We start from the raw sequence: 122,755 nt of genomic DNA on the forward strand, positions 1-122,755 counted from the left end.
CTTTCTATTTTTAGTAGAGATGGGGTCTCGCTCTTGCTCAGGCTGCATTTGAACTCCTGACCTCAAGCGATCTGCCCGCCTGGGCCTCTCAGAGTGCTAGGATTACAGGCGTGAGCCACCACGTCTGGTCTGAATGCACTTTTAATTTAACCTTTTTTTTCCTTTTCTAAAAGAATCCTGAAAGAAGCTAGAGAAAATGTTGTGCTGACTAACAGTTGAAACAGGCAAGGCGCTAAGTGGTCTTCTGAGTGTCTGAGGACATGCCCCTGAGTTTCTGAGAGAGCCCATTGTGCCCTGGATGAGTCTGGAGAGCCTTGAGAAGGCAGATCACCCCAAGAAGAGCAGGGACATCTGCTTGTTTACCCAGGGCCCTGCTAGCTGGGAGATGGGAAGAGAGGCCTCAGGACAAAGGCTCCTGATGTCTTAGTGAGAGGTAGAGACTTCTGGAGGTATGACCTTAGTCGCCAACCCCAGGGGTCATCCAGTTGCCCCTCAGGAAGGGTACAGGTACTAAAGGTCAGGAGCAGAAACAAGGAGGGCTTTGTCAGGCTTCCATGTTGTTGGTTCTTTTCTACTTTTTACAAAGCATTGTTTGGAAGGCAGCAAGGAAAGGGAGAGGTGGGGAGACTAGCATTCAGGCTAGGCGTTGAAAACCATGAAGGGTAGAGCGGTTGGCTCTAAGAGAAAAGAGCAAGCTGACACCAGGGCCTACCAGAGGCGTGTGGTTGGGGTTCCAGACCCTCAGACTCTGTCTTAGGCAGTTTGGGTTGTTAAACAAATTATCACAGATGGGGCAGCTTAAACAAGAAACATTTATTTTTCACAGTTCCAGAGGCTGGGAAGTCCAAGGTCAAGGTGCTGGCAGTTCTGGTGTCTGGGTGAGGATTCGTTTCCTGGTGTGCCAATATCTGCGTTCTTGTTGTGTCCTTACATAGTGGAGTATAAAAAGACAGAGAGGAAGTGAGCTCTCTGGCTTCTTTTTTTTTTACAAGGGCTCCACCCTCATGACCTAATCATCTCTTCATACTATCATATTGGGGGTAGGATTTCAACATACAGATTTGGGGTGGGGACACAAACATTCAGTTCTTTGCAGACTATGAAGCTGCAACCTCAGACCTGTGCCGCCCTCAGCTCTGACCTTCAGGTAACCCCTACTCCTCCTTCGGGGCTCAGCTAGCATGCCACCCTTTGGGGTCCCCCAGTCTCCATCAGTCCTTATCAGACTGGTTGCTCTCCCTTCAGCAGTAGCAGCAGCGGAGATAGAAGCCCCACTTGCCAGCTTCCTCACCGTGGGCTTGGGACAGGCCCTGACTCTACTTTCTATGTCTCTGTCTCTTCATCTGTCAAGTGGGGACAGTAATGCTTCTTTGTCCTGCTGTCGCTATGAGTAGCAGAGCAGACAGTGCATGTAAAGCAGTGAGAGCATTGCCTAGCAGAGTATGACTAAATGGATTTTATCATCCACCCATGGATCTTGAAAACCTGCCAGGCACCAGGCACGCTGTGGGTCCTAGAGGAAACAGCAAGGAACAGCCAGACGTGTGGGAGTCCCTGCTCTCTCTCCGGCTCTGTTTATGTTGCCAGATGCTGCCAGTGTAGCCAGGCTAGAAGCTGATGGGGATGGGGACCACCAGGCTCCCCTAGCGCCATCCCCTGCCCAGAGGGTGTTCACTAAGTCTGGGTGGAGAGACAGGAGGACACAGAGGAGCTGGCAGGCCTGAGTGAGGGTTCCCATTCTGCTAGTTATGGTCAGGTGACCAGGGTCTGTGTGACCCTCTCCATGCCTCAGTTTCCTTCTCTGGAGCATGGGGTGGTGATGCCATTTCATGGCCATTGTGAGGACTGTGCATTCAGTTCCTTGCTCCACAGCAGGCATCAAGCACCATCTCTCACCAGTGCAGCGAGCACAGCAAAGGCCCTGCTGCCCTGAGGCTGACATTCTGGAGGACAATGGGCAGTTGACATATAAAGGGATGATGATGTGGGGGTGTGCACCTTGTGAGGAGGGTGATCCAGGAGAGGGGAGGGCAAGAGGGTAGAGAGTGCTGCCTGGTGCAGAGTGGTTGGGAGGCCTCCCTGATAAGGGGCTGCTTGGGAAAAGACCTGAAAGAAAGTAGAGAATGAGAAAAGGCAAAGCCTTCCTGACAGAGGAGACAGCCAGTGCAAAGGCCCTGGGGTGCGTGAGCAGGCTTGATGTGTTTTTGGAGACCATCAGGGAGGACCATGAGATGGAGGGGAGCCATGTGGGGAGAGGGATGACTGAATCAGAGAAGCCCAGGATGGAGTCTGCAGCTGAGATAAGGGCTTTGGATTTCACACCCAGTGAGATGCAAAGGCTAGGAGGGTTTACAGTAGAGGAATGAACTTATTCAAAGATACAGTAGAGGAACGGTCTTATTCAAAGAACCATCCCTGTTTTAAAGGACCAGTTCACATGATTATATGATTGGTGAGCCCTGGGGGTGCAGGATAGTAGCTTCTGTCAGGTCCCTGAGGTCCACTGTCAGCACTTCCGAAGGTTCTTGGTAAGTCCTTGTGGAGCCAACATGTGCATCCTGCCTGGCCCTGCCCACTTCCCTTGCTCTTTGGTTTCACGGTGAAGGCCAGGCCTCTCTGCTGGCTCCCCCATCTCCTGTATCTCCACCCTACCTCCAACAGCTCGCCTCGGACTTTCTGCCTTTATGGATGTTGGTCCAGCTGTAGACGCTCCACTTATTCCTCTCCCCGTCTCTTTTGAGCTGGGCGCTATGCTCACCCCACGCACCACATAAGGCTGCCTTGTTCACAGTTTGTGCCTTGACCTTGCTCTGGGACACTGGGCCTGACCTGGTGCCTATGTCTCACTCTTGCTGGCCCCTGCAGCCAAGGGCAGACCTGGGAGGTGCTGTCTCTTAGATATAGCCTGTTCTTGAGGGGACAAGTGAATCGGCCCTCTCCCCAGCCCTTGGCTCAACTGAATCGGATCAGACTCCGCAAAAGTTTTCATCAGGAATCTCCATGAACACAGAGGGAAGTGGTAGGCGACAGAGGGGCCTGATTTTAGGCCTGCATCTGAGGAACGGCACTTAAATCCAGCCTTCCACTGGCTATGTGGGGTGGGAATGTAAGGTCACTGCAGACTGGGCTGCCTCCTGTGTGGAGTGGGGATAACACCTGCACTCAGTTTGTCTTAAGGGGCAGATGACGTCTGGTAAGTGCTGAGGCCAGTGAACACCTGCTCGTGATTCCAGACTTCTTCTTCTTCTTTTTATAATTTTTTTATTCTTTTTTTTTCTTTTATTTATTCTGGTCCCTTAGAGAAATTCAGGGGTCAATTCCAGACTCCTGAGACTCAGGTTCTTCACCTGCCTGAGCCCCAGGGCTGCAGGAGGAAGGACTACAGCAATAGTGTGCAAGAGTGGAATGACCTAATGACGACAGACCTTACTTGGTTATTCTGATGAGACCACCAAGCTGAATCTCATATGTCAGGATTGGCACAGGATTAGAGCCCACACTGCCAGGGTATCTGTCAGTCCTCTCTCAAGCCAGTCAGGACTCCCTGCCCTTGGCCCAGAGGCTGCCCAGGCTCTGACACCTGTACTAGTTAGCCCTTGGGTTGGGGTCTGAGTTCTGGACCTGGGGTTGGCTTTTCTAACTTTTTCATACTTTGCTGTGTTCCAGACAGAGCTCAGTGGCAGGCTTTTACCCTGGGAAAGCTTCATGTCTTCCCTTGACATTTTTGGCCAGCCTTTTCTGCCTGGTCCTAGGAATGTGTCTCTACTTTTCTCCCTTCTTTGGCCAGATCAAAAGTAAAGACTTTCTCAAATCCAAGGAGCTCAGGTTTCTGACACAGGATCTTCCTAGATCTAAGTATAGGACCTTTCTAGATCTTTTCTGGGTGGTGATGATGGACACCTGCTTAGGCCAATCAATGCTCAGACCCTGCCCTGAGCAGTTTTGCCTCCACTTCCTATGCATGGTCCCTCCCTCCCAGGCAGTTCCCCCTTCCTCCCAGGGTCTAGGAAAGTCTAACCTTCAGGCCATTGTTCTCAGCTTGAAGACTTCTGACCCCTCTTCAGCTTGTCTGCGTCCTTGGGCCTATTGTGCTGTAGTTTTATGATATAGATGAGTAGAAGTACCCTCATGTGGTATAGTTGGGACTCTTAGTTTGTTGTGTTATAAATGGGAAAAGTTTGAGCATAAGGCACATTTCATGTTTGCTTGTGTGTGATTTTATCCATGAGAAACATTATGTGAAAACAGAAAGCAAAACCAGCCCTTAGCTGAATGGATCACAGCCACATAGGAGTACACAAAATACACACACCTCAGAGGTCTACCAGTTGCCTCAGTTTGTCAAATGTCATTGTATGTCCTATGAGTCACACCTGCTGACACCTGGTATTACATCTTTCCACTGGATTTCAGATAACCCATTCTACAATAACCCACAAGTCATAATCCTTCCCACTCCCACTTCCACAAGCAAACTTCAGGTCTTTTTCATGGCAAATGCCACGTTTAAAACTGTGCTGTAATTTTTGTTAGGTTCCTATCAATTTAAAACATTTTATTATTTAAAAAATTGTAGTAAAATACATATAAAATTTTTTATCGTAACTATTTTTAAGTATAGAGTTCAGTATTAAATACATTCTTTTTTTTTTTTGAGACAGAGTCTCACTCTGTTGCCCAAGCTAGACTGCCGTGGCATTAGCCTAGCTCACAACAATCTCAAACTCCTGGGCTCAAGCGATCCTCCTGCCTCAGCCTCCCAAGTAGCTGGGACTACAGGCACGCTCCACCATGCCCAGCTAATTTTTTATATATTTTTAGTTGGCCAATTAATTTCTTTCTATTTTTAGTAGAGACGGGGTCTCGCTCTTGCTCAGGCCGGTTTTGAACTGCTGACCTTGAATGATCCTTCTCAGCCTCCCAGAGTGCTAGGATCACAGATGTGAGCTACTGCGCCCGGCCTCACTGTACCTTTTCTATGTTTAGATACACAAATACCATTGTATTACAGTTGCCTATAGTATTTAGTACAGTGACATGCTGTACAGGTTTGTAGCCTAGGAGTAATAGTGTAGGTGTGTAGTAAGCTATACTATCTAGGTTTGTGAAGTACATTCTGATGTTCGCATCACAAAATTGCCTAACAACACATTTCTTAGAACACATCCCTGTTGTTTAGCAATGCACAACTGTATTTTTTAATGTCCTGCCTGCTATTTCCTTATGGGACTCTACACATATGTCAGGTCACTTAATATTATCTCACTGGTACTCTGTTCATTTTCTTTTCAGCTTTTGTCTCTGGGTGCTCCATTTTAGATAATTTTTTTTTTTTTTACTGGCAGGATCAACCAGGTAGATTTTAGATAATTTTTATTGTTATGTTCATTGATATTTTCTTCTGCAATGTCTAATCTGCTGTTAATCTTATCCAGTGAATTTTTCATTTTAGATATTGTATTTTTCATTACAAGAAGCCCCATTTGGCTATTTTTAAAAATCTTTCTTTCATTTTGGCCATGCTTTCCTTTAAACGCTTGCACTTAGTTTAATGTCCTTGTCTGCCAATTCCATCATCTTTGTCATTTTGGGGTCAGTCTGTTTCTATTGACTGATACTTCTTCTTGTTATAGTGCATATTTTCTACTTCTTGGCTTATCTGGTAATTTTTTTATTGGATACTTGACATTATGAGTTTTTACATTATTGAGGGTCTATATTTTATTAAGAGTGTTGAGCTTTGTTCTGGCAGGCATTTAAAGTACTTGCAGGGCCGGGCACGGTGACTCATGCCTGCAATCCTAACACTCTGGGAGGCTGAGGCGGGCAGATGGTTTGAGCTCAGGAGTTCAAGACCAGCCTGAGCAAAAGAAAGACCCTGTCTCTACTAAAAAAAATAGAAAGAAATTAGCTGAACAACTAAAAATATATAGAAAAAATTAGCTGGGCATAGTGGCACATGCCTCTAGTCCCAGCTACTTGGGAGGCTGAGGCAGAAGGATTGCTTGAGCCCAGGAGTTTGAGGTTGCTGTGATCTAGGCTGACGCCATGACACTCTAGCCTGGGCAACAGAGTGAGACTCTGTCTCAATAAATAAATAAATAAATAAAGTACGTGCAGTTGAGTTTGACCCATTTGAGTCTTATCTTTAAGCTTTGTAGGGCACAACTAGAGTAATCTTTATTTTCAGGATAGTTCAGCTCCGCCTCTAAGGCATGACCTTCTGGTCATGACTGGTTGAAACATGAATACCTCCTAGGCCTGCATGAGTTCTGGGAATTATTCAGCTGAGGAGTTTTCCCCTTTGCATGCATGGCTTCGTATTCAGCAAAGACTTAAGGGGACCCTATGTAGATTTTTATAGCTCTTTTTAATGTATAGTTCCATTCTTTCCAGAACTCTGTATAGTTTTTTCAGACTCTCTGACCTTTAAGTTTTGTCTCCTTAACTCAAGGAGAGGTCAGTGCTTTGCTTGGCACCCCTTTTTGATCCTGTGGCCTGAAATGTGCCTCTAGGCAGAAAGCCAGGGTGATCACAATGCTCCCGTCTTTGGGGATCACAGTCCTGTGCTGTCTGTTTTATAATTTTTGAAGAAAAATAAATAAATAAAAATGCAAATTTTGAAAACTCTTGTTTCATAAAGATATTTTAGTTGTTTGCAGTAGTGGGAGTGGGTTTAAATCTTGGTTCACTGTTAGTCCATTGTGGCAAGAAATGACAGTTTCCATATTAATTAAAAAAAATTTTTTTTTAAATTTTAAAGAAATTGATTGTCATACATTGATTTATAGGAATTCTTCATATATTCTTTTTTAATTTCTATTTTATTTTTTATTTTTTTGAAACAGAGTCTCACTCTGTTGCCTGGGCTAGAGTGCCATGGCATCAGCCTACCTCACAGCAACCTCAAACTTGTGGGCTCAAGTGATCCTCCTGCCTCAGCCTCCCGAGTAGCTGGGACTACAGGCATGTGCCACCATGCCCAGCTAATTTTTTTTCTTTTTCTTTTTTTTAGTTATTTGGATAATTTATTTTTATTTATAGTAGAGAGGGGGTTTCGCTCTTGCTCAGGCTGGTCTCGAACTCCTGAGCTCAAATAATCCTCCCAGAGTGCTGGGATTACAAGCATGAGCCACCATGCCTGGCTGGAATTCTTCATATATTCTTGATCCAAATCTATTGTCAGTTACATGCATTTATGAATATTTCTCCCAGTTTATAACTTGTTTTTTGCAATTTAAGGTATAGTTAACTGTACTTTCCAGGTCTATTTCAGGAATACTTTAGTCTTCCCCCACTGATTGGCTGGACGTACCACCTTTGTCATATATCAAAATCCTATGTAGTTGTGGTTTTGTTATATTAGTTATTGTTTCATAATATGTCCTGATGTCTGATAGTGCTAGTCCCCATCCAGAATCTTATTCAGAAGAAGTGTTCTGAGATTTGAATATTCTTGTTCTTTTACTATTTTATGTAAATTTTAGAATCAGCTTGTTGAATTCTGTGAAAAACGCTATTTTGATTTTTTTTTTAATTTATTTAGAATCAGGGTCTTGCTATGCTGTCTAAGGTTTTCTTGAACTCCTAGGCTCAAGCAATCCTCCTCCCTTAGCCCCTTCAGCAGCTGGGGCTAAAAGGTGCATTACCACCATACCTGGCCTATTTTGATTTTTGTTGGAATTACTGTTTTTCTGGAGTATTTTAAAGCCAATCCCAGGCACTTTTATGTTATTTCATAAGTATTTTGGTATGTATCTCTAGTGGGGAAGGACTTTGCTGTTTAACATAACAACAATAGCATTATTACCTGTAATAAAAGTGATACTGAGAATTGACATATTTTTAAAATGTTAATTTTCCTATATATGAATATGGTTTATCTCTCTATTTATTAATGTCCTCTTTGATATAATTTTTCCATCTCTTTATTTTTCACCTTTTTGGATTAACAAGTTTTATATTTGTGTCTTTTAAATGCTTAAAACTAGGTTTTTAAAATTCAAGTCCAAGTTTATCTTTTTTTTTTTTTTTGAGACAGAGTCTCGCTTTGTTGCACAGGCTAGAGTGAGTGCCATGGCGTCAGCCTAGCTCACAGCAACCTCAAACTCCTGGGCTCAAGTGAATCCTACTACCTCAGCCTCCTGAGTAGCTGGGACTACAGGCATGGTGTGCCACTATGCCCGGCTTATTTTTTGTATATATATTAGTTGGCCAATTAATTTCTTCCTATTTATAGTAGAGACAGGGTCTCGCTCTTGCTCAGGTTAGTTTTGTTTTTTTTAGTTTTTTTTTTTTTTTTTTTTGAGACAGAGTCTCGCTTTCTTGCCTAGGCTAGAGTGAGTGCCGTGGTGTCAGCCTAGCTCACAGCAACCTCAAACTCCTGGGCTCAAGCGATCCTGCTGCCTCAGCCTCCCACGTAGCTGGGACTACAAGCACGAGCCACCATGCCCAGCTGATTTTTATATTATATATATTAGTTGGCCAATTAATTTCTTTCTATTTTTATGGTAGAGACGGGGTCTCGCTCAGGCTGGTTTTGAACTCCTGACCTTGAGCAATCCGCCCGCCTCGGCCTCCCAGAGTGCTAGGATTACAGGCGTGAGCCACCGCGCCCGGCCCTCAGGTTAGTTTTGAACTCCTGGACTCAAACGATCCGCCCGCCTCGGCCTCCCAGAGAGCTAGGATTATAGGTGTGAGCCACCACGCCCAGCCCAACCAGCCCAAGTTTATCTTTTTTTTTTTTTTTTTTTGAGACAGAGTCTCCCTTTGTTGCCCAGGCTACAGTGAATGCCATGGCATCAGCCTAGCTCACAGCAACCTCAAACTCCTGGGCTCAAGCAATCCTGCTGTCTCAGCCTCCTGAGTAGCTGGGACTACAGGCATGCACCACCATGCCCGGCTAATTTTTTCTATATATTAGTTGGCCAATTAATTTCTTTATATTTATAGTAGAGATGGGGTCTTGCTCTTGCTCAGGCTGGTTTTGAACTCCTGACCTCGAGCAATCCGCCCACCTCAGCCTCCTAGAGCGCTAGGATTACAGGCGTGAGCCATCGCACCCAGCCAAGCCCAAGTTTATCTTTTTTTTGTTATTATTTTTAAGACATGAGGTCTTTTTCTTTTTTGCCCAGGCTAGAGTGCAGTGGTGAGATCATTTCTTACTGCAGCCTTGAACTCCTGTGCTCAAGTGGTCCTACCCCTTCAGCCTCCCAAAGTGCTGGGATTATAAGCACGAGCCACCACCCCCAGTCCAAATTTGTCTTTTAATAGCTGAATTTAATATATTTATACTTATATACTTGGTCTTATACATGCCATATGACTTTTTATTTTCCATTTACTATGTTTTGTTGTTATTTGTTCATTTTTTTCTCCTTTCTTTTCCTATTGGTTTGCTTTTTTTCTTCTTCCTTTATCTTCTACCTGTTTGCAGGTTATATGTCATATTTCTGTTTCTTTTCATAGTTTCCCTAGCTTTTATTTCCCAATTTTTCTATTGTGGTAAAATGCACATAACATAAAATTTACTATCTTAATTATTTTAAAGTGATATACAATACATTCATAATGTTATACAAACATTACCACCACCCATCTCCAGAACTCTTTTCATCTTGTAAAACTGAAACTCAATACCCATTAAATGATAACTCCTCATTTCCCCTTCCCCCAGCCTGTAGCAACCACCATCCTACTTTGATTTTTGACTAATGTTAAGTACCTCATATAAGTGGAAACATAAATATTTATCTTTTTGTGGCTGGCTCATCTTACTTAGTATAATGTCTTCAAGATTCATCCATGTTGTAGCATATGTCAGAATTTCCTTTCTTTTAAGAGGCTAATATTCATTTATATGGATATATCACATTTTGCTTATCCATTCGTTTCTCGATGGATGCTTGGGTTGCTTCCATGTTTTGGCTATTATGAATAATGTTGCTATGAAGCGGGTGTACAAACATCTCAAGACCCTGCTTTTAATTCTTTTGGGTATATACTCAAAAGTGGAATTGCTGGATCATTGCATTTTTTTAATTTTGCAGGGACTGGGCATGGTGGCTTACGCCTGTAATTCCAGTGCTTTGGGAGGCCAAGATGGGAGGATCACTTGAGGCCAGAAGTTTGAGGCTACAGGGAGCTATGATTACATCACTGCACTACAGCCTGGACAACAGAGCCAGACCTCGCCTGTCTGGCTTAAAACAAAACAAAACATTTAAATAAAAAGCTGTCCTTTTCCCATTGAATGGTCTTGACATCCTTATCAGAATTATTTAACCATATATGGGAATGTTTTTTGGGGGGCTCTCTGTTCTATTCATTCGTCTATATGCCTATCTTTATACAGGCATCACACTGTTTTGATTACTGTGTAGCTTTGTAGTAAGTTTTGAAATCAGAAAGAGTCCTCCAGCTTTGTTCCAGTTTTCTTCTTTTTTAAGATTGTTTTGGTTATTCAGAGTCCTTTGAGATTCCATATGAATTTTAGGATGGGTTTTTCTAATTCTGCGAAAAACTTCACTGGGACTTTGGTAAGGATTGCACTGATTTCCTAGGTCCTCCCCCCGCCCCCAGGGGAAAGCTCAAACACAATCCCCTACTCCCAGAAATTATGCAGTCAAGTTTCCCACATTTGGGGAAATCTCAGGGATCAGCACATTGGGAGACCAATGGATAAGCCTCATCCTGGGAAAACCACATTCGTGATCATGGTATCTCCCCTGCCAGGTAAATATGATTCCCTAGTTTTTAAAACATACATAATTTACTTTATACTTTCCTAACTCAGTCTAAGGTTAATTATATCCCTAAAAGGATACGTGAAAAACTGATGACATTGGTTGATTCTTTTTTTTTTTTTTTTTTTTTTTTTGAGACAGGGTCTCACTCTGTTGCCCAGGCTAGAGTGAGTGCCATGGTGTCAGCCTAGCTCACAGCAACCTCAAACTCCTGGGCTCAAACAATCCTCCTGCCTCAGCCTCCCGAGTAGCTGGGACTACAGGCATGCACCACCATGCCCGGCTAATTTTTTCTATATATATTAGTTGGCCAATTAATTTGTTTCTATTTATAGTAGAGACGGGGTCTTGCTCTTGCTCAGGGTGGTTTCGAACTCCTGACCTCGAGCAATCTGCCCGCCTCGGCCTCCCAGAGTGCTAGGATTACAGGCGTGAGCCACCGCGCCCAGCCCTTGGTTGATTCTGGAGAGAAGAAATGGGTAGCAGGGAGACAAGCGTGGAATAGTCTTTTTACAGTAAATCCTTTTCCTTTTATACTTTTTGACCTTGAACCATGTGAATGTATTACTAATTACAAAAGGAAATATATATTATTAAAATAAATAATAGGCCGGGCGCGGTGGCTCACGCCTGTAATCCTAGCTCTCTGGGAGGCCGAGGCGGGTGGATTGCTCAAGGTCAGGAGTTCGAAACCAGCCTGAGCAAGAGCGAGACCCCGTCTCTACTATAAATAGAAACAAATTAATTAGCCAACTAATATATACAAAAAATTAGCCGGGCATGGTGGTGAATGCCTGTAGTCCCAGCTACTTGGGAGGCTGAGGCAGGAGGATTGTTTGAGCCCAGGAGTTTGAGGTTGCTGTGAGCTAGGCTGACACCATGGCACTCACTCTAGCCTGGGCAACAAAGCAAGACTCTGTCTCAAAATAAATAAATAAATAAATAAAATAAATAATAATGTTAATTAATATCTCAATTCCTTTCCCAAATAAGAACCTTAAAAAATGTTAACTTCCCTTCAAAGGTTTTCTTCTCCACTTACATGTTATTATTGTCTAGCATGTTATTTATATACTATGTACAAGTGATTTTCAGAATTAGTGGTTATCATTTTCCATAGTTAACACTGATCCAGATTTATCAACGCATTCTACAAATGTGTTTGCTCACCATTGCAGCTTACAACCATGCATCCCTCTGGGTTTGTTTTTCTTCTACTGAAATATATCCTTTATGTATTTTAAATTAAATTTTAATTTTAAAAATTAAGGTTCAATGAATGGTAAAATATTATACTTTAAAAAACTCTTAAATCTATGGGTAGTAGATTATTTTAGTCTTTGTTTATCTTAAAATGCTTTTATTTTGTTCTCCTCCATGGGAATTTGCTAAGTATAAAGTTCTGGATTGAAAATTATTCTCTACCCCCACCTTAATGCCCCTGCATTTTAAAGATATTATTCCATTGGCTCCCAGCATTTATTGTTGTTGATGAGTCTAATTGACCTTCTTCTGTTTGTAATTTTGCCATTTCTTTCTGGGATTTTTCCTCTTTTTTCTCCATATGTAATGAGGTTATTGTTTTGAAAAGTTTTTATTGACTCGACTTGTAACATTTACAAAGAAAAATTAACAAATCATAAATGTAGGTCTATGAATCTTCCATATTGTTGCTTTAGAGTACTCCATTGTATAACAATATAAGTCATTTCTCCATTCTACTGCTGAAAGATTTTTGATTTTTTTTTTCCAGCTTTTGCCTTGTTACAAATAGTACAGTTGTGAACATGTTTACACAGATCATTTGTTAAGACATTTGTAGTTTATTTTGTGGGGCATATACCTGTAAGTGAAATTGCTGGGTCATAAGGTATGTGTATATTCAGCTTTAGTAGATATTGCCAAGAGTTTTCCCTAATCGATTTTCACTTCATCAGCAGTTATACGAGTTTTGGTATCCTTGCCAACACTTGGCACTGTCAGCTAAAAGGCAGCCATTTTCATAGAAGAGGAGTGATATGTCACTGATGTTTCATTTGCATTGCCCTAATTAAGTTAAGCACATTTTCATATGTTATCTTAACATTTTTATGAAGTAATGTTCAAGGCTTTTGCCCATGTTTCTATTGGGTTAGCTGTTTTTTGCTTATTCTTTCTTCTGGATATGAATCCTTTGTCAGGTATATGTATCACAAATATCTTCTCCCACACTGTGGCTTGCCTTTCACTCTCTTAACAATGTCTTTATTTTTTATTTATTTTTTTAATAAAAAATTGTATTTACTTAGAAGCATTCAGAATGTCAACAAAACAGCTGCAACTTTTTTTTTTTTTTTTGCAATTACAGAGTGGTGGTATTCAGTTAACAGAACAACAATTATTTCATATAAGCTGTATCAGAGACAACTGAAGATGAAAAAACTACCATCTCCATATATAACTAATTTGTGCTGTACACCAACAAGAACCTGCTTTAAATTTCCATGCCAATTTACAACCGCCATACTATACCAGGCAAGGTTAGTGGCTATTGAAAATACTACCAGGACAGGGCTAGCTAAAGACACATTCGGTAGTGTGTTAACTATACAAAAAAAAAAAAAAACAAAAAAAAACCCCACTGTACCAGGCTGGGCGCGGTGGCTCACGCCTGTAATCCTAGCACTCTGGGAGGCCGAGGCGGGAGGACTGCTTGAAGTCAGGAGTTCGAAATCAGCCTGAACAAGAGCGAGACTCCGTCTCTATTATAAATACAAAGAAATTAATTGGCCAACTAATATATATAGAAAAAATTAGCCGGGCATGGTGGTGCATGCCTGTAGTCCCAGCTACTCAGGAGGCTGAGGCAGCAGGATTGCTTGAGCCCAGGAGTTTGAGGTTGCTGTGAGCTAGGCTGATGCCACGGCACTCACTCTAGAGTGAGTGAGCTAGACCCACGGCCTGGGCAACAAAGTGAGACTCTGTCTCAAAAAAAACAAAAAACAAAAAACAAAAAACAAAAAAAACACTGTACCATTTAAAAACAACTCTTACACAGCCTTAGATTTCAATTTTTTTCTTTAAAAGGAGTGAGTTGTGTACAGGGGGGTTAAATGCTTTATAGACAAGAAAAAAAAACTACGCTAGAACCAACTTATTCATCATCATCATCTTCTTCATCTTCCTCCTCTTCCTTCTTTTTCTTGCTTTTTTCAGCCTTGACGACTCCCTTGTTTGCTGCATCAGGCTTTCCTTTAGCTTGGTATGCAGCAGTATCCTTTTCGTACTTCTCCTTCAGCTTTGCAGCCTTCTTTTCATAAGGCTGCTCGTCATCCTCAGCAGTGTCATTCCACATCTCTCCCAGTTTCTTTGCAACATCACCAATGGATAGCCCAGGATGTTCTCCTTTGATTTTAGGGCGATACTCAGAACAAAACAAGACAAAGGTCGAAGGAGGTCTCTTGGGCTCATTGGGATCCTTGAACTTTTTTGTTTCCCCTTTAGGAGAGATATAGGTTTTCATTTCTGTTTCATAACGGGCCTTGTCCACCTTTGCCATATCTTCCAACTTCCCTTTCTCTTTAGCAGACATGGTCTTCCACCTCTCTGAGTACTTCTTAGAAAACTCTGAGAAGTTGACTGAAGCATCTGGGTGCTTCTTCTTGTGTTCCTCCCGGCAAGTTTGCACAAAGAATGCATATGATGACATTTTGCCTTTCCGCTTCTTAGGATCTCCTTTGCCCATGTTTAGTTATTTTTCCTCAGTTAGGCACAGAGTTGCCTGGTGCCCGCCCGGCTCTCGCTTGCCCCGGCGCTGTCTCTATGGAGCTCAATGTACTGCAATCTTAACAATGTCTTTAAATTAACAGATGTTCTCAATGTCAATGTCACCCAATTTATCAATTTTCTTTTTTATGGTTGGTACTTTTGTATCCTGTTTAAGAACTCTGCCTGGCCTGAGATCATGAAGATATTCTCCTATGTTTTCTCCTAAAAGTTTTAATGGTTTGCTTTTAGGTTTAGATCTACTGAGGGATTTATTTTTGTGTAAATAGAGGAATGGGACAAAGATTCATTTTTTCCATATATCAAAGAACCTATTACCATTTATTGAAAAGACTGTCCTTTTCTCCACTATACAGCAGTGTTACTTTGTTATGAATTGGGTGGTTGTGTTTGTGCAGGTTTTTGTTTTCTGCTCTTGTGTCTACTTGTCTTGCACAAATACAATGCTGGTTTAATTACTGTAGCTTTATAATATATTTTGACATCTACTGTAAGTCCCCAAACTTTTTCTTTTCTTTTCTTTTTTTTTTTTTTCCAAGACAAAGTCTTACTCTGTTGCCTGGGCTAGAGTGCTGTGGCGTTAGCCTAGTTGACAGCAACCTCAGACCCCTGGCCTCAAGCGATCCTTCTGCCTCAGCCTCTTGAGTAGCTGGGACTACAGGCATGCATCATCATGCCCAGCTAATTTTTTTCTATATATTTTTAGTTGGCTAATTAATTTCTTTCTATTTATAGTAGAGACGGGGTCTCGCTCTTGCTCAGGCTGGTTTTGAACTCCTGACCTTGAGCAATCCGCCCGCCTCGGCCTCCCAGAGAGCTAGGATTACAGGCGTGAGCCACCGCGCCCGGCCTAGACAGATTCTTTTTATAGAATCTAATTCTCTAGGAAAATCCTCCACATTTTCCTTCATATTTCTTCATTTATGTCTGTAGTTTACTTATAACATATCGATCATTTTTATTTTAAAGTCTTTTTTTGCTATCCTTGGTCTTTGAATCACCTCTAGGTCTGTTTCTGTCATCTTGTTTTTCCTCTCAATTTTCAGTCATGGAGTCCTGTCTTTTAAAATGCCTAGTACATTTTAATTGAATGACAGGTATTATGTATAAAAAATTACAGAAGTTCTAGATGATGTTATCTTCTTCCAGAAAGAATTCACCTTGTCCTCTTCCAGGCAGATAGAGTGGGCTCATTTCCTTTGACCGTTAGGGGCAGAGCTGAGCGGAATCTGGGTTGGAGTTTTAGTAAGGTCCTGTCTGGTTCATACCTGCCCCCAGGTGGAGCATCAGGTTTCTAGCCAGCAACCTCATTCTCATGAATGAGAATTCTTGTCTTCTCAGTGCAACCGCTGTAAATCAGTGCTTCCCTCACAACAGAAGAGTCTCCTCTCTTTACATTTATTTCTTGCATTCCTGCTCAGCTATGTATGCTTAAATGTTTTAAAATATTTTGTCTGACAATTTTACGTGTTAAGGTTGGGATTTGGGATCCCAGGTCAGTTCAGTCCACCATCTTGACTGGAAGTTCCATGAAGGAGTTTAAGCAGGAGAGTGACATTATCTAGTTGTTCTTCAGAAAGATCCCTTTGTCTGTGGTGCTGAGGATAGATCGGGGGTTGTAAGGATGACCATAGCCTTGACTTGAGAGAAAGACATAGATCTGAGAGGTGTTCAGAGGATAAAGCCTAAGATGCCGAGGGATGACTTCACAATTGCTGTGTTTCCATTCCTCTTAGAAAATCAACATGTGCACCATCAACCCATGTTTCTGCTTGGCCAGATCACCAGGCACTGGAGCTCATTTCCCTCCCTGGGTGGGGCACAGCAGACAGTAGGCCTCTCAGTTGGCAGACAAGTCCTGCTCCCCTTGGCTGCATACAACCCAGTGCTTCTGGAGGCCTCTGTACTATCTGCTCCTAGCTCCGCTCAGCGCATCTCAACGGCTTCCCTACTGCTCACTTTCCCTGTTCTCATCCCACAGCTTCCCCTGTACGTTCTACCACTGGACTCACCTTCATAAACACAATTCCCTGCCTGAGTGCCCTTCACCGGCAGGATAGGCTTGAGCCCTCCCTGGCCTTCTCTCTTGAACTACGGGCTTTTGCTGTAGATTCTCCAGGCCCTGGTCCACACCTTCAGACCCTAGCCATCCCCAGGGAGCCTCCCCCAAGCCTCTCCCTCTTAACCAAGACGTGTGTCCTTGAACTCCTCAAGAAAACACTGTCCTTGCACATTTTGCTTAGCAGTTATTCCTGAGCTCCTCCTTTCACTTCTAAAGATGTTCTAACCATGTAAAAATTCTGTGTTTTCCTCTATAGTGTAAAATCCTGATGTGTCTAGGAGCTAGCACTAGGCAAGTAGCTTCCCCTAATCAGAATGCTTAGAGCACTTGCAGTCACCCTGGAGAAGGAACTGTACCTGCTCAAGAAAACTGCCAGAAAGCAGGGGCGGGGGGGGGGGGTGTGGAACTGTTTTGCCTGCCCCATTCCCAGCATGTGACTAAGCTTAGCCCCGTGTGCCAGGCTAAGGAGTGTGGACTTCATCCTGAGGGCACCCATTAGAGGGTTGTAAGCAGGCAAGCAGTGTGATCACCATTTCTGCCTGATGGAGGGTTGATGAGCCTACAGGGTCAGTGGGAGGTGGCCTGAGGCAGAGGAAGGTGATAGGGACAGGGGAGGGAGGCTGGCCTTGCTCTGGCCTGGGAAGATAATGCAGAAGCAGCAGATCTCAGGGAGCAGGAGCTTGGCTTTGGACAGGCCTCAGCTGCCTGTGGACATGGCTTGTGGTGTATGGGTCCCTTTACAAACATTGAGGTGCCGGTGCCAGTTAAACAAGCGGATTGACAGGTTGGTGGGGAGGAGGTGGAGGAGCAAAAGAGGTTCTCATGCCAAGCTGGAGAGTCCTGGAGAGGAAGGCTACAGTGGGGAATGTCTAAGGCTAAGGCCATCCCTGGCTCCAGAGGCACTGGAGTTAGGAGCTCAGGAGGGCTCAGACGGAACCCTAGGCAGCAGAGGGATCTTGCTTAGCAGCAAGACCCACAGTGGAGGAAATGGACAGGCTGTGCCATGGACTTAGCATAGGACAGGGCCTGACTAGCTGAGCTCTCAGAGCCTTTGTCCAGCTCACTGACTGGGGCTCTGGTCTGCAGGTTTCCGGTGATAAGGACAGAGAGGTGTGAAGGGTCTTTGTCTGAGGCGGACCTGGGCAGCATTTCAGGGTGCCCACTCAGATGGATTCCACAGTGACTGGGAAGCCCTAGGGAGAGCCTAGCAGAGCCCAAGCAGCAGGACGGGCTGCCCTGGAGTGGGTCAATGACATGTGCCACTGGCCTTTGCCTGGGGCAACAGATGGTAAGGGGCTTATGGGGCCCACTGCCACACTGTGCCACTTTCAAAAGGATCGAGTAGTAGATATAGCCAGGTCACTTACCATGACCCGGGTACAGGTGTAACTAACTTTGATGGATCCTCAGATCTCTCCATCAGCTAGGAATCCCAGGACATACCTCATAACACAGTGGGGAAGATGGCAAGGAAGGATGTACAGGGTGAACGAAGAATCAGCTATTGTCATTAACCTTTCACATTAATGCCTGGTCCTGTGCCCCCATCAGCCAGGGGTGCCCAGAGCCCCCTCACTACCTCAGCGAGGCAGTGAGAAGAGTGATTGGGGAAGGCAGAGAGCAGATCCCATTTATTGGCATTTTAATGACAGCAGAGTGAGAGGAAGGCTTCCACCTCCCCTGAAACATGCCATCCTCTCTGCCCTCAGGGTTCAGCAGAGGGATGAGACCCCCCCACACGAATGTCCCCCAGAGGGCAGCACTCCAGGGTGCAGTGGGGAGGGGAAGGGGTATTCTATGCCAGGCTGGGGAGCTGGGACAGGAGGGAAGACGTGCACCCTCACCTCTTGGCTCAATCCCTCTCCCCTGGGACCTGGTGTTGTCCCCAGACCCTGGGGTGGGCTGGTAGACAGGGCTCATGCAACAATGAGTGAATAGGAAGTGGCCTGGAAATGTGGCCTTGTTGACCCTTGGTGGGGGTGGGAGGACTAAAAGGGCCATGCTGGGCCACAGCAGGTCCAAACAGAGAAGTATCTGCAGTGTACATACAGGAGGGTTGGAGAGGGGCTTTCTCTGCCCCAGGCTGTGCCCAGGACAAAAGAAAGGGGAAGTATGGATGGCACTGCCATGCCAGGGGCAGGGCCAGGCCAGCCATGCCACTTGATGGGGCACAGCAAGCTGGGGGCTTGGGCTACTCCTTGGCGCGGCCAATGATGGTGAGGATGTACAGGAAGATGTTGATGATGTCTGTGTATAGGTTCAGTGCAGCAAACACGTACTCCTCCGGGCTCAGGGACAGCTGCTTGTTCCCCAATAGTAGCTGGGTGTCCACTGCCAGGAACTAGGGGTGATGGCACAGTAGTGTCAAAGGGACAAGCCTGCCCACCTGGAGTCCCAGCCCCTCCTCATCAGGGCCTCCCTCCGCCCTCACTTACACAGGTGAAGAGCAGAGCACCCAGAGAGGCGTACACGATCTCCAGGATGCGGTTCCGGATGAAGATGCAGAGGATGGCAAAGATGAAGAGCACCACCATGCTCACCAGGAGCACACCCATGCACGAGGTGAAGTCGTAGCGAGTCTGAGAGGGTGGGAGAGGAACAGGGGCCATGGGTGCTGGGCCCCCTGGGAAGGCCTTTGGGTCCCAGGGCCACAGCCCTGCTATAGGGGGCCCCTCACCTGCATGGAGAAGATGACCACTGTGAAGCAAACAGCTGTGGTGATGCCCACAGCCATGATGACCGCCTCAGTGTTGTAGAAGCTGGCGATCATGCCCACCATGTAGGACAAGCTGACGGTCAGGATTGACTGTGGGGAGATGGGATGGGGATGGGGGCGCACCAGCCTTGGATGTGCAAGCTGCTCCCCAACTCCCCAAGGTCCCCTCCCCTCCCCTGCTTCGTGGGCAGAAGGGGAACCAGGGTGACCAGGCTCCCCAGAGTGGGCATGTGGGACTGAAACACTGGGCCCAGGGGACCAGAGGCCCAGGTTTGGGAGTTACCAGTGCAACAAGGTTCCAGGGGTGCTTCCGACGGAAGTCCCCGCAACAGCTGAGGACGATGAGGGAGATAAAGAAGATGGCATAGGAGACATAGTAGGTCCAGACGTTCTCCCGGACAAAAGTCTTCACCTCCCGGACAAAAGTGAACACAGAGACCGTAGACAGGGTCACTGACAGCTGCAGGGTCAGCACCAGGAACACCTGGAAAGGAAGGGACTCAGAGCCCGCCAGGCGCTGGCCTCCCACCCCACAGACACCCTGGCCCCACCTTTCGGATGAAGGCCTGTCGGATGCTCTTGTCATCCCAGTTGGTGGCAGGAAAATCCTGGTTGTCATAGTAGGATGGGGGCCCCTCCTCCTGGTAGTTCCCATGCTGTGGTGCTGGGGGACAGATGGGCTGTGTTAGTGCACTCCTGGTCACTGTGCCCATGCCCGTGACCCTGCCCTGCCCCTTCCCTTGCCCTGCCCCTGCCTCTGCCCCGCCCTTGCCCCACTCACAGCCAGGGTCCTGTGCCTGGAAGGCCTGTGGTTGTCCATAGGGGTTAGGGGGGAAGGGGCTCTGAGGGTATGGCCCCTGTGGGTAGCCGTCTTGGGGGTATGGCCCCTGAGGGTAGCCCCCTTGGGGGTAGGGGCCCTGAGGGTAGCCCCCTTGGGAGTAGGGGCCCTGAGGGTAGCCCCCTTGGGGGTAGGAGCTGGGGCCATGAGGATACCCTGGCTGACCATAGGGGGAGGGCTGGAAAGGGGGCTGTGGGTAGGGGACCCCCGGGTAAGGAGGCTGAGCATAGGGAGGCATGGGTGGCTGGGGCCCGCCAGGATATCCAGGGTTGGGGGGAGGATAGTTGTCCCCAGACACCAAGAAACTCTTTTCATGGGACATGGCCTCCGGTTCCGTGGTCTGCCCCTAGAGGAGACAGAGAGAACAATTAGCCCTGCATGACTGTGGGAACCAGCCTGTGGCAACCCCACCTGCTGCCAGGAACCCAGAGGGAAGGAAAGGGAAGCCATGACCTTTGCCCCTGGCTGTAGGGAGCCCTGGAGAGCAATGGGGCCAGGAGAAGAGGGTGGGGACCTAGACCGGCATGGGCCTTCAGAAGGGGCTTCTCTACGAGAACCCTAATGGTGGGGGGAGGGGACGGATGAGGAGATGAATATCGGCCTCAGGACCTGGGGCTTTAGTTGTTTCTTACTAGCAACTGGGGGGCCCTTCTCACTGCTGTCAGCGTCTCCCAAGCTAGTGCTCAGCCCGGTGGGGGCTGGGGGCGCGTCTGTGGATGTGTGAAGGCGTGCCCGGACCCTCCCCTTCACAACCCGCCCCTTAAGCAGCTTTAAGGGGCCAGAGCCCGCGGCTATTTCTATCCCTGGAAATCCCCAAGCCATCTGTGACCAACGAGAGCCCTGCCCCCCCCCCAATCCCAAGAGCAGGGCCCAACCGTCCCTCTTTCCTGGGATTGGGGGGATCAGGCCTGGATCGGCTACCGGGTGCTTGCCAGTACGGTACGCCGGGAACAGCGGCGTGCGGGGGTGTGTGGGGGATGGAAGCGACCAGAGGGCGTGCGGGAGGAACGAAGCAGGTGTGCGGGCGAGGCGGTGGGGGCGGAGGCCGCTGAACCCGCACCCAGGGTGGGTGGGCCCAACTGTCGGGTTGGGGGCTCTTGGGGCCGCGAGTCCTGACCTCGCCGCAGCGCGCCCCCCCACACCCTGGCTCCAGGCCGCCGAGGCTCCCCGCCCCCACTGCCGCTGTCACCCTGGCCCCGAGCGGGCCGCGCGCCTTGGCTGGACAGCCTGGCCGACCAAAGGCAGCCCCGCTCGGCTGCGAAGGGTCAGCGCGGGGGCGGCCGGTAGAGGGGCAGCAGCGGGTCATGCGCTCTCCTGGGCTCGAGCCGGGGACTCACCGCTCGCGGGGCGCCGCAGGCCGGTGCGCACGGTGTCCGCTGCGCGCCGCGCGGTGATGGCCGGTGCGCCAGCACCCGCTCGGCGGCCGGCTAGGCAGGGCCTGCGCCTGCGGCTTGGGAGACGCAGAGGGGCCTTGTGACGGGGCGGGGCCGGGGCCAGGCGGGGCGGGGCCGGGGCGGGGTCTGCCGGGACTGCGGGAATTCTTCCGCGCGGAACAGACTCGCTAGGCCCCGCCCGCGGCTGTCCTGCTGTCTCTTCTCCTGGTCCCAGGCCCAGGGCCAGCGCCGCGCGCTCGCAGTGTCTGCCGAAGGCGGGTTGGAGGGTCGGGCGATAGTACCTGAAGACCCCTGGAGGCAGAGGCCTGGTTTGGCCAATTTGGCGGTTCGTTCAGGGAGTTAAGAAATTTATTCCTAAATCCAGGATTTGCTGAACCTGCCAAGGATTCTAAGTCCTTTCTTGGCTTTAAAGCACAGCGTTCACTTTCCCTTTGCATCCAAGTCTATGGCAAATGAAGAGGTCTAATCGCCTAATTGTCCCATTCTCTCTACCATCCCAGCCTTTGCCAGGCTCCATCCTAGAGACCCTTTACCCTTGCTTGCCCTTCAGCACCTCCTCATAAGCTGTGAGCGGCTGAGGCTTAGAGATGCAGTAACACTGGACGCCAGGCGAACTGCCCCCTGGCCTTGGAAGTCCTCCTGAGGAAGTGCTGTTTAGGCAGAGCATCGCCTGCAGCAGGGCCTCTCCACCTGGGGCCGTGGGGCCTTACTTCTGCTCTCTTGGCCCTTGGACGGCTGGCCTCTCCCAGACCGGGCAGTGGTTGGGGAAAGGCTTTGCCCTGTGCCCCACAGTATGAGTTCAGTATTTACCAACTGGATCTAGTAAGGGGAAGCCCTGATCTTTTGCACATGCCCATCATGTAAATACTCCCATCACAACTGGTTGCAAGCTACCACCAGTTTAACAACCAGTTAATGGAAATTCCTGTAAATGTAACAATCTGGTTGTGGTGTGAGCTGCTCCAGTGCACCGCTGCCTGTAGCAGAACCTTCTCAGCCGTGATAGGCACAATAAGTGATAGACAGTGTTAGAAGGTGATGAGTTCTATGAGAAGGGAAGAAGTAGAGCAGGCAGGGATAGATTCAGGTTTTGTAGAACCAGAAGCTCAAACAATTTGAGGACTTCAAGAAAAATGATAAATACAAAATTGAGAACAAGGCTTTGGCAGAGGCTTATGCAAGTCAGAGGTCCTTAAGGGTCTTTAGGTTTGTGTTAAATTTGCTCCTGAGAGCAGGGTAAGGGAGGTCACAGGGGAGGATCGCCATAAGGCTCTGTGGGGAAAGCCAGGCCAAGCAGAGGGATAGGCCACTGCAAGGGCACTGAGGCAGGAGTGGCCTGTAGTTCTGGAGGATGAGCTGAGAGGCTGGAGCCTCCCCGAGCATCAGGGTGTGGAGGCAGGTGTGGAGCCAGAGAGAGGACTGGGACCTTGTCAGGCAGAGCTGGACAGGCCCTCAAAGGGATTTTGGCTTTTACTGTTACTGACACTGGGAGCTGTAGTGGCCATTGGTATCACCACTTTAAAGGCCCACCCTGTCATCTCTGTTGAAGACCCACTGTGGGGGCGGGCAGAAGTGGCAAAGGGAGATCAGCTAAGAGGGTAGCATAGCTGCTCAGTGAGAGATGCTGGAGGCGTGGACTAGGGTGGGGGCAGCAGAGGTGCTAGGTGTGAAGGGCTGGGGGTGTGGGCTGGCCAGGGTCCTTGGCCCCTTGGAGAAAGGAACAGCAGGGGTAGGAATAGGTTTCCATGGGCTGAGGGGTGAATGGGAAGTGGGGGGGGGCAGAGCTGGGTTCCACTCTGAGAGGCTGGAAGCAAACAGAGCTTGGGTGATGTTGGGGAGTTGGTGGGAGTGGGAGTGTGGATTCTAAAGGCACAGCCTGGGTGTGAGCCCTGGCACTACTGTGGCCCTGTCTGCACCTCCATTTCCCCTTCTGTGGTAAGGATTAGCAGCAGCAAGGCATGCCAGCACAGTGCCCATCACCTGTGGGATCATACATGATGACAGCAATGATGATGATAACATGAGATGGGAAGGTTAAGTGGGTGTGCAGGCTGGAGAGACAGCCACAGGGATGGGCCCCAGTAGGGGACCAAGGAGGCAGGAGGAAGTCTGTGCTGAGGTGCAAACTCTTGTAGGTCACAAAGTATTTTCATGACTGGGAAGCCTAGTCACCTGGGAGGTGTGGGGACCCAGAAGCATGGTTTGGGAAGGTTGCTGGGGGCAGCTGCAAGCCAGCCTCAGGCAGCAGCAGGGCTGGAGACCCAACGCTGTTCCTGTTGAATGAGGGTTTCACAGAGACTTAGAGACCCTGAGTTGGGGGCAGTGACTCAGGGCCCTTAGTGGATTTAATGGGGAGGGTGATTGACCATATCAGGGCCACAGGAAGAGGCCAGGGGAGTGGAGGACCACCAACGGACACTCCTGTCCACCCTACCAGCCAGGAGCTGGAGTGGGCCAGATAAAGCCAGTGGGGTGGGCTGGCAGGAGGGTCCTGAGGGATCCAGCCCAGCCAATACTTCCTGGTCAGAGCTGGCGGTTGAGGCTTCAGCAGAGAGGAAGCACCTGAGCCCCAGTAATCAGGCCCCAGCGCTGAGGGCCTGGTTCAGCCCCTCCCTCCCTCTCACTCTCCCTTCCTCTTTCAGTTTCACTTTTGTTTTCCTGTCAGGGCCTTCTGCCTGTGGATCCCTGCTTGAGAGGGGTAAGCGAAGGAGTCCTGGTTGAGGGTGTGGGCTGAGGCTGCTCAGCAGAGGGGGGCTGGGGTGTAAGTGCTGGCTGTGGGGCCACCCACAATCAGGGGCCACTGGGGAACACTGCAGAAAGGCCTAGGGAGGAGAAGAAGGGGTGAAGTAGGCACTTCTCTACCCAGCTGATGCCCTCTCCCAGGGTTGCCATGGCAGAGGTGGAGGCAGGGGCAGCAGTGGAGGTCTGTGGACTGTCCCCTGATGTGTCCGATGAGCTGCTCACTCTCTACTTCGAGAACCGCCGACGGTCTGGTGGGGGGCCTGTCTTGAGCTGGCGGAGATTTGGCTCTGGGGGCATCCTCACCTTTCGAGAGCCTGCAGGTGAGAGGGGGCCAGCTGAAGGGGCAGCCTGGGTGTCCTCATGCCCTGATGCCTGGTGTTCTACCCTACCTCTGCCTGCAGATGCTGAGAGGGTCTTGGCCCAGGCAGAGCACGAATTACATGGTGCCCAGCTAAGCCTGCGGCCAGCTCCTCCACGTGCCCCTGCACGACTGCTGCTCCAAGGACTGCCCCCTGGCACTGCACCCATCCTTCTGGAGCAGCATGTCCAGGCCCTGTTATGTGCTGCGGGGCTCCCAGTGCAGCCCTGCTGTGCCCTGGCCAGCCCCCGGCCAGATCGGGCCCTGGTCCAGCTGTCTGAGCCCCTTTCTGAGGCAGGTGAGAGGTGGGAATGGGGCTGAGGTGCTGGTTAGGGGAGATGCCCCAAACCAACCTGTACACTCCCCACAGAAGTCCGTATCTTGGAGGAGCAGGCCCAGAATCTTGGCCTGGAGGGGGCCACGGTGTCCCTGGCCCAGGTGCCCCAGGCCCAAGCAGTGCGTGTCGTGGGGGACGCCCCCGCTGTGGACCTCTTGCTGCTGGAGCTGTACCTAGAGAATGAGCGCCGCAGTGGTGGGGGGCCCCTGGAGGGCCTGCGCATCCTACCCAGGCATCTGGGCACTGTTGTCTCCTTCCAGCAGTGGCAAGGTGAGTGGGGCAGGATGGACCCAGCTGAGTCCCTCTTTCCCACAGAAACCTGATGGGCTTTCTGTCTTCTCCCTTCCTTCAAGTGGCTGAACGGGTGCTGCAGAGGGACCACTTGCTACAGGGTTCAGAGCTGAGCCTTGTCCCCCACTACGACATACTAGAGCCCGAGGAGCTTGCTGAGGACACCAGTGGAGAGGACCACCTGTCCAAGCTGGGGCCTGGGGTCACCAAGCATGCTCTCCTGAAGGCTGGAGGGCTGATGAGGGCACTGAAGGGTACAGAGACTGTGACAGTGGGCTCTAGAGAGACCCCAGGGCAATCAGAGGCCTCTCCAGGGACAGGTCCAGTGGGGTCTCTGGGACAGGCTGGGCCAGTCAGCTCAGGGACCAGGGAGTCTCTGGAGCAGGAGGGGCCCATGAGCCTGGGGACTGTGGAGTATCCAGAGAAGACTAAGCTGGTGAGCCCGGGGTCCATGGGGTCTCCTGCCCTGGGGGAGATCTCTCTGGGGGAGCTGGGGCAGGAGGGCCTGGTGGAAATTGCCATGGGCTCACCAGGGCAGGAGGGATTAGTGAGTCCAGTGGAGATCACCGTGGGGTCTCCAGAGAAGGCAGGGCTGGTGAGCCCAGGGCATGTGGGGCTGCTGGAGCAGGTGGAGATGGTGCTGTCAATGGAGCCTGGGGCGATGCGCTTCCTGCAGCTCTATCATGAGGACCTTCTTGCTGGCCTGGGAGATGTCGCCCTCTTCCCACTTGAAGGAACAGATGTGACTGGCTTTCGGGTAAATGGCCCCTCAGGATGCCTCACCTTTGACCCGCTCCTCCTACTGGGGATTCTGAGTACCTTTCCTGTGCCCTAAACCTGCAACCTGCCCCTCCCCATGGTCCTGCAGCTCTGTGGAGCTCCAGCTCCATGCCAGGCAGCTGAAGAGTTCCTGCAGAGTCTGCTGGGCAGCATTGGTTGTCATGTGCTGAGCCTGAAGCACCCGGGCAGTGCCAGGTTTCTCCTGGGCCCAGAGGGGCAGCGCCTTCTTCAGGGGCTGGAGGCTCAGTTCCAGTGTGTCTTTGGGACAGAGCGTCTGGCCAGGGCCACCCTGGACACAGACCCTGAAAAGGTAGAGATGGAGTCCTGCCCCTGCCCCTTCTTATATCCCAGATCCCAGGGCCTCTACCCTTGCCCAGAGGCTGGTTGTCCTGACATCCTCTCCCTACAGGTGGACTCTGCTGAGGCCCTCGAGAGCCTCCCTGGTGGTGCCCACACCATGTGGCCCCCAGACAGTGTAGACAATGACCAGGAGAACATGAGCCTGGGTAGGGCTTCCTGGGAACCCATAGCACATCCTGAGGCCCTTGCTTGACCTCCTGCTCGGCCCTGCTCTGTATTTCCACCTGTCTAGTGACCCTTCCCAGGCCCACCTGCTAATCCTGCTAGCTATCTTTCACCCATTCTGACTCCACCTATCTTCAGTGATACCCTGGCTGGGTCCAACCCCTGACCCAGTGGCCTCTCCCTGTTCCCAGAGGAGGTCCGAGAACTGCTGGCCACCCTGGAGGGCCTGGATGGGGAAGACTGGCTGCCTCTAGAGCTAGGGGAAGAGGAGCTTGAGGAACAGCCAAAGGAGGAGGCCACTCCAGGACATGAGGAGGGGGATCCTGTGGCTCCCAGCACTGGGGCACCTGGACGGCTGGAGGAGGAGGCTGCACTGCAGCTGGCCCTTCACCGGTCATTGGAGCCTCAAAGCCAGGTGGCTGAGCAGGAGGAGGCTTCTGCACTACAGCGAGCCCTGGCCCTCTCTCTGTTGGAGCAGCCCCTGTCAGAGGTAGAGGAGCACCCAGGTGGGGTGACTGATGGTAGGGCCCAGCTGGTGGTGCACACTGCCTTTGAGCAGGACATAGATGAGCTGGACCGGGCACTAGAGGCTGCCTTGGAGGAACAACTCTGGGAAGAAACAGTGGGTCCTCAGAGCCACATGCTGCCCGCAGAGCTATGTGCTCGCCTCGAGCGGTGCCATGGTGTGAACATTGCCCTGCGCGGGGACTGCACCATTCTCCGTGGCTTTGGGACCCAACCCACCCGTGCTGCCCGCCACTTAGCTGCACTTCTGGCAGGCCCCTGGGATCAGAGTTTGGCCTTTCCCTTGGCAGCTTCAGGCCCTACCTGTGAGTCTGCATCCTGGACTGGGGGAGGGTGGGATGGGCCAGCTATCAGGAGTTAGTGCCCCAGACATGGCCCTGACCCCTGTCTCCCCATGTGTCAGTGTCAGAGCAGGACCTGAAGGAACCCTCAAGCAGGCTGGAGCAACTGGCAGAGAGCACTAGGGAGTTCCAGGAGGTGGTGCAGGCCTTCTACAACACCTTGGACGCTGTCCGTAGCAAGATCCACATTGTCCGGGTGAGTCTGTGCCCTGTCTCACTGGCCTCATGGCCTTCTGGGCTCTTGGCACCATTAGCACCTTACAGAGTCTGTGGGCTGTCACTCTTGCCTACATCAAGGTCAGCTCAGTGCAGGCAGCCTGGAAAGCTGATGGTGGGGGAGGGAGGGTGGGTAGCACCAGGCTTCCCAAGGCATGTTCCCTGCCCAGGGGATGTTCACAAAATCAAGTGGGGGAGATAGGAGGGCAGAAGTTAGGGGGGTCCCTAGAATCTGACAGGCCAGAGTGAGGGTCCCTGCTCTACCAATTACAGCCAGGTGACCAGGGACTGTGTGATCTTCCTCATGCCTCAGTTTCCTTCTCTAGAGCATGGGGTGGTGATGCCATCTCATGGCCATTGTGAGATTACTTATTCCACAAATGTGTACCATGTGCTGTTCTGGGGACTCTTCTGCCTTCAAAGGGGGCCACTTCATCAAGGAAAGAGCCAGGACTTGCTGCAGCTCAGCAGCCTCATCCTGTATTCTTACTTGCCAAATTTGGCAACCCTGAGCATGAGTGTGTTTCAGAAAAGGCTGGTAATAATTGGTGGGGAGCCAGAGAGAAATTTCAGGATCCCCAGGGGCCACTAGCCTATCTGGGCAGCTGAAGGAAGAGGCTAAGAAGGAGGGACAGGGGAGGCCAGGGAAGCATGAACACATGGGGTTACGGGAGGCAACAGGGGGATGAAGGAGGGAAGTGGGCTCCACAGCATCGGCACTGCTTGAAGGAAGGTCTGCAGGGAGATGGTCTGTTGGCTAGTTGGTGTAGGGTGAGGAATGGAGAGTAAATAGGAGGTGTGGGCAGAGACAACAATGGAAATAAGCTGGTTACAGAAGGACAGAGTGATGGGAGAGTAATCAGAGGAGAGTGCAGGGTTGAAGACAGAGGTTTTCCACCTGGGAAGACTCAGTGTGTTCATTGCTGAAGTGAAGGAATCCACAGAGATGGCTGGGCACAGCCAAGTGAGAAGGAAGTGACGGTGGAGATCTGGGGTTACCGTGCTGGTGAGACTGGGTTGGGCACTCACAACTCTTGATGCTCAAAGTTGTGGGTGGGGCCAGCAGCATCAGCCTCTACCTGGAGCTGGTCAGAAATCAGAAAGAACCGCTGGTCTTCCCCAGACCTGGCCCAGTCACCTACCACCACCCACCACCATCACCATCAATACCACCACCATCACCATCACCACTACAACCATCACCATCACTACCACCACCACCATCACCACCATTATCACCTTTGCCACAACCACACACTGCTACCACTATTACCACCATCACCATCACCACCTTCACCACCACCAACATCACCTTCACCACTGCCAACCATCACTATCACTGCCACCCACCACCATCACCACCATCACCTTCACCATCACTGCCACCCACCACCATCACCATCATCACTCTCACCATCATCACCTTCACCATTCACCACCACCTTTAGCAATCACCATTACCACTCACCACCACCATCATATCATCACCTTCACCACTCACCACCACCTTTACCAATCACCATCATCACCATCACCATTACCTCCCATCACCATCATCACTCACCACCATCACCATCAAATTCACCATCACCACCCAGATGCACTGTGCTCATATCCTGCTGGTTTTGTTAATTACATGCACTTGGTTCTTCTAGTGACCACCTTTATGACTTTAGATGGTAACACTTGAATCTTTTTTTCCCCACTAATCAACTTTAGAGACTGCTTCTTGCCTTCATGCAGGAAGATGAGAATGGGCCTCCCTTCCTTCTGTCTTGCTTACTCCTTCCTCTTCCATCTCATGGTTTGGTCATTTATATTATTTTATTTATTTATTTAGAGACAAGGTCTCACTCTCTTGCTAGGTAGAGTGCAGTGGTGTGATCATAGCTTACTGCAACCCCAAGCTCCTGGGCTCAAGTGATCCTTCTGCCTCAACCTCCTGAGTAGCTGGGACTATAGGTGCACACCACCATGCCCAGCTAAGTTTTCTGGTTTTTGGTAGAGATGAGGTCTTGCTCTGACTCAGGGTGGTCTCAAACTTCTGGCTTCAAGCAATCCTCCCACCTTGGCCTCACAAAGTGATAGAATTATAGGCATGAGCCACTGTGCCCAGTTAATTGAAACTCTTTTTATTATGTAGTCAAAGTTTACAGACAAATTTCACATTGTATTCTGTAACTATCATGAAGCCTCCGTGCTTGGGCCATAGGTTGATGGACATACTGTGACAATGAAAAAATATCTACCATTTGCCTGGCGCAGTGGCTCACGCCTGTAATCCTAGCACTCTGGGAGGCCGAGGCGGGCGGATTGCTCGAGGTCAGGAGTTTGAAACCAGCCTGAGCAAGAGCGAGACCCCGTCTCTACTATAAATAGAAAGAAATTAATTGGCCAACTAATATATATATATATAAAAATTAGCCGGGCATGGTGGCACATGCCTGTAGTCCCAGCTACTTGGGAGGCTGAGGCAGAAGGATTACTTGAGCCCAGGAGTTTTTGAGGTTGCTGTGAGCTAGGCTGACGCCACGGCACTCACTATAGCCTGGGCAACAAGCGAGACTCTGTCTCAAAAAAAAAAAAAAATATCTACCGTTGAACTATAGAGAAGGAAATGAAGTCCTATTTATTTATTTATTTATTTATTTTTGAGACAGAGTCTCACTTTGTTGCCCAGGCTAGAGTGAGTGCTGTGGCATCAGCCTAGCTCACAGCAACCTCAAACTCCTGGGCTCAAGCGATCCTCCTGCTTCAGCAAGTAGCTGGGACTACAGGCATGTGCCACCATGCCCGGCTAATTTTTTGTATATATATTTTTAGTTCGTCAATTAATTTCTTTCTATTTTTAGTAGAGACAGGGTCTCGCACAGGCTGGTTTCAAACTCCTAACCTTGAGTAATCCACCTGCCTTGGCCTCCCAGAGTGCTAGGATTACAGGTGTGAGCCACCACACCCGGCCGTAGTCATAGTTATTAAAAGTGCGTTGCATGAAAGAGAATGTTCTAGGATTCAAGGTCTAATAGCTTCTCTTTTTTTGACTTATTTGATTTTTCTGTACCCTGCTAGACTGTTGGGTTACTCTTTGTGCCCTGTCACCTTCTTTCATGATTCTTCTGTTTAGTGGGAGTATCACCTTGAGCGGGTAGTAAACATCTTTGACTTTTAAGTTTATATTGCCTTTTACAATTAGAGGTATTTTGCAACTATAATTTGATATTGGTGTTAACTTTCCATTGTTGTTACATGTGCTAAAAAGTCCTTATTTGTCCTCACCCACTCTTCAGTAATGGTTTGACTGGATATAGTGTTCAGGTTCAAAATATGTTTTCCCTCAGATATTTGAAAGCTGCTCTTTTTTTCCTTCTTAAAATTTTTTTTCTTGGAAAGTTAAAAAAATTCCTCCCTGGTTTCTTAGCATCTGGTATTGGTAGTGAGAAACCTAGTGTAAGAATATGAGATTCCCCCCCCATTTGTATATTGATCATGTGTATATGTGTGTGTGTGTGTGTGTGTGTGCGCACACACATACACACACTCTTGTAGGGTTTTCTTCCACCTTGAAGGTTGAGGTTTCCTGGCAGGTAGGTAAGTGCCAGGGGTGTGTCTTTTCCCATTGTCCTTCTTGACATTTTATGGATCCTCTCCATCTGAAGATCTGCCTCCAGCTTAGGGAAACTGCCTTCCCTTGTGTGTTCCCATGCTCTGGCATCCTATGGAACTCTTGCTATGAGCAAAGACCTCATGCTCCCTCACCTGCTCTCCCAGGGTTCCCTTCTCTCTTTAGCTTTGCACTCAGCCTCAGTTCCTTAACTCCATCTAGAACCGATAGCTGGATCTTTAGCTTTAACCATTTTATTATTTGGCTCACTTAGCAGTCCCATTCTTCCTGTAAGAACTCTCTTATTTTCAGACTTTTTCTTTTTTCATAGCAGCTAGTCTTATTTAATCGATATCATATTCTTTTGCATCGCTCTGAAGAAACTAGAATTTCCTTAAAAGTTTTTCCCAGGGCTGATTGTCTGGTTGATCACCTGAGGTCTTCTCTCCTCTCTGAGCCTTCCAACACTGTAGAGTCCTGTGGGCACTGTAGGCACCTAGCCCAGTTTTTTTCTGCAGAGGCCTGGCTTGGGGTGGGTTGGGGGAGTCTTCCCATCTGTAGGCCTCCATGGAGGGCTCAGACATCTCTGAAGGGACTCAGGCCTCCCTGGAATCCTTCTATGTCACTTGCCCCATGGACGTGCTGGGCAGAGCATGATGGGAGCTGCCAGGTCTCCTCCAAACCCTCAACTTCATCAGAGGAGGGCTTCAGATTGCAGGGCTCATCTCTGCTCTGGGTCAGCCCCGGGGCACAGGGATGGCCTCTGAATTGCCTGTTCCTGACCGCATTCCCCTGGGCAGGTGGAGCGTGTTTCGCACCTACTGCTGCAGCAGCAGTATGAGCTGCACCGGGAGCGCCTGCTGCAGTACTGTGAACGGCGCCCTGTGGAGCAAGTCCTGTACCACGGCACAACAGCTCCCGCCGTGCCTGACATCTGCGCACATGGCTTCAACCGCAGCTTCTGCGGCCGCAACGGTGAGGCCTGGGCCGGGCAGGGGCGGGGGCTCTGCCCATCCCCATGACCCTGACCTCCGTCCGTCCTACCCCGCAGGCACGCTATATGGGCAGGGTGTGTACTTCGCCAAGCGCGCCTCCTTGTCGGTGCAGGACCAATACTCGCCCCCCAACGCCGATGGCCACAAGGCGGTGTTCGTAGCACGGGTGCTGACCGGAGACTATGGGCAGGGCCACCGCGGTCTGCGGGCGCCCCCGCTGCGGGCCTCCGGCCACGTCCTCCTGCGCTACGACAGCGCCGTGGACTGCCTCGGCCAGCCCAGCATCTTCGTCATCTTTCACGACACCCAGGCGCTGCCCACCCACCTCATCACTTGCCAGCACAAGCCCCGGGCTTCCCCAGAAGACCCCTCTGGTCTCTTGGGTCACTCCCCGGCCACCTGACTAAAGGGGCCACCCTCTGGCGTTCTGCTTCCCAGGTTCCTCACTCACTGCCCTCCTTCCTCTGGGGACGCCCCTGCGTCTTGCTGGCGGGGTGGGGGTGGGGGGTGGGGGTCAAGGCGACAGCAGCGGACGAGGAGGACGGGGGCCGTCCTGCCTTGCCAACCCAACCACCAGGGGTCAGCAGAGCCCAGAGCCCCGGCCACCACCACCGGTCTTGGCCACACCTTGCCCCAGCGCGGCTCTGTTGTTTGAATAAACGTTTAGGTGAAGCCTGGCGTTAGTGCCTTTGGAGCTCTGGGAAAGACCTGTTTAGAGGGGGGGCCTAGTCGTGACAAGGGCGGGGTCGGCTGCCCAGCAAGGCGGCCGAGGGTAGCCTACCAAGCCTGTCGGGACGCCAGAGTGCGGGGCGGGGCCGAGCGCGCACCCGTGCGACCCCACGCCGTCCTGGTGTCACGCACGCTCGCCCTAACAACGTCTCCTTGCCTACTCGCCTGCTCTGTACGCTCCAGGAGCAAGCTGCGCCGGCGAAGTGTGCGCACGCGGGGGTCGCGCTCGCGGGTGCCCAGATCTCGTGGGCATCGCTCACTTGCTCTCGGCGGGGCCGGGGCGGGGCTCGGGCTAAGACTCGCCCCGCCTGCGCCGCCTCCGCGGCTCCCGGGTCCTAGCAGTCTGGCTGTGCCGCCGAGCTGAGGAGAGTGGAGCCACCAGGCACGTAAGAGCGGGGCTGGGATGGAGAGGCGCACAGAGTGCGGGAGCCGCAGAATCTGAGTGGGGGCTCCGGCCACAGGCGACCCGGAACGTGGGACTACGCTGCGGCCGATCCTGCCCTCCGTCGCGAGGGCAGCACCTCCCAGAGCGCCCGTGACTGCGGAACTGGACGGGCGGTGTCCCTGGGTGTGGGCAGGGAGGCTGCTGGGGAGGCGCGGGCGGACTGGGGGCTGCGGACAGGGGGCTGGAGCGGACGGCCCGCGGAGGAGCCGGTGGGGGGCGGGGCGGGTGGCCCCCTTCTCGGTGCTCGCTGACTCCTCCCTAGCCCTTGGCCTGAGGGCGGAGGCACAGAGCCCACATTGTGCCCCCACACCAGACCGCCCCCGCCTAGACAGAACCCCATTCACCTCCCACACGCCAGTGCTCTGGAGGACGGGGGAGCTGGGGAGTGAGCACGCGTGGGTATTCGTGCGCTCTGGCTGCGCCCGTGGTGCCGGCGTACACGACACGCAGGGTGGACTGCAGGAGCGGCGGCCCGGGCTCCCTCCCGGCCTTGCCGCAGCTGAGCTCCCACAGCCCACGCCGCTGCGGCTCCAGCTATTTATAGGCTGCCACTGCGGAGACCGCGGTGGGGCCGCGCGGGGCTGAGGTGCGGTGGGGTGATGGAGAGTCCTAGAGACGGAGACAGCTTGGAGATAGAGGGTCAGTGTCGGGGGTGGGGGTCAGGTGTCCTTCCCTGATGCCCCAGTGAGAGGAGGGGCAGTGATCAGTGTTTGTTGATGGCCTCGTTTGCCTGCTGATTCCAGGATTCGAGGAGAGGGAGCCCAGGTTTGGGACAGAGGGAAGGGAGGCCAGTGTCTAGGTGAAGATAATCACCCTGCTCCTGCCTGACAGGGTGTAGAGTGGAGTCAGTGTCCTGTGGGTGGGGTGAGCCCCTGGGTATCAGGGTATAGGGGTCTGGATTTGGGTAACTAACAGTAGCAGTCAGTGCTTTTGGGTCAGGGTGTCAAGGGTGGTCACTGTCTTGCTGATAGACTAGAGGGGTGAGGTCAGTGTCTCCAAAGTTGTCACTGTGTGGGTATCTGAGAGATGGGCTGGAGGAAGGAGGTTTGTCAACGTGTGGGTTGAGAGTGTACGATCCGTCTGTGGATGAGGCGGAGCATAGGAGGACCATGGGTGTCAGTGTCCAGGTGAGAGAGTGAATGGAATGGTGTCAGTGTCTAGATGAGGAAGGTGGTGGGTCAGTGCGCAGCATCTGCTCCCTCCACTGGTAGAGGTGTGACTCTTCCTGCCCCTGCTCTAGGAGGCATGTCGAGTGAGGACTCCGAGGTGCGAGCAGTGGCTGAAGATGCCTCTAATGGAAGCAGTGGCTCACCCAGCCCCGGGGACACACTTCCCTGGAACCTTGGGAAAACACAGCGGAGCCGGCGAAGCGGGGGTGGCGCTGGGAGCAACGGAAGTGTCCTGGACCCTGCTGAGCGGGCAGTCATTCGCATTGCAGGTAACACCGAAGGGGCAACTCTTCAGCACACCTTGTTTGGGCACCTGCTGTTTGCTGTATGCAGGTGCTGGGACTGGGTGAGTAGCTTGCTGAGGTCAGGGAGGGCTCCTGCAGTCCCAGGTAAGTGCAGAGGGCACAGTGCCACCTGCTGGCCCCACCTGGGAAGCTGCAGTGGCCTGAGGTTGGGCTCCTTGCTGAAGTGCTCATCACTGGCCTCCTGACAAGGGTCCAGTGCCCAGATGTGACCATGATAACTTCTTGAGCTTCTGGGGCAGAGCTGCCTACCAAGCCCCTGGTCTTGGCTGCCACCAATGGGAGCAGGTAGGAGTGTATAGGAACAAGACAGGAGGGGGGGTGCCTGGTTGTCTTGAGCCCCCCCAGGGGCTGGGCTTGCCCTCCAGTAGCTGCCAGTGTGGGGAGGAGGATGGGAAAGACACAGTGAGAGGCCCCGGGGAAGGAGTGGGAAGCTGGAGGGTGGCCCCTCCCTGTAGGAAGTGGGTGACCTAGGGCTGGGGGTCACTTGTCTGGATTTACTGGGAAAGAGAGGAGCCAGTGGAGGGTCTCTAGCCTTCTTCAATGTACTGCCCTAGTCCACCACGAGGACCCTAGGGGATGAGGAGGCACCTGGGTGGGGGGAGGGGGGCTGCAGGAGGATAGGAGGGTGGACTGAGACTGATCAGAAGAGAGCTGAGAGGCCAGGTGCTGAGCCTGAGGAGCTCAGTTGGTGGGAGCACAAATGTGGCTTGTGGAAGTGGAGAGAAGGATAAAAGAGTGCAGGAAGCTCTGTTGCCACCCTGCACTTGGCCCTAGGGGCCATTGTGGGCAGTGCATGCCCTTCTGGGCTTTTCATATCACATACAGAGTTTAATGAATGAGGTCATATTTTTCCCACTTGAGAGGGAATCAGGAAAGTCCTTTCTCAGCCCTGACCTTCTTCAGCATCACCTTTAAAGATGTGGGAGTAGGCTGGAGTGCTGGGCATCCCAGCAACCCCTGCTGTTGCCACAGTGGTCTTGGGCCATGTCTCTGTGCCATGATCTTCTTAGGACTGATTCCTAGAAGTGCGACTCTTGGTCACAGGGCATGCAGCATTTAAGGTTAGAGAGGTATTGCCAGGGGCGTTCTCAAAAGGAGGGCATTTGTCATTGCTGGGAGAAAGGGCTTTGCCAGTCTGATGGGTGGAAAATAATTTTTATTGTTTTATATTTTAGAAATTTTTGCAGAATTGTTGAAAGTTAGGTACAGACATCATGAGGTTTTATTCTTCTGTGTTTTTTAAGAGATTCGGTCTCATTATATTTCCAAGGCTGGACTCCTGGACTGAAGTGATGCTCCTGCCTCAGCCTCTCTGGTGGCTGGGACAGGTGTGCCACTACACCAGGCTATCTTTTTCTTTTATCACCATTGTTTTTCCTTGTGTAAATTGACTATTCCAGTTTTATGTGTAGTTTTTTCTTGTTGTGTTTTAAGGGCTATTTATATACCAGATTCCAACTCTGCCTATCTGCAATGTTGCAGTGGGAGAATTCCAGCCCAGGTGAAGGAGCAAGGAGGGGGAGGGCAGGGGCGCGCCTGGGGCGGCCAGGTGAGGTCGTGGCCTCTGCTGGGAGCTGGGCTGGTCAGGGCCAACGGGGCAGGGGGCCACCTCGGGGCCAGGCGAGGGATTCGGCCCATCGGCGAGCCGTGACTAGGTCGGGAGCGGAGCTGGAAGGGGTGTGCGCCCGCCCGAACACGTGTGAGACCAAGTCTCGGAGCCCACGGGGCAGGCCCTGGCCAAGCAAACGCGGGGAGGCGCTCAGCTGCCCGACTGCCCGGCCTCAGCTCCCCTGGGCTCGGCCCCCTGCCCCGCCCCGCCCCGCCCGTGGGGCATCCTGGGTGCGGGGGCGGGGCGAGAGCGGCCTCTTTAAGCGGCGCGCGCGACCGCAGGGACAGAACGGCCGCCGAGGGTTAAGGCTCACTCTGCGCCGCCGAGTCCCGCGCCCGCCGGCATGGCCGCCCTACTGACGCCCGGCCAGCCGCCCGACGAGCAGGACTTCATCCAGGCCTACGAGGAGGTGCGGGAGAAATATAAAGGTACGGCGCCCCTCACCCGGTCCCGGCCGCGCTGCCCTCTGGCCCGGCTGCTCCAGGTTGGCCAACTTGACAACTCCGCCGCTGACCACCTTGCCCGCGGTGGCAGTCCAGATGGCGGCCCAACCAGACCCCGGCCATCCTTTTGGCCTGCCAGCTTTGCTCGTCCCCTACCCCCAGCGCCCAGGGAAGGGGCGGGCACGCTGGGCTGAGCCCCCGCGGCCATGCCCTTAATAGGGCATCCTGAAGCATGCATGAGTGGGTGGGATGGGCCACCGCGTGGGTGGATGCACGGAGGGCTTTGTCAGTCCCGCAGTCAGGTCAGTGACCAGTGTGTGTGCCTAGCAGACACGTGGGTCCAAGGCTGAGCCATCCCCCTGCCCCTCCTCTGGGGCGAGTCCCCATGGGGCAAGGGTAGCTGGGGCTGCCTGGCAATTGGTTGCATAGTTGTCGCCTCTCCTCACCTCCCTAAACTGGCTTGGGCCTGGGCTGCCACCTTTCTTTGGCAGGGACTCCTGTGGCACCCCTTCTCTGTTCCCTGGGGGGCAGCTGTGGGCTGGGGAAGTCAGACCAGCCCCTCTGTCTTCTCTAGAAGAACATTAGAGTGGCCTGTCCACCCACTCTGTGGCTTTGGCAGACCCCCATGTCCTGCTCCTCTTCTGCCCAGAGCCCCTGGCCCTGCCCAAGCCCTCACTGCTCTCGCCACTCTTGTAGCCCAGCTGCCTGGCTTGGGCTTGGGTCGCTGGGCTCTGAGCAGGCATGGACACAGCCCTGGCTCCCAGCCCACAGAGGCTTAGAGTCCTGGGAATGAGCTGCTGGGGAGGGTCAGGGTGGGGGCCTTGGGCAGTGCCGACCACAGCAGGTTCCAGCTTCATGCGGCTGGTTTTGCTGGCTCTGCCCCCAAGGACAACTCAGGGAGAGAGGTCCTGCTGGGGCTCTGCCCGGGGCCCTTTGATGCCACTCTCCACCGTGTCCTTGCCTAGGCAGGTTAGGTTTCACCGTGCCTTGGGTTCATCTCTTCCAGGTGTACCCCATGACCAGCTTTCCTGGGCAGGGTGGATGGGCCACTATGGTCCTCTTTGCCAGTGCTGTGGCCAGCCTGTTTGCCTGTGTGACCAGTACACCTGGGCCAGGGGAGACACTCCTGTGAAAGCGGCTCATAAGCCTGACCACTGCACCCCGGGAGGCTTTGGGAGGACCACCTGTTGCTCATGCTCTGCATAGCTGGTCCTGCCTTGGGAGGGTCCACCTGGACAGGTGCAGGGCAGGGGAGCAGCTGCCTTCCTGGGCCACAGTCTTTCTGACAAACCCCAGGAGATGACTGTTTATGAACTGGCCACTCTGTTTAAAGTGGGGATACCTATGCAGAGTAGTGTTTCCTTCTGGAACCCTCCTTAGTCTGGTCAGGTCTCTGGGCTGCTTATGGTGCCAGAGCCCATCCTGGCCCAAGGGGCTTTATTTCCTGTACTTCTGGGGTGGGGACCTACTTCCAACTTGTCCAGGAGTGGGGCCCGACAGATTCCATCTCGGTGCTCTCCCGCCCCAGTTCCTGTGTGTGGGTGCTGGGATGCCTACCTGAAGGGGGATTATGGTGTGGCAGCTGCCTGCATGTGTGTGGCACTGGCCTGAAAGTCACTAAGTGGGAAAGCAGGTGCTGAGTTTCCTTGAACAGGACCGAGGTGAAGAGAGCGTGGTGGGACATACTAGGTGCCTGAGCTCCTCAGCTCCTGGCTCAGACAAGGAGGTGGGGGAGGGGCTGAGCTGGTACCTGTGGCTGGGAGGCACAGGCTGAGGCTGAGCAGTGGCCTAGGGAAGGCCAGAGGTGGCCCCGTGTGCCCCGCATCTCTTCCAGCCCTGGCACCTCTGGGCCCCTTGGACCCCAGAGAGGGAAGAGGGAAGGACATGGTGCCTGCTGTCAGCCAGTGAGTGCCTGGAGGTAGTAACAGAGTCACCTCTGTTGTGAGCAATTGGAGAAGGGATAGGGGAGTACCGCTCTCCTGGGCCCACCTCAGCACTGGCCCACTGTAAGGAGGGCAGGGAGGCCCAGGCCTGTGCCCAGGGACCCCTGCCCAGACTGTCACTGAGCTGAGGATGGTTCTGGCTTCTGCCTCCTGGCCTTCTCCCTGCTCTCACACTTGCTCCCAGCCCTACCCTCCCTCACAGAGGTGTCACCTCTCCTGTTTGACCCTTGCCCCAGTGACCTTCACCCCTCCAGCATCTCAGACCCTACCCTAGACGTGTCATTCCTGGCTCTCCCTTGGAAATCCCCAGTCTTCCCTGTGCAGTTGGTCAGGCATGCTCCTCCCAGAATATTTTCAACTTCCTGTTTGCCCAAGCCCCTCACCCCTCCCCATCCTCCCTGCCTTCTCTCCAAGGCAAATTCCTCTGGGGCTGATGCTGGGGTGGGAGAACTCTGGGTGCCTCATGGGAGGGGTCTTCCCATGCCAGGGGCTGTGGGCTGGTGATTTGCAGCCAGTGAGCCTAGCAGCAAAGGGGTCCTGACCACCCCCTGCCACCCCCCTGACCCTGGCCTGTGACAGCTTACTGAGGCTGAGCCACTCTGCTGTAGGGTAGCTCATAGGAGCCTGGAGAGGCCTGTGGTCCAGTGCAGGAGGGCAGGAAGGGGTTTGGGGTAGAGTCAAAGTGATGCAAGTGACTGGAGGGGAGGATATTTGGCAGGACCTGTCCTTGGAGTCAGGGCATAAGGTGTAGGGCGGGGAATGGGGAATGGGGCCAGCCAGGGGGCCTGGGCAGCCAAGGGTAGAGACTTTAAGCTTGTCTTGTCAGGGATGGGACTGGGGTGGAAGCAGAGTCAGTGTGGATCCGAGGACGGGCTAGGCTTGGGGATGGCTGACCAGGCTGATGAGATGGTCCTGGAAGGGCTAGTAGTTGTGAGAGGGGAGGGCAGGGGTGAGTGCTGTTGGTGAGTGGGTGGAGTTGATCCCTGCAGAATGTCCCCACCTGGGAGACATCCATTGGTCTGTGGAAAAGGTGAGGCTGGAGAGGGGCCAGGAGGAGCATCAGTGTGTCCATGGGGCATGTGCCAAGTGTGTGGCCTGTGCTTTCTTCAAGACACTTGCAGGCCCTGGGCCTACCTGGTGCTGTTGTACCTGGCATCTCCTCATGTGTCCCCACTCTCTCCCATCCTGGCCTCTGAGCTTGGGTTTATCTCTGTCCCTGGCACTGGCCCCAGCCCCTTGGCCAGCATTTGCAGGGTGTTTGCATGGGTGAATGGGTTAGGGTGTGGGGCATCATCTGCAGTGGCTGGAGCTCAGCTGGCAGAAGCAGAGGCTAGCAGTTATTTGAGGCTCTTTGGAGAGAGTTTTTGGTCTGCATTTACTGTCAAAAGTAAAATATGCTAAAAAAAAATCAAGCACTGTAGAAAGTAAAATATGCTAAAAAAAAAAAAAATCAAGAACTGTAGAAGTATATGAAAAATGGTGAGAGTACATCTCTGGCCCCCAGTCTCACTGGCTGGGATGACTGCTGTGTGTCTGTGTGAAAGAGGGAGAGAGAGAATGTAGAGATGTGGCCTGCCTTTACAGTGAGCTCAGATGGTGATTTCCTCTAGAGCCACTGGCTTTCCATGTCAGCACAGATTAGGTCAGGCTCATGCTGAGTATCACTATTTTTTAATAGCAGCTTTATTGAGATGTAATTCACATGCCATACAGTTCACCCATTTAAGGTGTACAATTCAATGGTTTTTGGTATATTCAGAGTTGTGTAGCTGTCACGACCATCAATTCCAGAATATTTTTTGTCACGCAGCCCCTGGCAACACTGATCTACTTTCAGTCTTTATGGATTTGCCTGTGTTGGACATTTCATATGCATGGAATTGTACATGACTTCTTTTACTAAGCATACTGCTTTCAAGGTTCATCATGGTATAGTGTCCATCATTACTGCCTTCCTTATCATGGTAGAATAATATTCCATGGTGTGGATATGCCAACTTTTGTTTATGCATTTGTTTAGTCAGTGGATATTTGGATCATTTACACCATTTGGCTGTTATGAATGATGCTACTATGAACATTTGCATGTAAGTTTTTGTGTGGATGTATTTTTTTAATTTCTCTTGAGTTGATACCTAGGAGTGGAAATTCTGGGCCATGTGGTAATTCTATATTTAACCATTTGAAGAACTGCCAGATTGTTTTTCAAAGTAGCTGCACCATTCTACATTCCCAATAGTAATGTGTGAAGTTTCCAATTTCTTCACATCTTCACCCATACTTGTTATTATCTGACTTTTTGCTTATAGACATCCAATCCTATGGGTGTGAAGTGGTATCTCATTGTGATTTTGATTTGCATTTCCTGATGGCTAATGATGTTGAGCACTTTTTCATGTGATTATTGATCACTTATATATCTTCTTTTGAGAAATGTCTGTTCAAATCCTTTGCTCATTTTGTAATTGGGCTTTTGTATTATTATTAAGTTATAAGTTATCTTTATATACAAATCCCTTATCAGATATATGATTTGCAAAAGTTTTCTCTGATTCTATGGGGTGCCTCTAATGGTGACCTTTGAAGCACATACGTTTTAATTATGAGTCCGGTTTTTTTATTTTTATTTATTTATTTATTTTTGGTTGCTTTTGCTTTTGGTATCATATCTAAGAAACCATTGCTTCATCCAAAGTCATGAAGATGCATGCCAATGTTCTCTTCTAAGAGTATTATAGTTTTAGCTTTTACATTGAGGTTTTTTGTTCTTTATTTTTGGAGACAGAGTCTTGCTCTGTTGCCTGGGCTAGAGTGCTGGGCATTAGCCTAGCTCACAGCAACCTCAAACTCCTGGGCTCAGTAATCCTCCTGCCTCAGCCTCCCAAGTAGCTAGGACTACAGGCCCAAGCCACCGTGTCCAACTTTTTTTTTTTTTTTTTTTAGTTGCCAAGCTAATTTTTTTCTATTTCTAGTAGAGACGGAGTTCTTGCTCTTGCTCAGACTGGTCTCAAACTCCTGACCCCAAGCTGTCCTCCCGCCTCAGTCTCCTATAGTGCTAGGATTACAAGCATGAGCCACCTCTCCCGGCCTTTTGTTTTATTTTGAATGAATTTTGTGTATAGCATGAGGTAGGGGTCCAAATTCATTCTTGTGCATGTGGCTATCCAGTTGTCCTAGCACCATTTGTGGAAAAGATTATTCTTTTCCCATTGAATGGTCTTGGCAGCCTCATGCTTTTTAATGCCTACAAAATACTCCATTATGTGGGACTACCACAGTTCATTTACTCAATCCTTTAGATGTCCTTTAGATAGACATTTATCATTAGAAAAGATTGTGTTTCTAAATCGCTCTGCAGTACAGGTGAGCCCAGCAGATATAAGGCTGACATTCTCCTATTTCTTGCCCATCTGAAAAATTCTAATTTGTTTCAATTTGCATTCTTTGATTATTAATTAAGGTGAGCATTTCATTTTTTGAGTTATTGACCATTTGCATTTTTATGAGTTGCTTGTTCAAAAGCATTGTTCGTTTGTCTATAAGTTGTTTTATTTCTTTTTGACTTATAAGAGCTCTTTACATATTACGCATATTGACTGCCTTATATATTATATACTTTTCAAATTTTTTGCTCAGTTACTTCTTTTTTCAGTTATTTTTTAAGTAAATTGTAAAAAACTTTCTCTTTCTCTCTCTTTAAGAGATGGAGTCTCACTATGTTGCCTAGACTGGACTCCAACTCCTAGGTTCGATCGATCCTCCAACCTCAGCCTCCTGAGAAGCTGGACTATAGGAGTGTGCCACTGTGCCTGGCTTTAAATATACTTTTTATCAAAGTATAACATTTTTACAGAAAAGTGTACAAATTATACATATGAATCTTTTATATTTAAGGGTTCTGCATCTTAGGATTCCACCAACTGCAGATCAAAAATATTTAAGGGGAGGCTGGGCACGGTGGCTCACGCCTGTAATCCTAGCATTCTGGGAGGCTGAGGCTGGTGGATTCCTTGAGGTCAGGAGTTCGAAAGCAGCTCTGAGCAAGAGCGAGACGCCGTCTCTACTATAAATAGAAAGAAATTAATTGGTCAACTAATATGTAGAAAAAATTAGCCGGGCGTGGTGGCACATGCCTGCAGTCCCAGCTACTCGGGAGGCTGAGGCAGTAGGATTGCTTGAGCCCAGGGGTTTGAGGTTGCTGTGAGTTAGGCTGAAGCTACGACACTCACTTTAGCCTGGGCCACAAAGCGAGACTTTGTCTCAAAAAAATATATATATATATTTTTGGGGAATAAAAACCAATAAGAAATAATAATAATACAAATAAAAAACAATACATTGTAACAACTATTTATTTATACAGCATTTCCATCATATTAGGTGTAATGTAATCTAGAGATGATTTGAAGTATATGCGAAGATGTGCATAGGTTATATGCAAATACTAAGCCATATTATATCAGGGACTTGAACATCCGTGGATTTTGGTATCCTCAGGGGTCCTGGAACTGACCCCTCAATGATACTGAAGGATAACTGTATACCACTTAAATTTCAAAGTTGCCTTGTGATCAGCACTCAGGTCACAGGACAGAGCCTTTTTAGCTCCTTAAAAGCTCCTTGTGTCCCCAGTAGATCCTGTCCTGACATTTCACACCATGGATTAGTTTTGGTTTAATTCTGTGTTGTTTTGAGCCAAATCAACTTTTCAAATTCACTAGTCTCCTATTTTATGACCTCTCAATTTTATGCTGTGCTTAGGATGGCCTTTTATAAAAATATCTGCTTAGAGTTTCTTCCAATACTGGTACATTTAAAAAAATAACTTCATCTTTAATCAGCATGAAATTTGTTTGGGGCTAAGGTATGTAGGAGACTGTGGGTATCATACTCTCAGGGTCTGGATGTGGGTTTGTGGGCAACAAGGATTTTAAACGTCTCCCTTCCCACCAACTCAGCTTCCCAAGGGCAGGTCCATGTTCTGCACCTTTTTGGCCCTGAGACAGACCTTGCCCTGTCGTGTGGCAGGTATGGCTTGAAACAAGTGGATGGATGGTGGGGACAGTTGGACTCCGAGCTAGAACCTGCAGGAATCCTGGCCTGGTACCTCCAGAGGACCTACTGAGGAGAGACCCCAGTGGCAGCAACAGATATGGAGAGTAGCCTGGGGCCGAGGTGGTGTATGTGCAACAGGAAAGGCAGAAGAGCAGGAGTTTAGCTTTGGACATATAAAATTGGAGATGGTTGTGAGATAGGAATGCATGTGCAGATGCCAAGATTCCAAGACATGTCAGACTGAGCTGGAGGAGACTTGGCTGGAAGGCAGTGGTTCTGGCTCTCACTAGGGAAGGCCATGGGCCTGAGCTCTGAGACCCAGGTCCTCCAGAGTCTAGTGGCTGGTAGGACAAGGCCGTGAGGGAGCAGAGCAATGGGCTGGGGTGGTACAGGATCCTGGTAGTGCAGAGGAGACAGGGCATTTTGCTTCTTCCCTGAGGCAGAGGAGACTTGGGCCCAGGATGGGGGTCACTCTGCTGCCCTATCTGGTTCCAAAAGTGGGGGCAGACCCAGGGCCAGTGCTATAGGAAAGGATGGCCCCAGAGTGGCATCTGGCTTGGCTGGTCTGAGTCTGGGAGATCTCGGGCAGGCAAGTGTGTCAGGTGGACTGGGGCAGCACCCAGGACAGTGGGGTAGGGAAGGCCCTCTACAGGAGGCACACCAGGGTGGGAGTTGGAGGGCTGGATGTGCAGTTTTGCAGGGTGCAGGTATGAGGTAGCTGGTGGGAAGCAGAGAGAGGTGTCCACAGTGGGCTTCTCTAGGTGTGACTTTAATGATTTTTATTCTACTCTTCTTTTGTTTTCCAAATGAGTATGCATTTTGATTTTTGAAAATGCATCTTTATTTTTTCTTTCTTATTAACTAAATGGCTACATGGGAAGCTAGTAGAACAGGTACAGGATAAGTCTTAAGAGACACAACTGCAGCTGGTCGGAAGGTAGTGTGTTATCTCACTTGATTGTTCACAGTCAGTTGCAGATTGAACTTGTTCTACTACCTTCCCCCCTCCTCACTACTGCACTTGACTAATCTTTAAAAAAAAAAGAGAGAGACACAACTGGGCTTCACTTTCTTTTTTTTTTTTTTTTAAGAGCCAGGGTCTTACTCTGTCACCCAGGGTGGAGTGCAAACTCCTGGGCTCAGGTGATCCTCCTGCCTCAGGCTCTCAAGTAGCTAGGCCTATAAGTGCACACAGACCACACCTGCCTAATTAAAAAAAAATTTTTTTTTTGTAGAGATGGGGTCTTGCTACATTTCCCAGTCTGGTCTTGAACTCCGGAGCTCAAGTGATCCTCCCGCCTCGGCCTCCCAAAGCGTTGGGATCATAACGTGAGACACCATGCCCGGCCAGGCTTTGCTTTTATCATTATCACAAAAACTCATGGTTATTTACAGAATACAAATTGCTCCAAAGAACATCCCCTGTTTCAGGTTCCTGCGGCTACTGTAACAATTCTCACAAACTGGGTGGCCTAGAACAATAGGAGTGTGCTCTCTCACAGTCCTAGAGGCCACACATTCACAGTCAGGATGTGGGCAGGACCACAATCCCTCCAATGCTCTCTGGGGCAGATTCTCTCCCTTGGCCCTTGGTGTACCTTGGCTTGTGGCTACATCATTCCAATATCTGCTTCCATCTTCCCATGGCCTTCTGTCATGTGGCTTCTCTTCTACTTCTTTTTAAGACACTGGTCATAGGTTTTAGGGCCCCACCTGAGTAATCTAGGATGATCCTCATCTCAAGATATTTATCTTACTTACATCTGCAAAGACCCTTTTCTCCAAATAAGGTAACATTTGTGGATTCCAGGGATTTAGATGTAGACATATCTTTTTGGGGCCTATGTTCAATTCACTACAGTCTGCCCTCTGGTCCCCCAGAATTGATGTCTGTCCCACATCCAAAATACATTCACCTTCTCCTGACATCCCCCAAAGTCTCAACTTATAGCATCCCCTCTAAGTTGACAATTTTAGTGAGGGAGCTGCTCTGCTATGTACAGAACCCTGACTCAGAAGCAGATTGTTTACAAATGGTTTGGCCCCAGGTTCCCTAACAAACATGTGTTGCATGATGGGTGCCTTTCTGGCCATGCCCCCAAATTCCCAAGTCTCATTATATAAATTGTCTAAATTAGGTATGGGTGAGGCTTTGGGTAGGGTCCAGACTGGGGCAAAATTCTTCTCCATCTTTGTAAAACGAAAAAGCAAGCTGTATACTTCCAAATTATAATGTTGGGCATAGACTGGATATTCCCATTCCAAAAGAGAGAAATGAGAAAGAATAAAGGGGTCACTAGTCCCAAACACATCTGGAATCTAGCAGGACAAATTCCTTTAGGTTTCAGGGCCTGGGGATACTCTTCTGTGGCACAGTGCTCTACTCTCTGCACCTGTAGCTCTGCTGGCCTCTGCCTCTGGACCCATGCATGGCTCCACCCCCTGGGCCTGAGGCTCTGCTCCTGAAATCATTCTTCCTTTTTTCTTGAAGGGTAGCACATGTTTGCAGCTGACTAATTCTGTCACCCTGTTTCTTGCCTGTGGAGTCTCAGAAGTGCAACACCTTCCTTCATTTCATCCTGCTTCTATCCTCTTCAGCGCAAGCTGGTAGTGTTTCTGCTGATACAACATTCTCATAAAACTGGTGGGTCTCCCTTGTATGTCACAGGGAGCCAGGCCATTAGACAGGTAGACTCACCACTGATCTTTCCTGGATAATCTCATCTGTATTCCTGGCTTCTGCTGAGATGGTTGAATGGACCACAAGGAGTCATGCACCTGATCTGTTGATTGAAAAGCTGTGCAGGCCGGGCGCGGTGGCTCATGCCTGTAAACCTAGCACTCTGAGCGGCCGAGGTGGGTGGATCGCTTGAGGTCAGGAGTTCAAAACCAGCCTGAGCAAGAGCCAGACCCCATCTCTACTAAAAATAGAAAGAAATTAATTGGCCAACTAAAAATATATAGAAAAAATTACCTGGGCATGGTGGCGCATGCCTGTAGTCCCAACTACTCAGGAGGCTGAGGCAGCAGGATTGCTTGAGCCCAGGAGTTTGAGGTTGCTGTGAGCTAGGCTGATGCCAGGGCACTCTAGCCCAGGCAACAGAGTGAGACTCTGTCTCAAGAAAAGAAAAGAAAAGAAAAGCTGTGCAGTCACACCTGTATCTCTCTCTCCAAAGCACACTTTCCTACCAGTGAACCTCCTGACATTACCATCTTGCAATCTGAATAGGCCGCAAATTTCCCAAATCACAAGTCCTTTTTGCTTAATAGTTCCTTCCTCAGTTTATCTCTTTCTTCTTGCACTTCACCATAAGCAGCAAGAAGCAGCCAAGCCACATCTTCCACACTTTGCTTGGCAATCTCTTCAGCTAAAAATCCAGGTGCATTGCTTACAATTCTACTTTGAAACCAACAGTAGAACACAATTCAGCCAAGTCTTTGCTGCTATCTGACAAGGCTCACCTCTCCCCAAGTTTCCAATAGTATGTTCCTGATTTCCTTCTAAGGCCTCACCAGCAACGTGTAACCAACATCCATATTTCTACCAACTGTCTGGTCAGGCAATCTAGGCTTTTTCTTTTTTTTGAGATAGAGTCTCGCTTTGTTGCCCAGGCTAGACTGAGTGCTGTGGCGTCAGCCTAGCTCACAGCAACCTCAAACTCCTGGGCTCAAGCAATCCTGCTGCCTCAGCCTCCCAAGTAGCTGGGACTACAGGCATGCGCCACCATGCCCGGCTAATTTTTTCTATATATATTAGTTGGCCAATTAATTTCTTTCTATTTATAGTAGAGATGGTCTCACTGTTGCTCAGGCTGGTTTCAAACTCCTGACCTTGAGGAATCTGCCTGTCTCGGCCTCCCAGAGTGCTAGGATTACAGGCATGAGCCACTGCGCCTGGCCTAGGCTTTTTCTATCATGTGCCTCAAAGTTCTCCACCCTCTGTTCAATACCCAATTCTAAGGCCACTTCGACATTTGAGGTATTTGTCACAGTAGCACCCCACTCCTGGTAAGAACATCTGCATTAATTTCCTGTAGTAACAAATTATCACAAACAGGGTGGTCTAAAAAATCAAGATTTATTTTCTCACAGTTCTGGAGGCCAGAAGTCCAAAATCCAGGTGACAGCAGGCTCATACTTTCTCTGAAGGCTCTTGGGAAGAGCCTGCTTTGCCTCTCTGTTTCTCCCATTCCCTGGTTCTTGACTGTGTCGCTATAATCCCACCTCCACGTGTCTCTCCTCATCTTTCTCTTCCAAGGACACTTTGAGATCTAGAGCCCATCTAGATAGTCCAGGATAATCCATCTTGAGACCTTTAACTTAAATTACATCTACAAAGACCCTACTTCCAAGTAAGGCCACATTTATGAGTTCTAGGGATATGGGCATATTTTTTTTGTGTGGGCCACCATTTAACCCCCATTCCAAGTCATCCTGCAGTGATTGATTGATGTCTAATGTTGTGTGCTTGTTTTAAAAAGTGTGCACAGCGCTTTTTTGTATTTTTAAATTTATTTGTAATTTCATAATTCAATGTTATAAAGTATTTTAGACATATGTAACTTCTTTTTACTTAATGATATAACATGACTGGGCATGGTGGCTCACGCCTGTAATCCTAGCACTCTGGGAGGCCGAGGTGGGCGGATTGCTCAAGGTCAGGAGTTCGAAACCAGCCTGAGCAAGAGCGAGACCTCGTCTCTACTATAAATAGAAATTAATTGGCCAACTAATATATATAGAAAAAATTAGCCAGGCATTGTGGCGCATGCCTATAGTCCCAGCCACTTGGGAGCCTGAGGCAGTAGGATTGCTTGAGCCCAGAAGTTTGAGGTTGCTGTGAGCTAGGCTGACGCCATGGCACTCAGTCTAGCCTGGGCAACAAAGCGAGACTCTGTCTCAAAAAAAAAAAAAAAAAAATGATACAACATGGACATATTTCTGTGACATCAGTTTACAATATTATATTCCTTCGTATGGTAACCATATAGTATTTAAATCAATTCCTTCTCATGGAACATTATTTTTGTTTTTTTGGTATTAGAAACTGCTGCAATGAACAGCTTTGTAGCTAGATCATTGTGCATGTCTATGACAGTTGTTAAAATAGAATTTCTGGGTCAAATGGTTTTCAAAATTTAAGCTGTATTACCACCAAGATATCATTTTTCTCTTATCGTATTGGCAAAAATCCAAAAATCTGGATTTCTGGGTTCTGCTGGTAAAGTTGTGGGAACCAGGCCAGTGAAAGTGTCTGTCAGATCTCTAGACTCAGGATGTGAACAAGCAGAAGACAGGGGCACCATCCTGAGCACTTCCCGCTGGAGGAGCTGGGTGGGTGGGTCCCTGTGCAGAGTGGTGACTCCCAAGGGGTAGGGTTAACGAAGAAGCCAGGGCAGAGGGTGCACATGAGATGCCACCGTGGGAGAAGCCAAGAATCATATTTGTATTTGCTTGATTTTTCCATAAAGAAATTCTAGAGGAGAAACAATAAGCCACTAATAGTGATTTTCACTGTGCGGGTGAGTGGGAAGGGTTCAGGCTGGAAGGGAGACTTTGCACTCTATACCTTCAATGTTTGATTCACATGAATATTTTCTATTCAAACAAAATTTTTAGAATAATTCAGAGAAGCTTGTTAGGTATCGCAGTTGACTACCCCCAGGTAATGCCTGTGAGGCCAACTCCTTGAACCTGCAATAGCTTCAGACAATGGAACCTCGCCAGTCTGATGTGGAATTGTGTGAGTAAATGGGGGCAATTATTAATGGAGTTTTCTCCCAGACCCAGCGGGAGGGCTGGTCAGAACTGCAGTGGTGTTAGCGCATAGGCTAACTTGCGGAGCCTTGGTGTCTGTGAGGTTGGACTCTGCATTCAGGAACCTCATTCTCCTTGTGGAGCTGGGGCTTTTTACACTCAGGGCTTTCCGTGCTTAAGTTCTGACCAATTGTTGTTTATCTTATTCTAGAGTATTTTGTTTCTTGCACTGCTGATGAAGAGTTTTTCCTGTTGTATTTTCCTAACAAGTTATTGCTGGTCTATAAGAAAATTCTTGGTTCTTTTAAAAATGTATTTGAAGCCAGCCCCTTCAGTGACCTCCTTTATTAGTTCTAATGAGTGGCAAGTTGAGTTTGTATAGGTGCCCGTAGGAGCAGCGCTGACATGTATAAATGCTTTACTGTGTCTTGGTGCTGGGATGAGAGCCAAGCCAGTGCTGTCTCCTTTCATGTTCACACACTCTCATTGGCCTTGAGAGGCCTCTTGCCCCTGGGAGGATGCCATGGTGGCCTTCAAAAGACGTTCTCATGTTAACAAGTACACTGTCTTTCCTCAGTTACTGGTCCATTTTTAAAACTCAGAAATGCTGGTTGCTTTTTATCAAATGAGTTGTCAGCATTTTTGAGATCAGCATTTTATATAGGTATTGTTTTTTTGAGGTCAGCATTTTATATAGGTATTCTTTTTTTTTTCTTTTTGAGACAGAGTCTTACTTTGTTGCACAGGCTAGAGTGAGTGCCGTGGCGTCAGCGTAGCTCACAGCAACCTCAAACTCCTGGGCTCAGGTGATCCTCCTGCCTCAGCCTTCTGAGTAGCTGCGACTACAGGCATGTACCACCATGCCCAGCTAATTTTTTCTATGTATATTAGTTGGCCAATTAATTTATTTTTTATTTATAGTAGAGATGAGGTCTCGCTCTTGCTCAGGCTGGTTTCGAACTCCTGACCTTGAGCAATCCGCCCACCTCGGCCTCCCAGAGTGCTAGGATTACAGGCGTGAGCCACCGCGCCCGGCCTATAGGTATTCTTTAATCTACTAGCGAAGTAACTATATTAAGAGTTCCTTGGATGTACATCACCCTTGAACTCTAAGAATTCATTTATCCAGGTGTTGGGAGTTGCAAAAATAAGAAAAACAAAACAAAAAAAGAATTCATTTAGTCTTTCACCCCATGTTTCCTGTGTGACACACTTTTGTGTCCATTGCTAGCGTGAGACAGCCACTCCAGAGGCCCACACAAGTGTCTCAGCATTGGTGCCATTCCTGCTGGGTGCCTTTCTGTGGAGGCCTAGAGATGTAGTCCACTGTGCCACAGCAGAGCAGATGCCTGTGAGGAGAGACGGCCCCAAGGAGGGGTGGCGGCAGGGCTGTGTCGGGACCTAGCTTGTGTTTTAAAAGCCCCTGGCTGCTGTGTGCCAAGTGCTCAGAGGAGGAGGGAGTAGGGGCAGCCAGGAGGCCACCACTGTCCTTGAGGTGAGCAAGGTGGTGGCCAGGCCTGGGGTGGTGGCAGACACAGTGGGTAGAGGATGGATTTGAGAGAGATTTGGGAATGATAGAGCCTCCCAATGGATGGGACATGTGGGTGGGACCCAAGACCTTCCCCTCAAATAGGTCTCTGCTGGGCTTCTGGTGTCATGATACTCTTGTACTAGGCCGCAAGGGCAGAGAGGATGGAGTAATCTCTGCATCCTGGGCCCTCACTGAGCCTCCAGGAGCCCCGGCAGGCACCCCACCCAGCAGTGTGGCGGACCTGGATCCACAGGCTCCCAGGAGCCCCCAGGGTGGCTGGCCAGCACAGGGGTGGCCTCCTCATTGGAGAAAGGCTTCCCTCCCACTCCTGTCCCACAAGTCCGCAGAGGTGGAGGCTGGTGCTGGGCCAGGGCTGTGGGGAAGAGGCCCAGTGGTACAGGAGGCTGGCTCCTGTGGTCCTAAGCAGGTATAGGCAGGGAACACAGCAGGGAGCCATATGTCAGGAGAGAATGTAACCTGCAGAAACAGTCTGTGGTGGAGTCTCACTGGGCTTGGTCTCCCCTGGGCTATCGTAAGTGTCCCTGAGTACAAAGTGTCTGCTGGCAGGGTCTCCAGCTATCAGAGGTCACCCCTGCACAGAACCACCCAGATCACCTGACCACTGGCCTGCTTCACCACCACCAGTGAGCCCCAGCAGGGCTGGCCACCATGTGGATGAGGGCAGGTGTGAAGATGAGAGGCCCTGCAGGGAGCACAAAGCTGAGGACAGGCAGGGTGGTGGTTGGCAGGGCCTCAGGAGTGGGACCATCCCACATACATGTGGTGTATGTAGGGCAGAGTCAGGGCCCTCTCTCCTTGGCCTGGACCTGGCCAAGGCTACCAGGGTCTAGGGGACTTATGAAGAGGGGGTTGCTTTGTTCCCAGATAGAGGGGCTGGGAAGGAGGGAGAGCTTGTCTGTGGTAACTGGGCTTGGCTCAGGTTCTAGGATCCCAAGGGTGTGAGCTGCCTCTTGGAATTTGCAGAAAGCTCTGAGAGAGTTTGGCCTTGCCCAAGGTGTAGTGCCTGGCCCAGGAGACCTGGTGGGACCCTAGTTGGGCAAGGGGGAGCTGTGCTGGGTCAGACTGCCCACCCTCTGGAGGGGGCCCCCAGGTGGCCAGAACAGAAGCTGGAGGTTGAGGGTTCTCCTGCTGCATTTGGTGGTCAGCCCGGCTCCTGCTGGGGGTTCCCCCAACTCATAGACCCACGTACTTTTTCAGTCAATGTGATGCATGGATCATTTACCAGGGACCAGAGCAATGAAATTTCCCGGGCAGTAAGGCTGGGAAAAGCTGAGTGCTGTAGAGAAGGGTCAGGGACTTTGCTTCTCACTCACCAGAGCTGGGTAACCAGGGGCATCCAGCTTCTCTACATCTGCTCCCTGTACCCTCACCTCCCTGTATCTCTCACCTCCAGGCCCTTCTCCACTGCCAGCCTGGGACCTGTCTGTCCTGCTGAAATCTCTGACTGTAGCTCTGTCTCCAACTATCCCTTCCTGGCTGTAGCCACCCCGACATTCTTTGGTGTTGACTGGACTTGCTTTCTCTTGCCTTGGGGCCTTTGCAGGTGCAGCCTCTTTTCGTTTGCTGGCTAGCTGCAGCCTGTCTTTCCATCCCCACTTAGCTGCCCCTTCCTCTGGGAAGCCTGTGCTAAGGAAGAGCCAAGGAGCCAGCTCCCATGTGCCTTTCCCAAGGTCCTGTAGCTGCTGCCACTTCAAAGGCTATGTAGCCACAGTTCCAGGCAGGCTGCGCAGGGCCATCGCAGGGGCACCTTCACTAGACCTTCTAGCTGCCAGAGCTTGTCCAAGAGACCCTTGGTTGCATGCAGGTGGCTGTTCACAGGTGGACAGCTCAATCAAGGGGCACATTATAGGCAGGGTAAGTGCACGGAAACCTGGCGTATCCCTTCTCTGAACAGTTTCTGCTTTCACTTTTTCATTAGCTTCAAACCAGGATCTTATGAAGTTCAATTTTATGCACTTAAGAAATTGAACCAATGTTGATTTTTTTTAAACATATGAGCTTTTCCATAGTTTTTAGATCTGCTTATAAATACCTATTAGTTTCATTTGAATTTAATAAGGGAGTACTATTCACTTGCAGACCAAGTTTAGGTTTATCCAGAGTAGCTTAGTAAAAAGTAACCAGGAATTTGGGTGTAAGGAATCATAAAATTCTATTGTAATTTCTCACTTTACTATTTACCTTCCCCAAGTTTGGCAACTGGTGTTTCCTTAGACCCACCCTGCCCTGGGCTGCTTAAGTCCCAGGGAGGGTAGGGATGGGAACAAGAAGCCCAGGGCTGCTGGTCTCCAGTCTGGGGCTGGCACTGGCCTCTGCTTTGCCCATTACCCCGTACCTGCGGGTGCTGTCTGTGCACCCCTGTGCCACTACCGCGTCCTCCACCCCAGTCCAACCTGGCACACAGCCGCCTGCCTGCAGAAAGGGTGGGTACCTGTAGGAGGTGGCCTGGCTGGGCAGGGGCCTTTGGGTGAGGTCAGAGGAAGGGCCTGGCTGGAGGCTGAGGCAGGCTGGCCACTTCCCATGGAGGCTGTCTTGCCCTCCACTGCCTATTACAGAGGGCCAGGGTAGAGCACAGTCTAGAGGCTGACGCTGAAGGAGTGCTGTGGTGTGGTCATGGCCTACATGTTCCTTTATGTCTTCCTGCAGCCTAGTGGGTGAGGCAGAGCTGGTCTCACATTGTCCCTAGGAGGCAGGCAGTGAAACATTCCACTCCCCCACCAGCTGTCCTGTCAGCCATTGGGATGGTTAGATCAAGAGCAGCTGCCTAGGGTTCCCAGTGGTGGTGGGAAGGTATGGAGGTGGGACCCTGCAAGGAGCCGCTGTGTCATCCTGGTGGCAGTGGAGATGGTGACAAGTGGACAGACTGGGAGGTGAAGCCAACAGGACCTGTGGGGCTGGCTGGTGGAGTGATTGACCCAGGGTTTTGGTCTGAGCCACTGGGTGGTGGATGGTGGGATGCCCACGGAGCTGGGAAGACAAGGTCATTCTAAGGCCAACTTAGTTGGGATTTGCTGAGTGGCAGCGGCTAGGGTGCAGGTGGGAGCCTGGAGGGACATGTCATTTTGGGAGTGTAGAGAGCATCTGGAACCATAGAACGTGGTGAAGTGACCTAGGGAGCACACTGGTGAAGGGCTCATGGAAACCAGGGGAGAGGGCACAGGGAAGGGGCACTGGCATTGAGGTGTGGGAGTGGGGAAGTGGCTGCTCCTCTTGGTCAATCGTGGCTTGTCCTTGGTCCTTGTGGCATGACTGCAGACAGCCCCTCAGCCCCAGCCCTGGAGAGGGGCTGGTTGAGGAGATCCAGATCCGTGGGTGTCTCCTGCAGGGAATGGGTGGCGAGGTCTTCGAGGCCATGGACAGGCCCTTGCACGTGCGTCCCGCAGGCATGGCAGTAGAAACAGGGGACTGTGAGGTGGGCCATCTGAGCGCGCCTGGATCCAGCCTGGTAGCCTGGTAGCCTGGTGGTCCCGCTGGAGTTAGCGGGGTTGCATGCCCCAGAAAAACAGACTGGGAAGGAGGGATGGGGCGGTGCCTGTCCCGGAGCATGCGCCCGGGACAGCCCTGTGCGGCGCATTGATTAGCCGAAGCCCCGCCCCTGGCCAGCAAGCCCTGCCCCGCACCTCCGGGCTCCTCCTCAGGCTGCGGCGCTGGCCCCGGGCAGTGCAGTGCGGGGCTGGACTCCGCGTGGCGGCGGCAACGCCACTCTCTGTCCACCAGCGCCGACATGGACCCCTCGCGAGCCATCCAGCATGAGATCAGCTCCCTCAAAGGTGGGGTCCGGGACTGGGCCCGAGCTGGGAGGCGCAGACCACACAGTGACCTCTGTCTGAGTGCAGCCTCTGCAGGGTGGCGGTCAGGGTCTGCCACCCCTGGAGCAACTTTGGGGCGCTGAGCTGGAGCCGCAGGAGATCCCAAGCTCATCTGCTCCAGGCTCCCTTGGTGCGGGGTCCTCCCTGGGTGGGCTCCAGAGGCAGGTCTGCTGCTTTGCGGGGAGTGGCGGGGGCGGGGCCGGGGCCGGTGGGAGCTCAGTCTTTCCAGCAAGGCAGCCTTTTCTCCTGCCCAGCTTGAGGCACAGGGTAGGGCCTGGGGGTCACTGTGCAGAGGCGCTGGCGGGCTGGCCCCCAGCAAGTCCACACTGCGGCTCTTTGTCCATGGGTGGGGGGAGCTGGGGGCTGCCCAAGAGCCCTGACTGGTTGCCCTGGAAACCTGAAGGGGGCCTGGAGTGGGGGAGAGGATGGGAGGGGTGGCCCAGCCCACACCCTGGCCCTCCCAATGCTGAATCAGCTACTGCAGGGTGGGGGCGGGGCAGGGAGGGGGTTGTCCTCCCTCCCTGTTGACTTAGGGGGATGCCTGAACCCTGGAAGGTGGTGGAGGGAGTGAGGGGGTGTGCCGCAGGGGGCGTGTGCCGCAGGGGGCGTGTGTCAGAGCTGGCCTGGTGGAACATTCTGCTCCACTCCTCCCTGCTCTCTCTTTGCCTGCTGGCTCCCCGGCTCGTGGGAGGGGACCCCACCGAGCCCCACCCACTTTCTCTGGAGCTTGTAGCTGCTGCCCTCTCCTGCCTGAAGTTGGCAGGGGGAGAGACAGGTGGTGGGTTAGGGTCCTATGCAGGGAGGTATAGGAGGAGAGACCTTAGGCCCAAGTGCTTAGGGACCTTGGGTATGGCTTGGGACCATTTTGGGACTGTGTAGGGGCCATGGGTTGGTTTCCTGGGGCATTGGAAATTTGGGGGTTAGGTTAGGGAATCATGCTGGGAAGATGGCATGGATGTATGGGGTGGGCATGGTGGGAGTGCAGGGGGTCAGTGTGTGGGGGGCTGAGGTCCAGGCTGAGAGAAAAGGAACTTCTGTGGGCACAGGGCTGGACTGGGCCATTGGACTGAGGGAGCCCTGGATCCCAGCTGTTGTAGGTTTCCAAGCCATCGCCCTGGTGGTGTGGAGGGTCTACAGGCACTGCGGGGCTGAGGGTGCATGGCTGCTGCCTGTGGTAGCAACTGCACCCTCCTAAAGCAGATCTCCTCAAGGGGCTGGCCCCCCATTCCTGCATGGGCCTGGCTGGAGGGAGGGAGAATGGGGCCAGTGCTGCGGTGAGTGGCCTGGCAGGCAGGCTTTGGAAGCAGTTGGCAGTGCCTTCAGGGTTTCCAGACTGTGTGTGTGTGTGTGTGTGTGTGTGTGTGTGTGTTTGGAGCCTGCACTGTGGCACCATGGCAACTGCCCCATAAACCCGCCCCCGCGGGCTGCTCCTTGGCCGCCTGCCTGCCGGCTGGCCAGTGCCTCCCACCTCGAGATCCCCCACCCCCGCCCTATTTATAATCAGTTCCTGGGCTAGCCCTGCTTGGTGGAAATGGGTGTGTCAGCTTGTGGAGAGCACGGATCCGGGTGGGGGTTGATGGGGCACAGCATGGGAGAGTTGGGGTGTTGGGTGGGGCCCAGGCTATCCATGGTTGGGGGCTGGGGGTGGTGACGGGTGTGGCTGAGCCAGACTCCTAGGGCCTTACAGGGCTGCTTCCTCTTCCTTTCCGATGGGCCCCCGACTCTCTCCTGCTGTGGTGTGCCTCTCGCTTTAGTCTGTCTAGCTAGACCACAGGCAGGCACTCTCGGTGCCCAAGGTGGGAGTCTGTGTGGGCGGCAGGGACTGGGTAACTTTGATTTCCTGCAGCAGCGGGAGTCTCTGGCCTCTGACAACTGGCCTGGGCTGGGGATGGGTAGAGGCCTCAGTTAGAGCCCTATCTTGTGCTCTTCTCAGCATGCCCTGGGCTCAGAGTGGCTTTGGTGTTTCTGGGCCATCCCTAATCTGGTCTGGAAGGGGAAGTGTTAAATCTGGTGGCCACTGCCTCCAGGCCCAGCCTTTGGAGGTGGGGGTTCTGTCCCTTTGCCTGCCTGCCTGCCTGACAGACAGCAGCAGGGGTGCCTGCAGCCCGCCTGTCCACGTGCTCCAGTAGTGCCCTCTGCTGCCCCCTCGGATTTCTGCCCCCCAACGCCCAGCTTCTTCCCGTCTTCCCTGAGACCTCAAGTGCCCCTTCTTCAGAGCTGTGTGAAGCCACAGATGCCCTGGAGTCATATCTGTGGTGGGCTCCCTGGCTAGAGGACCCCACCTCAATCTGCCACCTTTTTCTTTAGATTCTCATCTACTCCTGTCCATATCTACTCCCTGTTCCCCACCATCTCCATAGTCTTAGGAACCTTGAAGGAAGTGTTTAGAAACTGATGTAATTTCTGATGTTGGAGCCATGGGGCCTGGGAGGGGAAAGGAGTAGCAGCTGTGGGGGTGGCTGCTGCCTTGAGGTGCCCCCAAGTCTGTGAGGGGCCCTGTTGGCTGTGGGGTGGGAGGGGCCACCCATGCTGCTGAGTCAGAGGGGGCTGGCCCAGCGTCTGGGAGGGCGGGAGGGCGGGAGGCTCACACAGGCGGTCAGGCAGACAGCAGTGCCGGTTGGAAAGAGCCAGGGAGCCAGGCGCCGCAAGCCACGCCGTCCCAGAGCCCGTGCTGCCCTGCAGTGGGCCTCTGTTGCACCCTGTGCCGAGGGAGTCTCCTCAGGCCTCCTTGCAGTGCCCTGTTGGCTGCCCTCGCCCGTGGGCACACCCGGCTCCCCAGCAGCCATGGTGGCTGGCATGCTCCTGCCGCTGGACCAGTTGCGGGCCATCTACGAGGTACTCTTCCGTGAAGGTGTGATGGTGGCCAAGAAGGACCCTCGGCCTCGCAGCCTGCATCCCCATGTGCCTGGCGTCACCAACCTGCAGGTCATGCGTGCCATGGCTTCCCTGCGGGCTCGGGGCATGGTGAGGGAGACCTTTGCCTGGCGCCACTTTTACTGGTACCTCACCAACGAAGGCATCACCCACCTGCGCCAGTACCTGCACCTGCCACCGGAGATCGTGCCTGCCTCTCTGCAGCGAGTGCGCCGCCCTGTCGCCATGGTGATGCCTGCACGCCGCCGAAGCCCCCATGTGCAGGCTGTGCAGGGTCCCCTGTGCCCCCTGCCCAAGCGGGGGCCACTGCCGGCTGAGAGCCCTGCCCATGAGGAGCAGCGGGTGTACCGCCGGAAGGAGCCTGAGGAAGGGACACCTGAAACCCCTGTGGTGCCTGCCACCACCCTGGGGACCCTGGCCACACCAGGCCCAGAGCCTGCCCCAACCACAGGTCAGCTGCATCCTGGCCCCAGCTCATGAGGGGCAGGAAGTGGGGGGGTTCTGGCTGTCAGATGTCCAAACTGAGGCCTGGTGGGCTGGGGCAGGCAGCATGTGTGTAGGAGCTTTGCTCATGCCGGCAGGTGGCACCCTCTCAATCTGAGGGTGTTGGGTGGGCTGGTCAGTGGACCCATGTGGCTCCTCCTTCTGGGTTGAGGACTTTGGGGTGGGTCTGCCAAGGAGGAGCTTGTGAGCTGATGCCAGCCCATCCCCAGGCGTACCTCAGGGCTGGGTGCAGGACCTGAGGGGCCCAGCTGCTGGCTCAGCCCTGCCCCTCTCCCCAACACTGCCTTGGCCCTTGCCCCTTGTCATTCTTCTCCCTGTCCCGGTGGCCTTCTGCCTGGAGGCCCCTCTGCACAGAGGTAGGGGTGTGCAGAACAGGTGCTGGTTTGGAACACAGTGGCCCGGGCGAACTGCTCCACTTCTGTGAGCCTGCACAGTGGGGTGACACCTGCCCCAGGTGTTGGCTCAGGTTCAGTATTGTACAGAGAATGTTGGACATCACCAGCAACCAGGTGTTTGACCAGCATGGCGGGTGGCTCTGGGGAGGAGAGCAGACCCCAGGTAGAAGAATCTTCTGGTTGACAGAGGCAAAGGCTTGGTGGGTTCTGGCACAGTCAGGTAGACCCCTCTCAGGTAGGAGGGTGGGACAGGTCCCATCTCCCTCCCAGGGGGTCCCAGGGACCCCTCATTCTCTTCCTTCTCTGTGGCCTCCTTTTGTCCCCTGTACCTGTGCAAGCAGGACCCAGGTGGGCAGATGTATCCTATGCAGACCGAAGCCCTCTCAGGTACTCTCAGAGCACAGTGCCCTCAGTGCCAGCTCAGGGCAGCCCAGGTCCCCCAGCACAAGGTAGGCTTGGCCTCCACCCCTCTCTTTGTGGCTTGCCACTGGGGAAGAAACTTGTTTTCTAAGGGATGGGAAGGGGTCTGGGCTGAGGCTAGCAGGGTGGGCAGGAGCCTGCCAGGAGAATGGGGTGAGGGGACCCAGGTGCAGCCCCAAGCTGCTTGGAGCACAGCTGCTTGTGCCGGGTGCTGAGCGGGAGCCCCAGTTCTGGCTGACTTGTTCTGTGGGAACCCATCTGGGAGGGTCAGTGAGGGTGGTGGGGAGGGCAGCCTTCTGGCTCTCCCCATGCCTCAGGCAAGAAGTATGGCCTTTCTAGCTCCTCTGTAAGCAGGGTGACATTGTCTTCCAAGAGGAGCCATGTGCCCCTGCCCATTCTCAGCCACTTGGTAGATCAGCCCTTGCCCCATCCTCTGGCCCTGGGTGTGGTGAGTGCAAGCCCCTCCCCTTTTCTCTCCTTCTTTCCTTGTCCATGGCCAGGCTGGGCCAGTTGGGCAGCAGTTGGCAGCAAGGCCAGGAAGGAAGGGGGGACTGGGTGTGGCCACAGCAGGCAGAGCAGAGGGCACCCCCCCAACCCCCGTCCCCAAGGAGGTGACTCAGTCTTCCCTTCCCAGCCACAGCCGCCAGTGGCAGCTCACAGTTTCCAACAGGAAATGAGCTCCAGCTCCAGGCTGAGTCAGAGCCAGCAGGCATGAACCCCTGCCCCCCAACACCCCCCCCCCCCCCCGCAACCTCACAGGGTGGAGCTTGGGGTAGGGGGCTGAGGGAGGGCGAGGGCTTGGGTGCTGGGTGTGGCTCAGGGCCAGGGCTAGATCCTAGGCCCCTGTTGTTGGCAGGAATCATGATGGCTCCACATACAGGCTGGGGCAGTTCTGAAGGCACCAAAAACTGTCCACTTCTAAGAGTTTTAAAAGTGACCAAGTAATGAGCCACACAGACCCTGTCCTTCCCCACGGTGCAGCCCCTCTATGGCAGAAGGGCTGGCAGAAGGGCAAGGTCAGGAGCTTGTGGGGTGACTGCACTGGTCACCAAAATGGCCCTGGTTGGGAGGGCTGCCTCTTTCTGTCAGCTCCGTCTAGGAAGCTGAGGACAGAGCAAGACCAGTCCTGTCCTTGGCCCCTGCTTGTGTGCCCCCCAGCCCCCTGCCCTGGTGGTCTGCTGTCTCTGGGTTGGGGCCCTGTGGGCCTCCAAGCATCACATCCGTGTGGGAAGGCATGTTCAGCTACATGCGGGCCAGGCGGGCCAGACCCAGACTGAGCCCTGCCGCAGGGAGCCCCCAAATATGTGGGGATGAGCTGGGTAAGGAGAGAGCTCTGGGAGGTGAGATAGGAGCCGTCAGGGAGGCCCTCTGCAGAGGTGCCCTGAGCTGAGGCCTGGGTGAGGAGCGCCACCAAGCCCAGAGCAGCCCAACAGAAAGAGGGAGAGAAGGAGGCTGTGGGGCTGTGGCTGGAGGGCAGGGCGAGGACACGCGGCTGGCCTTGTGCCTCCGGCAAGGAGTTTGGTTGACTTTGTGTGGTAGCGAGCTGTTGGGGTGGGTTTTGTATGTGAATTCCATTTACGTTTCTAATAGTAATGTTTTCCCGGGCTCAAAATTCAGAGTGAACTGAGAATTGTGTAAAGAAAAGACACCTGATGAACTTTGCCAGAGACATTTTCCACTTAGCAGGGGACCCCATGTAGACATCAGGGGACATGCTTAGGCCTTAACTTCCCTGTGTCACCCTCCGTTATGAAAGAGACACGGAGGTGGAGGCAGAGCTGCCCTGCTCTTCTTCATGGCTATATGTAGCACCCTGTTTGGAGGTGGGACCAGCTTCTTGTGATGATTACTAGCTTTGCACGTGGGGTATGTCTGTGGACCTCTGGCAGGTTTTTAAGCAGAGTTATGGTGAGATTAGATTTGTGTTTTGTCGGGTCCTGCAGCAGCTAGGTGGAAAGGGATGTGGAAGAGGAAGGCAGAGGCAGAGACGGAGACAGGAGGTGCCATGCTTGCCCAGGCCCAGGCCAGACTGTAGTGCCTGGGACTGAGCTGGTTGTGGGGTCTCACACAGGAAGGGGCCAGCTTTGGGGGCTGGGTAGACATGGGTGCTTAGGAGCAAGGGCTTGAGGGGGGAGTTTGAGGCTCTGCTTCCATGTGGCTCTTGAATGCCACAGGGCATGTGGGTTACTGGAATGTGGGTGGGTGGGGTGGCAGGGCTGGGCTGGTGGGGCCTGTAGAGGGAAGGGAAGGCTGTGGGTGGGCTGGGCAGGGCAGGCACAGTAGGGAAGACCAGTGGGTTGGGGCCTGAGGGCTTAGGGATTGCAGGCAGGCGGGTCCCCTGCACCCCCAGGCTGGTCTAACTGGGCTGGTCTGACCCGTCCTGTCGGTCTACACTGGGCTCCTGCTTGCTCATTGAGGGTGGCCGTGAGGAGTGAGGAGGAGCCACTGTTCCCAGCACTGGGCGGGGAGGCCAGGGCATGAGTGAGCCCTCCCTCTATCTCCCACCCCTTCCCTCCTTCCTGCCTTGCCTTCCTCTCTGCCGGTGTGAGCAGCCTGGCCTGTGCTCGGCAGCCATGGACAGGTACAGCATGGAGGAGCTGATTCAGCTGGGCCAAGGTAGGGCAAGGCAGGGATGGAGCTGCAGGGGGAGAGGAGAGAGGGAGGGACCCAGGCCTTTGCTGGGACTGGGCCCTCCTTGGCAACCTTTGCAGGAGCCCTGGAGGGGCTTCACTATGCAGGTCTGTCTCTGCCTCAGACCCACAGTTCTAGTGCCCTCAGATGCTAGAACCCAGGAATACAGGGATGGGCACGGCCCTGTCATAGTTGCCTCTGTGTGTGGTGTGGGTGTGTGTGGTGTGGGTGGCCTAAAAGCCCAGGTTATATCTAGGCATCTGTGGAGCGGTAGAGGGGCTGCCCACTGCAGCCAGAGGCACTTGTACCTCTGGGAGCTGGTTCTCACCCAGACTCCTTTGAGGCCCCCTACAGCCAGGCGGGGGGAAAGGCCCAAAGCCCCTGCCCACTGCTGGTCAGCTGCTGCTGTGGGTCAGCCAGGACTGGGGATGTTGCAGGCCTGCCTTTGGGGCAGTGGGTGTCCCCCATCTTGTTGGTGGCCCGAGCTAGCCCAATACCTAGCTGCCCAGAGCCAGCCACCGCAGACCAGTTTCCTTCAGAAATGAGCTTCTGAAGCATGGGGCTGCAGGGCCCTGGGCTGTGGGCCCGGCCCCTTTGTGACCCCACCCCATGTGTGGTTTGCTGTGCTTTGCTGCAGGTACAGGGCAGGGACTGCCTGGGCTCACATCTGGGCTCCTCTTGTGGGCTCCTCTCCTTTCTGTTCCTTAGGTCCTCACCTGTGTGATGCTCCACAGGGGTTGCGTAGGATTCCAATACAATGACACCAAGGAAGTGCCACAAAATAAGATATTCCATTGTCAGTCTGCCAGGGCCAGACCTGGGTTCTGACCAGCAGGTCCTGGCTCCTGGGAGGAGAGGGGCAGGACTATGCCCCCCACATCCTGCTTCCCAGATCAGCACAGGCTATGCAGGGCCTGCCTGCTGACATAACCTCCAACCTCAGACCTTCCACAGACCAGGTCTCCTTGGGGTTGTGGGTGGGGCCAGGACAGTGTCCCTCTCTGGCCCAGGAAGAGCCTTTCCCGTCTCAGCCTGCCTGGGACAGCCAAAGAGGCTTGGGGTAGGGAGGCGCAGCCCTGTGCTGTGGGACAGGCACTTGCTCACACTGCCTGGGCCCTGGGTCCAGGCTGCCTGGGTCTCTGGCCAGCAGTGTGACCTTGGGGAGGCTGTCCTGTCACCCTGGGGCCAGGTGTTGTGTTGAGTGACCTGCGCTGGGCCCTCTGGGAGAAAGGACAGCGGCGTCCCTTGGCCTGAGTGGTGTTTCCAAGAGTACTTCCTGGTGTGGGCAGGTCAGAGAGGGTGGCTGCCATTCTCCTCCATGGGACATGAGTCTGAGGCCCTTGTGCCTTGCTCCGTGTGGTTGGAATCACTAATGGGCACCTAGGGGTGTTGGACAGCGCCACCCGGCCAGACCTGGCTCCAGGAGGCCACAGAACCTGGGCACCCTCGCTCTGCACGTCATGTTCTAAGTCTGGACCAGTGACGGGCCCTGCTTGCCCTCCTCAGATATTTATATCCCCCTGGGCCCCTGCCCGCTGCTCCCCTCCCCCACGCACTGCTGCTGACAGCCGCTGCCGCACCCTCCTCCCACCCGCCGCTGCTGCTGCCTGCTCACTGCCTCTACAGGGCCTGTGACCCCCCACACCCCTCGCCCGCTCCCTGTCTGCCCTGTGGGCTCCTGTTGCTGTCCCCAATGAAGATCGTGCCCGGTAGGTGGGGCAGCCCTTGAGAGTCTTGTGAGAGCTGGGCTAAAGAGAGGGGACAAAGGGCTGGGGCAGAGGCTGGAGGCCAGGGCTCTGTCCTTCCGTCCTGCACCTAGTCTGCTTCCCAGGCCCTCACCCACCACTCCTTGGACCCTGTCCGAGGTCCCACATGGGGGCATTTGGATTTGTGAGGCGGACGCATGTCTCTGAGTATGGTGGTGTCAGCTGCAGGCCTGGGGTGGGGGTACTGGGGCACTGGCATTGCCTGGCAGCTGTCCCCAGAGGGCACTCTTGGAGGTAGAATGGGGTGTTTGGGCCCTCCTTCTGGTGGGGACAGCTGGGTGGAGGGGGCTGGGCAGGCAGGCTGATCTGTGCTGAGGCAGCCAGTCTGGGTTGGGGGGGGGTGCTGTGGCTTGGCCATGCATTTTGTAGGCCCCTCCTCCTGGCGGGTGTGGCCATGGGTAGGCAGGGGTTAAGGCTTCAGCTAACCTTGAGCTCACAGCTCTGCGCAGGGACAACTGAGTTGGTCTGAGGTCGGAGCTAGGGTGGGGAGGTGCCTAGCCGGCAGGAGGGAGGAGGCAAGGAGGGCGGTGAGCCCAGTTGGTGCAGCGGCCGGGAGTTGTCCTGGTCCCCAGGCTGCTGCGGCTGAGGGCGGTCCTGCAGGCAGGGCAGGCGCTGGTCTTGTCCCTGGGCGCTCCCCCTTGCGCCTTCTGCACAGGGAGGGGGCTGTCCAGCCTTGGAGCAGCCGGCTCCTGGTGCGTGAAGGGTGGCGCTGGCAGCTGTGGGTGGCGGCTATGGAGCCGTCGGGCAGCCTGTTTCCCTCCCTGGTGGTTGTGGGCCATGTTGTCACCCTGGCTGCTGTGTGGCATTGGTGCAGGGGGCGTCAGCAGGCACAGGACGAGCAAGGTAAGCACTGCTTGCTGCTACCGCCTGAGCCACTGTCACTGGCCACCGCCCCTGCCAGGGAACTGGGGGCGGGACAGAGGGAGGGGCCGCCTCCCTCCCACCCCTCGAGTTTCCCTGCACCCTCCTCTTCCTGTCTCTGAGCTAAACACTCGGAGGCGAGTGTTTGAGAGAGCTGTGTTGGCCCCCTGCCCCTAACTTGCCTCAGAGACCCTGCCTGCTTCCCAGGGCAAGGTGGGGCTCTGCGGCTGTGCTCAGCCTGGAGCTGTACCCGGCAGGTGCATGGAAAAAGAAGCTGGGACTGGGCTCCACTGGGGAGACTGGGCAGTGCAGGAGCTTCCACTCCTGAATGGAGGCCCCTCCCAGCTGCCACAGCAGGGACAGGTGAGCCCAAGTGGCTGTCCTGGGCAGGACTGAGGTGGGCGTTATCTCCCCACCCACAGAGCGTGGTATGGAGCTGCACTGAGGGGAGGCAGGTGCCACGTGCCCTCAGGTAGGGCTAGGACCATACTCGGGGCAGTCAGCCAGGTTGTACTCTGCCCTCCCAGCTCAAAGTCACCAGCTTCTGGGCCATCGCCTGAGGCAGAGGCAGCAGCTGTGCCCTGCACAGGATGGGGTGGAGCTGAAGTGGATGGAGCTTAGGGCAGGGCTGGGGATCGGGCAGTTCTGCGCCTGGGCTTCTGGCCAGAGGGACTGCCCTAATGGGGACACTGGCCACACCTCCAATGGGGACTCGCCTGTTGGAGGGGGGGAAGCTGATCAGGGCTGCCCCCTAACGGGGCTGCTCAGTCTCTGCCTCCTGTGGTAGATCTCTGGACTTGAGATCTGAGTTAGGATGGGGCTAGGCGTGGCCTGGGGGCTCCTGGGCACAGCCAGTGACTCAGCTGCAAGGATGGAACATTCAGTAAAATGCTTGGACTGAGGCCTTCTTCTCCCTCAGATTGTTCTGTTTGGGGCCCAGACACTGTCCTTCCCTCCATCAGCCCACCTCTTTCCCGTCTGCATGTGGGAAGGGGGATCCCCTCTTGGTGCACTCACCGCCCCCACCTGGTGGTACCAGGCTTAGAGGCCTGGACCCTGTTCCTGACTGTTTTACCCACTGCCTGCGCACCATCCCCCACCTTCCTTCTGGTGGCCGCAGCCCCTACCACACTTCCTGCTGGGAGTGGTCCTCCTGCAGACGTCAGTCTAGGGGAGTTTCCCAGTGTGCGTGTCCCACGGGGCTCCCCTCCCAGGGAGCCTGGGGCCCTGACAACCCTGAGGCTGCTTTGTCCTAAGGGCAGCCTCCCACCTGACCCTGGGGCTGAGTGGCTTCTTTCCCAGGGTTGGGGCAGGGCTTCTTGGCCTGAGCTGGGCGGAGCCACCCCGCTAGGGGCAGGTTCTTCTGGTCTGGGCCTCCCTCTCACCGTGGTGAGCGGGGGATGTGGAGAGCAGCCTTGCAGCCTGGGCTAGAAGCAGAGCCACCTTGCTGTCCGTGGGTGACCCCAGGCCACCAGGGGCTCGTGGCTGTGGCAGGCATGTGGGATGTGAGGGGCACCTTTGCCTCACAGAGAGAGGTCCTACTGGAGCGGCCGTGCTGGCTGGATGGGGGCTGCGAGCGGACCCGCAGGGGCTACCTCTACCGGCAGCTGTGCTGCATAGGTGGGTGCGGCCACAAGGGTTGGTGGCACAGGACCGGCTGTAGCCTCACCTGGAAGGGCCTGGTCTCTACTGGGAACTGCTGCCTGGGCTGGGATGAGGGTGGTGCTTGGCCCAGGTGTAGCCCCGCCTCCATCTCCACCGGAAACACCTGGGGAGTGAGGCCCAGTGGTGTCCCCGGCCCACTCGAGAAGGGGTGGGGGAGGGGCAGGGCCAGCTCACCTCCAGCTGTTCCCTGCCAGCCTTGGCTTTGGCCTTGGTCTCCAGCCAGGCGTGGGCGGGAGGGAGGCAGGCGCTGGGCTCCCCGACTTTTGCTGACTTGCAGCTCTCCTTGGCCTGCGGAATTCCCTTCCCTGTCTTGGGCGTTTCCCTGCCATAACCAGATCTTCACTAGCCGTAGGGCTTCCAGCTTTAGTTTCTACATCTGTAAACAAAGCGGGGGAATGCTTCTCCTCAGAGGGCCGTGGGCAGCTTCTGTCATCTAAGGGACGCTGTGCTAGTAGCTGAGGTTCAGCTGCCTGGACTTTACAGGAGTCAGACAGATGTGCAGGAACAGCAGTGCTGGGGGCGGCCAGGGCAGCACAGACAGAGGTGTGGCAGCCTTGGAGGAGGGGGCGTGGCCTGGCTGGGCCAGATGGGGGCTGACCAGCCTGGGAGCTATTGGTTTGAGGGTCTGAATAGGATAGACTGGACTGGATAAGGAGCAGGCAGGTAGGGGTGGGGGTGGGGGTTATCATGAGGGAGGAGGAGCTCAGAGGAAGGAGGCATCAGGGGGAGCTAGGCTTGGGCAGGTGGGGCCCTAGCCCTGCCCAGGGCATCCTTGGATGCCCTAGTAGCAGACTAGGCTTGAAAAGGGGCTTGGTGGGGGCCCACATGCCTCTCCAACCCTAGGCCCAGGCTCCTCCAGATTCTGGCAGTTCTGGAGTTCCCTATGCCCACCACGTCGTTCTCAGGAGCCTGTGGTATGTGCTCCTTAGCAGAATGGCAGCCCCACTCTTGCAAGGTGCCCCCCACCCTACCCTTATCAGCACCCCCTGCACTGCTGGGCCCTCTGTTAGCCTGCATATAACACGGGCCTCTGAAGAGGTAGGCAGGCTTCTACCACTCCAAACCTGGGGAGGGCTGGGTGGGCGTGTGTGGGTGTGAGATGTTCTAGAGCACGCTGGGAACACTGACCAGTGTGGTGTCAGATTTAGGATTGTGGAAGGCCTCAGGAGGGGATAAACTGGAGTCTGGTGGGATTTAGGGGGCTGCTGGGCTGCACAGGGGCAGAGCAAAGGGGGTCTCCCTGAATCTCAGGCCAGGCTCAGGGTCCAGGCTTGGAGAAGGGGTATCTTCAGAGGTGGGGGTGGGTGTAAGACGTTTGGAACTCTGCCCCTAGGCATGGGGGGTAGGGTCTTAACCACCTCTGCTTGGCTTGAGTACCCCCTATTTCATGAGAGTTTGGGCTCCCTTGCCTGGTCACGGAGGGGCAGTAGGAATGGGTGGTGTGAGATTTTCCTGGAACTGAGGCCTGAGGGCACTGTGGGAAGGAGGGGTTTTTCAGCATCTCACAGCTGGATCACATCAAGCCAGATGCACAGACTGGAAAATTCTTGTGGTTTGGGGTGGTGCATTCTTTCCTATGGTGGTCTGGGCAGTCCTAGATGTTGGCTGTAGGCCACGGACCTGAGGGAGCCAGAGGCCCCACCAGGGCAGGCCCATCAGTCACTGGCGCCCTTGGTGCCCTTTGCCTGGGTCTTCCACCTTTACAGCCCTGAGCAGTTGCTATCTGTAAGCCCCACCCAACTGCGAGCAGCCCCCATGTCCTGCCCCAGGTGTGGCTTCCTTTCCAGTGAGTCAAAGTGCCTGGGCCCCCCTCCCTAGCCCTGACTCACTGGCTGGGTCCCCCTCCATCCCCAGCATCACCCCCCCCCATGTGTGGAAGTGTCCCTGCAGCTGGGCGGTCTTGCCTCTGTGAGTCAGTGCTTAGCTATGTGCCCCTGCCCTGAGGTGTGCTGCTTGGTCAGCCTGGGCTTGGGGTGGGCCCTGCAGGCAAGCATTGTTCCAGGGCGTGGCTGGTGGATAGCTGCGAGGGGCTGGCCTGGCATAGGACCCCTCTGGCTGGGAGTGGGCAGAGGAGCTTGGCAGGGATGGGGGCGACACGGTAGGGCGTGGTCCTTAGTGCAAGTCTTTGAGGAGGTGTGGTTTAGAGCAGCCACAGGAAACAGAGGTGTGGCCTTGGAGCCCAGTCCCAGCCAGGCTCTTGGCACCAGCACTGTGTGATGGGGGCTCCTCCACATGATGGGGGGTCCTTCTGGGTGGCTGTGGGGATGGTGTGCATTCCTTTGCAGTCCTGGCACCAGTCTGTGCAATGAAGTACCAGGCTTCCCTGCATCCCCAGGTGCCATCCCCCAGGGCTGTGGTGGGCATGGTGGTTGAGGAAACCCCCGTTTCCTGTTTCTGGCAGGCCGAGGGTGTGGCTGTGGGGGAGGAGCTGCCTTCCTCCTTCCCGCTGGGACACTCCTCTCTGGCAGTCAGGGTGGGGCTGGGGGCGGGACGGCTGCCTGCTGGGGGAGTACTGCTGGCAGGGAGTGTTCACACCGACTCTGAGCTGAGCCGGTTCCGAGGGATCATCCGGTGCAGCCGCAGCCGCCTGAGTGCCACTCAGGGCTGCCTGGCGTTGAGGGCGGAACAGGGCAGCAGAGGGGTGGGGCAGCACCATGTCCCAGTACCAGCTCCGTGTGCCTGAGCCTGAGGGCCTGGGTCGCAAGAGAACCAGCTCGGAGGACAACCTCTACCTGGCTGTGCTCAGGGCCTCCGAGGGCAAGAAAGGTAGCGGGCACTCCCTGCTGTATAGGGCGGGTCTCTCTGTAGCAGCAGCTGCTTCCTGTGGCAGGAAGCCTTGATAGTGGGTGGGGGTGGGGGTCCAGACTCTGAGGTGGGGGGACGCTGGGGGGTCGGCCACTGATGCCCAGTGCAGATCGGGCTGCCCAGCATCCACAAGGCTGTCTAGGGTGTTTGAGCCTTAGCTGTAGGGTCAGGGCAGGCTGAGGGGCTCTCCCCACCCTGGGGAAGACCCACTGGGGAGGACTCAGCTTTCCCTGAACTCCCTGGCTCTGCTGCACCTCCACCTAGGTCGCAGAGGTGGCATGTTGCAGAGCAGGCTGGGACTTGTGCAGTCTGGGCATGGCTCTGGACCCTCCCCTCTCCGAGGGGAGACAGTGGAGGATTGAGCAGCAGGCCTCCCTGTGTCTGAGCCCCCCCATGGACCAGAGCTGGCCAGGCCAGGAACCAGGGTCTCTGCTATCCTGGCAGGGCAGTGGGCTGAGGGGAGGATCTGGTTCTCTGTGGGATCTCAGGGAGGCTTTGGGGGCTTCCTCAGGTGCAATCAGCCAGCCAGGCCTCTGTGTCTGCACGGCCTCTGGGGCTTCTCTGGGCTTCTCCCAGGCCTGGGGTAAACTAGCCTTGTCCCCCACCCAGATGAGCGGGACCGTGTGCAGAAGAAAACCTTCACCAAGTGGGTCAACAAGCACCTCATCAAGGTCAGTGGCATGTGCTCATGAGCCTGTCCTGAGGCAGAGGAGGCTGGGGGTTGGGGAGGAGGGTACTCCCACCTGCCCCATGCTGTCTTCACCCTGTCCTTATGCTCACCTTTCATCTCTGAAACCTGTCATTTCTGTCCTCTCTCCTCCCCATGCTCGTTCCTGTCTCTTTACTCCTCCTCTTCCTTCTCCTGGTCTCTTCTGGCTTCTCCGTAGCACTGGAGGGTAGAGGTAGGTGCTTTCAAGGGGCAGAGGCCGTGCTCTGTGCCCTGAAGGACTCATAACCCCATGTCTGCCCCTCTGGGGTCAGTGCCCAGCTCTGGGCCCTGCTCTCCAGGGCCTGTTGGTGGATGTGGGGATCTGTGGTAAGCCCAGCTCCTGCTGTCCCCACAGGCCCAGAGGCACATCAGTGATCTATATGAAGACCTCCGAGATGGCCACAATCTCATTTCCCTGCTGGAGGTTCTCTCGGGGGACAGCCTGGTGCGTGTGCCCCTGCCTCCTCTACCTGGACTCCCCTGCCTGCCCTCCCTCCTTGGGACCTTCTCCTGCCCACTCTGTGTCCAGCTCAGCCCTTCCTGCCTTCTCCTGGGGAGCAGGCCGGCCTGCCCCATGGTGCCTGCCCATCCAGGGTGTTGGGGCATCGCAGCTGAGGGCTGGCCTGGGAGTGGCCACGACACCCGTGCCTTGGGCCGTTCGGACCCTTGCTGCCCTCTGCCTTGGAGCCCTGACACAGTAACCTCATGCTCTGCTCTGCTTTGGTTTCTCTGCTGCTTGGACTCTGATCCTTGACCTCTGCTCTTTACCCTTTGCCCTGCTCTGGCTGGGCAGCCGAGGGAGCGGGACGTAATCAGGAGCTTGCGCCTGGTGAGTGGTTGTGCCTGCTGGCCACAGCGGCACGTGGGCAACCCGAGACCATGGAGCCCAGCTCACCTGGGCTGGCAAGCTAGTTTAGCTGACCCATGCCTGGCCCTTGGGTGGGCAGATGGCTGTGCGTCAAGTTGCCTGCTGTGCTTCCTAGGGCTGGGCCTGGGACCTACCAGCAGCTGCTATGTCTGCCACCGCCAGGCAGGAGGACCCCCCCTTACTGCCACTGCCCTCCACTCACTGCTTCCTGACCATGTCTCCTCCCTACCACCCTTCCTTCCTTTCCGCAGCCTGGGTTGCTGGACTTCCCAAGCCCCCTGCTGGGCTTGGCTCAGACTCTGGGCTGGTGTCCTCCTTTTCCAAACTGGAGAGGGTGCACCTGGGGTATGGGAGAGGCTGCTGCCCAGGTCGCTGTAGTTGCTTTGGGGGGTACTGAGGGGTGGGGTCCAGGAGCTTCAGCTGCTTTGTGGACACTGACTATGCCAAGCCTCCTCTCACAGCCCCGGGAGAAAGGCAGGATGCGCTTCCACAAGCTACAGAACGTCCAGATTGCCCTGGATTACCTCCGGCACCGCCAGGTAAGGCTGCGCACCCAGGCCCAGGCCCCTCATGCAGCTGGGGGTGCCCCGTGGGCCATGACTTAGAGCTCCTTTGCTCACAGGTGAAGCTGGTAAACATCAGGAATGATGACATTGCTGATGGCAACCCCAAGCTGACCCTCGGCCTGATCTGGACAATTATTCTGCACTTCCAGGTAGAATGGTCACCCATAGGAGTCTCCAGGGTTGCCGTGGGCTCCTGGGCTGGTGGGCTGGCCTGGTGGCACCTGGGTACCTTCCTGCCAGCCCTAGCCCTTAGCTGGCTCTGTGGCCTGAGGGCCTAGGCCTCTCTCTAAGCCTATTCTGTGCCCTCTGGCCCCAGCTGGGTAGGGCCTGGAGCCTCCCTGTGTAGGAATGTGTTCTCTGCTGCCTGCCCTGGGGAAACTTCTGGAGCACTATAGGCTGCACTGGCTGACTCACCCGTTGCCTGTCCCTGCTGCACAGGAAGCCACAAATCTGAGAGCTGGGCAGGCAGAGCCTGGCTGGCACGGTAGCTGAGTCACATGGGCCATGAGGATAACACATAGCAGGGCAGGCAGGCTGCCAGGCCCACGCGCCATTCATAGCCCCCAGGGTCCTACCCTCAGCAAGCAGAGAGGGGCTTTCCTAGGCCTTGGGGTTCTGGGCCAGTATTGGGGGTCTGTCCCTGCTTTTCTTGTGCCCACCTCTGTGCCAGCCTCTGGAGGGTACAGAGTGCTCCCCAGGCCTCCTCAGTCAAGGTGGTGGCAGTGGGGGCTGGGCTCTGACTGACTTAGTGGCCAGTGGCTGGCTGGAGTGGCCTGGGCTTGTGGCCCTGGCGTGTAGCTGGTCCTAGTGGCTCCCCAAGGGGAGGGCCCTGGGAACATTGCGCAGCCCAGCTAGGTGCTGAGCCACCCGCCCTCATGTAAGTGGTCACGGGCATTGGGCAGGCCAGGCAGCTGGGCTGAACTACTCCCTTCTGCCCACTGCATGGGGCAGATCTCGGACATCCAGGTGAGCGGGCAGTCGGAGGACATGACAGCCAAAGAGAAGTTGCTGCTGTGGTCACAGCGCATGGTGGAGGGCTACCAAGGCCTGCGCTGCGACAACTTCACTTCTAGCTGGCGAGACGGCCGCCTCTTCAATGCCATCATCCACCGGCATAAGTATGTGGTGCTGGGGAGTGAAGGGCTGTGGGCCAGGAGCACCCCCAGGGCACCTCAGCTGGGCAACTTCAGACAAGTCAGGGCGGGGAGGGTGAGTGCCAGCCATCCCTGGGTGGTGCAGGCCAGCAGGGCCTAGCCCTACTCTGGCGCCCAACCCACCTCTTCCTGGGCCCTTCAAAAGCACCGCTGCTTCCTCAAGGCCTTGGGCCACTGGTTCTCACAGCCATGAGCATCTGCCCCATTTGGACAGCTCAGAAGGGGCCTGGCTGGCCAGTGCCCTGCACTCAGTGCACTCTGCCTGTGCCCATGCCTACCACAGGCCCATGCTTATCGATATGAACAAGGTGTACCGTCAGAGCAACCTCGAGAACCTGGATCAGGCCTTCTCTGTGGCAGAGCGGGACCTGGGAGTGACTCGGCTCCTGGACCCAGAAGGTGCGTGCCACTGGCTCCTCCCTATCCCTCTCCCCTCCACCAGACAAAGCCTCCTCTGACGCCCCATTCCCCCACAGATGTGGATGTGCCTCAGCCCGATGAGAAGTCCATCATCACCTATGTCTCATCCCTGTATGACGCCATGCCCCGCGTGCCAGATGCACAGGATGGGGTGAGGGCCAATGTGAGTGGTGGGCCTGGGGGGCAGGTGGGCCTCGTGTCTTGATGACCCCTAACAGGCCCTAATGGCCACATTCTCATGTGCTTACAGGAGCTGCAGCTTCGCTGGCAGGAGTACAGGGAACTGGTTCTGCTGCTGCTGCAGTGGATCCGGCATCACACAGCTGCCTTTGAGGAGCACAAGTTCCCTTCCAGCTTTGAGGAGATTGAGGTGGGTCTGCCACTCGGGCAGGGGTCCTGGGCCTGCTTTAGGGGCCAGGCATGGTGCTGACACTTCTGTGCTCACAGATCTTATGGTGCCAGTTCTTGAAGTTTAAGGAGACAGAGCTTCCAGCCAAGGAAGCAGACAAGAACCGGTCTAAGGGCATCTACCAGTCCCTGGAGGTAAGGGGGTATCCCTTAGGGAGGTGAGGGGGTATACTGGGAGGCTCCTCTGGAGCTCGACTTGGCCTCACCTTTTGAGCCTCTGGGACCAGGGCTGTCTCAGGTCTAGTGGGCTGGGGGCCTGAGGGCCCAGCACACCCACCACCACCCTCTGCTGTCTCAAGCCTGAGCTTGGCCCTGCCCACAGGTCGCTGTGCAAGCAGGCCAGCTGAAGGTGCCCCCTGGCTACCACCCACTGGACGTGGAGAAGGAGTGGGGCAAGCTGCATGTGGCCATCCTAGAGCGGGAGAAGCAGCTCCGGAGCGAGTTTGAGAGGTTGGCGGGGGTGGGGAAGGCCCCGTGGGTGGGGCCCTGTGGTAGCAGGGAAGCCACCCGAGGGTGAGTCACTGCCTGGGGAGGAAACCCCCCCCAGGCCATGGAACTGAGCTGCTGCTAACCAGAGGGCCAGTGGGTGGGGGAGGCTGGAGCCGAGGGGAGCTGTACTCTGTGGCCAGGGAGGCTGGAGCAGGAGTGGGTCTGCACTCTGGCCAAGGAGGGTGGCAGCTGACCCGCCTTACAAGTGGGTCCCTGGGTGCCTTGGGCTGCAGGCTGGAGTGTCTTCAGCGCATAGTGAGCAAGTTGCAGATGGAGGCTGGACTGTGTGAGGAACAGCTGAACCAGGCCGACGCCCTGCTACAGTCGGTGAGGAGGAGGGGAAGGGCAGGACTGGGCAAGAGGGAGGCTGGAGCCCTAGCCTGCCCCGCCCTGCAGCCAGTGAGCCAGGCTTGGGGCTGGCCAGGCAGGGGCGGGCTTTGGGGTAGAGAAGCCTGAACTCCTCCCTCCTGGTGTGCAGCCAGCTTTCACCGCAGGCTTTAGACAGAGTTAGCTTCTGGGCACCAAGCAGTCCCCTCCCATACAGTGGCTTGGTGTTAGGGAGGGGTTGGTGGGGAAGGACCCAGACCTTCTGCTGGCTGAGTGCCCATGGGGCCCAGCATGCACGGGGCTTTGTGGCCTGGACAGGAGCTTGTTTGGGGAGGAGGAGGGAAGTCACGGACAAGGCCACACGACATCTTAATCCTTGGACCTAGCAGAATTCCTGTGGACCTGCTCCCAATCCTACAGAGAGCTAGAGGGTAGATTTAGCCAGAAGTGCATGTCAGGAAGATGTGTGGGGTCAGTAAGGAGGGCAGGACAAGGATGGGGATTGTGGACAGCAATCCAGCTGAGGCTTAGGACTCAGGCTGGGAAGGTGGGTGAGGGCAGTTACGTTAGCCAAAGCCCCTGTGGGGTCAGGAGGTGGGTCGGCTGGGCTCTGCGTCACAGTTGACCACCTTGCAGGATGTCCGGCTACTGGCGGCTGGCAAAGTGCCACAGCGTGCGGGGGAGGTGGAACGGGACCTAGACAAGGCAGATGGCATGATCCGGCTGCTATTCAACGATGTGCAGACCCTCAAGGATGGACGGCACCCACAGGGCGAGCAGATGTACCGCAGGTGGGGCCCACCCTCACCCATCCCTGGGTGCCCTGGGTATGGGCAGCCTGAGGCCTGGCTGACCCCCTCCCTGATTCTGCTGCCCTAGGGTGTACCGCCTGCATGAACGCCTGGTGGCCATCCGCACTGAGTACAACCTCCGGCTGAAGGCAGGCGTGGCTACTCCTGTGACCCAGGTCACCCAGGTGACGCTGCAGAGTGTGCAGAGGCGCCCTGAACTCGAGGATTCCACCCTGCGCTACCTACAGGACTTGCTGGCCTGGGTGGAGGAGAACCAGCGACGGGTGGATGGTGCTGAGTGGGGTGTGGACCTGCCCAGTGTGGAGGCACAGCTGGGTGGCCACCGTGGCCTGCATCAGTCCATCGAGGAATTCCGGGCCAAGATCGAGCGGGCGAGGAGTGATGAGGTGAGTGGCGCCCAAGGAGTGGGCAATGGGTAGGGGGCCAGGCCCCCGCCACTGTAGGCCTCAGCCCTCTTGTTTCTTGCAGGGCCAGCTTTCCCCCGCCACCCGGGGTGCCTACCGTGACTGCCTGGGCCGGCTGGACCTGCAGTATGCTAAGCTGTTGGTGAGTTGGGGAGCAAGGCAAGGGCTGGGGGAGGCGGGCAGGCTGTAGCCTGCTGACGCGCACCTGCCTGCCCACAGAACTCCTCCAAGGCCCGCCTCAGGTGCCTGGAGAGCCTGCACAACTTTGTGGTGGCAGCCACCAAGGAGCTGATGTGGCTAAACGAGAAGGAGGAGGAGGAGGTGGGCTTCGATTGGAGTGAGCGCAATGCCAACATGGCTGCCAAGAAGGAGAGCTACTCGGTGAGGCAGGCAGTGGCCTTCTAGAACTCTCCTGTGACCACCCCGCCTGTGCCGTGGTTATCCCCCAAGGGTGGGAGCACCTTGGGTGGTGGGCAGTCAGGTCCAGCTCCAGGCTGCACAGACACCAATAGGGGACTCGAGTCAAGTTTGCTGGGAGACTAGCAGACCCCAGCATAGCCCGACAACGTCCCTAAGACCCTCTGCCCTTGTGCCAGGCCCTGATGCGTGAGCTGGAGCTGAAGGAAAAGAAAATCAAGGAGCTCCAGAATACCGGCGACCGGCTGCTGCGGGAGGACCACCCTGCTCGGCCCACAGTAGAGGTGGGGAAGGGTTGTGGGGACCAGCCTGGGCCCCAGGGGTGGGATGGGGCCTAACAAGGACCACGCTGCCTTGTAGTCCTTCCAGGCTGCCCTGCAGACCCAGTGGAGCTGGATGCTACAGCTGTGCTGCTGCATTGAGGCGCACCTGAAGGAGAACACTGCCTACTTCCAGGTGAGAGCAGAAACACCCCCCCCCCACGCAGCTCAGCTGTGGCCTTGCAGGAACCCCTGGACCACCATGCCAGATGCGTGGCCCCTGACCAATAGCTTCCTGTCTGTCCAGATGCTGCCAGCTTCTTCCTGAACTCTGTCCCATTGGGCTTGGAGCTCTCCCTAAGCCTCCCAGGGGCTTCATTGTCCCTTGCCTCAGGCCTCACCCCTTAGGCCTACACTGGGGCAGCTCTAGCTTGGGGCTTCTGGCTCAGGCAGCCTGGCATGACCCCCTTCCACCACCCTAGTTCTTCTCAGATGTGCGGGAGGCTGAGGAGCAGTTGCAGAAGCTTCAGGAGATGCTACGCAGGAAGTACAGCTGCGACCGCTCCATCACCGTTACCCGGCTCGAGGACCTGCTGCAGGATGCCCAGGTGAGGCAGACTTGGGGCAAGAGTGCAGGGAGAGATGCTGGCCTAGGGTTTGGGCTGCATGGTCCTCTGGGAGTGAGAGTAGCTAGAGGAGCCAGCAGGGGTTGGGGATGCATGATGGGGGGCATAGAGGCCACTGAGGGTAGGGGAGACAGGTATGGGTATACAGGGAGCTGGCTGGCCATAGCCAGTATGAGTCCCTCACCCCTGGAGCCCACAGAGCAAACAGAGGCCTGAAGTCAGCTGCCATCACCAGCACTTTTATCGTAGATGAGTGCATTGGCTTTCTGGCCTGCAGCAAGTACAGTCTGAGGGCTGTGAAGAGACGAGGGGTGGCTGGGCACCCGGGAGAGCAGAGCATGCTGGGTGGGGGATGATGGAGGGAAGAAGGGATGGGACACTGGATAAGTTCCTGTGGTTGGCAGGGGCTGGGAGAGGACAGGAGAGATATAGACACTCCAGGGTGGACTCTGACCCACAGTGGGCAGTCCTTGATGGGGTTTGCCCCACCCAGAGGGGTTAGATGGGGAAGCAGGTGACCTGCTGCCTGAGGGAAGGTGGGAGGGGAGAGGACACTGTAGGGGCTGGCATGTAGCCAGGCTGTACTCCCGGTCCTGGAGGACATAGTGAGTGGTCTGGGGGCACAGGAGGGCACCCAGTCCTGGTCAGGAGGGAAAAGAGTGGGTGAAGTCTGCTGGGGCCTCAGCCAGAAGTCTGGCTCAGAAGTCTCAGCTACACCTGCTGTCTCCAGTTGCCCCCCGACCCCAGAGTACCAGGAAGTCCCCATAGACTTGTCCTGGGGGTGCTGGGCATGTCTGTGCATCACTATGGCAAGCCTATGGGTCTTTGTGGCTGTCACCCAGATGTGCCTTGTGTCTGGCATGTGAGCTGTGTCTACCTGAGCTGCCCTTCCCCCACAGGATGAGAAGGAGCAGGTGAACGAGTACAAGGGCCACCTCGCTGGCCTGGCCAGGCGAGCCAAGGCCATTGTGCAGCTGAAGCCCCGCAATCCAGCATACCCTGTGCGGGGCCACGTGCCCCTGCTGGCCGTGTGTGACTACAAGCAAGTGGAGGTGAGGGCTAGGCCAGGGGTCACATGGGAGGGGCAGGGCCAGGCAGGGCACAGGTGTGGCTGCATTGTTACTGATTCTGATTTTCTCAGGTGACCATGCACAAAGGTGATGAATGCCAGCTGGTGGGCCCTGCACAGCCGTCCCACTGGAAGGTGCTCAGCAGCTCTGGCAGTGAGGCTGCTGTGCCCTCTGTGTGCTTCCTCGTGCCACCCCCCAACCAGGAGGCCCAGGAGGCTATCACCAGGTGGGTGGCCCAGGGTCCAGCAGTTGGAGGGGTGGGCAGCAGGTAGGCCCCAGACACCCTGACTGTGTCCTGACCTGCCAGGCTGGAGGCCCAGCACCAGGCCTTGGTTGCATTGTGGCACCAGCTGCACGTGGACATGCGGAGCCTTCTGGCATGGCAGAACCTCAGCCGAGATGTGCAGCTCATCCGCTCCTGGTCCCTGGTCACGGTACGATTGCCCACTAGCCATGGGCTCTCTGGATGGGAGGAGGGGACCAGCCTGCCTTGCCTTGTGCTCAGCCCTATGTCCTGTTCCCAGTTCCGCACGCTGAAGCCAGAAGAGCAGCGCCAAGCCCTGCGCAGCCTGGAGCTGCACTACCAGGCCTTCCTGCGGGACAGCCAGGACGCTGGTGGCTTTGGGCCTGAGGACCGGCTGATAGCTGAGCGCGAGTATGGCTCCTGCAGCCGCCACTACCAGCAGCTGCTGCAGAGCCTGGAGCAGGGTATGGGGCGAGCAGGGCCTAGGAGTGTGGTTGGCTAGCAACAGGCTGGGCACCTGAGTGACCGGGATGTGCCCCCAGGTGAGCAGGAGGAGTCTCGCTGTCAGCGCTGCATCTCAGAGCTCAAGGACATCCGGCTGCAGCTGGAGGCCTGGGAGACTCGCACTGTGCACCGCCTGCGGTTGCCACTAGATAAAGAGCCAGCGCGGGAGTGTGCCCAGCGCATCGCGGAGCAGCAGGCAGGCGCCTCCCCTCCCTGTCTTGGTCCCTCCCCAGCCTCACCTCCCTCCCAGGGCCTTCAAAGGGTGCTGGGGGTCAGCATGGCTCTGCTCGGTCTCTCTGCAGAAAGCACAGGCTGAGGTGGAGGGGCTGGGCAAGGGAGTTGCCCGGCTCTCCTCTGAGGCCGAGAAGGTCCTGGCCCTGCCTGAGCCATCGCCGGCTGCCCCCAGTCTGCGCTCAGAGCTGGAGCTGACACTCGGCAAGCTGGAGCAGGTGCGCAGCCTGTCTGCCATCTACCTGGAGAAGTGAGTGCACTTGTCTGTGAGGGGCTGGTCGTGCTGTGGTGATGGCTGGGACCACAAGAGCATTCTGAGCAGAGAAAGGAGGGGCATGAGGAGATAAGGGCCGCTGGGTTAAGGGATCTAGCCAGGAAATGGCTGTGGAGGTGGCAAGAAGAATTCAAGTCCTGAGGTGTTTCAGAGAAAATACCCTTGGGACTTGCTGATGATTGGATGGGCCTTGAGGGAGGAGGAGGAGGAGGGGCAGGAGCTGTTTACTGAAGTCAGGGGCTGAGGGAGCCAGGACCTGGAAGAACCCAACCTATGGGAAGTCGGGGCAGCCAGTCCAGGTGGGAGACAAGGGGTTCAAGTGGTGGACAGAAAAGGGTGCTAATGAGGAGAGAACCAAGGAGGTGCCACCCCAGCTCCAGCATTGGGAGGTCAGGAGGAGGAGGGTGGTTGAGGTAGCCCAGGCCAGAGAGGTTCTGAGGAGAGAGGGATTGGCCTGAAGGCAGGGGTGGCCTCAAGAGAGGGGTTTCCTTGGCCAGGTGTGGTGGCTCACACCTATAATCCTAGCACTCTGGGAGGCCGAGGTGGGCGGATTGCTCCAGATCAGGAGTTCGAAACCAGCCTGAGCAATAACGAGACCCCGTTTCTACTATAAATAGAAAGAAATTAATTGGCCAACTACTACATATAGAAAAAATTAACCGGGCATGGTGGCGCACGCCTGTAGTCCCAGCTACTCGGGAGGCTGAGGCAGCAGGATTGTTTGAGCCCAGGAGTTTGAGGTTGCTGTGAGCTAGGCTGACGCCACGGCACTCACTCTAGCCTGGGCAACAGAGTGAGACTTTGTCTCAAACAAACAAAAAAAAGGGAGGGGGGCTTCCTGTGGAAAGTGGGTGAGGAGACCTGCAAGGAGTAGGTGGGAAATAGTAGGTGAGATGCTGGAGGGTGGGGGTAAGAGGCCCGCAGTGCCAAGGTCTGTGTGGGCACCACCCCTAGCATCTTCCCCTGCCCCCAGAGCCCCCACCAGGCCTGTCCTCCTGCCCGCCAGTGCCCAGCCACAGGGCCTCTTCCCTTTCTTTGCTGCTTATTTTAGCAAATTTTAATTCAGAGGCATAAAAAATACCTTCACATGGATCCACTTTCAGTAAAGTAGTCAGAAATCTCCCTCTATTCTGTCTCTCATCTGTCCCATTCCTGACTTACCCCTCAGGGGCTTCTGGCATATATTTCATATATTATAAGAAATGTATTATTTCTTAAGCTCCTGTATTGCAAACAGTATGTCCACCCTTCACTCACAAATACTAATGTTTGAGAGAAATGTCGCTGTCTGGTATAGGCTGCCATTCTCTTGGGTGCCCCTCACCCAGTCTTGGGCTGGAAGGCTGATTGCTATACCCCCAGGCCCTGTGGGCGTCAGGATGCTTTGGGCATGCAGCCCGTGGGCTCCACCTGCCTCAGGGCCTTGGAGTCTGCTGTTCCCAGCCATGTGACTTCCCTCCAGGTCTTCCAACTGGAGCTTAAGTGCCCCTATGTCCTGGAGGCTCCCCACCACCTTCTTTCCAGGTGTCTGTTTTTCTCCCTGAAGCCTATAAACACAGGGGTCAGCTGACCTCCAGGGCTTTGGCTTGTCAGGTCTGGGCTGGGCAGGCAGCACTCACCAGGCACCTAGGCTTTGGTTCTATCACCTTGGGCCTGGCTCTGATATGCGCTCTCTTCCAGGCTCAAGACCATCAGCCTGGTGATCCGCAGCACACAGGGGGCAGAGGAGGTGCTCAGAGCCCATGAGGGACAGCTCAAGGAGGCCCAGGCTGTGCCTGCCACTGCTGCAGAGCTTGAGGCCACCAAGGCTGCGCTGAAGGTACTATTGCGGGACTGGCACCTTGCTAGGGATGGAGGGATAGCGGGACCCAGCTAAAACAGCACCCTCCTCTCCTGTGTCCAACAGAAGCTACGGGCCCAGGCGGAGGCGCAGCAGCCTGTGTTTGATGCTGTGCGGGACGAGCTGCGGGGGGCACAGGAGGTGGGTGAGCGGCTACAGCAGCAACACAGTGAGCGGGATGTGGAGGTAGAGCGCTGGCGGGAGCGGGTCACCCAGCTCCTGGAGCGCTGGCAGGCTGTGCTGGCTCAGATCGACGTGCGGCAGCGTGAACTTGAGCAGCTGGGCCGTCAGCTGCGTTACTACCGTGAGAGCGCGGACCCGCTGGGTGCCTGGCTACAGGATGCCCGTCAGCGGCAGGAGCAGATCCAGGCCATGCCACTGGCCGACAGCCGGGCTGTGCGGGAGCAGCTGCGGCAAGAGAAGGTAGGCCAGGGTCAGTGGGGTCTGGGGCAGTAGGGCACACCCTGTGGCCACTGTGCTGACCACCCTACCCCCCAGGCCCTGCTAGAGGAGATCGAGCGACACAGTGAGAAGGTCGAGGAGTGCCAGAGGTTTGCAAAACAATACATCAACGCCATCAAGGTGAGCCTCCAGCCTCCTGCTGTGCTGGCCAAGCCCCATTTCCAGGGACACTTGCCTGGTCAGTGGGTGTAGAACTCTGCAGTGCCCCCTGAGCCTGGGCCATGCTGGGGAAAGCCTGTGGGTAGGTGTGGGGGCTGGGCACAGGCAGCTAGAGGACAGAGCTGCTGGCTGACCACAGTGTGTACCCACAGGACTACGAGCTCCAGCTGGTCACATACAAGGTGCAGCTTGAGCCTGTGGCTTCCCCAGCCAAGAAGCCCAAGGTCCAGTCTGGGTCAGAAAGCGTCATCCAAGAGGTAGGGTGGGAGTAGGCTCAGCCTGGCCTGATGAGGGACTGGGTGGGCCCTGTGGGGGTATGGCTCTCAGCAGGGCTGACCCTGGCTGCACTCTCCACACCCCCAGTATGTAGACCTGCGCACACGCTACAGCGAGCTGACCACGCTCACTAGCCAATACATCAAGTTCATCAGTGAGACTCTGCGGCGCATGGAGGAGGAGGAGGTATGATCAGGTTGGGTGGGTCTGGGTAGGGGTGGGGAGGGTCTTGCCGCCTGCCCCCGTAAATGCAGCTAGGGGAGCTGTCTGAGACCATTTACTGCAGCCACCTCACTCCCCTCCTGCCTGGTGCTATCCAGCACCTTTTGCTCCCCAGCACGGCCCACCCCAGGCTGCCCCCCTTGGCCTGGCGCTGCACTGCTCTCCCTATGGTAGCTGGCGAGTCCTTTCTCCTCTGTTTTGGCGAGTGTCCTTTTCTAGCATCCCACTGGCTCTCGTGTGTGTTCTTCCTGGGGCTTCTGTGTTGGTCTCCATACTTGGCCCTGGCCCTTTGCGCTGGGAAGAGTCAGTGGTGGGGTGTTATGTCGTGGGTGCTGGGAAGCGGTGCCCACTTGTTCAGTTCCTTTCTGCCTCTCAGCTGTCCCTGCGGTTTGGGCTACCTGTGGCCCTGTCTCCTCTCTGCTCGGAGCTGCCGGCTGGAAAGTCCCTCTTGTGAGCTGGCTCAGGGCTGTACTGCTGTCTCCACTCTGGCCACCCTGCCCTGCCCCAGCCCACCCCACTGGGCTTCGGGAATGGCCCCTGACTGGAGAGAGGGGCCCTGCGGTGGGAACCAGGCCCACTGGCCTCTGGCAGAGCTCAGGCGGGGCTGTGTGGTGGGCGCAGCTCACAGACCCTACGAGGCTCCTGCTTTGCTCTCTCTTTCTCCCTCCATCCGTTTGTCTCCGTCGCCTCTCTGCGGGGAAGAGGGGAGGACACCTAGGCCTCCTTCCCCAGGCTGGTGAGCACGGTGGGGCCAGCTGCGCTCGCTTCCTGAGTGCCCTGGGCGGGTGCACGCTGTCTCCTTGGCCGGGCTGGGACCTCTGTCCTCTCTGATCCCCCTGCATCGCGCTGTCCAAGTGAACTGTGGTAGTGCTGTGTCCTGTGAGCACCTGGCACCTGCCCCATGCTCACGCTCTCTCTGGTTCTCTTCCTCTCTCTGCCGCGGCCTCAGAGGCTGGCTGAGCAGCAGCGGGCAGAGGAGCGGGAGCGGCTGGCCGAGGTGGAGGCTGCGCTGGAGAAGCAGCGGCAGCTGGCCGAGGCACACGCCCAGGCAAAGGCGCAGGCAGAGCAGGAGGCACAGGAGCTGCAGCAGCGCATGCAGGAGGAGGTGGTGCGGCGGGAGGAAGCAGCGGTGGACGCGCAGCAGCAGAAGCGCAGCATCCAGGAAGAGCTGCAGCATCTGCGGCAGAGCTCGGAGGCAGAGATCCAGGCCAAGGCCCAGCAGGTGGAGGCGGCTGAACGTAGCCAGCTGCGCATCGAGGAGGAAATCCGCATTGTGCGCCTGCAGCTGGAGGCAACTGAGCGCCAGCGCAGTGGGGCGGAGGGGGAGCTGCAAGCGCTGCGCGCGCGGGCAGAGGAAGCTGAGGCGCAGAAGCGGCAGGCACAGGAGGAGGCTGAGCGCTTGCGGAAGCAGGTGCAGGACGAGAGCCAACGCAAGCGACAGGCGGAGGCAGAGCTGGCCTTGCGCGTGAAGGCTGAGGCTGAGGCAGCTCGCGAGAAGCAGCGGGCCCTGCAGGCACTGGAGGAGCTGCGGCTGCAGGCTGAGGAGGCAGAGCGGCGGCTCCGGCAAGCCGAGGCAGAGCGGGCACGCCAGGTACAGGTGGCCCTAGAGACAGCCCAGCGCAGTGCAGAGGTGGAGCTACAGAGCAAGCGCGCCTCCTTCGCAGAGAAGACAGCGCAGCTGGAGCGCACTCTGCAGGAGGAACACGTGGCAGTGGCACAGCTGCGGGAGGAGGCTGAGCGGCGGGCACAGCAGCAGGCAGAGGCAGAGCGTGCCCGTGAGAAGGCAGAGCGTGAACTGGAGCGCTGGCAGCTGAAGGCCAATGAGGCGCTAAGGCTGCGGCTGCAGGCAGAAGAGGTGGCGCAGCAGAAGAGCCTGGCACAGGCTGAGGCTGAAAAGCAGAAGGAGGAAGCAGAGCGTGAGGCACGGCGACGCGGGAAGGCAGAGGAGCAGGCCGTACGCCAGCGGGAGCTGGCGGAGCAGGAGCTGGAGAAGCAGCGGCAGCTGGCAGAGGGCACCGCACAGCAGCGCCTGGCTGCGGAGCAGGAGCTGATCCGGCTGCGGGCTGAGACAGAGCAGGGGGAGCAGCAGCGACAGCTGTTGGAGGAAGAGCTTGCCCGGCTGCAGCGCGAGGTGGCCGCAGCCACACAGAAGCGCCAGGAGTTGGAAGCCGAGCTGGCCAAGGTGCGGGCTGAGATGGAGGTGCTGCTGGCCAGCAAGGCACGGGCCGAGGAGGAGTCGCGCTCCACCAGCGAGAAATCCAAGCAGAGACTGGAGGCCGAGGCCAGCCGGTTCCGTGAGCTGGCCGAAGAGGCCGCCCGCCTGCGTGCCCTGGCGGAGGAGGCCAAGCGGCAGCGGCAGCTGGCTGAGGAGGATGCAGCACGGCAGCGGGCCGAAGCAGAGCGTGTGCTTGCTGAGAAGCTGGCTGCCATCAGTGAGGCCACGCGGCTTAAGACAGAGGCGGAGATTGCGCTCAAGGAGAAGGAGGCTGAGAATGAGCGCCTGCGACGGCTGGCAGAAGATGAGGCCTTCCAGCGGCGGCGGCTAGAGGAGCAGGCAGCACAGCACAAGGCTGACATAGAGGAGCGCCTGGCCCAGCTGCGTAAGGCATCGGAGAGTGAGCTGGAGCGGCAGAAGGGGTTGGTGGAGGACACACTGCGGCAGCGGCGGCAGGTAGAGGAAGAGATCCTGGCACTGAAGGCAAGCTTTGAGAAGGCAGCCGCCGGCAAGGCAGAGTTAGAGCTAGAGCTGGGGCGCATTCGCAGCAACGCTGAAGACACGCTGCGCAGCAAGGAGCAGGCCGAGATGGAGGCTGCACGGCAGCGGCAGTTGGCAGCTGAGGAGGAACAACGGCGCCGTGAGGCAGAGGAACGCGTGCAGAAGAGCCTGGCAGCTGAAGAGGAAGCTGCACGGCAACGCAGGGCAGCACTGGAGGAAGTCGAGCGGCTCAAAGCCAAGGTAGAAGAGGCACGGCGCCTGCGGGAGCGAGCAGAACAAGAGTCAGCCCGGCAGCTGCAGCTAGCCCAGGAAGCTGCTCAGAAGCGGCTGCAGGCAGAGGAGAAGGCGCATGCTTTCGCAGTGCAGCAGAAGGAGGAGGAGCTGCAACAGACACTGCAGCAGGAACAGAGCATGCTGGAGCGGCTGCGTGGTGAGGCTGAGGCAGCACGGCGAGCAGCCGAGGAGGCAGAAGCGGCACGGGAGCAGGCCGAGCGCGAGGCGGCACAGTCCCGGCGGCAGGTGGAAGAGGCTGAGCGGCTAAAGCAGTCAGCAGAGGAGCAGGCACAGGCCCGGGCGCAAGCACAAGCTGCTGCAGAGAAACTGCGCAAGGAGGCTGAGCAAGAGGCGGCTCGGCGGGCACAGGCAGAACAGGCGGCCTTGAGGCAGAAGCAAGCAGCTGATGCAGAGATGGAGAAGCATAAGAAATTTTCTGAGCAGACGCTGCGACAGAAGGCACAGGTGGAGCAGGAGTTGACGACGTTGCGGCTGCAGCTGGAGGAGACCGACCACCAGAAGAGCCTCCTGGACGAGGAGCTACAGCGGCTGAAGGCGGAGGCAACAGAGGCTGCTCGCCAGCGCAGCCAGGTGGAGGAGGAGCTCTTCTCTGTGCGCATACAGATGGAGGAGCTGGGCAAGCTCAAGGCTCGCATTGAGGCGGAGAACCGCGCACTCATCTTGCGTGACAAGGACAACACACAGCGCTTCCTGCAGGAGGAGGCTGAGAAGATGAAGCAGGTGGCAGAGGAGGCTGCACGGCTGAGCATAGCAGCACAGGAGGCAGCACGGCTACGGCAGTTGGCAGAGGAAGACCTGGCACAACAGCGGACCTTGGCCGAGAAGATGCTCAAGGAGAAGATGCAGGCGGTACAGGAGGCCACACGGCTCAAAGCTGAGGCTGAGTTGCTGCAGCAACAAAAAGAACTGGCGCAGGAGCAGGCCCGGCGGCTGCAGGAGGACAAGGAGCAAATGGCACAGCAGCTGGCGCAGGAGACGCAGGGTTTCCAGCGGACACTAGAGGCAGAGCGGCAGCGGCAGCTGGAGATGAGCGCTGAGGCTGAGCGCCTCAAGCTGCGTGTGGCTGAGATGAGCCGGGCCCAGGCCCGTGCTGAGGAGGACGCCCAGCGCTTCCGGAAGCAGGCAGAAGAGATTGGTGAGAAGCTGCACCGCACAGAGCTCGCCACGCAGGAGAAGGTGACGCTGGTGCAGACCCTTGAGATTCAGCGGCAGCAGAGCGACCATGATGCTGAACGCCTGCGGGAGGCCATCGCTGAGCTGGAGCGTGAGAAGGAGAAGCTCAAGCAGGAGGCCAAATTGCTGCAGCTCAAGTCCGAAGAGGTACCAGCCCTCTATCCACGCAGTGGGTGGGCCCTGGGGATCTACTCTGGGGTGGGGTGGCAGGTGCTCCCGGGCCGGTGGTCCCTGACTTCTAACTCCCTTTCCTATAGATGCAGATGGTGCAGCAGGAGCAGCTGTTGCAGGAAACACAGGCCCTGCAGCAGAGTTTTGTCTCTGAGAAAGACAGCCTGCTGCAGCGTGAGCGCTTCATCGAGCAAGAGAAGGCCAAGCTGGAGCAGCTCTTCCAGGACGAGGTGGCCAAGGCACAGCAGCTGCGTGAGGAGCAGCAGCGGCAACAGCAGCAGATGGAGCAGGAGCGGCAGCAGCTGGTGGCCAGCATGGAGGAGGCACGGCGGCGGCAGCGTGAGGCGGAGGAAGGCGTGCGGCACCAGCAGGAAGAGCTACATCGGCTGGAGCAGCAGCGGCGGCAACAGGAGAAGCTGCTGGCTGAGGAGAACCAGAGGCTGCGTGAGCGCCTGCAGCGCCTGGAAGAGGAGCATCGGGCTGCACTGGCACACTCCGAGGAAGTCGCCGCTTCACAGGCAGCTACCTCAAAGGCACTGCCCAATGGCCGAGATGCTCCTGATGGTCCGGCTGCGGAGGTGGAGGCTGAGCACACCTTCGATGGCCTGCGGCGGAAGGTGCCAGCCCAGCGGCTGCAGGAGGCAGGCATCCTGAGCACGGACGAGTTGCAGCGCCTGGTGCAGGGCCACACCACAGTGGCCGAGCTTGCACGGCGGGAAGACGTGCACCAGTACCTGCAGGGCCGCAGCAGCATCGCAGGGCTGCTGCTAAAGCCCACCAACGAGAAGCTGAGTGTCTACACAGCCCTGCAGAGGCAGCTGCTGAGCCCCGGCACAGCCCTCATCCTGCTTGAGGCCCAGGCAGCCTCAGGTTTCCTGCTGGACCCTGTGCGAAACCGGCGGATGACCGTCAACGAGGCTGTGAAAGAGGGTGTCGTGGGCCCTGAGCTACACCACAAGCTGCTATCGGCCGAGCGTGCTGTCACTGGCTATAAAGACCCCTACACTGGGGAGCAGATCTCCCTCTTCCAGGCCATGAAGAAGGACCTCATCGTGCGCGACCACGGCATCCGCCTGCTGGAGGCCCAGATCGCCACGGGTGGCATCATTGACCCCGTGCACAGCCACCGTCTGCCCGTGGACGTGGCCTACCAGCTCGGCTACTTTGACGAGGAGATGAACCGCGTCCTGGCGGACCCAAGCGACGACACCAAGGGCTTCTTCGACCCCAACACACACGAGAATCTCACCTACCTGCAGCTGCTAGAGCGCTGCGTGGAAGACCCCGAGACGGGCCTGCGCCTCCTGCCACTCACAGATAAGGCTGCCAAGGGCAGGGAGCTGGTCTACACGGACTCGGAGGCCCGGGACGTCTTCGAGAAGGCCACTGTGTCTGCACCGTTCGGCAAGTTCCAGGGCAAGACTGTGACCATCTGGGAGCTCATCAACTCAGAGTACTTCACAGCAGAGCAGCGGCGGGACCTGCTGCGGCAGTTTCGCACGGGCCGAATCACAGTGGAGAAGGTCATCAAGATTGTCATCACAGTGCTGGAGGAGCAGGAGCAGAAGGGTCAGCTCTACTTCGAGGGCCTGCGCACCCTGGTGCCTGCTACCGAGCTACTGGAGAGCAGGGTCATTGACCATGACCTCTACCACCATCTACAGCGGGGCGAGCGCTCAGTGCGAGAGGTGGCTGAGATGGACGCCGTGCGGCAGGCTTTACGGGGTGCCAACGTCATTGCGGGCATATGGCTAGAGGAGGCAGGGCAGAAGCTGAGCATCTATGAGACCCTAAAGAAAGACCTGCTGCAGCCAGACGTGGCTGTGGCCCTGCTAGAGGCCCAGGCTGGCACTGGGCACATCATTGATCCTGCCACTAGTGCCCGGCTGACCGTGGATGAGGCAGTGCGTGCTGGCCTGGTAGGCCCTGAGCTGCATGAGAAGCTGCTGTCAGCTGAGAAGGCTGTGACGGGCTACAGGGACCCCTACACAGGACAGAGCGTCTCCCTATTCCAGGCCCTGAGGAAGGGCCTCATCCCCCGGGAGCAGGGCCTACGCCTACTGGATGCCCAGTTATCCACAGGGGGCATCGTGGACCCCAGCAGGAGCCACCGCGTTCCGCTGGATGTTGCCTATGCCCGGGGCTACCTGGATGAGGAGACCAGCAGGGCCCTGTCAGCACCCAAGGACGATGCCAAGGCCTACCGTGACCCCAGCACACAGGAGCCGGTCACGTATGGCCAGCTCCAACAGCGGTGCCGGCCCGACCAGCTGACTGGGCTGAAGCTGCTGTCACTCTCAGAGAAGGCTGCCCGGGACCAGAAGGAGGAGCTCTACTCCGAGCTCCAGGCCCGTGAGACCTTTGAGAAGACGACGGTCGAGGTCCCTGTGGGTGGCTTCAAGGGTAAAACTGTGACCATCTGGGAGCTTATCAGCTCTGAGTACTTCACAGCAGAGCAGCGGCAGGAGCTGCTGCGGCAGTTCCGCACGGGCAAGGTCACTGTGGAGAAGGTCATCAAGATCATCATCACCATCGTAGAGGAAGTGGAGACCCTGCGGCAGGAGAGGCTGTCCTTCAGCGGTCTCCGTGCTCCCGTACCAGCAAGTGAGCTCCTGGCTGCCAGGGTCCTCAGCAGAGCCCAGTTCGAGCAGCTCAAGGATGGCAAGACATCCGTCAAGGACCTCTCAGAGCTGGGCTCCGTGCGGACGCTGCTGCAGGGCAGTGGCTGCCTCGCTGGCATCTACCTGGAAGACTCCAAGGAGAAGGTGACCATCTATGAGGCCATGCGCCGGGGCCTGCTCAGACCCAGCACGGCCACACTGCTGCTTGAGGCACAGGCAGCCACCGGCTTTCTGCTGGACCCCGTACGGAACCAGCGCCTGTATGTCAATGAGGCTGTGAAGGCTGGTGTTGTGGGCCCTGAGCTGCACGAGAAGCTTTTGTCAGCTGAGAAGGCCGTCACCGGCTACAAGGACCCCTACTCAGGCTCCACCATCTCCCTCTTTCAGGCCATGAAGAAGGGCCTGGTCCTCAGGGACCACGGCATCCGCCTGCTGGAGGCCCAGATCGCCACGGGTGGCATCATCGACCCTGTGCACAGCCACCGCCTGCCCGTGGACGTGGCCTACCAGCGTGGCTACTTTGATGAGGAGATGAACCGCATCCTAGCAGACCCGAGCGATGACACCAAGGGCTTCTTCGACCCCAACACGCATGAGAACCTCACATACCTGCAGCTGCTGGAGCGCTGCGTGGAAGACCCTGAGACAGGTCTGCGCCTCTTGCCGCTAAAAGGGGCGGAGAAGGCCGAGGTGCTGGAGACCACACAGGTGTACACAGAGGAGGAGACACGGAAGGCGTTTGAGGAGACACAGATCGACATCCCTGGTGGTGGTGACCATGGAGGCTCTACCATGACTCTGTGGGAGGTGATGCAGTCAGACCTGATACCTGAGGAGCAGCGGGCCCGACTGATGGCTGACTTCCAGGCTGGCCGGGTAACCAAGGAGCGCATGATCATTATCATCATCGAGATCATAGAGAAGACAGAGATCGTGCGCCAGCAGAACCTGGCCTCCTACGATTATGTGCGCCGCCGCCTCACTGCCGAGGACCTGTATGAGGCCCGGGTCATCTCCCTTGAGACCTACAACCTGCTCCGGGAGGGCACCAAGAGTCTCCGTGAGGCCCTCGAGGCGGAGTCCGCCTGGCGTTACCTCTATGGCACGGGCTGTGTGGCTGGTGTCTACCTGCCTGGTTCCAGGCAGACGATGACCATCTACCAGGCCCTCAAGAAGGGGTTGCTGAGTGCTGAGGTGGCGCGCTTGCTGTTGGAGGCACAGGCAGCCACGGGCTTCCTGCTGGATCCCGTGAAGGGTGAGCGGCTAACCGTGGATGAGGCTGTTCGGAAGGGCCTGGTGGGCCCTGAGCTACACGACCGGTTGCTCTGGGCTGAGCGGGCAGTTACTGGCTACCGAGATCCGTACACCGAGCAGACCATCTCGCTCTTCCAGGCCATGAAGAAGGAGCTGATCCCTGCTGAGGAGGCCCTGCGGCTCCTGGATGCCCAACTGGCCACAGGTGGCATTGTGGACCCTCGCCTGGGCTTCCACCTCCCACTAGAGGTGGCTTACCAACGAGGCTACCTCAACAAGGACACGCACGACCAGCTGTCAGAGCCTAGCGATGTGCGCAGCTATGTGGACCCCTCTACTGACGAGCGCCTCAGCTATACGCAGCTGCTCAGGCGGTGCCGCCGCGATGAGAACAGTGGCCAGCTGCTCCTGCCACTCTCAGATGCCCGTAAGCTGACCTTCCGAGGTCTGCGCAAGCAGATCACTGTAGAGGAGTTGGTGCGCTCACAGGTCATGGACGAGGCCACAGCGCTGCAGCTGCAGGAGGGCCTGGCCTCCATCGAGGAGGTCACCAAGAACCTGCAGAAGTTCCTCGAGGGCACCAGCAGCATTGCTGGTGTCTTTGTCGACGCCACCAAAGAGCGGCTGTCAGTGTACCAAGCCATGAAGAAAAGCATTATTCGCCCTGGCACAGCCTTTGAGCTCCTAGAGGCACAGGCGGCCACCGGCTACGTCATCGACCCCATCAAGGGACTCAAGCTAACTGTGGAGGAAGCCGTGCGCATGGGCATTGTGGGCCCCGAGTTCAAGGACAAGTTGCTGTCGGCTGAGCGCGCTGTCACTGGCTACAAGGACCCCTATTCTGGGAAACTCATCTCCCTCTTCCAAGCCATGAAGAAGGGCCTGATCCTAAAGGACCACGGCATCCGCCTGCTGGAGGCCCAGATCGCCACGGGCGGCATCATCGACCCTGAGGAGAGCCACCGGCTGCCTGTGGAGGTGGCCTACAAGCGTGGCCTCTTTGACGAGGAGATGAATGAGATCCTGACTGACCCCTCAGATGACACCAAGGGCTTCTTTGACCCCAACACAGAGGAGAATCTCACCTACCTGCAACTGATGGAGCGCTGCATCACTGACCCCCAGACGGGCCTGCGCCTCCTGCCATTGAAGGAGAAGAAGCGGGAACGGAAGACGTCCTCCAAGTCCTCGGTGCGCAAACGCCGTGTGGTGATCGTGGACCCCGAGACGGGCAAAGAGATGTCAGTGTATGAGGCCTACCGTAAGGGCCTGATCGATCACCAGACGTACCTGGAGCTGTCTGAGCAGGAGTGCGAGTGGGAGGAGATCACCATCTCTTCCTCGGATGGTGTGGTCAAGTCCATGATTATCGATCGCCGCTCTGGCCGCCAGTATGACATCGATGAAGCCATTGCCAAGAACCTCATCGACCGCTCGGCGCTGGACCAGTACCGCGCTGGCACGCTCTCCATCACTGAGTTTGCAGACATGCTCTCAGGCAATGCCAGTGGCTTCCGCTCCCGCTCCTCCTCAGTGGGCTCTTCCTCCTCCTACCCCAGCAGCCCTGCCATTGCCAGGACCCCGCTGGCCTCCTGGTCCGACCCCACTGAGGAGACGGGCCCAGTAGCTGGCATTCTGGACACAGAGACCCTGGAGAAGGTGTCCATAACGGAGGCCATGCACCGTAACCTGGTTGACAACATCACAGGCCAGCGGCTGCTGGAGGCACAGGCCTGCACCGGGGGCATCATTGACCCCAGCACCGGCGAGCGCTACCCTGTCACTGAGGCTGTCAACAAGGGCCTGGTGGACCGCATCATGGTGGATCGCATCAACCTGGCCCAGAAGGCTTTTTGTGGCTTTGAGGACCCACGCACCAAGACCAAGATGTCAGCCGCCCAGGCCCTAAAGAAAGGTTGGCTGTACTACGAGGCAGGCCAGCGCTTCCTGGAGGTGCAGTACCTGACGGGTGGCCTGATCGAGCCTGACACACCAGGTCGCGTGCCTCTCGACGAGGCCCTGCAGCGTGGTACTGTGGATGCCCGCACAGTCCAGAAGCTTCGTGATGTTGGCGCCTACTCCAAGTACCTCACCTGCCCCAAGACCAAGCTCAAGATCTCCTACAAGGATGCACTGGACCGCAGCATGGTGGAGGAGGGCACGGGGCTGCGGCTGCTGGAGGCTGCTGCCCAGTCCAGCAAGGGCTACTATAGCCCCTACAGCGTCAGCGGCTCTGGCTCCACTGCCGGCTCCCGCACCGGCTCCCGCACCGGCTCCCGGGCTGGTTCCCGCCGTGGCAGCTTCGACGCTACTGGCTCTGGCTTCTCCATGACCTTCTCTTCCTCCTCCTACTCCTCCTCAGGCTATGGCCGCCGCTATGCCTCAGGGCCCTCGTCCTCCCTTGGGGGGCCCGAGTCTGCAGTGGCCTGAGCCCCTGCCTGCACCCTGCCCTCGCGCTCTGCATGTGGCCAGGCTCCCCGCCGAGGCCCTGGGGTCTTTTTTTAATGTTAAATGTGTCTTCCTCCCAAGCGGTGCCTAAAGTTTAACCAAAAAGACCAGACTAACATATTAATATATATATCTGCTGTCCAAACAGCCTGTATCTTGGGGTACAGGGTTGGCCCAGCCCCACTGACCACCTCACCCTCGTGGGTCTCCCCACTCCCTTCTACCTGCCACTCATCACAGCCAGGTGCCTTGGAGGGTCCAGAGCTGGGCCCTAGCCCACCCCTCCTGTCTCCCCAGGGAGGGTTCTGTCTGGGTGAGACCTCCAGCCCCATAAAGTGGTCCACTGGATGCCCACCTGCCAGTTCTAGCTGCTGAGGGCAACTGGTGCCAGTCCCATACACAGAGGGCCCTTGGCCAGCATTTTCTTCCCAGTGTTTCCAGGACTGGCCTGCTCACTCAGTAGGCCTTGCTGGGGAGGGAGGGGGTCCTGGGCCAGCCATCTTTTCCTGCCTGCTCAGAGAAGCCCCTTCCCCATAGGAAGATGAGGAGCCAGCTGGCCCAGGCTGGGCTCCAGCCTGGTCCCGTCCCCTCCCAGCTCCTGCAGCGCCATCTGAGCTCTGCCTTTTAGCTCATCCCCCACCCCCACAAACTCCCGAGACCCCTAGCCTCTGGCTTCAGCCTTCCAGCCTCAGCTCCCCTAGTAAGTGCCTTTTGTGTCTGCCCTCGAACCCCAGACCCCAAGGACCCAGATCCAAGGTGGGAGACCGATGTTCCGGCTGGGCATGGCCTAGGGTTCTATAGACCTGTCCTCTCTATGGACCCTGTGGAACCCTACCCTGGGGGCATGTCTACCTATCTCCCAGGGAGCCCTAGCCCCACATCATGTGGCCAAGGGATGCTGCTGGGCTGTCTGCACTGACCCCCCCAGTGCCATCCAGCCCTGGCCTTGGTGGCTTCTACCCCTGCCTCCACCCTCTGAGCTTTGCATGTTCCACTAACCCAGGCAGGCAGCAGGTGGAGGTGCCAGGCTGCCGGCTGCCTCTGTGAGGGCAGAACACTAACCTGACCATGGGTGGGGGCTCTGCAGCCCCCACCCCACAATAAAAGCAATTCCAACCTTCCTGTGGATCCTACCTCTTGTATCTTTGTCCCGGTGTTGTGCATGTGTCTGGGGTCCACAGATGCTGTTGTCCTGGGCTCCAGGGTCTGAGCCCAGCCACCACGTCGTGCCTCAGTGAAGTGGGGACAGAGGGGCCTCAGGACAGAGGGGCCTCAGTGAAGATGTTAGCCTGAGGCCAGATGTCTGCGGGTAGCTGCTGGAAGACAGACTGCGAGGAGGGCAGGGTAGAGGCCAGGCAGGATGGGGCTACCCCAGGATGTCCACCCCATCACCCTGCCCTGTCCCTGTGCTAGACACATGGTTGGCACTTTAGGTGCCCATCTTTGTTCATCTGAGCTGGAGGTCTGACATACTCTCATGTCAGTCATTGGCTGTGGCCTGTGGGGGCAGCCCCCCAGACAAGGGGGAGAGAATTAATGGCTAATAATTACTTTACAAATATATGAAAACCATGAATAATTATATACAAGAAGCACACTAAAATCCAAGTATGGCAAATAAAGCATCTGTAATCAAAACACAATGTAGCAAAATTGCCGAAAAACCAAAGACACAAAAATTTTAAAGCAGCCAGAGAGAAAAGACAGATTGCCTACTAAAGGATCCTGTTTAGACTGACAGCAGATGTTGCATTAGCAAAAATGGAAGCTGCTCAGAGTGTGTCCCGTAGATGAGGAGCTTGGGCATCACCCTGGAACTTTTGGAAATGCAGAATCTCGAAGCCCACCACAGACCCACTGAATCAGAACTTGCATTTTAACGAGATCCCATGTTAATGTTATTTTAAAACAAAATTTTAACTTTAATATTTGTAGAAAAATGAGGATAGTATACAGTTATCATATACTACTTACCTAGTGTCTCCTATTAACATAGTAATATAAATTTGTCACAATTAATGAACCAATACATTATTAAATAAAATTTACATTTTATTCATATTTATTATTTTTACCTCATGTTCTCCTGTCTTAGAATCTCATCCAGGCTCTCATATTACATTCAATCATCATATCACCTTAGGCTTCTCTTGACTGTAGCAGTTTCTCAGGCTTTAATTGTTCTTGATGAACTTGACAGTTTTGCATAATGGTCAGGAATTTTCCCACATTAATGTTTGAGAAACATGATGCTAAATTTATGCCAAGCTTTACTATTTGAGAAATAGACTGAATAAAGATGTCTGTTCTTTCTGTCTCTGCTCAACCTTATATTGGAGGTTCTAGCCTGGCCAAGAAGGCAAGAAAATGAAATAATGAAATAAAAAGCAACAAGATTGGAGAGGGAAGAGTTAACCACATTCGCAGAGAGCATGATCTTACATATAGAAAATCCTAATGAATCCACTAAAAAACTAATAATCTCAGCAAGGTTGTAGGATACAAGATCAATAATGATCAATTGTTTATCTATACACTTGAATAATCTGAAAATTAAAACAATTCCATTTATAATGGCATTGTATTTAGTCAGGGTTCTTCAGAGAAACAGAACCAGCATAAGCTGTAAAGAAATCTATTATAAGAAGTTGGATCACGGCCAGGCGTGGTGGCTCACGCCTGTAATCCTAGCACTCTGGGAGGCCGAGGTGGGCGGATTGCTCCAGGTCAGGAGTTCGAAACTAGCCTGAGCAAGAGCAAGACCCCATCTCTACTATAAATAGAAACAAATTAATTGGCCAACTAATATATATATATATATATAAAAATTAGCCGGGCATGGTGGCTCATGCCTGTAGTCCCAGCTACTCAGGAGGCTGAGGCAGGAGGATTGCTTGAGCCTAGGAGTTTGAGGTTGCTGTGAGCTAGGCTGACGCCAGGCACTCACTCTAGCCTGGGCAACAGAGTGAGACTCTGTCTCAAAAAAAAAGAAGTTGGATCACATGATTCATGGAGGCTGAGTCCCCAGGTCTGCAGTCGGCAAGCTGGAGACTCTGGAGAGCTGATGGTGTCCAGTCAGAGTCCGAAAACAGGAAAAGGCCAATGTTCTAGCTCAAGCAGTTAGGCTAGAGGAGTTCACTCTTAGCCTTTTTGTTCTATTCAGGTCCTCAACTGATTGGATATGGCCCACCCACATTAGAAAGGGCAATCTGCTTTACCGATCTAGATCTACCAATTCAAATGCTAATTTAGGCCAGATGGCTCCTTCCTGCCTATAATCCTAGTGCTTTGAGAGGCTGAGGTGGGAAGATCACTTGAGGCTAGGAGTTCGAGACCAGCCTTAGCAACCCGGCAAGACCCCATCGCTACCAAAAAAAAGTTTTTTTATTTAATTAGCCATGTGAGGGGATTCACGCCTATAGTCCTAGCTACTTGGGAGGCTGAGCCCAGGAGTTAAGGTTAAAGTGAGCTACAATTGTGCCACTGCAACCTAGCCTGGGTGACAGAGCAAGACCCTGTTTCTTAAAAAAAAAAATACAAATAAAAACACAAAAGTTAATTTCACTAGAAACAACCTTGCAGATATACTCAGGATAATGTTTAGCCAAATATCTGGGCACCCCATGGGCTAGTCAAATTGACACATAAAATTAACCATCACAAGCACTTAGGAACAAATTTAGCAAAATAAGTGCAAAATGTGTATTCTAAAAATTATAAAACAATGTCAAAAGAAATTAAGGAACTAAATGAATGGAAAGACATCCCATGTTCATATATTGAAATAATTAATCATTGTTGCTCAAGATGGCAGTACTTCCATAATTGATCCAAAGATTCAATCCCTATAAAAATTCCAGCTAGATGCCCTGTAGAAATTGACAAGTTGATCCTAACATTCACATGAAAATTAAGGGATTCAGAATATCCAAAACAATCTTGAAAAAGATCAAAGTTGCAGAAACTCACACTTCTCAATTTCAAAACTTACTACAAAGCTACAGTAATCTAAACAGTGAGGTACTGCCATGACGATAGACACATATTTGAATGGAATAGACTTGAGAATACATAAATAAGCACATGCATCTACAGTTAATGAATTTTTACAAAATTTATATAAACCTTTGTGCATTAAAGGACACCATCAAAGGCTGGGTGCAGTGGCTCACACCTGTAATCCTAACACTCTGGGAGGCCGAGGTGGGAGGATCACTCAAGGTCAGGAATTCGAAACCAGCCTGAGTAAAAGCAAGACCCGGTCTCTACTAAGAATAGAAAGAAATTAGCTGTACAACTAAAAATATATAGAAAAAATTAGCCAGGCCTGGTGGTGCATGCCTGTAGTCCCAGCTACTTGGGAGGCTGAGGCAGGAGGATCACTTGAGCCCAGGAGTTTGAGGTTGCTGTGAGCTAGGCTGATGCCACTGCACTCTAGCCCAGGCAACAGAATGAGACTCTGTCTCAAAAAAAAAAGGACACCATCAAGAAAATGAAAAGAATATAGTATGAGAGAAAATATTTGGAAATTATACATTTGATAATGGACTTATATCCAGGATGCATAAAGAATACCTATAACTCAAAAGACAAAGGCCCAGTCTAAAAATGGGCAAAGGATCTGAATAGACAAAAACAAAGAGCAAACTCTTTTAAAGCGGACAGAGAGAAAAGACAGATTGCCTACTAAAGAATGCCATTTAGACCAACAGCAGACATTGCATTAGCAAAAATGGAAGCTTCTTAAAGTGTGTTCCATGGATCAGGAGGTTGGGCATCACCCTGGAACTTTTGGATATGCAGAATCTTGAGGCCCACCACAGACCCACTGAATCAGAACCTGCATTTTAACAAGATCTCATGTTAATGTTATTGTAAAACTTTTGATTTTAGAATAGTTTAAGGGTCTGAATGGAAATTTCTCCAAAAAAGATATACAAATGGCCAATAAGCACAAGAGTACATGTAATTTTTTGTTATATGCCTGTCTTAGTCTGTTCCTGCTACTATAACAAAGTACCATAGTCTGGGTAATTTATAAACAACAGAAATTTATTTTTCACAGATGTGGAGGCTGGAAATTCCAAGATCTAGGCACTGGAAAGTTCATTGATGAAGGCCAGTTCCACCAAGGGCATCTTCTTGCAAGGCATCCTCACTTAGCAGAGGGGTGACCTGCTGTGTCTTCATGTGGCAGAAGGGAAAAGGTCAAAGGGACCTAACTAGTTCCTTCCAGCTCTTTTGTAAGGTTGCTAATCACATTTCTGAGGGCTCTGCCCTTATGACTTAATCGCCTCATAAAGGCCCCACCTCATAGTACTCTTGCATTGGGGATTAAGTCTCAACATGAATTTTGGAGGGGCCACAAACATTCAAGCCATAGCAATGCCAGACATTATCCGTTGGGGAAACAGAACCACAGTGAGATGATACCACTTCATACCCACTAGGGTGGCTATAATCGAAAAGACAGATAATAACAGATGTTAGAGAGGATGTAGAGAAATTGAAACTCTCATACATTGCTGGTGGAAATGTAAAATGCTGAGGCAGCTTTGGAAAACATTCTGGCAATTCCTCAAAGGTTAAACATAGAGTTACCATATGACCCAACAATAACATTACTAGGTCTATATGCCCAAGAGAAAGGAAAACATACATGCAAACAAAATTCCATACATGAATGTTTATAGCAGCATTATACACAGTAGCCGAAAAGTGGAAACATGTCAAATGTCCATCAGTTGATGGATAGATAAATAAAATGTAGTATATCCATACAATGGAATATTATTCAGCCTTATAAAGGGAGGAAGTTCTGACACATGCTACAACATGAATGAACCCTGACATTCTGCTAAGTGAAATAAGCCAGTCACAAAAGGACAAATACTGTATGACTTTACTTATATGAAGTATCTAGAATAGTCACTTTTTTTTTTTTTTTGAGACAGAGTCTCACTTTGTTGCCCAGGCTAGAGTGAGTGCCGTGGCGTCAGCCTGGCTCACAGCAACCTCAATCTCCGGGGCTCAGCGATCCTACTGCCTCAGCCTCCTGAGTAGCTGGGACTACAGGCATGCGCCACCATGCCTAGCTAATTTTTTTTTTTTGTATATATATTTTTAGTTGGTCAATTAATTTATTTCTATTTTTGGTAGAGACGGGGGTCTCGCTCAGGCTGGTTTCGAACTCCTGACCTTGAGCAATCCACCCGCCTCGGCCTCCCAAAGTGCTAGGATTACAGGCGTGAGCCACCACACCCGGCTAGAATAGTCACTTTTATAGAGATAGAAAGTAGAATGATGGTTGCCAGGACCTCAGGGGAAGGAGAAATGGGGAATTACTGTTTAATGGGTATGAAGTTTGAGTTTTACAAGATTGAAAGAGTTCCGGAGGCCGGGCACGGTGGCTCACTCCTGTAGCCCTAGCACTCTGGGAGGCCGAGGTGGGAGGATCGCTCAAGGTCAGGAGTTCGAAACCAGCCTAAGCAAGAGTGAGACCCTGTCTCTACAAAAAATAGAAAGAAATTAATTGGCCGACTAAAAATATATAGAAAAAATTAGCTGGGCATGGTAGCACATGCCTGTAGTCCCAGCTACTCGGGAGGCTGAGGCAGGAGGATCGCCTGAGCCCAGAAGTTTGAGATTGTTGTGAGCTAGGCTGATGCCATGGCACTCTAGCCCAGGTGACAGAGTGAGACTCTGTCTCAAAAAAAAAAGAGTTCTGGATATGGATAGTGGTGATGGTTGCACAACAATATGAATGTACTTAATGCCACAGAACTGTACACTTAAAGATGGTTAAAATGGTAAATTTTATATTATGTATATTTTACTACAATTAAGAAAAACAATAGTATTGTTCAATTTGGAGGTTAAAAAATGGAATTGGACTTTCACTTCTGTCCAAGATGGTATAACAAGGACAAAATTTATCCTCCCACTTGAAAAAATGAAAACTTCAAATAAAATATATGAAACAATGGTTCTCAAGTCATTGGACAGTAGTCAAGGAAGGATAGTGATCCTGAGAGACGGGAAACAAACAAGGTGAGCCTTACACTTGTTCCAGCTTACCGCCTTGAGAAAATGTCCCAGGCCTTGGCACATGGAGGGCAGCCCAGGTGGGTCCTGACAGACTCCCAGAGGTTAAGTGGAGCCGGGAGCCCAGGCAATTAAAGGCAGCTAGAACTTGCACGATGGGAAACCGGAGTAGGGAGAATGGCATAGAGAAAGCAACTGCACAGCAGGTCCTCCTCAGGGATTCAGCTGAGTGCTGGTCAGTGCCAATGTATAAAGGACCCACCCGAGGCTGGGGAAGGAACACTCAAATGGGTTAGAGGGAGAATCCAATAGGTCGCACAGGACCAAGAGTATTGGCTATTCCCACCAGCCAGAATGGAGAACCATATAATTCACAAAGTATCAGGCAGAGTACTCAGATGGTCTTGCTTTAGTAGTGGGGAAAAAGCCGTGCCTAACAAAGCTTAGAAGCAAGACTTGAAAAGATCACAGTTGCTACGCAACTTAACTGCCTCCCAAAACAAAGTTCAAAATATTTATAGGAAACAAAAATATCTGGCACCTAACAAGGTTAAATACACAATTTCTGGCATATAACAAAAAATTAGAAGGCATACAAAGAAGCAAAAATATACATTCTGTATTGTAGAGAAAAACAAAAAAAAATTACACAGATGGTAGATAAGGACATTGAAAAGAGCTGTTATAACTGTATTACGTATTTTCAAGAAGCTTGAGGAAAGATTGAACATAGTAAGTATAGACATGGAAGATATATATTTTAAAAAAAGAACCAAACTGAGCTTTTAGAGGTGAAATCTATAGTGCCTGATATGACAAATACACTGGATATATTAGTAACAGCAAAGTAGATATCACAGAAGAAAAAATTAGTAAAGCTAAAGAAATATCAAAGGAAACTATTTAAAATGAAACATAGAAAAATGAGTGGAAAACAAATGAAAAGAGCATCAGTGATTGGTGGGACAACTTCAAGCAGCCTCATTACAAGTAATTGGAGGCCCTGAAAAGGTGGGGGGCATTAAATCTATTTGAAGAAATATTGGCTAAAATTTTTCCAAATTGATGAAAACTATAAACTATCCGTGAACTAAAACAGATCCAAATATGAACTTGGTGAAAACTACACCAAGATCATCTTATTCAAGTTGCTTAAACCTAGTGATAAAGAGAAAATATTGGAATTTATCAAAATAGGAACATATGTTCTTCAAAATCCACTGTTAAGAGAATCAAAAGACAAGCCCAAAGGCTCGGGGGTGGTGGCTCATGCCTGTAATCCTAGCACTCTGGGAGGCCAAGGCGGGCAGATTGTTTGAGCTCGGGAGTTCGAGACCAGCCTGTGCAAGAGTGAGACCCCGTCTCTACTAAAAATAGAAAGAAATTAATTGGCCAACTAAAAATACATAGAAAAAATTAGCTGGGCATGGTGGCGCATGCCTGTAGTCCCAGCTACTCAATCAGCTGAGGCAGAAAGATTGTTTGAGCCCAGGAGCTTGAGGTTGCTGTGAGCTAGGCTGATGCCATAGTACTCTAGTCCAGGCAACAGAGTGAGACTCTGTTTCAAAAATAAATAAATAAGACAAGTCACAGATTGGTGAAAAAAATACTCGTTAAGTCATATAACTGATAAAGGACTTGTATTCAGAACATACAAAGAACTCTCAATGCTCAATTAAAGAAAACCCAATTTAAAAATGGGCAGAAGGTTTGAACAAATGCTTACCAATGAAGATATGCAGATGGTAAATGGCACATGAAAAGATGTTCAGCAGCAACTGTCATTAGGGAAATACAAATTAAAATTACAATGAGATACCATTACATACCCACTAGAATGCCTAAAATTTAAAAAGACTAACCATGTCAAATGTTGGTGAGGATGTGGAACAACTAGAACTCTCACACAAAGCTGATGGGAATATGAAATGGTTCAACCACTTTGGATAACCGTGTGGCACTTACCATGTGATCCAGCCATTCCAGTCCTGCTGAGTGTGGGGACGGCTTTACGGTGTATAGTGCATCAGAGCTCATTTGAAAACACCTATGACCTGGCATTTTCACAAATAAGTCTCTATTCTGAGAAAATCTTACAAACATACGTAGGAGACATGGCTGCATTTGCCACATTCTTGGATATAGGGTTAAGGAGGGAACTAAACCATGTAGCCCCAATTATTAATACTTCCAACAGGTGAAATATTTATTCATACATTGGAATAAGCAGAGGTTAAAATGAAAAGAAAATAGATGGAACTAAAAATATCGAGATCAGCAACACGTAACAGGTGTGGACGGAAAAAATCCAAGTCCTGAAATATTTGAAAGAAGTTTATTCTGAGCCAAATTTGAGGACCATGACCCGGAGCCACTCTCAAGAAGCCTTGAGCAAGTGGGCTCGCTGTAGCTGGGTTACAGTTCAGTTTTATACATTTTCAGAGAGACAAAGGTTACAGGCAAGGTCACAAATCAATACATGAGAGGTATACATTGGTTTGGCCCAAAAAAGGTGGGACATCTCGAAGCGGGGGGCTTACAGGTTATAGGTGGGTTTAAAGATTCTTTGGCTGGCAATTGGCTGAGAGGGTTAGGCTTTATCTAGAAGACCAGAAAGGATATGCTTATTTTAAGATAAGGTTGTGGGCACTCTGGGAGGTCCAGACAGGAGGACATTTTAAATTTACAATAGGCGCCTGCTAGGATGTTTTAAGATGCTTTAAATTTAAGAATAGGCGCCTGCTAGGATGCTCAGTTAAGACATTTTAGATTTATGATAGGCATCTGCCAGGATGCTTGAGTTAAGACAGGGGCTTCTTATCTTTTAGGTGATGTTAATGCCATACCAGAATCAAGTCAGGAAGTAAACCACTGCTTCGTTTGGTTAACAAAAGCTGCTTTGTGGGAATTTACCGTTTGTCAGCCTAACCCTGCTGGCCTCCTTACCATTTGCCAGCCTAACCCAGCTGGCCTCCTTAGGAAGGAGTTTTTAGCAAAAATTAGAGTTCAGTCCTCACAGGTATATGTAAAAAGTACAGATGGAAGGTACCATCTGAGTTAAAAACATTTCTTGTTTTTGAGACAAGGTCTCAGGCTAGACAAGGTTGCCCAGGCTAGAATGCAGTGGCATCATCATACTTCATAGCAACCTCAAACTCCTGGTCTCAAGCAATCCTCCTATCTCAGCCTCCTGAGTAGCTGGGACTATAGACACTCGCCACCATACACAGCTAGTTTTTCTATTTTTTTGTAGAGACTCACTTTAGTAGGGTCCTGCTCTTTCTCCAGCTGTTCTCAAGCAATCCTCCAGCCTCAGCCTCCCAGAGTGCTAGGATTACAGGTGTGAGCCACTGGCACTGGCTTGAGTTAAAACATTTTAATGCCTTTGTATTTTTTCATGAAAAAAGTAGAGATTTTGATTGACTCTGGACTTTGTTAAATATTCATGCTAAAAATGTAACAGCAACCATTAAAAGAATGGAAATACAGTTACGTCTGCCAGTCTGAGTCCCAGCAGGAAACAAGGAAGCTGAGGAGAGTTTAACAAAGGGCTCGTTCACAGCCAGTGCCTGAGGGCAGGGGAAGGGGAAAGTGGCTGGGCAGGTTCTCGAGACCTGCCAGCACTTGTACTTGCCCAGTCAGGCAGATCCTGGTTGGGAACTGCTGATCCCTGCTGTGGTAGAAGGATTTCTCTTTTCTGTTTCCAGAGGGTGTTTTATCTGCTGTTTATTTACCTCATTCTCTGAAGTTCCCAGGTGACAACTTAATATCACAAATTTTACTGTCAAAACAGCTGACCCTAAAATCAGGGAATATGTGGGTGCCTGGAAGCTCTGGAAACCCCCATGGTTTTTGCACCTGACCAGAGGGAGGTGCAAAACCTAGCTGGGGACAGTGCTGACCAGAGGGACAGCACTGTCCCCAGCTCCACATGGACAGGCCATCCTTGTACTCTGATTCCCAAGGACAATCCCACAGCCCCCTGGCAGCTCCCACCAGGAACCAGTGTTTCCCCATGTTAATTAAAACAGAAATGATGTTTATTTATTTATTTTTTTAAATGAGAGCTTTATTTCTCATGAAGGGTTTCTCAACCTGCAGTGGCTGGGAAACATTACCCCAGCCACAGCCAGGAACAAATAAAATGGAACTGGATTTTATAGGGAGGGGGTGGCTAATTGTACCTGTTTAACAAGCTATGGGAAGAATCATGAATATTTATGAAGAGAACACTCCCATGTATAATTGTGCTTTACACGCCCTGTCATGGCTGAGAACTCAGTTTTAAGGTTTTTTTCTGGGGTCCCCTTGGTCAAGAGGGATCTGTTCCGTAAGCAGGGGACTTAGGATTTTTGTTTCAGTTCACAACCATATCCAGCAGGGCTGTGGCCCGGACGTGGGTGGGGAGGAGAGTGAGCAGCTGCTAGCCGCTGGGCAGAGGCCATGGCTGGGGTAACGGCTGCTGCCTGGGAGCCCCCTAAGGAGCCTGTTTTCTGGGCCCCAGACCCCAAGGATGTCTCAATGTCTGTCTCAACAGGATGTCCTGGAGGCACACATTCCATGGCACAGAGGACTCAAGGGAGTAGTCAAGGTTAGGGCTACAGCAGAAGTCCCAGACAGACCTGTACCCAGAAGGGATGGGGCTTCTTGCTCTCTCTCCTCTCAGAACAGGAAGCTTTACCGTATTAGAAATGTGTTTGGAAGATAGGACAGTTTGAGTATCTCAACTATTTAAATCCCTGAGTTTAAAAAACCCTAATTGATCATCTTTAGAGGATCCTAGGAACCAACTTAAAAATTTTAAATTGATAGGCCGGGCGTGGTGGCTCATGCCTGTAATCCTAGCACTCTGGGAGGCCGAGGCGGGCAGATTGCTCGAGGTCAGGAGTTCGAAACCAGCAAGAGCGAGGCCCCTTCTCTATTATAAATAGAAATTAATTGGCCAACTAATATATATAGAAAAAATCAGCCAGGCATGGTAGTGCATGCCTGTAGTCACAGCTACTCGGGAGGCTGAGGCAGTAGGATTGCTTGAGCCCAGGAATTTGAGGTTGCTGTGAGCTAGGCTGATGCCAGGGCATTCACTCTAGCCTGGGCAACAAAGCAAGACTCTGTCTCAAAAAAACAAAAAATAAAAAATTGATAAATAAAGGAAAAGAATCAAGTTATACCCTACTTTTCTTATAACAGACTGGGCCTCCAGGTAACCAAATGTAGGAGAGGGAAGTTTCCCTTCATAGAATTATTCCAGCTAATGAACAGAGATCAGGTAGCGACTATTGACAGACTGTGAGGATGCCAGTCTCCCCATGGGAGCACACACCTTGCCCACCTGCTGATCTCACCAGAGTCCCATTCTGACACATGTCAGAGCCTTCTGGGGGCAGAGTCCAAACTCCCACCCTGGGAGCCAGGAGGGTTCCCAGAGGGCACGGCAGGGCAGCAGCTGGATCCATGAAGGGGAACAGCAGAGTGTGCTGATGACTGCTGGGCTCTGGGCACAAGCCCTGGGGTGGGGGTGGGGGTAGGCAGCCACACCCCTGGGGGACCACCAGCCAAGTGGGGTTAGAGCTGGGAAGTGCTGGGGGACTCTCCCTTCCCACGCTGAGGAGTTTGCACAGTTGCCTGGCCCTTCCCACTGTTGAGGATGCTGGACAGTGGGGTGGCCAGGACACAAGCCTGACCACCTCCCTGGGCTGGGGCCACTGGTTGGGTCCCACTTGACCCCACACACCCTCCAGGCCCCTGAGAAGATGAGGCTTGAGAGTTGGGGTTGGATGGAGTGAATTCACAAAGATGTGGCATCTGTGTTTGGGCTGAGATGGCACAAGGCTTGGTCAGGACCCAGTCCTGGTTCAGAGACTGCCAGGGAGAGAAGAGTGATTCTGGGCTCCTTGGCTACAGGAGTGCCACCTCCAGGGGGCACTGTCACACCATGCAGGACCTCCTTAATTTAGACTGTTGTTTCATATTTTCATTATTATGTGTTTGTTTTTGAGACAGGTTCTCATTCTGCATGGCCAGACAACTGTGGGAACTCCTCAGTGTGGGAAGGGAGGATCCCCCAACACTTTCCAGCTCTAACCCCACTTGGCTGGTGTCCCAGGGGTGTGGTTGCCCCCCCACACCCAGGGCTTGAGCCCAGAACCCAGCAGTCATCAGCACACTCTGCTGTTCCCCTTCATGGATCCAGCTTCTGCCCTGCCGTGCCCTCTGGGAACCCTCCTGGCTCCCAGGGTGGGAGTTTGGACTCTGCCCCCAGAAGGCTCTGACATGTGTCAGAATGGGACTCTGCTGAGATCAGCTGGTGGGTGAGGTGTGTGCTCCCATGGGGAGGCTGGCATCCTCACAGACTGTCAACAGTCGCTATCTGATCTTTGTTCATTAGCCAGAATAATTCTATAAAGAGAAACTTCCCTATCCTACACTTCTGGGTAGGGTGCAGCAGCATCATCCTAGCTCATGCAGCCTCAAACTCCTGGGCTCAAGTGATCCTCCTGCCCCAGCCTCCCAAATAGCTGGGACTACAGGCACACACCACACCCGGCTAATTTTTTAAATTTTTAGTAGAGATGGAGTCTTGCTTTTGCTCTGGCTGGTCTGGAACTCCTGGGCTCAAGCGATTCTCCCGCCTCGGCCTCCCAGAGTCCTGGGATTACAGGTATGAGCCACCCCACCCGGCCTATCATGTGTTTTAATTATGGCTTCCTGGTTCCTAATACCAACGACAAAGTACGTATCTGTTATGGGAGTTTCCCAGCAGATGGCAGCAAAGTGTCTTATTCTAACGCGATGGGCGTTTCACTCCAGTTCTCTGACAGAAGAAAGGGAGCATTGTGTCTGATCTGTGAGGCCCCACGTCACCTCCTGAAAGAGAAACCAGTCCAGTAACCAAAGGGCCTAGTAGGTCTAAAGTCCTCTCAAACAACCCGAGCTTCCAACACACGGGCCCTCTCACCAGTGGGTATCTTAAAGGAGAGCTCCCGCTGGGGACACTAAACATGGGACACTGGTCTTAAAACTTATCCTCCTCAAATATAGATTTCTAATCTCCAAAGCAGCAGTCACAGGGAGCAAGTTTTTAGAAACTTATTAAACACGAATTCTTCCAACTGGTGAATTTTTTAAAAATTAAATCCTGTTTATTTTATAACACTCAAGGGAATATGTATTTTGTTTTTATTTCAATCTCTTTGGACATGAAAAAAAAATCAGCTGATGAGTGAGGATGTTGGCATTTATCCACAACTTCAGCAAAGATGAAGGTGTGACATGCATATCAGCAGTAGTATTTAATATCGAAAGTTAACAAAAAGTTTGAAAAAGATAATCTATGCTGTGGAATAAATACAACTTGAAAAAAATTCAAGTTGTATACTGCTGTTGATTGCTCATACACAGGCATCCTCCACTTAACATCAAGAATCCATTTCCAAGAGTCAGACATTCCCCACAAAAACTTCAGTTGAGAATCTATTTTAAATGAGAAAAATTATAATGTAACCAAAATCAGGAAAATGCTTATATGTAAATAACACACTTACATGTAACTATAAAATGCTAAGCATATTGCTCCCTGAAAGCTGTGATGAGCAAGTGTGTCAGCAGATCTCTCTTCAGAAGCACCGCCCCTCAGCCCAGCAGTACAAACGTCCCTTTGTTGATCCTCAGTTTTTGCAAAACACCCTCATATTATTACAACCATCTATTCATTGTTTCTGGAATGTAACTCAAGACTTTTCCTACACATTCTTTTGTTAAAATTCTTTTATTCGTTTTTTGGGAATGTAATTATAAAATGTTTCTGTATAAATATTGCTAGAAAATATATTGAGAGATACATATGCTTTTCGAAGTTTAGGAATTAAAAATCCAGAGGTGTTCAATGGCAAAAATGCTGCACTTGTAGGTGTTCTGCGGGCTATCCCTGTACTGCGTTCAGTTCTCAGTGAGGCAATATCTAAGGTCCAAAAGACCATCCAAACAAAATTGCACACATGGAATAAGGCAAATGTTTTTCATTCGGCAGAAATCATAGCAAAATTCAATAACAGGTGCCAGATCATTTATGCAGAAAACAATGATCCTTACTAAATATTACTACTTATTATTTAGTGGATACATTATAAGACCCAATGATTAAAATTATAGCGGATGGGATAAAGGTGATGATTTTGAATTGGGTGAGTAGGTGGTCACTAGTACTGTTCACCAACTCTGCTCCATGTGCAGGCGAGTTGGAGAAGATGGCCTGGTACCCTTGTGGTCAGGTGGGACCATGTGACCACATTAGCCAATTAGGTATGAGAGGAAGTGTTTCCGTGGGACCTTCATACCAGAGCATTTAATTGCCATCATAAGACCTGGAGTTCTCTGTCTCTCATCCAGGAAGATCCACGATGTTCCAGGTAGTGGTTGTTCTGTCTTAAAATGAAGGTGTAACTTAAAATGAAGGTGAACTTAAAATGAAGGTGTAAGAGTCAACCCCTGCCAGGTAATGTGAGTGAGAATAAGCTGTGGGTTTGGGCCACCGAGATACAGGGGTTGTTTGTGAGCATGGCATAACCAAGCCCATTCCAATGATGGAGATTGATACCAGAAGAGGGGCACTGCTACAGCAAACCCGATATGAGATTGACTTAGATGTGACAGCAAAGCATTTATTATCAGAGGATAGAAGGATGGCAAAACATTTGTCAAAACTGTCCCCAAGGCCGGGCGCTGTGGCTCACGCCTGTAATCCTAGCTCTTGGGAGGCCGAGGCGGGCGGATTGTTCAAGGTCAGGAGTTCGAAACCAGCCTGAGCAAGAGCGAGACCCCGTCTCTACTATAAATAGAAAGAAATTAATTGGCCAACTGATATATATATATAAAATTAGCCGGGCATGGTGGCGCATGCTTGTAGTCCCAGCTACTCGGGAGGCTGAGGCAGAAGGATCACTCGAGCCCAGGAGTTTGAGGTTGCTGTGAGCTAGGCTGACGCCACGGCACTCACTCTAGCCTGGGCAACAAAGCGAGACTCTGTCTCAAAAAAAATAAAATAAAATAAAATAAAATAAAATAAAATAAAATAAAAAAAAATAAAAAAAAAACTGTCCCCAAGATAACTGAGAAGCAGATTGTGTATCTAATGAACTTGTGCCCAGGAGGAAAGGGTGGCAATACAGTTAGTGAAATATGTGGGTCACTGTGACTGCACTTGCAGGGCATTTAAAAGAAAGAGTTTTGTTCAACTACAGCAACCAGTAATAATGACAAAACTTGGGGGAGATGCAGAATCTAATTTGTGAAGTCACATTATATTTACTTTAAATGTCTAGTTTTCTTTCTTTCTTTCCCTCCCTCCCTCCCTCCCTCCCTCCCTCTCTCTCTCTCTCTCTCTCTCTCTCTCTCTCTCTTTCTCTCTTTCTCTCTTTCTCTCTTTCTCTCTTTCTCTCTTTCTTTCTTTCTTTCTTTCTTTCAACAGAGTCTCACTCTGTTGCCCAGGCTAGAGTGCTGTGGCATCAGCCTAGCTCACAGTAACCTCAAACTCCTGGGCTCAAGTGATCCTCCTGCCTCAGCCTCCCGAGTAGCTGTGACTACAGGCATGCGCCACCGTGCCTGGCTAATTTTTCTATTTTTAGTTGTTTCACTAATTTCTTTCTATTTATAATAGAGATGGGGTCTCACTCTTGTTCAGGCTGGTCTCGAACTCCTGAGCTCAAGCAATCCTCCCACCTCGGCCTCCCAGAGTGCTAGGATTACAGGCGTGAGCCACCATGCCTGGCCTAAATGTCTAGTTTTCAACAGAAAGTTACAAGACATGCAAAGAAACAAGAAAGTCTGCTCCTATACAGGAGAAAAAAGAATCAATAGAAATAATCAATGAGCATACCCAGATATTGAACTTACTAGACTTTAAATTAGCTATTTTAAATATATATTCAAAGACCTAAAGGAAACAACATCTAAGGATCTAAAGGAAAGCATGAGATTAACACCTCACTAAATAGAGAATATACATAAAGAGATAGAAATTATAATACATCTCAGACAGACCTGGAGCAGTAATGTTTGCTGCTGAGGTTTCCTCTATAGATGCAAGAAAAATGTCCTCAGGCTTTCTGTCTATCTGATCGTGGCAGCCAAGATTGAATAGAGGAATACATGGGGAAAAAAGAGAGAGAGAGATAGAAATTATAAAAGGGAAAAGGGAAACAATCCAAATGTCCATTGATAGATGAATGAATAAACAAAATGTGTTATATACATACAATGAAATATTATTCAGCATTAGAAAAAGAATCAAATTCTGATGCACGATATAACATGGATGAACGTTAAAGACATGCTAAGTGAAACAAGCCAGTCACAAAAATACAAATATTGTATGATTCCACTTCTATGAGATACCTAGAAAAGTAAATTTGTAGGGACAAAAAGTAGAACATTGGTCACCAAATGGTAGGGGGAGAGGTGCATTGGGAGTTAATGTTTAATGGGTACAGAGTTTTAGTATGGGATGCTTTTAAAAGTTCTGTAGATAGTGGTGATGGTTGCACAACAATGATAATGTATACCACTAAATTGTACATTTAAAAGTCATTAAAATGGTAAATTTTATGACAATAAAAAAATTCAAGGAACCAAATAGAAATTCTAGAGTTGAAATGTACAATCACTGAAGTGAAAAATTTACTCAAGGGGGCTTAACAGCAGATTTGGACAGGCAGAAGGAAAGAATCATTTAGCTTGAAGATAGGTTAACTGAGATTATCTACTCTGAGAAACAGAAAGAAAAATAAAATGAAGAACAGTCAACAGAACCTCAGAGACCTGTGAGGCTCCATTAAGCATACCAGCATATTCCTAATGAGAGTCCCAGGAGAAGAGTGAGAAAGTGGCAGGAAGAGTACTTGAAAAAATAATGGCCAAAAATGCTCAAATTTGATGAAATACATTAATCTACATATCCAAGAAGCCCAACCAACTCAAATAGAATAAACTCAAAGAGATCCACACCTAGATACATCTTAGTCAAAGTATTAAAGGTCAAACACAGAGAATCTTGAAAGCAGCAAGAGATAAGCAATTTATCACATACAAGGGAGCCTCAAAAAAAAAAATTAACAGCTAATTTCTTGTAAGACACTATTCAGGCTAGAAGGCAGCGGGAGGACATAGTCAAAGTGATGAAAGAAAGAAAAAAATCTGCCAACTAACAATTCTATATCCAGCAAAATTATTCTTCAAAAATGAAGAAACATGCAGACATTCTTATTTTATTTTATTTATTTATTTATTTATTTTGAAACAGAGTCTCGCTTTGTTGCCCAGGCTAGAGTGAGTGCTGTGGCATAAGCCTAGCTCACAATAACCTCAAGCTCCTGGGCTCAAGCGATCCTCCTGCCTCAGCCTCCTGAGTTGCTGGATAACAGGCATGTGCCACCATGCCCCGCTAATTTTTTCTATATATATTAGTTGGCCAATTAATTTCTTTCTATTTATAGTAGAGACCGGGTCTCGCTCAGGCTTAGGCTGGTTTTGAACTCCTGACCTTGAGCAATCCGCCCGCCTCGGCCTCCCAGAGTGCTAGGATTACAGGCGTAAGCCACTGCGCCTGGCCCAGACATTCTTAAATAAATAAAAACTGGGGCCGGGCACAGCAGCTCACACCTGTAATCCTAGCACTCTGGGAGGCCGAGGCAGGAGGATTGCTCAAGGTCAGGAGTTCGAGCCCAAGAGCAAGACCCCATCTCTACTAAATATAGAAAGACATTATCTGGACAACTAAAAATATATATAGAAAAAATTAGCTGGGCATGGTGGTGCATTCCTGTAGTCCCAGCTATCGGGGGTGCTGAGGCAGAAGAATTGCTTGAGCCGGGGTGTTTGAGGTTGCTGTGAACTAGGCTAACACCACAGCACTGTAGCTCAGGCAACAGAGCAAGACTCTGTCTCAAAAAATAAAAAAATAAATAAAATAAAATAAAAGACTGTATAAATGTATTTCTTGCTTGTAACTCCCTTTGTTCCTACCTGATTTAAAAGCAACTGCATAAAATAATAATTATAAGTCTATGTTAATAAAAATACAATGCACAAAGATGTAATCCGTGACAATAACAGCAAACAGGAGGTAGAAATGGAGCTATGTAGGAGCAAAGTTTTTGTATACTATTTAAGTTTAGTTGGTAATAATCCAAATTAGATTACCGTCAATAACTTGTTAGTGGTAATCCCCAGAGCAACCACTAAGAAAATAACTATTTTAAAAAAGAGAGAGAGCTGGAGTGGACAATAATGTCAGATGAAATAGACTTTAAGACAAAAGTTGCTTCCAGGGAAAAGGGACATCTTTTATTTTCTTTTGAGACACAGTCTCACTCTGTAGCCTGGGCTAGAGTGCCATGGAATCAGCCTAGCTCACAGTAACCTCAAACTCCTGGGCTCAAGCGATCCTCCTGCCTCAGCCTCCCTAGTAGCTGGGACTAAAGGCACACACCACCATGCCCAGCTAATTTTTTCTATGTTTAGTTGTTCAGCTAATTTTCTTTCTATTTATAGTAGAAACGAGGTCTTGCTCTTGCTCAGGCCGGTCTCAAATTCCTGAGCTCAAGCAATCCTCCCGCCTTGGCCTCCCAGAGTGCTAGGATTACAGGCGTGAACCACTGTGCCTGGCCGAAAAAGGACATCTTATAATAATAAAAGGGTCAATCTAGCAAAAAGATATGATATTTATAAACAAATATGTATCTAACAACAGAGCTTCAAAATATGTGGAGCAAAATGGACATAATAAAAAAGAGAAATAGACAATTCAACAATAATAGTTAGAAACTTCAATACCACACTTTCAATAATGGATAGAATAGCTAGACAGAAAATCAGTAAGGAAAGAGAAAACTTGAACAATGCTATAAGCCAAACAGACGGAACAGACTTTGATAGAACATTCCACCCAATAATAAAAGCATATATAATTCCTTAGGTGCACATGGGGCATTCTCAAGGATAAGCCATATGCAAGCCAAAAAACAAGTCTCAATAAATTTAAAAGGTTTAAAATCATAATAAGTGTGTTCTCTGACCATGATGGAAATGACATTAGAAATCAAACAGAAGGAAATTTGGAAAATTCACAAATATGTGGAAATTAAACAACACACTCCTAAATAACTCACGAACAAAGAGAAATTAGAAAAATTTTGAAATGAATAGAACAAAAACACAACATACCAAACTTATGGAATATAGGGAAAGCGGGGCTCAGAAGGAAATGTATAGCTGTAAATACCTACACTAAAAAGATGAAACATTCTTAAATCAATAGCCTAACTTCTTAAGAAACTAGAAAAGAAAAGCAATCTAAATCCAAAGAAAGCCTAAAGATGGAAATAACAGAGATTACAGCAAAGATAAATGAAATAGAAAATAAAAAATAGAAAAACTGTAGGGAAAAATCAATGATACCAAAAGTTGATTATATGAAAAATAAACAAAATTGAAAAACCTTTAGCTAAACTGATCAAGAGAAAAAGAGGAATGCAAAATTGGTTCAACATATGAAACTTAATATAATACATCATATTAAATTAATAAAGAGAGAGAAACCCATATTATCATCTCAATAGAACAAAAGCATCCATTCATAACAAAAGGAGTCAACAAACTAGGAATAGAAGAGAACTTCCTTAACCTGATAAAGAACATGTAGGAAAACTCACTGCTAAAACTGTACTTAGTGGAGAAAGACTGAACGTTTTCTTCCTAAGATAAGGAGCAAGGCAAGGATATCAGTTCTCACCATTGCTAGTCAACATAGTGGAGGTTCTAGCCAGGGAATTAGGCAAGAAAAGAAATAAAAGACATCCAGATTGGAAAGAAGAAGTAAAACTACCTCAATCTTGTATATAGAAAACTCCAGAGAGTGCGCCAAAAAACTATCAGAGCTAATCATGGAGTTCAGCAAGATTGCAGGATACAGATCATTATATAAAAAACATGGGTGCGGTGGCTCACGCCTGTAATCCTAGCACTCTGGGAGGTGGAGGCGGGCGGATTGTTTGAGCTCAGGAGTTCAAGACCAGCCTGAGCAAGAGCGAGACCCTGTCTCTATTAAAAATAGAAAAAATTAGCCGGGTATGGTGGCGCATGCCTGTAGTCCCAGCTACTCAGGAGGCTGAGGCAGGAGGATCACTTGAGCCAGGAGTATGAGGTTGTAGTAAGCTAGTGCACTCTAGCCTGGTGACATAGGAAGACCCTTTCTCTGAAAAAAAAAAAAAAGGCAAAGAGTGTCTTTCAATGCGTAATTTGTTTTTTTTTTTGTTTTTTTTTTTTGAGACAGAATCTTGCTTTGTTGCCTGGGCTACAGTGCCGTGGCGTCATCATAGCTCACAGCAACCTCAAACTCCTGGACTCAAGCGATCCTTCCGCCTCAGCCTCCAAAGTGCTGGGATTATAGGCATAAGCCACCAGGAACAATAATATTTTTAACAAATGGTGCTGGACAAATGGATATCTACAGGCAAAGAATGGAACTGGATACGTTCCTCATATACCATATACAAAAACTAGCTGAAAATGGATCAAACAGGCAAAGGCACAGTGGCTCACACCTGCAATCCCAGCATTTGGGGAGGCTGAAGTGGGGGGATCACTTGAGCCCAGGAGTTTGAGGTTGCAGTGAGCTGTGGTTGTGCCACTGCACTGCAGCCTGGGCAACAGGGCAAGACTCTGTCACAAAAAAAAAAAAAAAAAAAAAAAAAAAGCTAGAAATGATTAATCTTAGTGAGGAAAGCATGTTGAAAGCTAACATAGGTCAAAAACTAGGTCGCTTGCACCACACAATTAGCTGAGTTGTGAATGAAAAGGAGAAGTCCTTAATGGAAATTAAAAATGCTATACTGGGGCAGTGGCTCACGCCTGTAATCCTAGCACTCTGGCAGGCTAAGGTGGTAAGATTGCTTGAGGCCAGGAATTTGAGACCTGCCTGAACAAGAGCGAAATCTGTCTCTACAAAAAATAGACAAATTAGCTGGGTGTGGTGGTGTACACCTGTAGTGCCAGCTACTCAGGAGGCTGGGGCAGGAGAACCACTTAAGCCCAGGAGTTTAAGGTTGCAGTGAGCTATGATGACGTATCTGCACCCTAGCTGTGGTGACAGAATGAGATTCTGTCTAAAAAAAAAAAAAGCTACTCCAGTAATAAGAAAGTGAAAACAGCCTTATTGCTGATATGGAGAAAGTTTTAGTGGTCTGGGAAGAAGATCAAACCAGATACAACATTCCCTTAAGCCAAAAATTAATCCAGAGAAAGGCCCTAACTCTTTTCAATTCTATGAAGGCTGAGAGTGGTGAGGAAGCTGCAGAAGAAAAGTTGGAAGCTAGTAGAGGTTGGTGCATAAAATTTAAGGAAAGAAGCCATCTCCATGACAGAAAGGTGCAAAGTGAAAATGCACATGCAGATGTGGAAGCTGTAGCAAGTTATCCAGAAGCTCTAGCTAAGATCACTGATGAAGGTGGGCTACACTAAAGAACAGATTTTCAATGTTCTTCTTCCTTCTATTGGAAGAAAATGCTATCTAGGATTTTCATAGCTAGAGAGGGGAAATCAGTGCTTGGCTTCAAAGCTTCAAAGGACAGACTTTCTTGTTAGGAGCTAATGTAGCTGGTGACTTTAAGTTAAAGCCAAAGTTTATTTACCATTCCAAAGATCCTAGGGCCCTTAAAAAGATGCTGAATCTTCTCTGCTTATGCTCTATAAATGGAACAACAAAGTGTGGAGTACAGCACCCCTGTTTATAGCATGGTTTACTAAATATATATTTATTTATTATTATTATTTTTTTGAGACAGAGTCTCACTCTGTCACCTGGGCTAGAGTGCTGTGGCGTCAGACTAGCTTACAGCAACCTCAAACTCCTGGGCTCAAGTGATCCTTCTGCCTCAGCCTCCTGAGTAGCTGGGACTACAGGCATGTGCCATCATGCCCAGCTAATTTTTCTATTTTTGGTAGAGATGGGGTCTCCCTCTTGTTCGGGCTGGTCTGGAACTCCTGAGCTCAAAGGATCTGCCTGCCTGGGTCTCCCAGAGTGCTAGGATTATAGGCATGAGCCACTGCGCCCAGCTGCAAAAAAAGTATTTTTTTTTGTTTGTTTGTTTTTTTGAGACAGAGTCTCGCTTTGTTGCCCAGGCTAGAGTGAGTGCCGTGGCGTCAGCCTAGCTCACGGCAACCTCAAACTCCTGGCTCAAGCAATCCTCCTGCCTCAGCCTCCCAAGTAGCTGGGACTACAGGCATTCGCCACCATGCCCGGCTAATTTTTTGTATATATTAGTTGGCCAATTAATTTCTTTCTATTTATAGTAGAGACGGGGTCTCACTCTTGCTCAGGCTGGTTTCGAACTCCTGACCTTGAGCAATCCGCCCGCCTCGGCCTCCCAGAGAGCTAGGATTACAGGCGTGAGCCACCGCGCCCGGCCAAAAAGTATTTTTAAATTAAGGTATGTACATTGTTTTTTAGAGATAGTGCTGTTGCACACTTAATAGACTACTGTATAGTGTAAACGTAACTTTTACATACACAGGAAACCACAAACTTCATGTGACTGGCTGTCCTGTGACATTTGCTTTACCATGGTGGTCTAGAACTGAACCTGCTGTATCTCAGAGGTGTGCCTGTGCTGGTTTTATCTTTTGTGTCAATGGTTTCTTCTCTTATTTCATTATTTTCTTACTTCATGTTTCTTTTGTTTGCTCCATTCTTCTTTTGCCAATTTCTTGAGTTCTTAATTCTTTTGCTTTTAACTTTTTTATTTCCTAATAAAATGCATTTAAAACAGTGCATTAGTTCAAATGACTGCCTTAGCTATATCCCACAAAATTTGTTATGTGATGTTTTCATTATCATTTGGTCCTCAATATTTTAAAATTTGCTTTATAATTTTCATTTTAATACAGGGTTATTTGGTAACGTGCTATTTAGTTTCTAACCACATGGAATATATTAATTAGGGCATGGGCCAATTAATATATTTGAGGAGCTTAAATAATATAGAAGCTTAATTCTCCGTCACAAAGAACCCAGATGGAGGTGTGGGAGGCGGTGGGGCTGCCACAGGCGCTTGGCAGGGCCCAGCTCCCTCTCCTCTCCTGCTCTGCCCGGGGGACTGTCCTGTCCACCACTGAAGCCTTGGCCACTGCTGCACCCAGGGCCAGCTGCAGGAATGGGAAGGAAAAGGCTCAGGCAGGTGGTCGAGGAACGAGGCTTTGGCACAAACCTGGTTCCATGGCCACGCTTGCTGCAGTGGTCACTGGGAAACTCAGCTCTCTGCAGGGTGGCCCGATGCCCATGATTTAGGTTAGGTGAAGTCCTATTTATACACTGACACAGTCACCGCTTTGTGGGATTTTTTTTTTTTTTGAGATAGAGTCTCACTCTGTTACCCAGGCTAGAGTGCCGTGCCATCAGCCTAACTCACCGCAATCTCAAACTCCTGGGCTCAAGGGATGCTCCTGCCTCAGCCTCCCAAGTAGCTGGGACTACAGGCATGCGCCACCATGCCTGGCTAATTTTTTCTATATATATTTTTAGTTGGCTAATTAATTTCTTTCTAGTTTTAGTAGAGACAGGGTCTCGCTCTTGCTCAGGCTGGTTTTGAACTCCTGGCCTTGAGCGATCTTCTCGCCTCAGCCTCCCAGAGTATTAGGATTACTGGTGTGAGCCACTGCATCTGACCTTTGTGGGATTTTTGTTGTTAGAGATTTTTAAAAAATTAATGTGTCTTGTTGCATTTCGCTCGGAGGATAGTCTGTGTGATGTTGACCGTTGGGTTATTCCAAAACTTCCTGGTGGCCTGATAAACAAGCAGAAATGCTCCCTGCGCAGTCAAAATGCATGTGTGCTCTATTGCGGGGTGGTGTGAGTATCTACAGGTATCTGGCCAATTGCAGTTATCGACTGTTTTGCTCAGATCTTCAACATATCGCTTCATTTCCCCTCCCGGGCCTACCAGCTTTTGTGAGGCGTGCACTCCTGGGGGACCTGCGGGTCTGCGGTCACCCAGGCTTCCGCTGCTCTCACAGCAGCACAGGCCGCAGCTCTTTTCCTTCCAACACTTGCCTGAAATCCTAGCTGGGCCCAGACCAGGACCTCTTTCTGTGTTTTGATTTTAAGATTGTTCCTTGTAGCCCAACATGTTATTGGGGCTTCTTTGTTCTTTTTTCAAATCTGATCTAAGACTCGCTTTCAGCTGATGAGTTTGATCTTTCACATTGTGTATCTGCTGTTAGATTTGTAGTGACTTCTGCCATCTCATTTTACACTTTCTATTTACTGTGCTTTATTTTTGTTTCTCTTTTTCCTTTTCTGCTTTCTACTGGATAAATCAAATTTTTCTTTGCGGATTTATAAATTATGTCTGGTCCTTTTGCTCTTATCCTGGCTGCCCCTAAGATCCAGGCGGGTGTTCTTTTCCTGCTTGTTGTTTTTCACCTTCATGGATCCCTGTCTTCCCCTAACTCACCACCCTCCCACCCCTGCCCTGCACTGTCTTCAACTGCAGTGTTCCTGGATCTTGGCCACGCTCCTTTCCTTTCATTCACCCTGTTGTTTCTGGATTTCTCCTTCCTGTCCTCCATGTTTCTCCCGCTAGGGGAGGGCTGGGAGGGCTGGGAGGGCTGGCAGGGCTGAGGATGTAGTTCTCATTATGGCCTCACATTTGCATGATGTTTGAATGGCTGGAGACAAGTCCAGAAAGGTCCAAAGTTCTTTCTGTTCAGAGCCGAAGAACAACACACCCCTGTCCTCGGGGCCTAGCAGTGCTGCAGAGAAGTCTGACTGTGGTTACCTCCCGTAAAGGGGTGTTCTCTTGTTTCTTAAATAGTTTCCAGCTTGGGAGGGAGGTATGGGGCCAACAACCTCTAATGGTCCTGGGCTCAGAGGCAGGGAGCTCCCTCTCCAGGGACGAGGGGCCCTCACGCCCACACCTGCCCAGCAGTGCCTGGCACCAAGGCCTCACTGTCCAGGAGGGTTGGCTATGTGTGGTTCCCAGTTTGGGGCCCTGGTTATAAGCAACAGTAACTTGAGCAAAAGTGGCTGTTGGGAGTGTAGTGAGGGGGCCCACTGAGGCGTGGGGCCAGGGAACAAGCCTGGGGAAGGTGGGGCTGGGGGGCGTTCCAAGAGGAGAGAGACAGGAGGCACAGCAGCGGTGGAGAAGGAGTAGGAGCCAGACCACCAGTGGGACATGCCCACCATAGCCATGGGTCAGTCCATGATTGGACCACGTCCAAGATCCAGGCTCCAGGGCTGGGTGTGGAGCGAGGAGGTGTAGGGAGAGTGTGCTGCCACTCAGGATGAGAGGAGCTGCGGAGTGGCGGGGATGGATGCCAACGAGCTGGGGCGCATCTGTGGCCAGCCATGTGTAGCTGGCCCCATCCTTTGCCCAGTGGCCTGGACACCCAGCTCAGGTTCATTGACTAACTCAGCACCTATTGTGCACCTACCATGTGAAGGCTCCCCACCAAGGGCTGCATGGTGTGCATGCTGTCTGTGTGTGGTCAGGCTAGGGAGAAGCCTGGGCCTAGGGCAGAGTCCCAGGGAAGCAGACCCTGAGGCAAGGGTCGGCAAAAGCTAATGGGGAGAGAAACTAGAAGCAGGGAAGGGGCGGGGCAGGGGGGCGCAGGGAGGGTGCATCTCTCGAGCCATAGGACAGATCAGTCTGCAGGTGTCTCGGCAAGGCTGGGGGCAGGACTGCACCTACCAGTCATAGACTAAGGGTGGCCCTGGGGACTTAGATGTCCAATCACTTTCACCTGTGTGCTCGCAGGCCAGGCGGCAGGTGTGCACCGGGGTTCAGAGGCAACTGTGCAGCCTACCCCTCGCCCTGGGTCCACTGGCTCCTCCACGGATCACTCCAAGCATCACTCCACGGATGCTTCAGACTTGCAGCTTCCCTGGTTTCTGGAGAAATGAGGAAGACATACCAGGGGAAGGTTAGTAGAACTCACTGCAGCCTCACAACTGTGGTTGGTCCCAAGGTCATCACCCACATGTGGCATCTTCTCCTCACTCTTGGCTAGCAGGTGCCTTTCCTGGCAGGTGACCCCTGTCTCCTCAGGAGTCTGAGTCCCTGTGTGGTGCCCTCACTGCCAGGCTGCTCCAGCTGTCCTAAGGCTGGCAGCTTCCACATGTGGCCATATGGAGGGTAGCCATGTTCTTGTGACTGATGCCTGTTGTGGTACCACCTTTGCCACAGGGTGGGTCCCTTGGTTTGAAACTAGGTTAGGCTAAATCACACAGGTGAATCTCTCCCTTATCCCCGGGAGTGTGCTCTTTCCATACCGTCGTGAGAGGATCAAAAGCAGGCTGCCTTTTCTCGGGAGTGCACGTGTGCAGCGCCGCAGGGCAGCCACACTCTCCCACCACCACCACAGTGTGGCCCATGGCACACGGCTACCCTTGGCAGTGGGGAAATTGAGGCATACTCTGCATGCCCTGTTTAGACACCTCCCTTTCCACACACGGAGGCAGACCTGGGAAACATCCCAGGCACAAGGAACATATGCAAAGCGGCATGGAAAGGAAGGCAGTGCGGGCGGAGCTCAGTGACCATGGCAAGAGGCAAAAGCTGAGAGGCCCTCGGGCCTGTAAACACGGTGAGGGGCTGGGCACGCAGCAGTTTGGGACAGCAGCAACCCTGGCGTCTGCGGTCACATTTACTCGGACGCAGTCTGGCTGCACGTAACCATTTGGAGCTCGCAGAATGGCCTCTAGTGTTGCCCCCAGTACTCTGAAGCCACATGAGGCTTCTCAGGTTTTGTAGCCTCAGTCATGCAACTGGTACAACCTCACACACAAACACAGCAGTGCGAGAAGACCGGCTAGACCATTTTCACAACTGAGGTAAATTCTTATTTGAGCAAGCATGCCACAGACTCTGGCTCAGGCAGCTGGTTCCGGTCTGCAGTGGGGGGCGGGGGTGGGGGTGGTGTCCGAGGTCCTGGTTGCTCTGGCATAATGGCAGCCAGGTCTCCCTCGTCCTCTGCTGAGATGCGCGCTCACCCTGCCAGTGGCCTGCCTGCCTGCCTTCCCCAGCTCCAGCCTCTCCTGCCAGATCTCTCTTCCCGGCTTCTCCAGGAACCACTCCTTCCCGCCCTCACTGACACGGGTGGACCAGTCTCCTGGGGTTGCCCTAAGAAAGGACCACAAACCAGGGGCTTAAAGTGACAGGAACTTTCTCACAGCTCCAGACGCCTGAAGTCTGAATGAAAGGTGTCAGCAGGGTGTGCTCCCTCTAAGGGGAGTCCTCCTTGCCGGAAGCTGCTGGTGCCAACTCCGGTGTTCCTTGCCTTGCAGCTGCAGCTCTTCCATCACTGCCTCCATCAACACTCGGCATCCTCCCTGCCTGTCTGTCTCTGTGTGGCGTTCCCTTCCAAGGACACGCGTCATATTGGATCAGGTCCCACCCTTATGACCTCATCTTGACTTGATTACACCGGCAAAAACACTCTTTCCAAATAAGGTCAGATTCACAGGTACTGGGATTAAGGCTTCAACATCTCTCTGGGGGACATAGTCCAACACATAATAGTAGGTGACTCAATTAGAGCCGATGTGACATTTCTAGAACTCCTGGGAGAGAGGCAGGTGGGCTTCCTCTGCACTGGGCTGGCTTCATTCTCAGTCTGGGCCAGCCGGTCCCAGCCACTCTGGGCTTACCCAGCTCCAGGCTGCAGCGCCTGCACCCAGCCACCCTCTCTCGAGCTACTAGTTAGGAATCACCTTTCTTTGTTTTTTAATTTTTAGGACAGTTTGAGTTGGGTTTCTGTTGCTTGGTGGTAAGATGGGTTCTGCCTGTCCCTTGGCGGACCTGCCTTCAGCTGTGGGAGGGGCCTGGGGCTCTCCCACCACCTGGGATAGGGGTGCAGGTCCCCTGGACTCAAGTTGCCCCAGACACTCTGGCTTTTCTGTCCAAAGCATCTGCACTGGTCAAGTGTGGAAACTCTCACACTTGCCACAGCTTCCTTCCTGGTAAATCTCTGAATCTTGCAATGAAAACAGTCTCCTATCTACACACACATGTCCTGCCAACCCAGGTCTCTGGGAATTAGCTCTTCCCTGATCTAGCACAGGGAGCCCCGATCTTCCCTGTGCTAGCCCCTTCCTCCCACATATGAACTGTCCCATCCTGGCCACCTTAGCTCCTCACCCCAGCAGGCTTCCCAAACCCCGGTGCTGCCCCTAGGCCCCCTGACCACATCAGTGGGCCCCTGCTAAAGATAGCCCATCCGTGCCAGCTCCAGCAGGACTGGCCATCGGCCACTGTCAGACACACCATGGCATGTCCACCAGGGACATTCACTCCAACTAGGGCCAGGGCTCAGTGGGACCCATTTGGGCTGCATCTTCAGATCTGGTTTTGCCTGCATTCCTCTCTCCATTCTAGGTCCCTCAAACTGTGCACAGGGAGGCCTGAGTATGCATCAGTGACCACCTGAGGGCTTTGAGTGGTGCCCATGGGGCCAGACCTCTAACCCAGCCCAGTGGGGGCACTAAGTCTGGTGGGGCGTCTGGAGGGGCTGCCCAGGGCGTCAGCTTGATCGTACAAGGAGAGGACACAGAGAAGGGAGGTTGTGGCTGAGAGGCAACTTGTGCAAAGGCCCAGTGGCAGCACCAAGGATGAGCCCCCAGCTACATGATGTGGCCCCAGCAAACCAGTGGCCACAAAGGGGTGTGGGGTCAAGGCCCCTCCCTCATGAGGCCCACTATGTTGTGCCCCTGCCATGACAAGGGAGCCCTAGTGGAAAGGAGACCACATGGCCAGCTGAGCTACCAGGAGCTGGACATTTGGAGAGTGGCCATCAGTGTCCCACGGGCAGAGGAGGGTGGTGACTTGCTGGAGGGGCCTGCTAGGTGGGTGTTGCTGTCCCTGCCCAGGAAGAGCAGGGAAAGAGAAGGCTGGAGGCTGCTCCAGGTTGCCCCACCCCCCTCCAGCCCTCTCCATCCAGGCCTCTGCTCTGCTGCAGCCCCTGACAGAAATCCCACCTGGCTCTGCTGTGAACAGGGAGCAGACCAGGGCACATGTGCTGTCTTCCACATGGGCCTACGGAGGAGCTGGGACAGGGGAGGGCATTCCAGGCTGGGGACACTGCCCAGGCAAAGGCCTGGGCCTAGATGGGGTGGCCAGTCCTGTGAACTCCCTGGTCCTTGTGGACACATCCCCGCAGCAGGGGGATATCAGCAGACCATGACTGGGTTGAGCAGGTCTTTGCTGGGACACGCCCTTCCAGCCCACTGAGGCTCCTGTGGGGGTCCTCACATGCTCCCAGGGCTTGGGGTGGAGGCC

The 122,755-nt window shown here is 52.8% G+C and overlaps 3 protein-coding genes, 1 long non-coding RNA gene, 2 other non-coding genes and 1 pseudogene across 34 annotated transcripts; 4 read left to right on the forward strand and 3 right to left on the reverse strand.

Moving 5' to 3' along the window:
* The first annotated feature begins 1,080 nt into the window (after window positions 1-1,080).
* Window positions 1,081-10,253, forward strand: LOC142871854 (uncharacterized). Its single transcript, XR_012920022.1, has 2 exons — window positions 1,081-1,147; window positions 10,050-10,253. It is a non-coding gene; the product is annotated as an uncharacterized LOC142871854 (long non-coding RNA).
* Window positions 10,254-10,578: 325 nt separating this feature from the next.
* On the reverse strand, window positions 10,579-10,742 carry LOC142871978 (U1 spliceosomal RNA). The gene has a single exon (XR_012920240.1). It is a non-coding gene; the product is annotated as a U1 spliceosomal RNA (small nuclear RNA).
* Window positions 10,743-13,878: 3,136 nt separating this feature from the next.
* LOC142871917 (high mobility group protein B1 pseudogene) lies at window positions 13,879-18,143 on the reverse strand (annotated as a pseudogene).
* A 45-nt stretch (window positions 18,144-18,188) lies between these two features.
* On the reverse strand, window positions 18,189-21,603 carry GRINA (glutamate ionotropic receptor NMDA type subunit associated protein 1). Its single transcript, XM_012760073.3, has 7 exons — window positions 21,464-21,603; window positions 20,070-20,472; window positions 19,840-19,952; window positions 19,572-19,772; window positions 19,250-19,378; window positions 19,008-19,151; window positions 18,189-18,913 (listed from the first exon to the last, which is right to left on the reverse strand). The coding sequence occupies exons 2-7, from the start codon at window positions 20,446-20,448 to the stop codon at window positions 18,764-18,766; spliced, it is 1,116 nt and encodes a 371-aa protein (XP_012615527.1). The 5' UTR covers window positions 20,449-20,472; window positions 21,464-21,603; the 3' UTR covers window positions 18,189-18,763.
* A 2,644-nt stretch (window positions 21,604-24,247) lies between these two features.
* PARP10 (poly(ADP-ribose) polymerase family member 10) lies at window positions 24,248-32,903 on the forward strand. 2 transcript variants are annotated; one of them, XM_076004942.1, is made up of 10 exons: window positions 24,249-24,582; window positions 24,664-24,918; window positions 24,991-25,227; window positions 25,311-26,005; window positions 26,117-26,338; window positions 26,438-26,534; window positions 26,745-27,383; window positions 27,482-27,615; window positions 32,037-32,211; window positions 32,288-32,903. In XM_076004942.1, exons 1-10 carry the CDS (start codon window positions 24,390-24,392, stop codon window positions 32,632-32,634), a joined length of 2,994 nt encoding a protein of 997 aa, XP_075861057.1. In that variant the 5' UTR covers window positions 24,249-24,389; the 3' UTR covers window positions 32,635-32,903. The 2 variants fall into 2 exon arrangements, with proteins under 2 accessions (XP_075861056.1, XP_075861057.1); XM_076004941.1 differs by having other exon boundaries at window positions 24,248-24,582; window positions 26,117-26,534.
* Window positions 32,904-33,185: 282 nt separating this feature from the next.
* Window positions 33,186-93,507, forward strand: PLEC (plectin). 28 transcript variants are annotated; one of them, XM_012760043.3, is made up of 35 exons: window positions 33,186-33,346; window positions 34,646-34,843; window positions 69,578-69,639; window positions 69,856-69,870; window positions 70,033-70,122; window positions 70,471-70,506; window positions 71,007-71,084; window positions 71,168-71,260; window positions 72,063-72,229; window positions 72,549-72,664; window positions 72,742-72,848; window positions 72,936-73,055; window positions 73,133-73,228; window positions 73,416-73,543; window positions 73,816-73,909; window positions 74,546-74,700; window positions 74,789-75,107; window positions 75,190-75,267; window positions 75,345-75,506; window positions 75,722-75,826; window positions 75,903-75,998; window positions 76,285-76,410; window positions 77,328-77,480; window positions 77,570-77,724; window positions 77,806-77,932; window positions 78,023-78,206; window positions 78,285-78,442; window positions 78,549-78,727; window positions 80,432-80,570; window positions 80,658-81,014; window positions 81,090-81,173; window positions 81,365-81,469; window positions 81,576-81,674; window positions 82,660-86,040; window positions 86,151-93,507. In XM_012760043.3, the coding sequence occupies exons 2-35, from the start codon at window positions 34,651-34,653 to the stop codon at window positions 92,367-92,369; spliced, it is 13,776 nt and encodes a 4,591-aa protein (XP_012615497.1). In that variant the 5' UTR covers window positions 33,186-33,346; window positions 34,646-34,650; the 3' UTR covers window positions 92,370-93,507. The 28 variants fall into 28 exon arrangements, with proteins under 28 accessions (XP_012615497.1, XP_012615496.1, XP_075861050.1 ...); XM_012760042.3 differs by having other exon boundaries at window positions 33,187-33,342; XM_076004935.1 differs by lacking the exon at window positions 33,186-33,346 and having other exon boundaries at window positions 34,112-34,843.
* A 15,947-nt stretch (window positions 93,508-109,454) lies between these two features.
* LOC142872214 (small nucleolar RNA SNORA31) lies at window positions 109,455-109,581 on the forward strand. Its single transcript, XR_012920430.1, has one exon. It is a non-coding gene; the product is annotated as a small nucleolar RNA SNORA31 (small nucleolar RNA).
* The last annotated feature ends 13,174 nt before the right edge of the window (window positions 109,582-122,755 follow it).

Source organism: Microcebus murinus, chromosome 7 (assembly GCF_040939455.1).
Source record: "Microcebus murinus isolate Inina chromosome 7, M.murinus_Inina_mat1.0, whole genome shotgun sequence".
NCBI classification, from domain to species: Eukaryota; Metazoa; Chordata; class Mammalia; order Primates; family Cheirogaleidae; genus Microcebus; species Microcebus murinus.

What these genes read in the sequence shown, in the direction of transcription:
- GRINA (XM_012760073.3), bottom strand. Translation starts at nt 20,448, where the DNA reads ATGTCCCATGAAAAGAGTTTCTTGGTGTCTGGGGACAACTATCCTCCC. An exon ending in TGGTCATCTTCTCCATGCAG is followed by an intron (nt 19,152 to 19,249) that starts GTGAGGGGCCCC and finishes CCACCCTCTCAG; the next exon opens with ACTCGCTACGACTTCACCTC. An exon ending in GTGCTCTGCTCTTCACCTGT is followed by an intron (nt 18,914 to 19,007) that starts GTAAGTGAGGGC and finishes CATCACCCCTAG; the next exon opens with TTCCTGGCAGTGGACACCCA.
- PARP10 (XM_076004941.1), top strand. Translation starts at nt 24,390, where the DNA reads ATGCCCTCTCCCAGGGTTGCCATGGCAGAGGTGGAGGCAGGGGCAGCA. An exon ending in CACCTTTCGAGAGCCTGCAG is followed by an intron (nt 24,583 to 24,663) that starts GTGAGAGGGGGC and finishes CTCTGCCTGCAG; the next exon opens with ATGCTGAGAGGGTCTTGGCC. An exon ending in GGCAGCTTCAGGCCCTACCT is followed by an intron (nt 27,384 to 27,481) that starts GTGAGTCTGCAT and finishes CCCATGTGTCAG; the next exon opens with TGTCAGAGCAGGACCTGAAG.
- PLEC (XM_012760035.2), top strand. Translation starts at nt 57,832, where the DNA reads ATGGTGGCTGGCATGCTCCTGCCGCTGGACCAGTTGCGGGCCATCTAC. An exon ending in GGCGAGCAGATGTACCGCAG is followed by an intron (nt 74,701 to 74,788) that starts GTGGGGCCCACC and finishes CTGCTGCCCTAG; the next exon opens with GGTGTACCGCCTGCATGAAC. An exon ending in AATACATCAACGCCATCAAG is followed by an intron (nt 81,174 to 81,364) that starts GTGAGCCTCCAG and finishes GTGTACCCACAG; the next exon opens with GACTACGAGCTCCAGCTGGT.